At 51.3% G+C, this 136,529-nt stretch overlaps 8 protein-coding genes across 13 annotated transcripts in view; 4 read left to right on the top strand and 4 right to left on the bottom strand.

Annotated features, from left to right (window-relative positions):
• The window catches only part of LOC101829757 (polyadenylate-binding protein 2), a 16,336-nt gene extending 5,771 nt beyond the window's left edge, over window positions 1-10,565 (top strand). The window contains exons 4-12 of the mRNA XM_040740507.1: window positions 5,018-5,039; window positions 5,410-5,520; window positions 5,732-6,064; window positions 6,408-6,522; window positions 7,168-7,235; window positions 8,251-8,357; window positions 9,409-9,496; window positions 9,578-9,729; window positions 10,498-10,565. Coding sequence (XP_040596441.1) covers window positions 5,018-5,039; window positions 5,410-5,520; window positions 5,732-6,064; window positions 6,408-6,522; window positions 7,168-7,235; window positions 8,251-8,357; window positions 9,409-9,496; window positions 9,578-9,729; window positions 10,498-10,537 — 1,036 coding nt within the window. The 3' untranslated portion in view covers window positions 10,538-10,565. The remainder of the gene's footprint in view (window positions 1-5,017; window positions 5,040-5,409; window positions 5,521-5,731; window positions 6,065-6,407; window positions 6,523-7,167; window positions 7,236-8,250; window positions 8,358-9,408; window positions 9,497-9,577; window positions 9,730-10,497) is intronic.
• A 6,871-nt stretch (window positions 10,566-17,436) lies between these two features.
• Slc22a17 (solute carrier family 22 member 17) lies at window positions 17,437-23,479 on the bottom strand. Of its 2 annotated transcripts, none has more exons than XM_005085575.4 (10): window positions 23,343-23,479; window positions 22,745-23,236; window positions 22,551-22,654; window positions 20,307-20,461; window positions 19,481-19,646; window positions 19,180-19,325; window positions 18,955-19,060; window positions 18,580-18,797; window positions 18,182-18,293; window positions 17,437-18,058 (listed from the first exon to the last, which is right to left on the bottom strand). In XM_005085575.4, the coding sequence occupies exons 2-10, from the start codon at window positions 23,009-23,011 to the stop codon at window positions 17,770-17,772; spliced, it is 1,563 nt and encodes a 520-aa protein (XP_005085632.1). In that variant the 5' UTR covers window positions 23,012-23,236; window positions 23,343-23,479; the 3' UTR covers window positions 17,437-17,769. The 2 variants fall into 2 exon arrangements, with proteins under 2 accessions (XP_005085632.1, XP_012980361.1); XM_013124907.3 differs by having other exon boundaries at window positions 22,745-23,233.
• A 3,628-nt stretch (window positions 23,480-27,107) lies between these two features.
• On the bottom strand, window positions 27,108-35,623 carry Efs (embryonal Fyn-associated substrate). The gene is made up of 6 exons (XM_005085577.4): window positions 35,260-35,623; window positions 31,046-31,324; window positions 30,658-30,798; window positions 29,851-30,570; window positions 29,473-29,562; window positions 27,108-28,004 (listed from the first exon to the last, which is right to left on the bottom strand). Exons 1-6 carry the CDS (start codon window positions 35,275-35,277, stop codon window positions 27,570-27,572), a joined length of 1,683 nt encoding a protein of 560 aa, XP_005085634.1. The 5' UTR covers window positions 35,278-35,623; the 3' UTR covers window positions 27,108-27,569.
• A 2,333-nt stretch (window positions 35,624-37,956) lies between these two features.
• Il25 (interleukin 25) lies at window positions 37,957-46,036 on the top strand. Of its 4 annotated transcripts, none has more exons than XM_040740520.1 (4): window positions 37,957-39,873; window positions 42,751-42,913; window positions 43,068-43,306; window positions 45,322-46,036. In XM_040740520.1, exons 2-4 carry the CDS (start codon window positions 42,905-42,907, stop codon window positions 45,578-45,580), a joined length of 507 nt encoding a protein of 168 aa, XP_040596454.1. In that variant the 5' UTR covers window positions 37,957-39,873; window positions 42,751-42,904; the 3' UTR covers window positions 45,581-46,036. The 4 variants fall into 4 exon arrangements, with proteins under 4 accessions (XP_040596454.1, XP_040596452.1, XP_040596453.1 ...); XM_040740518.1 differs by having other exon boundaries at window positions 40,440-42,913; XM_040740519.1 differs by having other exon boundaries at window positions 37,957-40,607.
• A 379-nt stretch (window positions 46,037-46,415) lies between these two features.
• Window positions 46,416-49,047, top strand: Cmtm5 (CKLF like MARVEL transmembrane domain containing 5). Its single transcript, XM_005085578.3, has 5 exons — window positions 46,416-46,914; window positions 47,755-47,907; window positions 48,348-48,440; window positions 48,628-48,712; window positions 48,807-49,047. Exons 1-5 carry the CDS (start codon window positions 46,789-46,791, stop codon window positions 48,818-48,820), a joined length of 471 nt encoding a protein of 156 aa, XP_005085635.1. The 5' UTR covers window positions 46,416-46,788; the 3' UTR covers window positions 48,821-49,047.
• Window positions 49,048-51,172: 2,125 nt separating this feature from the next.
• LOC101825281 (myosin-6-like) lies at window positions 51,173-77,035 on the bottom strand. 2 transcript variants are annotated; one of them, XM_040740513.1, is made up of 38 exons: window positions 76,837-77,035; window positions 76,164-76,381; window positions 74,863-75,006; window positions 74,489-74,645; window positions 74,344-74,371; window positions 74,017-74,128; window positions 73,686-73,778; window positions 72,949-73,012; window positions 72,584-72,682; window positions 72,115-72,218; window positions 71,888-72,026; window positions 71,206-71,474; window positions 70,184-70,354; window positions 68,557-68,866; window positions 67,972-68,042; window positions 67,414-67,501; window positions 67,214-67,331; window positions 66,969-67,092; window positions 66,666-66,802; window positions 63,798-64,053; window positions 63,311-63,553; window positions 62,963-63,139; window positions 62,302-62,447; window positions 62,011-62,101; window positions 59,892-60,281; window positions 59,435-59,561; window positions 59,225-59,343; window positions 58,733-58,929; window positions 58,009-58,192; window positions 57,704-57,869; window positions 57,486-57,610; window positions 56,419-56,727; window positions 55,821-56,024; window positions 53,626-53,751; window positions 53,243-53,518; window positions 51,858-51,953; window positions 51,609-51,743; window positions 51,173-51,248 (listed from the first exon to the last, which is right to left on the bottom strand). In XM_040740513.1, exons 2-38 carry the CDS (start codon window positions 76,362-76,364, stop codon window positions 51,225-51,227), a joined length of 5,820 nt encoding a protein of 1,939 aa, XP_040596447.1. In that variant the 5' UTR covers window positions 76,365-76,381; window positions 76,837-77,035; the 3' UTR covers window positions 51,173-51,224. The 2 variants fall into 2 exon arrangements, with proteins under 2 accessions (XP_040596447.1, XP_040596449.1); XM_040740515.1 differs by having other exon boundaries at window positions 51,173-51,245; window positions 76,837-77,034.
• A 4,454-nt stretch (window positions 77,036-81,489) lies between these two features.
• Window positions 81,490-103,466, bottom strand: LOC106022467 (myosin-7). The gene is made up of 41 exons (XM_040740516.1): window positions 103,381-103,466; window positions 102,374-102,411; window positions 102,078-102,133; window positions 101,487-101,695; window positions 101,079-101,222; window positions 100,664-100,820; window positions 100,554-100,581; window positions 99,987-100,095; window positions 99,810-99,902; window positions 99,639-99,702; window positions 99,207-99,305; window positions 98,881-98,984; window positions 98,044-98,182; window positions 97,834-97,952; window positions 97,564-97,713; window positions 97,020-97,190; window positions 96,109-96,418; window positions 95,760-95,827; window positions 95,332-95,419; window positions 94,622-94,739; window positions 94,377-94,500; window positions 93,989-94,125; window positions 93,470-93,725; window positions 92,413-92,655; window positions 92,109-92,285; window positions 91,166-91,311; window positions 89,700-89,790; window positions 88,658-89,047; window positions 88,315-88,441; window positions 88,038-88,156; window positions 86,682-86,878; window positions 86,041-86,224; window positions 85,736-85,901; window positions 85,430-85,554; window positions 84,596-84,904; window positions 84,156-84,359; window positions 83,930-84,055; window positions 83,547-83,822; window positions 82,444-82,539; window positions 82,195-82,329; window positions 81,490-81,613 (listed from the first exon to the last, which is right to left on the bottom strand). Exons 4-41 carry the CDS (start codon window positions 101,685-101,687, stop codon window positions 81,596-81,598), a joined length of 5,808 nt encoding a protein of 1,935 aa, XP_040596450.1. The 5' UTR covers window positions 101,688-101,695; window positions 102,078-102,133; window positions 102,374-102,411; window positions 103,381-103,466; the 3' UTR covers window positions 81,490-81,595.
• Window positions 103,467-118,424: 14,958 nt separating this feature from the next.
• On the top strand, window positions 118,425-125,899 carry Ngdn (neuroguidin). The gene is made up of 11 exons (XM_040740512.1): window positions 118,425-118,505; window positions 119,038-119,097; window positions 119,790-119,861; window positions 123,275-123,412; window positions 123,643-123,727; window positions 123,804-123,856; window positions 124,022-124,145; window positions 124,239-124,407; window positions 125,038-125,194; window positions 125,300-125,357; window positions 125,754-125,899. The coding sequence occupies exons 1-11, from the start codon at window positions 118,494-118,496 to the stop codon at window positions 125,771-125,773; spliced, it is 948 nt and encodes a 315-aa protein (XP_040596446.1). The 5' UTR covers window positions 118,425-118,493; the 3' UTR covers window positions 125,774-125,899.
• Window positions 125,900-136,529: the final 10,630 nt, after the last annotated feature.

Here is a 136,529-nt window from a genome sequence, read left to right as displayed (position 1 = left end):
CTACACATCTTCAAGCCATCCCATGCTGTAAGAGAAGACTCACTGTCAGCGGAAAGAACAAAACTAAGTTCCTGACAAATGGGTAGATTATAGCTGTTGTTTATAGGATTTCTCGGCTGTCTTGGAACTCTCTGTACTGGCCTTGAACTCAAAGAGATCCAAGTGCCAGGATTAAAGCCTGAATTTTTTTTTTAAGGTTTTCTTAAGACAGGATTTCTCTGTGTAACAGTCCTAGCTGTCCTGGAACTCACAGACCAGGCTGGCCTCACACTCACTCACTGAGATCCGCCTGACTCTGCCTCCCGAGCACTGAGGTCAAAGGCGTGTGCCATCAGGTCTGGCTGAATTCTTTAGATGTGGTTATGGGGAACTATATAATAATGAAAACATAGCCAGAAGCTAGGTGTGGTGCTGCCAGTTTCTAGTCTCAGCATTTGGCAGGTGAGGCAGGAGGATTGGTAGTTCAGGACCAGTAAACACACACAGACAACAGAAAATTTGAGCAGAAAACATAATGAACTGTATGGATGTTTCTCATTCATTATTTACTCTTAGAGAAAAGGTTCAAGTATTTTCTGTGTATTTAGCAGAGCTCTAGGCATGCAGGCAAAGAGAATGAACAGACACCTCAGCCCACATGTTGCTTACATACAAGTAAGGGAATCAAACACAAACTAAATAAATTTCTTAACATGTTAGAACATAGTAAATACTATGAAGAAAGATGTGTGGTGGGGTGGTAGCACACACCTACATCCTGGCACTAAGGAGGCAGTGGCAAGCAGATCTCTAAAAGTTCAATGCTAGCCTGGCCTACATGTGAGACCTGTCTAGAAATATTATTTTAAGTAAAGAAAAGCAAAGTTGGGAATATGCAGATATTCTGATTTTAAATCAAATGGTCAAGAAAACCCTCATGCCCAAGGTGACAAGTAAAACCATGAATGGTATAATTGAAAATATATATTTATTAGCATGGAAAAAAATTTCTGTATTTTCCTGTATAACTCATTCATGAAAATAGTGTTTCTTAAGTGTGAAAGATCACACTGAGTGGGTGTGTATTTTCCTATTTAAATAAAGACTTCAACAAGAGTAGGTCAAGATACCATTTGTAGTTTTGTCTAGTGGGTAGATTTTGTTTTTTCTGCTATCAGTATTTTCTGATCTTGGGGAGTAATAAATGTAAACATCTGATACAGCACCTTACAGCAAGTTTATCAGATATAAAGTTTTAAAAAAGCTAACCAATCAAGCCCAGTGAAGGGCATAGATACTTGCAATCTCAGTATTCCAGGGGTGGGAGCATCACCAGAAGCTGGGGGCCAGCCTGTCTACATGTGAGTTCTAAGCCAGCCAGGGCTACATGGGCAGATCCTTTATCAAAAATTTACTCAGTGGGCTGGTGAGGTGACTAAGTGGATAATAATGCCTGCCACCATGTCTGGAAACCTGAGTTCAGTCTCACATGGTAGAAAAGCTGTACTGAGTCCACACAAGTGCCAAGACGTGTGTGTTCCCCACCTCAAATAAATAAATGTAGAAATAAATAATAAAGTCAGCCAGTCAGCGATGCTAGAGAGATGGCGTACTGGGTAAGAGCACTTGCTGCTCCATTGTGGGGAGCAGAGATCAGATCCCAGGATCTGTGTCAAGTAGTTCACAGCCACCTGTGACTTCAGCTCCAGGAGATTAGCCACCCTCTGGTTTCTAAGGGCACCAGAACACACAGATGCACACATAAATAAAATGTTGTAAAAGTTATCCAGCCATGGCTGGGCGTTGGTGGCGCACCCCTTTAATCCCAGCACTCAGGAGGCAGAGGCAGGTGGATCTCTGTGAGTTCGAGACCAGCCTGGTCTACAAGAGCAAGTTCCAGGACAGCCTCCAAAACCACAGAGAAACCCTGTCTAGAAAAACAAAAACAAAAACAAAAAAAAAACAAAAAAAAAAAAAAGAAAGAAAGAAAAAGTTATCCAACTAAAACTGAAATTAGCTGCTGTGTAGTGCTGGCTCACACCTTTAATCCCAAAATCTCAGTTCCAGGCCAGTCTGGTCTACAGAGCAAGTGCCAGGACAGCCAGGGCTACACAGAGGAATTCTGTCTAGAAAAACAAAAGCAAAAACTGAAGTTCAGCAGCCTGGCAGCAGCCTTTTCTCATTCAAACGGCTCTGTAAGGTCTGATCTGAGATGTTAACACAAGTAAGGCCAGACCACATTAGATGATACCAGAATCTCTGTAAAATAGGGATGAGGGGCTGGACGACAGCTCAGCAATTAAGAGTGCTTACTGAGTCAGGCGATGGTGGTGCATGCCTTTAATCCCAGCGCTGGGGAAGCAGAAGCAGGTGGATCTACAGAGTGAGTGCCAGGACAGACTCCAAGCAATATAGAGAAACCCGTCTCAAAAACAACAAAACAAAGTACTTACTGCTCTTGCAAAGGACCTGGGTTCACATCTCCCCATCACAGCTCAGCTCACAGCTACCTATACTTGCAGTTAACAGGGAATCTGATACCTTCTGGTTTCTAGGAGCACCTACATACAAGTGTTAAACATAAATTCACACAGTACACATACATACACATAGACATAAATCTTTTAAAAATGCCATAAGGTTCCAAGTCTTAAGTCAGCTCTGTCCAGTGAAATATAATGCAAGTCACAGTTTTACAATTTTCTAGGAACCCACTGAAAACTTAAGAGCAGCGGGTGGTGGTGGTGCATTCCTTTAGTCCTAGCACTCGGGAGGCAGAGGCAGGCGGATCTCTGTAGTTCGAAGCCAGCTGGTAGCCAGGGCTGTTACACAGAGAAACGCTGACTTGGAAAAAGACCAAAACAAAAAAATTCTTGTTGGATATTATAGTTTACTTACATTTTTGTCTCTTTCCAGAATTATAGTTTTCAGTATAATACTTAATGTATCTTATGTGTTAAAACAGATAACGTAGGGACCCTTTTTTGGGGGAGGGACAGGGTCTCATGTAGCACAGGCTGAGCTCAACTTTCCTATATAGTTGAGGCTGGTCTTAAACTCCTAATCCTTCAGCTCTACTTCCCAAGTGCTAGGAATTCAGGGATATGTCATCAAGAGTATGGTTCTGTAGGTATTTTGTTTTCAAAGATTTAAAATTTTTTGATGTATATGTGTATGGGAGAGAGAGTATTGCATGTGTGTGGGTGCCTGTGGTGGCCAAATGTTGAATTCAGTAGAGCCGTAGTTACAGGCGGTCATGACCATGTGGGTGTTGGGAACTGAACTCACGTCCTCTGTAAGAGGATCAAGTACTCTTGTGTTTTTTGTTTTGTTTTTGAGACAGGTTATTGCAGTATAGCTCTAGCTACTCACTCTGATGCTCTCTATACAGTTCAGACTGGCGTGGAACTCATGGGAGTCCTCCTGCTTCAACTTCCCAAGTGCTAAGATTACAGATGTGTACAGTGCTGAGAAAATCATAACCTCAGGAGGCTGAGGGAGGAGGATCTCAAGTTTGAGGCCAGACTGAGCTACAGAGAGAGAGAGGAGAGAGGGGAGAGGGGAGAGGGGAGAGAGAGAGGAGAGAGAGAGAGAGAGAGAGAGAGAGAGAGAGAGAGAGAGAGAGAGAGAGAGAGAGAGAGAGAGAGAGAGAGAGAGAGAGAGAGAGAGAGAGAGAGAGAGAGAGAGAGAGAGAGAGAAGAGAGAGAGCCCTGTCTTGAAATACAAAACAAGGCTGGGCGTTGGTGGTGCACACCTTTAATCCCAGCACTCGGGAGGCAGAGGCAGGCGGATCTCTGTGAGTTCGAGACCAGCCTGAACTACCAAGCAAGTTCCAGGACAGCCTCCAAAGCCACAGAGAAACCCTGTCTCGAAATACCAAAAAAAAACAAAAAACAAAAAAACAGTGCTTTGGGCTTGCCAAAGGTAGAATTAAAAGTATCTACTGGATGAGCATGGTGGCACACACCTTTAATCCCAGCACTTGGGAGGCAGAGGCGGTCGGATCTCTGTGATTAAGGCCAGCCTGGGCTATATATTGAGCTTCAGACCAGCCAGAGTTAAGTAGAGAGACGCTATCTCAAAACCACAACAGAAAGGTATCCAGCAATCACGTTTCTGTTGGTTGCCTTGGTTAAATCGGGTGCCAGCAAACTCTTAAAATTTTGAATTGGTTAGAATCAACATAAACAGAACTTTCTTCTGAAGTGTTTCATCTTCAGTGATCAACTTTAGTTCTTATGATGAATCCGCAGCAAAAGTTTTACTCTACTCCCAGCTCTCAATCTCCCGAGGTAAGGAATTGCAAGAAGTGGGGGGACAGTGGGGTATAATGAGTGGTCCTTCTGACTCTGGTTTGCCCAAGCCTCCCGCTCCAGCCATGTTCACTTTTTTGGTTGTGTTTGTCTCAAACTTTTGTACTTTAGTCTCTACAAAAAGTCCTCCTGCAGATTTAGTACTACTGTTCTTTACTACTTTTAAATTCGTGGGATCTCTACTATAGTGTGGGAATCCTCCTGCCTTGACCAGCTCTCATGGATATTTAAAGGTGCAGAACTGTCTTGAGAACCTGCTTGGAGAAATTCCTTTGGGGTCTTCAAGGGTTTGAAAGCTAGGAAACTGCAGATGAAAGGTGGGACCTGGAAGTTGCAGTCAGCCAATAATCACACAAGGTGTGCTCTAAGTGTATCGTCACTTATGGATACAAATATAAACAGCGCTTGGCCCCTTGTCTCATCACCAAGTTAGAAAAAGAGGGTACTGAAACTGTCTAGGCAAGAAAACAAACGGGCTGAAACTAAACAGGTTGAAGGTCTAGAAAGAAGATCTATGCAGAACCCGAACTCCGGACTAGAAGGTCTGGGTGAGGATTAGTGAGGTCTGTAGTTTGTGTCACCCTATTGGATGGTGCCAGTAACTAAATTGGGAAAAGTACACCCCCTCCTAACCTCCACTTTCGAGGGCATCCCACCTACCGGTGCTTTTGCTAGACAAGTTTCCAGAAGTCTCTGACCCATTTCTGTCCTCTGTCTTCCAACAGTGATCTGTTAGGTGGTCGGCCGGTAGTGTCAGGACAGTTCCCCGCCCCTACACACTTAAGGGCCTGGCGGGTCACGTAGCCCCCCAACCGTTTTTTTTTTTTTTGTCTGTTTTTTGTTATTGGTGGTGGTGGTTCTTATTTTATTTAAACCAGGCTGTCCTTGAGCTAACAGAGATTCGCCTGCCTCTGCTCTCTGGGTGCTGGGATTAGAGGTGTGCGCCATCACGCCCGGCTCAGGAATTCCCTAGCTCTAAGCCTGGCAACCCTTTTGGGAGCAAGGTTCACCTGTCGCACCACGGGTGTCAGCACGTCGAATCTCACAAGCCAATCGGCATCTGAGAATGGGCCCCTTCAGTGAGGCGTTTGGAAGATTGGTCCTTTCCACTCGCTAGCCAGGGGCCAATCGCGGAGCATCCTCCATGTTGTGGGCCCGCCCGTGGGCGGAGGACGAGCGGAAAGTCGTCACAGTGCTGGCGTATTGTTACCTAAGGACTCGACAGGAGGTGGGGTGTGTTGATTGACAAGTATTTCTCACCTACCGGGATCACAGAATTTGGCGCAGTGGCCCGCCTTAGAGGTGGGGTCTTGTTTGATTGCCAAGTAGAATTCCCCAATAGTATTCGAGTTGGGGGTGACGGGCAGGCTGGCTGACTAATGAATCCTCGGCGTGACCGGCACAGTTCTCCAATCGCCGAGCGGCGGGCCCCAGTCTGAGCGGCGATGGCGGCGGCAGCAGCAGCGGGGGCTGCGGGCGGTCGGGGCTCCGGGCCGGGGCGGCGGCGCCATCTTGTGCCCGGGGCCGGTGGGGAGGCCGGGGAGGGGGACCCGGGGGGCGCAGGGGACTACGGGAACGGCTTGGAGTCTGAGGAGCTGGAGCCTGGAGAGCTGCTGCCGGAGCCCGAGCCCGAAGAGGAGCCGCCCCGGCCCCGTGCCCCCCCCGGAGCTCCGGGTCCTGGGCCCGGCTCGGGAGCCCCCGGCAGCCAGGAGGAGGAGGAAGAGCCGGGACTGGTCGAGGCCGACCCCGGGGACGGCGCCATTGAGGACCCGGTGAGGGAAGGAGGCCGAGCGAGCGGGCCGGGTCATGCGAGGCCCAGAGCTCGGGCGGGAGGCAGGCAGGCGGGGGGTGGGGTTGGGCGGGGAATAACGTGGCTGATGGCGGGCCGGGGCCGTTCGTGAGCGGGCTGATGGGGCTTCGCGGGAGCCCAGGGTGGCCCTAGAGAAGGTGATTTGGCTTTTTGTGTGTGTGTGCTGTCTTTTTTTTTCCCCCCGTAATTACGACCCCCGCACGAGGCGAGGGAAATGGCCGAATAGCTGTGGCCGGGCCCAGACAAAATGTACGGCACACTCCCTGCCGTGGTTAACCTTCCGCATGCCCTCTCACTCATTGTAGGAGCTAGAAGCGATCAAAGCCCGAGTCAGGGAGATGGAGGAGGAGGCTGAGAAGCTAAAGGAGCTACAAAACGAGGTAGAGAAGCAGATGAATATGAGTCCACCCCCAGGCAATGGTGAGTGAGTGAATCAATCGGCTATTGCCTGTACCGTCCGGGTCTTCGGGTTGATTGGGGGTTGGGGGAGACCGGCAGTGTGGCATTAGAGGCTCGGGACCTTGAAGCTGCTTGTCTGAGTAATTCTGGGCAGGGGCTGTGGTCATAGTCCATTGTGTGTTCTACTGACCTTTGTTAGACATGAGCTGTCCTGATGGTGACACTCTTGTGTCTTCCTTTGTCTCATTTATAAATGTGTTTGTCTTTGTTCTTAGTCTGTCCATACCCTTCTTGTGGAGATCGCCCGCTGGTGTTTGACCTTCAAACCTAATACTTTTCAGTTAGAGATCCTTTAGTTAGGACTTAGAGGGTACTGATGTCTGTCGGGGACTTATTTAATCTAGAAATGTCAGAACTCAATCCATTCAGTTTTGTTCACTCTGAGTCATTTTAGCCAAAACGGTTCAATAGAACCTTGATTTGGAAAATGTAAATTCTTAAATTTTTTTGAGGGGTTCGTTTCTCAAATATATATTGACCTACTATGCTGGGCACTGTTCTAGGTAATGAGTATAATAGAACAGACCAAAATCTTAGGTGGTGGGGGTATATATATGTATTGATCCAGTAGAAAATTACTTGCCTAAATTTTTTTTTCCCTTCAAGCTGGCCCAGTGATCATGTCTCTTGAGGAGAAGATGGAGGCTGATGCCCGTTCTATCTATGTTGGCAATGTATGTATTGAGGAAGAGTCTGATTTGGATTTGTTTGGTGGGCATTCTTTTTTGTATTTATATGTGTGTTTGTAGAGTTTGTTATATAGCCCACTCTTGCTACTGACTCAAAGTAATTCTTCAGTCTCAGCCTATTAGTATTGGCATTAACAAGAGTACCTTTCTGTCTGTTTTTGATTTTTGTTTTTGTTTTTCCGAGACAGGGTTTCTCTGTATTGTTTTGGAGGCTGTTGGTCCAGCCCAGCCTCGAACTCACAGAGATCCGCCTGCCTCTGCCTCCTGAGTGCTGAGATTAAAGGCGTGCTCCACCACCACCCGGCTGTTTTTGATTTTTGGAGACAGGCTTTCTCTATTAAGCCTTGGCTGTCCTGGAACTCACAAAGATCTACCTGCCCCTGCCTCCCAAGTGCTGGGTGCTGAGATTAAAGGCGTGTGCCACCACTCAGCATAGGAGTGCATTCTTTTTTTGTTGTTTGTTTTGGGTATTTGGGGGTGGGGGAGCCTTGACAGGGTTTCTCTGTTACCCTGACTGTCATGGAACTTCTCTGTAGTCTGTGCCAGCCTTGAGTTGGAAGAAATCTACTTTCCTCTGCTTGGGATTAAAGATGTAAGCCACCACACAGGGTTTTATTTTGGGTTTTCAAGACGGTGTTTTTGTTTGTTTGTTTTTTGTCAGTGTAGCCCTGGCTGTCCTGGAACTCACTCTGTAGAGTGGGCCGGCCTCAAACTCAGAGATCTGCCTGCCTCTGCCTCCTGAGTGCTAGGATGAAAGGCGTGTGCATCCTATTCTATTTGAGGGAGTTACTTAATAATTTTGAAAGGAATCTCTAGAATTAGTTTTCAGTTTGGGGTTTGTGGGGGAAGGTTGTGAGGAGATAAAGATAATGAAATACTTATTCTAGAGTTGGAAGAAAGGGGAACAATACTTGATGGACCCAAACTATAGACATCTGGACAGAGTACTGTTCAAGTAGGAGTTTTCCAGTACTTGTACAATGTTCCTTCCTTTCCTTAGGTGGACTATGGTGCGACAGCAGAAGAGCTGGAAGCCCACTTTCATGGCTGTGGTTCAGTCAACCGTGTCACTATACTCTGTGACAAATTTAGCGGCCATCCTAAAGGGTGAGTAGAAGAGGAAGTTGATCATTTTAGCTATGGTTTAAAGCTGCTTTTATACCACTACCACCATTCTCCAAGTCTTAACTTGCTGAGAATGTGTTCTGCTGTTGATCTAGCAGTGTGAACTCATAGTTTTTATTTATTTTTACTTAATTATTTTTGAGGCAAGAGCTTTTCTGTGTAGCCCTGGCTATCCTGGAATTAGCTCTATAGACCAGGCTGGCCTCAGACTCAAGGATCACCTGCCTCTGTCTCTGCCTCTGTCTCCTAAGTTCTGGGAGTAAAGTCATGCACTCCTAGCCAAACTTTTGAGACAGGGTTTCTCTGTATTGTTTTGGAGGCTGTCCTGGAACTAGCTCTGTAGACCAGGCTGGCCTCGAACTCACAGAGATCCCACTGCCTCTGCCTCCTGAGTGCTGGGATTAAAGGCGTGTGCCACCAACGCCCGGCTCCTAGCCAAACTTTTACATTTCATATTTTCTATAAACTAGTAAATAACTGTTAAAACAAGTGAATTTTTTGCCTAGTAAGTATCTATGTATTATCAGTAATTGTATATTAAATATCTTCAGAAGCCAGATATTAAAGACTGGCAGGGATGAGATTATAAACTAGAAAGGGACAGTGGCCTCTAGTTGGCACCACGTGGTTATGTGTGGCTACATAGAAATCTGGGCCTTGTTACTTTTTTACTTTTGTGGTGCTGGAGATTGACAATGGACTCAGCATGTATGCTGGGCAAGTGCTGTTTCTGAGTCATTGTACACATAGCACTCACACGCGTTTTCACACTTTATTGTGAAACAGAGTCTTTAATTTACCCAAGCTAGTCAACTCTAGCATGAACAGGCCTTGAACTTGGGTCCTGCTGCCTCAGCTTGCTGAGTAGCTGGGATTGCAAGCTGTATTCACTATCTCCAAAAGTAGTTAGAAATTTTTTTAAATACTGTTATTGGAATAATTTAATCATTTAAAAATATTACCAAGTTGCTTTCCAATTAACTGTTTTTACAAGTTGTAAAATCCAATAAAATGACATGTTATTTTTTTCCAGGTTTGCATATATAGAGTTCTCAGACAAAGAGTCGGTGAGGACTTCCCTGGCCTTAGACGAGTCCCTGTTTAGAGGAAGACAAATCAAGGTAAGCATAGTGCCTTGGCTATGGGTTCTGTGCTGACTCTCTGCCTTGACTCCAAGACTTTCTGTCCTCTGTCCTTTACAGGTGATTCCCAAACGGACCAACAGACCAGGCATCAGTACAACAGACCGGGGTTTCCCGCGTGCCCGATACCGTGCCCGGACTACCAATTACAACAGCTCCCGATCTCGATTCTACAGCGGTTTTAACAGCAGGCCCCGGGGTCGAGTCTACAGGTCAGGATAGATGGGCTGCTCCTCCTCTCCGCCTCCCATGAGCCCTTAGGCTTCATTCTCTCTGATCTGAGGACCCTCGCTCCCTTGTCCTCCTTTTGGTTTCCAGAGACTTGGTCCTCCTGCTTGTGCAGAGGGAGGAAGTAGTTGCAGGCCAGTTCAGGAGGCCAGTTCTGTTTTCTCGAGGAGAAACTGATGAGGGCAAACTTGTTCTGAGCTGTCTCCTCCCCCTCGCTTTCTTCCTTTGGGAATTGGTACAGTGAGAAAGTGTTCGCATTAAGAATGATAAAGCCTCTGGTAGGGAGGGCAGGGCTTGAACACATTGTTGCTTCTGGCAGAGTTAGGGAGAGGTTTGAGTGTGATTCCTTGGAACCCAGCCGCAGGCCTATCCTCCCACCCCGTGTGTTCCAAGGTCAGCTGTCTGATTGGCCCTGTGGCGCCGTTTGGTGGCTGTGCTTTACTTTTGTCCTTGCATTTCAATTGTGTGTTCAGATAAACTCTGCCTTTTCACCAGATAGGGTTTAAGAGCTGTGGAGACTGGATAAACAATGGATCCTTTTTCTTGTCCCTCAGTGTCTTAGATGTACTTCCTGCCCTACCCTGTTTCCCCCTCAAGGCCCCCAGTTTGCCAGTTGCTATTCCTGGGAGCTAGCGCTCATTTTTGAGATGCTCCCTCAGTCACTGGGGCAGTTGTGGGCCCACGGGGAGGGTCTTCTTGCATTGAGCTCTCTAGTCACCGTGTTAACACCTAACTCTCCTTCTTTCTTCCAGGGGCCGGGCTAGAGCGACATCATGGTATTCCCCTTACTAAAAAAAGTGTGTATTAGGAGGAGAGAGAGGAAAAAAAGAGGAAAGAAGGAAAAAAAAAAGAATTAAAAAAAAAAGAAAAACAGAAGATGACCTTGATGGAAAAAAAATATTTAAAAAAAAAAAGATATACTGTGGAAGGGGGGAGAATCCCATAACTAACTGTGAGGAGGGACCTGCTTTGGGGAGTAGGGGAAGGCCCAGGGAGTGGGGCAGGGGCTACATATTCATTCCCTCTGGGGATTCGCCATGGACACATCTCAACTGTGCAAGCTGCTCCCTGTTTCCCCCGCTCCCCGTCACCCTCTTTGGGCCTGCTCAAGGGTAGGTGGGCACGGGTGGTAGGAGGGCTTTTTTTACCCAGGGCTCTGGAAGGACACCAAACTGTTCAGCTTGCCTCCTTCCCTCGTCTTCTCCTGCCTTTTGCAGTCCCTGCCTGCCTGCTCCTGTCCTACCAGGTCTACGCCCACCCTCCCCTTCTTTCCTCCGGCTCCCTGCCCCTCCAGTTCGCCTGGTGATCTATTTTGTTTCCTTTTGTGTTTCTTTTTCTGTTTTGAGTGTCTTTCTTTGCAGGTTTCTGTAGCCGGAAGATCTCGCTCCCAGTGGCTCCAGTGTAAATTCCCCTTACCCCTGGGGAAATGCACTACTTTGTTTTGGGGAGTTTTGGGGTGTTTTTGTTTTTCAGGTGTTTTTGTTTTGTTTTATTTTTTTCTTTACCTTTTTTTTCCCTTTTATTTGGAGGGAATGGGAGGAAGTGGGAACAGGGAGGTGGGAGGTGGATTTTGTTTATTTTTTTAACTCATTTCCAGGGGATGGGAATTTTTTTTAAATAATGTGTCATGAATAAAGTTGTTTATGAAAAAATTGTTTGGCACTTTGGGTGTAAATACCATTTATATACCAGTTCTCTTAAGTCACAGATGGTTGTTAGTTTAGAGGGAGGGAGGTACTGGTGTTTTCAAGAGGGTTGCCAATTGTAAGTTTATTAAGAGGGATAGTTGTTTTTGTTTTCTGATACAAAGTTGTGTAGCCCTGGCTGGTTCAGTGGAGCTGCTTATCTCTCCTTGAAGTTCTGATGACCCAAGGGCCTGCCTTCCTCAGTCCCTGGATTATAGGCATGTACTGTGCCTAGACTGACTAAACGCCTCAGAGCCAGACAGGGCTATGGACACCTTTAATCCCATTGCTTGGGAAGCAGAGGCCTGTGGCTCTCTCCAGGTCATCCAGAGCTATGTTGTGAGAGCTTGTCTCAAAACAAGTATGTTCCTGACAAAACCGGAGTACAGTGACCCCATTACTACTTCCCTGTTTGTAAATTTGGGTCATATCTACCCCTTTTGTGCCACTATGGATTCAAGAATGCAAGATAAGCAAGGTCAAGTGTAAGGATATCACTCCCTGAGCCAGGCTTACCCACTGTGGGACAAACGGCCTGGCTACTACCACTCCTCCTGCCCTACTTTTAATCCGCTCTCAGGAGGCAAGGGGAGGCGGACCTCAGAGAGGGCTGCAGCTGGGTGTTGTAACCTCAGATTGGCATCTTGGGTACTACAAGAAAAGGTTTTAGGGATTTATGGCTTTTGCCTGTCTATCATATGTGCACTGCCTGTGGAGGTCAGAAGAAAATGTTAGACTCCCAAGGAATCGTCCTGTGAATACTGGGAATCCAGCCTAGTGGCCCACACCTTTAATCCCAGTAGAGGCAAGTGGGTCTCCGAATGGGAGACCAGCCTGGTCTACAGTGTGAGTTCCAGGGCCAGCCAAGGTTACACTGAGAAACCCTGTCTTAAAACACCAAAAAACCAAACACTGCCACCATGCTTCACCCCAGGTATTCTAGAAGAGCAGTCAGGGCTCTTAACCACTCCAACATAAGATGTAGTTCAGCCTCTGCTTCTCCATCCTACCAATTACTAGTTCTGATAGATACCGTCTTACCTGGGACCTACATGTGCTTCAGAACTCAAGCAGCTGTCCATGAAGCCTTGTTTCTTGGAAAAACAGCCACCAATGTAGTTAGCATTTGGTCAGTCACCTCTTGTATAGATCCCTTTCTTGAGATGAAGCTTGAATATGTGATCTCCGGAGATTCTGTGGAGGCTGATTAACAGGAAGCAGTCTAAAATTCAGTATTAGAAAGATGGGAACTTTGTGGTGGTTGACCTGGGACCAACCCCAGCATTTAGGATTGCTTAGAGATCTAGTCTACCCTATTTCTGTTGTTTTCTGTTTAAATTGTTAGGAGGAAGCCATGGGTCCCAAAGCACACACACAGGTCAATAGGATGAATTTGTGAAGTTCTGGGGACCAAACCCTTGTCAGGTTCCATGACTAGGGCTATTACTGGTCATTTGGTTTGGTTAACATATATATATATGATGTTGGTCTTAGTTGGTACATGCCTTCAGTCCCAGCACTTGGGAGGCAGAGGCAGGTATATCTCCTGAGTTCATGGCCAGCCTGGCTGCATAGCTCCCAGACAGCCAGAGCTACATAGATGAAGTCTCAAAAAATGTGGGCCTGGTGGTGGCATAGGCCTTTAATGCTAGCACTCAGGAAGTAGAGGGCAGGTGGATCTCTGAGTCCGAGGCCAGCCTGGTCTACAGAGTGAGTTCCAGGACAGTTTCACAGAGAAACCCTGTCTTGAAACACCCCCCCCCAAAAAAAAAGGTATGGGGGTGGAGGGGGGTGTATGTGAAACACTGGACTTGAATAAATCAAATGGTGATCTGGTCTCACCTATCCACTAGGGGGCACTAAATGGTTAGTTGTGAAAGCATTACAAATCGTTTTGAGACAAGGTCTCACTACATAGCTGTGGAAGGCCAGAAAGATCTGCCTGTGTCTACCTTCCATTGCTGTGTTTTAAGGCCTACTTCCAGAACAAATTAGTTTTTGTGAACTGTTTTGGGTGTTTTATTTTGAGATAGTCTCAGTAGCCCAGGCTTGCCTGGAACTCACAGATGCTCCTGCCTCTGTCTTCCAAGTGCTGGGATTTCAGATGTGCACCAGCACCCACACCAGGCAGGCGTGGCTTTTCACCTCTCTGGTCTCCACTCTTTAAAGTCCACTCCATCCTACTCTATCACGTCAGATGTTTATTCCACTCCACTTTCACTACTTGAGCAACTCATTTGTTCTTGTTGCTAAAAAGACGTGATGCCACCAGTAAGCACAAACTCATAATCAAGGCCTTTCTAGGTATGGTCCTAACCATGTTGTCATGCCATATCTGTGCTATGTGTCTGGACAAGACAGTTAAGACAGTGTTCCCTTGAATCCCTAGTTACTATTTCCCATGCTGTAGAGGCAGAAGCATGGAAAAAATGCTGACATTCTTGAGCAAACCCAGTTTTTGGTAGATCTTTCTGTCCATCAGCTCTGGCTAACAAGAATGAGTGAGCATATTATTGGAGCTGTGCTGTGGCAGCAGAGTAAAGATTTGGGCAGGTTTTGGTTTTGCTTTTGTGTTTTTGAGACATAACTGGGAGGTAGCAAACATCTTTAATCCCACCACTCAGGAGGCAAGAGGCAGGCAGATTTCTGAGATTGAGACCACTCAGATCTACAGAGTGAGTTCCAGGACAGCCAGGGCTACACAGAGAAACCCTGTCTCGCAAAACCAAAATTAAAAAATAAAAATTTAAATAAAGTATTAAAAATACTTTCTCAGATGGCACTTATAGTCCCAGCACTTGGGAGGCTGAGGCAGGAAGGTCACTGAGTTCAAAGCCAGCATGAATTATATAATTCCAGGCTAGTTGTGCTAAAGTGTTGAGTTCTACCTCAAAAAACCCACACCATTTCTGACTGTTATGCAGGAAGATTAAAGGATCTCCCTTCGCAAGAGTCCAAGGGCTCTTCAATAAGTTGCCTCTTCAAGCTATAGTCTGGTGGCAGCCTCACGGAAAGTCTCTTTTTCCATAGGGTGAGAATCCAGTAAGGTTCTATGGTTGGAGACGCTGATGTCAGTGGTTGAGTCTATACACACTGACTGTCTCCACCAGACTAGAAAGTGCGGTGACCGCACCTCCCGTGTGGCTCATCCCTTTCTCCTGCTTGCTTTTACTGTCTCCCACAAAGCAGTTGTAGCAGCTTTCCGGTCGGCTTTGTTTCTTTAGTGGGTCTACAGAATGAGGCTTTTCATTGAAATAGCTCTTAGCTGGGACTTGGAGTAAAGGCCTGTGAATCCCAACACTCAGGAAACTGAGACTGGAGGATTGCAACTTTGAGGTTAGTCTGGGATGCAAAAAGAGACCCTGTATAAGAAAGGGGGGCAGGAAGAGGAAGAGGAAGAAGAAGAAGAGGAAGAAGAGGAAGAAGAGGAAGAAGAGGAAGAAGAAACAAAGAAACAAAGAAAGAAACAAAGAAAGAACAACCTCTGCCTGGCGTTGGTGGCGCACGCCTTTAATCCCAGCACTCAGGAGGAAGAGGCAGGCAGATCTCTGTGAGTTCGAGGCCAGCCTGGTCTACAGAGTGAGTTCCAGGACAGCCTCCAAAGACATAGAGAAACCTTGTCTCCAAAAACAAACAAACAAACAAAAAAAAGAACCACCTCTACTCCATTTGAAGCCATGGTTTAATCTCATTTCACACAAAGCAAAAAGCAACACCAGAGTCATTCGGCTCGATGAACAAGAGTTGAGTAGGGTTAACTGCGGGCTTAGAACCCTGGCTCTGCCACTGAATGGCAAGCCCCCTCAATTGTTTCTGCAAACGCGATGGAGCAGTAATCAAAACGGCTCCTCATCCAGGGACTGCGATGTCTAACTGAGGACGCCCCTGTGAGGTCTCTGGGAACGCGATTATTTGGAGCCCAGTAGCACGCGTTGTTGATAACGTGTGGCCTTAGACATGAATAGGCACGGGGACCGGAACCCCAGTGTTGCTGAGAGCTAGATGACCAGCCTCTCTTCTTGGAAAGGAATGACTTCCATTTTCCCCGAAAGTCTTCTCTCAGAACTACCCCAAGATAAAGCTCACCCTTCCAACCTCGCAGAATCCACTTTGCCTGTGCAATTGGCTGGAGTTAGGAACATTGAGTAAGGAATACCTGAGAACTTCTTGCCTGGGAAGGTGCCTCACCTCCTTCAAGAAGCAGCCTTCTAGGCCAAGCGGTGGTGGCGCACGCCTTTAATGCTAGCCCCTGGGAGGCAGAGGCAGGCGGATCTCTGTAAGTTCGAGACCAGCCTGGACTACCAAGCGAGTTCCAGGACAGCCTCCAAAGCCACAGAGAAACCCTGTCTCAAAAAACAAAAACAAAACAAAAAAACAAAACAAAAAAAAACCCCACCAATTTTCTAGCCTAGGCTACATAGCAAGTTCAAGGCTAGCCTGGGCTATATATAAAAAAAATCCCGCCGGGCGGTGGTGGCGCACACCTTTAATCCCAGCACTCGGGAGGCAGAGGCAGGCGGATCTCTGTGAGTTCAAGGCTGGGCTGGACCGACAGCCTCCAAAGCAATACAGAGAAACCCTGTCTCGTAAAACAAAACAAAACAAAACAAAACAAAAAAATCCATCTCTAAAGACCGACAGCCTCCAAAACAATACAGAGAAACCCTGTCTCGTAAAACAAAATAAACAAAAAAAAAAAAAATCCATCTCTAAAGCAAAAAGCCCCTTGATACTCCCTAACCACAAACTTCTCTTCCTTCTTATTAATATTCCTAGCGTGGGGTATTTGTTGCCTTGATTTTAGAGACAGCGCTTCGTGTACCCAAGGCTAGCCCTGAACTCTGGCTGTAACTAATGATTTCCTTGACTTTCGCTCTTGCCTCCACCTCCTGGGTGCTGAGATTATGGCACTACATGCTCTGAGGATCAACCCTCGGGTTAGTGTAAGATTCTACCAACCGAGCTGCAGCCCCCTACTGCACTTTCCAGGGGAGCCAAGATGCTCCTGTCCTCACTGCCAAGGCAAGTGTCCAAAGCTGAGCAGGGAAGGTGACAGTGGTGGACTCTAGTTCTTTCTTTTCTGTTTTGGTGCCTGTGTGTGCTGGGGGTGTTCCGGTTTTGATTTTGTTTTTTGGTCGGGGTCTCACTCAGTAGCTCTGGTTGGCCTGGAAGTCACTATTTATTCCAGGCTGGTCTCCAACTCAGACAGAGATCCTCCTGCTTCTGCCTCCCATCTGCTGGGATTAAATGCATGCACTCTAACTCTGTCTGGGCTCTAACAAAGTCTCTCTAGCTTTGCAACCTTGGGCAAGGTATCCAGTCCTTGAGCACTGGTAAGAGTAATATTATGACAGACAGCCATTATTCATTTTTAAACACTATCCAGTTCTGTCCTAACTGCTCAGTTTTCTTCTTAGCGACCCTCAGTATTAGGGTGGAGCAGAATGCTATTTGAGCTAGCCAATCAGATGCTTGCTATAGAGGAACTTGCATGAGGCTCCTCAGCAGGGATCTATTGGAGTTCATGCAGTCATGTGTGCTGTGTATGTTAGCTTCTCCGTCCTGTGAGCTCTCACTTTAAGCTGCTCCACATCTGCCAAGCTCTTTTGAAGTCAATTTAAAGAGATGCTCTTCCTTTCCTGCATATGCATGTGGGTGCTCTGGGGGCCAGAAGGCAGCATTAGGTTCCTGGAGTCACAGGCAGTTGTGAGCAGACACATGTGGGTGCTGGGAACTAAACTCTCAACTACCATCTCTCCAGCCTCTAAAGTTAATTTTTATAGCTCCCCAAAACAAAACCTTAATTGCTCCAAACACCGACCTTGCAGTTGTTGTAAGCATGAAGTAAGACAATGTGTGTGAGGTACCCAGCAGAGTCCCAGCACAGAACAGGCAGCGAGCGGCCACAGTGACAGAGAGGTCACTGGTTTGTGTCCTACTGAGAAAAGTCTTTCCCCAAGAGATAAAAGGATGACATAAGGGAGGGAAGTCCAGGCTATGATATGCTCATTTATTCAAAATGTCTTTTATTGAAACAGAATGAAAGAGCGAGAAAGAGTGAGGCCTGGGAAGATGTCTTTGGACACAGGATGGAGCCCAGACCTAAAGGTTATAGTGTGATGCTCCGCCCACCCCGCACTGATTCTGGCTGACAAAGTGAACTTAAAGCAGCAGGGAGTAGATGGGGTTGGGGACAGGCCCTCTGAGCTCTCCTAGATGGCTGGAGTGAGGAGCCTTTGAGCTTTAGGGTGGGGTGGCCTTGCCTTCCTGTCTACCTTCCTAGGGCCCTTTGTCACCTTTCTGTGAGGCCAGCCTCCCACTGCGGTGCTCAGAGGCTGTTTAGAGGGCAGGGTTAGGAGTGGCTAGCAGTGGGACATGGTCACAGCGGTTAGGTGGTGGCTGTCTCAGCAGGGAAGGCCGGCGACACAGTTCCCCATCCCGGAGTACCTCTGGCAGAAGCTTGCGCTTGGTCTCGGGCAGCAGCATGATGCTGAGGATGCAGAGGAGGGCGCAGGCCGCCAGTACCACGTGCTGCAGGAAGGCTCCGTGGCCCATGTGGAGGCGCTGAGCTGGACAACTCAGGCCTCCGAGAGCCCCAAGTGCCATGATTAGGCCCAGGCCACGGCCCCTGAGAAACACGGGGAAGGCACTGAGCCTACAGCTGTGTCTCTCATCCTTCAGCCCTTTACCTCAGCCGAAGGCCTTGGGGTCGGGCTGGCCCCGGCCCTCCCCCTGGCAACACCCCTCTTACCGCACAGTTGTTGGGATGACTTCAGAAGCAAGGAGAGTGCTGAGGATAGCAGAAGCTTGGGAGGAGAAGAGTCCAAGGACAGAGAACGTGGTGATGGCAGCATCGTTCAGATCTGGGGAACCAAGAGGGACGATATGAATGGAGGTGAGGAGCACACGCCCGGCCTTGTCTCTGACGTCATCCTCTTGGCTCTCAATGCCTCTGGCCTATGCTGTTTGGGTTCTGGGCCCTCCATTATGGAATGCAGGAACAGACAAGTTTACACAGATGGACAGTGGTCTGGGGAAGGTCTGAGTCTTGGCCTATGTTAGATGTAGTAGCTAGACCTTTCTGAGACACCGCTGTTGGGGTTCCCTAACTGTAGGATTCCCACAATGCACAGAAGAGAAGATACTCACAATCCCACAGGCCCAGCAGGACCAGGGATGCAATGCCTGTGAGAGTCATGGAGAGAAGCAGGATGCCCCGGCGGCCAAAACGGTCCACGGTGACCCCCAGGAAGACACAGGCCAGGGCCGAGGTGCCACTGGCCAGCAGAGAGCACAAGTAGAAGTCGGATGGGCTCCCTCCTCCTCCCACGGGCTGGTAGCAGTGGCGAATGGCATGGGCGATGAAGCTGTGGCACAGGGCGGGGGACAAAGAACAGCTTCTGAGTCCCCCATCCACAGCTTCCCACAGCTGCATCCTCTGCCGGGTTTCAGGAGGCTCTCCCTACCCAACCAGCCCCTATCCCAGCTACTGGCCTGGCCCTCAGCTCAGACAGCCAGGCTCACTTGGTGAAGCCCAGGATAAGCAGATTTTTCCAGATGTTGCGGTAGTTGAGGAGGGTTGCCAAGGAAAAGGTGGATGTCGCAGGCAGAGGGCAGGTGTTCTCCAGTTCTTCAGGAAAAAGACAGGAGGGATCAGAAACAGCTGAGGCCCCGGGATCTCCAGTACCGGAGGGGGCGCAGCTACAACCCCGCAAAGGTCACGCCGCGTAGGGACCCCTCGCTTCTCACCCTGTAAGGCTTCCTGGGCCTCTTCCCCCAGCATCTGCCCATGGGGCCGGTTTCGCTCAGCCAGGATCCTCAGCACAGACTGGGCCTCCTCAATCTGCCGCTTCACTATCAGCCACCGTGCGGACTCCAGAAACAGGCCAGGCCAGCTACGGGCGGGGAGGCAGAATGTATGGACAAGCGCCTTCTTTCCCTGGGCCCAGGAGTGGGAAACTACCACCTCTGAGGAACTGGGCAGCTGGCGGGAACTAAGGGCTCTGCCACAGGCAGAGATGGGAAAAAGCAGGCCACAGGTGATACTGACCCATAAAACAGGAAGAGGATGCAAGGAGCGGTGATCATTCGCTGCAGAAATCGCCAGTCCTTAGAGACAAGGGCCAGGCCCAGGAACAGGAAGTGCCCTCCCACCCCTACCAACTCCCCTGCCAGGGCCACCCGAAGCCTCTGGGTTGGGTCGCACAGCTCCAGGCCTGGAGATACAGCAGGGATGAAGGGAGAGAGGCCAGGGAATAAGGAGGTGTGAGAGGAGAGAGGGAGGGATGGAAGAAAGGACAGAAAGCCAGGTCAGGCCCTCGGCAGAGGCTGTAGCCATCACCTCCCGCAGACTAACCTCTGGGTGACAAGAGGCAAGAGCTTATACCCATCTCCTGAAACCTAGCTGGGCTTTGGATCGGAGTTTACAGGGCCTCTGACATTCCTTCTATTTGACCTTCATGTCGACCTTTGTCCAAGGTCAAACAAGCTTCTTAGGATTTCATTTAGGGCGGGGTTTGAGACAAGGTCTCACAATGTAGCCCATGCCACTCTTGAACTCACAACCTGTCTGCTACAGCCCCCGAGTCCTGGAATGACAGCTGTATGCCGCCATATGTGGCCAACATTTCATTTTTAAAGCGAGGGTCTATTCCCTGACAGAAGTAAGGTCAGGTCAGGACTTCAAAGATGACGGCAAGAGAGGACCGTGTGGGAAGAAGCAGGGCCCTCGCCAGGACTCTAAAAAGCCAGGGCAGAAAGACCGCTGAGATTCTGGACAGCTGACATTTGGGACCTAGGGCAGTGGAAATGGCCTGGAAATACAGAAGGGAAGACACGAGACCCAAGGCAGAGGTCTCGGGCAGGATCCCACTTACGCATCAAGTAGACACCGAGGTCAACACCAGCTAGCAGGAAGCCCAGGAGGAATCGAAGAGCCATAATGCCTGTGGAGGAGCCTGCAGCAGCTCCTCCCACTCCACAGGGGCCCACAAGTCCCAAGGTCAGCAGCACAATCCCACGACGGCCAAACCTGGAAAGTAGGGAGGGCTTCTGGCTACTCAGACGCCCTGACGGAGGAGGTACTGACCGGGGGAGCTCTAGCTGCCTTCTTCTAAGCTGGTATGAGGATGAGGTTCAGGGTACTGAAGCCAGAAAATATGGCAGAGTGGGTGTGGTGGTGCTCGCCTTTAATGCCAACACTTGGGAGGCAGGGGTAGGTGGATCTCTGTGAGTTCGAGGCCAGCCTCAGGAGTTCCAGGACAGTAAGAGTACTACACAGACAGACCCTGTCCAAAATTGATGGCAGGGGACCAGGGTGGGAACCATTGAAACAAGATGTCTGACTACTGGACAATGGGGTGTAGCTATGGTCTTATGGGAAGGGACAAGGCTACTGGTCAGAGTTAGGGCTGAACCATGGATGTGAGATCAACCCTGAGGGTGAGAATGAGGCCCTACTTAGGAGGGTTGTGTTGGTAGAGGTATTGGTCAGAGGTAACAGATCTTGTCTTGCTCAAGTAGGAGCTCCCAGCCTGTGGGTAACCATCGGCCAGGTGTACTGCCAATGGTTATTTATTCATCAGTGGTGATACAGCTGTTGTCCTTTGGGGATGAGACCACTGTTTCATAGAGTTGGGGCTTGGGTCTCATTGCACACATGGGTAGGCAGTGGGATGGGCCACTGGTCAGAACACGGAGCTACTACTATTCCAGGGAAATGGGTCTACTAATCCATGGGATGGCAATACTTAGTTTCTGGAGACTGGATAAATGGTCTCTAGTGATAGAACAATTGAGGGTCTTAGTGTAGGTGGGTGGGTGCCACTGGAACAAACAGACTAATCCATGAAAACAGGCACTAAGACAGCAAGATGAGCTACTGGTAACTGGTGATGGTCCCAGCCCTCAAGCAAAGACAGGGCTACTGGCTTCCAGGGACTTTGTTACCGACTGTTGGGAGACTGAGTGGTCTGTGGGAGATGAAGACAGGGTCAACGGTCCCTAGAAGGGGGGAGGCATTGACACCTTAGAACACGACAAATAACAGGATAAGTTAGGGCTGGTTTTCATAAGGATGAGCTAAGGCCTCTGACTTTAGACTGACTTATCCATCATGGGGAACGAGGCTGTCATCCCCCAGGAAAGTGGCTCCTGGCACGTGGAAACATGGCTACCGATGCTTGGAGAGGAGCTACTACTCTGCAGGTGCAGGGCCATCGGTTCACAGGTACAGGTAGATGTGATTATTAAGCAAGCAGGACGGCTATTTTAAGGAACCTGACCATTAATGCCTTTGAACCATTAGTCACTTAGATGGGACTGTACATCACAGGTCGATGGTCAGTGGTCCTGGTTTTCAAAGGCAGAGGAGATAGGGATTTGGAACTACCCAGAGTTACTAGTTAGCCAGATCGGAACTGTCTTCGGAGATGACACTACTGATTCATGGAGATGTGGGTTTTGGTCCAAGAGGTTCTGAAAGCTCTGGGCAGCCATGAAGACAGGACTGTTGGTCTGTGAGGCTCTCTTGGAGTTGGTGATGCACAGAGCAGAGGCCCTGGGTGGCAGGCAGGGAAGTATGAGTTACTTCAGAGAGTTACTTGTGGAGGTAGCTAATAACTGTAGGAGCTGGGGTCAGAGAGGTCATCTGTTTGAAAAGTTGGATTATTGATCGATGGGGAATGGGGCTGTTGATATTTAGTTTTAGGAACATGGCCACTGAGATGGGCTAACTCATGCCAATTCATGAGGATGGAAAGGGAGGTGCCTGGGGCCATAGGGGAGAAGGAACAAATGTGGAGGCAAGGTTTTGGTTGAGGAAGTGGTTTTTAACTTTGGAGATGAGGTCATTGACTTTTGGATATGGATCTCCTGATCAGTGGGGATGGGGATGGGTCAACAGGCCAGGAATGTGAGGTCATTTCCTTGTGTGGAAGAGGGTATAGCAGGTGTATTTCTTGACGGGGATGAACCTGAGACATACGGTTAAACAGGAGTCCACAGGAGACAGTGGAGTAGTCAACGGAACCATCGTTGTCTTCTTGCAAACCCAGCTGCGTGGACCAGCTCTGCCAGCACCCCCTCCTTTCTGTCAGCCCTGCCCCCACAAAAGTCCTCACCTGTCCGCGGGGTAACCGAGGAACAGGTAGCCGGAGGCAAAGCCCAAGATGAACAGGATCTGCTCCAGGATCACCTGCCAGCCCAGGTCACACACCAGATCCCACTGGGGACACGAGAGGGGGTGCAGCCGCATGAGGCTGGGTCCTCGCTGCCCTGGTCAGCTCCCACTCCAGATCCCGCCCGGCTGCCTCACCTGGCCAATGGCATTGGTGGTGAGCACTGGTAGCCCGTTATACTCCCAGTCCTTCAGGCAGTGGTTGAAGTCCGGCGGGGCGAAGCCACTGCACGAGGGGTCGGTACTGGTGATGACTCGACTGGCGGCGCTGGCTGCTAGGGCCGCTCCGGCGACGCTGACGCCGCTGGCGTTGGGGGGCTGTTCCCAGCCCGAAGCGTTGGGGGGCAAGGCGCCGTAGTGGCAGTGCAGCGGGGGCGCCAGCGTGAATATGGGGTCCGAGGCCATGCCCAGCGCCACGAAGAGCACGGGTAGGCAGCACAGGCCGAGCTGCAGCTGCTGGCCGCCACCCAGCGCCCCCACCTGGGCGAGCAGAGCCTCGAAGCTGAGGGGGCCTGGGGGCGCGGCCAGCGACAGGCTGCTGCCCAGCGCGTCGCCCTCCCCCTCCCTCCGGCGCTCCCGCTCACCCTGCAGCTGCTCGGGGGGCACCGCATCTCCGAGGCTCCCGACCTGCTGCGGCGAGGGGTGGGGGAGAGAAGGTGAGGCTGGGGAGGCCGCGGGCACGCGGGGGGCGCGGGCGGGGGTAGGTCGGCAGAGCCCCCGGGGCGCAGACACTTACTCCGTTGGCGTTGGGGGCGATCTCTACGGTGCTGTCGATTTTGCTGCCGCCCCCGCCATTGGGCTCGGGGGTCCCGGTGGCCACTCGGGGAGCCAGCTTGCCGACCGCAGGGGCCCTGTGGGCCGCGCCGAGAGGATGGACTGTGGTCTGGCCCAGCTGCGTGCCGAGGGCCGGGACGCCGAGGGCCGAGAGACCCCGCTCTGCAGCTCTGCAGCCGCGGGCGCCTCCTCCGTCTCTACCGTCTCTGCGCTGCTTTCCCCTCCCCTTCCTCCAGACTCTCCTCCCCTTCCCACGTCAGCAGAACCTGGGTCCAGACTGTTCGTCAGAGATGAAGGGGGGCCAGGGCCCGCGTGGAAGTAGGGGCTGGGGTCTCCGTTGTGTGTGCCTTGGGGCTGCTTGTTCCACCGTGGTTAAAAGAAAGGACGAAAGAGAGAAAGGAAAAGATGAAGGATATTACATAGCGGGGACAAGCGCCGAGACGCCTCCTCATTCCAATCTTCCCTGTCACTCATTCAGCCACCCTCCACCCCGCCACACTAATTTTATCAATAAAATGTATCGCGTGCCTGCTGTATCTCAGGCCATATGTGAGATCTGGGCTAAAGGGTGGGCAAGATGCCCTCAGAGGCGGTTTCTAGGGGAAGCGGGCATGGAGTTCAGCAATTGCAGGATGCTTTATGCAGACGGAGGAGTCGGTTGGCACTGTGCGTCGCTCTCTAGCTTCCGTCCTCTGCTGGGGGACAGGTCTCTGGTTTTCCCACATCCAACTCGGTTGAATCACCATTTTCTAGCAACATTTGGCACTGTTGACCACCTCTTCTTCTAAACTTCCTCCCTTGACTGCCAAGTCTCACCTTCTCCTGGCTTATTTTCTCCGCGGCAGTCACATGCTCCTCTTCAGCGTGGGTTTATGCCTACCTTCTCCTCGTCTCAACATTGCCTCTGAGCGTTAGACACCATCCTCGGACAATACACATCCGCTTTCTCTCCGAGTCCTACGTCAGAGAAACAGCCTCGAATGCCCCTTAGGGTCCTCAAGAGAGAAATCATGTGACGCCCTCCCCCACAGCCTGGGTGTCTTCTGATGCTTCCCTCTTTGAGGGAATGGCACCCTCATCACCCACCTACGGTCAGATATGTTCGGTGTTTGCCCTTGAAATGCCGCCTCCATCTCACATCAAGTTCCTCACAGAATCCTGCCTCTGTTACCACCTCTACGGCTCTCACAGAACCCTGCCTGTTACCACCTCTACGGCTCTCTCACTCAGGTGGACTGTTGCGTTCTTTTTTCCCAGCTGCGGTTATGAGCCCACTTTGCTTCGCCCCATCTGCTACTAAAGGTGCAGATAGGATGATCTTGCAAACAAAAAACAGAAAGCGCAGGTGTTTAAGATTTCTTCTTAGTGTGTAAGTGCAGGGTGTGTATGGGTAGGTGTGCATGCTGCACTGTGTATGATGGAGGTCAGGGGATCATGCTAGAGTTCTTCTGTCTTTTCATGGGTTCTGGAGAAGAGGGTGGTCGCCAGGCCTCCATGCTGAACCACCTTGCCAGGCCCACAAAGGGAGGTCTGACGGGGTCTCTTTCCTGCTCAACTGCCTTTAACGAGTTCTCTCACAGGGAAAATCTTCTAGACAATGCACACCTGGGCCTCCGTGCTGGGCCACATTCCACTTCTCTGCCCCCACCCCCACCCCACATTCCAACCGCCTGGCTAGCCCTCCAGTGTTTCCAGTGTCACGGGGCTTTTGCACAAGCTTTTGCCCTAGGGCTGCCCCAACATTTCCCTCGTCCTTTGGCTGTCAGGTCTCAAAGAAACCTCTCCTAAGCCCCAGACTTGCTACCAGTGTGGCTGGTGAACTCACAGCATCCATACAGCTTGGGAGATTGCTAAAAATGCAGTCTTGGCATTATCCAGACCCTTGAACCATAATTTCAACTGGATACCCAGGCACATGGATATTAAAATTAGACATGTATTCCTTGAAAAAAATGTAATGCTTGACAGGTATTTTACACCCCCCTCCTCCCCGCCCCGGAATTCAGAAAGGAGTATCAAGTCTCTGAAGAAATTGTATCGTTTTCTCCTCTGAACCACACTGAGAGACATCTGAGTCACAAAGTCACTGCTTCATTATTTCCCCTGCTCAGAAAGTTTCCAAATACAGGAAACTCTTCTCTAATGTAAGTGTCCTCAGACCATCTCCCCTTATTGCCTCCTTCAGAATTACTGTGCTTTTTATGGGCTGAATTCCTGGGGCTAGTTGATCTCTATCCTTCTCTTTATCTTGGAACAATAATTCCCTAATATTTTGGCCTTTTTAGACATGGTCTCACTATACAGACCAGGTACAGAAACCCGCCTGTTTCTGCTTCTCAAGTGCTGGGAGTAAAGATGTGTGATAACCCAGCTTGATAATTCTTTAATTTTATGCATGTTTTTGTTATCCAAAGTCCTGTGAGACCATTTTGAAACCCTCATACCAAAGCTAAAGGAAAGACAAAAGAGGGTGATCTACCCACAGACACATAAGTGCATGACACATCTAAGATTCGAACTGAAGATGACTCTTTTTCCAAGTGTGCAGTCCTTAGCGGGGCGGTGGTGGTGCACGTCTTTAATCCCAGCAGAGACAGGCGGATCTCTATGAGTTCAAGACCAGCCTGGTCTACAAAGTGAATTCCAGGACTATTACACAGAGAAACCTCATCTCTAAAGAAAAACAAACAAACACAAACACAAAACAAAACACCAAGTTCAGGGGCCTTTCTGGAAAGCATAGCTGGGAGATGGGAATTGCCTTCAAAATATGGGTGCGAATTCGTTTGACTATCACACCCGAAAATGTTTTCCTTCAAGTAGGATGATAAAAGCGCTCAAAATGGAAGAGGCAAATGCACAGGGTGCCAAGACTCAAAGATGATTAAAACTTGAGGTGCCCTGATAGTCACTGAGCCAGGTTCCTGGGAAAGCAGAAACAAAGCTATGACAGCTGCCTTCTCTTGTGCCTAATGGCTGGAGTGAATGTCATTTAAGCCATGGGCCCTCATCTCATCCAAGCCCCGAGGCTTTATAACCCACTGCAGTCATCTGCAGTCTCAGCGACTCTAAGTGACTCTAAGCCTGGGGCACTGGCATGGACTCTCCTGAAGTCACTTAAGGAAGCCACCTCAGCCAGCAGCCGCCTTCCAGTTGCTCAGCGTTGGCCTGTGATGGGAACTGAGGGACCTGTTCTCTTTGCAGTACTCTTCAAAAGAGGGACCTTTTGAGGCTGTTGTGGCCAAATTCTCCACATCTGCACCTCTTTAATGACATGTGACATTGAAGTCTGGAAGCACAGACCCCCTTATTTCTTTCATTCTGTGTCAGCTCAGACATCACCTTCCAGTCTTCCTGGTCAGCATCTCCTTCCTCAACTACTCCCTTCACCTAGTCTCCCATCACCCATCACCCATCCATCTGCAGCACCAGCAATTTATTTGAGACAGGGTCCCTCCCAAGTGCTAGGATTTAAGGTGTGCGTGGCTTTTTTTTTCTTCCTAGTACACTTACAGTAATTGACTTGATGTCTATCCCAGTTTTGCTGGAAGAGTACAATCACTGTGTACCTGTAGAACTTTGTCTACTCTACTGCAGGAGCCGAGGACTAGTCTATCACATAGATCCTGAAGGAGCAAAATTACCCCCATACGGTGTGTCTATCCCACAGGAATGGTGACGGATGCCAGGTCTTCCCCCTCAGGCTCTCAAGAAGCAGAGTCAGGGAACCAGACGGCAGTGTTTATTGAGGTACACGCCATGCCTGCGGCCAGCTTGCCTGACCTATGAAGGGCGGGGCCCTCCAGTTTTTCCCAGACTATTACATTCTGGGCAATTACTGCCCTACCCCACTCTCAGCCACCTCTGTGTTCCAAACCCCCAAAGGCAGTAGGCAGTACAGCGACCTCCACCCCAGGCTGATGAGGAGTCATGTCCCTCCCTACCCCAGAGGGCCTGAAGCCTGCCTGGACAAAGCAAGAAATATTAAATATAAATAATTTATACAAAACGGCTCATACAAAAAGCGGTAGGTGTGGGGAAGAGATGCCTCGGTGAGTGGCTAAGATGACCAAAAAGAGATGACAAGGGGAAGAGTCCTCTCCTTCCCTCAAGCAGAGCCCTCTAGCCAGCCTCAGCATGGAGCAGGGCTCTGGCCGCTGGGGGAGACTAAGGCTGCAGGAGCAGGCCCTTAGGGGAGGAGGCCAGTGAGCAGGGTGGTAAAGCGCAGGGCTTGCCCTGCGAGCTCTGCCACGCACCGTGCCATCTCTTGAACCGCGGTGCCAGACGGGTAGCCTAAGGCAGCCCCCTTGACAGCAAGCACAGTAGCCCGCAAAGTCTGGCCTAGCATTGTACCCGCAGCCCCAACCTGTGCTCGGAGAGGTGCAGAGGCTGCCAGCCGGCCTAGGGTATCCCCAACAAATACCAGGCGGTGAGCAGCTACCACCACTCGCTTGCCATGGGGCACGAAGAGACAGGGCGGCTGGTTGGCCTGGGTGCTGGACATGAGCGCTGCCACAGCCGCCTGCAGAGTGGAGTAGTGGCTCTGGCACTGCCCGGCGTAGAAGTGCAGAAGCTGCAGGTCTCCAGTGGACAGGACCAGTGGCTCCTCTGGGGACAGCACTTCCTGTGAAGCAAGAGGAGGCTCAGTGAGGACGAAGCCACCAAGGCCACTTCCGCTCCTGCTTGTCCCCTCGCTCCCTTGGCTCGTCCGAGTGCCACCCCTTTAGCTTTTCTCACCATCCGAGAATTTAGACTCCCAGAGACAGCAGTAAAGTGCCCAGAGCTGACAGAAAGATCTGGACTCAAATAACATCAGGCTACTTCAGAGAAGTCTCTGAACGTTTTGCCAAACCGAAGCAGGCAAAGCAAACCAGGGAGTGTAGCCCTATACTGTCCAACATAAACGTAACACAAGCCATGTTTTACATTTTTTAGTAGTCGCATTAAAACAAAAAAAAAGGTTACCTACATTCAAATGTTTAAAAAGTCACAGCATCCATATGTAATCAATCAACTTAGGTTCATAACAACTTTGCAAAATCAAGTCTGAGCTGAGCATAGTCGCTCACATCTGTAACTCCAGGATTTGGGACCCTGAGACAAGAGGCTTGCTGTAAATTTGAAGTCACTCAAGGCGACATAGTGAGCTACTGCCTGAAAACACCAAAAGGAAAAAACAAAACAAAAAACCACCCTGATATGTATTTTAGTTTTAAACATTTAGTGTGTGCACGTGTGTGGCAAACAAGACATAGCATGTATGTGGCGGTCAAAAGACAGCTCATGAGAGTCTGTTCTCTCCTCCTCCCGTGTGGGTCCTAAGGATCCGACTCAGGTCATTAGACTTGGAGTGAGCCACCAAACCACCGCACCAGGCTCTGATATGTGTCACACTTTAATTCAGACTAGCCATAGTCCAAGTGCTCAAAAGCCTGGTGTGGTAACCGTGTTAGATGGTGCAGGCCTGGCCTGTGTCTCAGGCTACGGTGAACGCTAACTGAAACAAAATGCCACACTGGCTTGTCACAGTGTGGTGCACGCAGTGTTAAGCATCATATGTGCACTACCTGTGACCATGATGTCCCATGCAGTCAGCCCTCCTGGCATGGATCGGACACTCAGGAAATACCTGATGAAGGGGGTGAGGGTGGTGGTGGTATACGAACAGGGGTGGGGGCTGTGTACTACAGGACATCCTCTGGCCTTTGGCTAAGGTCAGGTATAATGGAATTGAGGAAACGGACTCACTTTCAAGGTACAGAAAGATAAAACAATTGCTACAGAACCCCAGGTCGCGCAGTGGTGGAGCCCGGCTTAGCAGCCAGTCTCTTAGGAACCCAGGAATTCACTGCTGGGGAGAAGGCACCTGGCAGTTTTGATCCACTGCCCAGAAATTCTTTCTGCTCTCCTAGCTACCTGACTTCTTTCCAGCACATTCTTTCCCCTTCTCCTGAATTCCATGTTCCAGGTGACGAACTCCTCTTTGTTCTGTCCTCGATTCCAAGTACTCAGCCCTGACCCACCCTGTCTCACGGATGGTTTGCTTAGAATACCTACTCCCAGTCCATCTTGGCACACCCCTCCAGGTTTACCTGCTGTTCCCGCAGTCCCCTCTCCAGCAATTCGGAGTCCGTGGAGAAAGTTTTATCCAGGGGTCTAGAACTCTGAGCCTTATCCACACCCTGCAGAGGGGGTCATGTGTCAGTGGTAGAAAAAGGAGCAGACTACAGGCCTTCATGGCCTCTGGGCCCCTCCCTGCTTTCCCTCCTTCGGGAAGTACTGCGAGCATCCAAGCTTGCCGTCCTTGCATTGCAAGTGACGGCTGTTTAGCTTTGTGCTGGAATCAGGACTGGATGCTGCCCCTGCTCAAGTGGTCTGGATGAGGCTGGAGTCCCAGGCTAGAGGGCGGAAGGCCAGGAGAAAGGGAAAGAGCTAGGAAGCCGTTTCTGGGAGGCTGCTGAGGATCTCACCTTCAGGTGCACATAGTCATATTCCTCAGCCATCGGGATGCCTTCATACTCGTTGTGAGGGCCCGCTGAGTCATCGCCTACCTCCCTGCACTCTGGATCTCCCTCGGGTTTGAGGCCCCCATAACCAGGCAGGCAGGGTGGGGGAGGGGGTAGAGGCCTGTCCTGGATGCTGCCCTTTCGGCCTGGGGCAGGAGAGGGAGCTGGGGAAGGGGTGGGAGCCTCAGAGACAGGCAGGGCAGGCAGAGGGCGGCGGGACAGGCTCTCGGTGGAGGGCAGTCTGGGCCTGTGCTGGGGTGGAGGGCTTTTGGTCAGAAGCTGGGCCACAGTGTCCAGGTCAGTGGAAGAGGACGCCCCTGGGGACTCTGGAGACGGTGACTCTGGCCCCAGCAAAGGCACGTCATAGATGCCTTCGTCTGGGTCCCTGCTTTCCCCATTTGCCAGTAGTTCCTCAGGGGCTTCATACAGGTTGAGGAGAGCTGAGGCCCGTTTCAGGTTCGAAGGGGCAGAATAGAGGGGAGGCCCTGGTTCCCGGCCCCCTTCCCACTCCAGATCCGGCTCCAGCTCAGCAGACGGCTTCAGGGCCACAGGCACATCGTAGGGGGTAGCGTCCTCTCCAGGGGGTTGAGGGACAGCTGCAGCCAGAGGACAGGCAAAGGACGCTGGGGAGTCGTATGGACAGCTGGAGGGAGCCCGGAGGATGCTGGGAGGCACGTCATAGACCTGGAGGGAGGGATCAGTGTTAGCCTTCAGCTCAGCAGACCACCCCTGAGAATTCTGGCCCTCGCCCAACATGCACAGAGCTCTCACCTCTAACAAATCTCTGGGGGCAGTTAGCGGTGTCTCATTGGCTCTGGGGACCTTGTAGATGGAGTCAGGAGAGGGTGAGCAGGACCTAGCTAGAGGTCCTGAGGCAGGGCAGGGTCGAGCTGGTGGTGGGACCACATACACCTAGGGGATGAAGAGGTGGGTACGTCAGCGGCGGAAGTCATTGACTCAGGTGCAGCTTCAGGAGCTCAAGGCGCTGCGGTCTCCTCCCTCCACACTCCCTGTGCTGAGCTCAGAAGTAAGGGCCCCACACATCCGTCATCACTCAGTGCCAGGACAAGGGCTCAGCCAGGACTCCCTGACGCCCATCCCCAGGCCCTGGAAGGGGCAGACTGCCAGCCCCAAGATGACCAGAGGCTCCAGTTCTTACCCCCTGCTCCTCGCTGCCACGCTCTGGGGTGGGACACGATGAGCCAGGTTGTGTGGGAGATGCCGGGGTGAGGCCTGGCTTGGGTGCTGGACCAGCAGGAAGGAGCTTCACCCGGTTGGCAGGCACAATACCCTGCTGGCCATGCAGGGAGCAAAGGCACCAGCCATCCAGTCCGCCGGCGCCCTCCCTCTGCAGTACCCGGAGCACATCCCCTCTGCGGAACGACAGCTCCTGGGGGGACTCTGCAGTGTTGTCGTAGAGTGCCCTGGCAAGCTGGGCCTGGTAGGGAGGTTAGGAGAGAAGAGTTCTCACACACGAGGTCATGCAGTCTCCCATTCCATTCAAGCTAAAAAACAGTATCAGCCCTGGCCCAGCGGCTTCCGGTTAGGCTCTGCCTTGTGCGTGGCCATGGAGGCCCGCTCCCCTTCCTTCTCGTCCTTGGCCTAGTCCTTTCCCACCCGGTGCCTTTGCACTCAAGTTTCCTCTACTCCCAGCATCCCTGGATCCATCTGACTGCTCCTTTTACACCCTGCGCCTCTGCATCTGTAGCCACCACTGGTCCCTTCAGAACACCATCTGTCACTACAAGCCCTGTGAGAACACGGGCCCCCATGCCCCTACAGTAGAGTCCCACTCAGAACTGGTCCCCAACACACACGGGCTACATGAATTTCTTCAGAGCACATGAAGAGGTCTCTCTAGGGTCTCCCACAGAATTTCTTTTGTGTTCCCCCTGCCCCCCAGTGATCACTCCTCCAAGTAAAAGGTTAGATGAGCAGCTACAGAGACCCATCTTTCTGCGGGAGCCTGGAAGAGCCTCATTCAGGAGGAGTGTGAAAGCACACTTCAGAAAGCGAAAGACAGGAGCCATAGCGCTTCCTAGCCTGAACAACACAGTTCTACCAGAAGAGCCTGAGGCAGCATATAAGGACGTCTATTTCCAGGCCTGTCTAGCGGACCCTAAGCTTTTCACGGAGGACTATGTCATAAACTCACAGTGTCAGGGACTGTTTATGTCTTTACACTAAATCTAATTCTCATGATCGCCGCGTTAGAAGGGAAACGGGGGCACAGGGTTAGGCCTGGTCCAGTGGCACAGAGCTGAATGCAGCCGGCAGAACACGCGCCGTCAGCGCCTGTACGCTCTTCTGCCCGGCTACAACCGCGAGTGTGAACTGTCTTTTAACAGTGACTTACTCTGCGTGCGTGCGTGTGTGCTCGTGTGTGCCACAGTGTGCATGTGGAGGTCAGGGGACCACCTGCAGGAGGAGTCAGCTCTCCCCATCCACCGAGTGGGCTCCGGGGATTGAACTCAGGCCCTCAGACTTGGCAGCGAGTGCCTTTACCCGCTGAGTCATCTCACCAGCCCGTCTTTTAGTGTAAGGTGTTTTTCTACTTTAAGCACAGCAGTAGAGTGGAGAGGGACAGTGACTCCAAGGTGAGTAAGCTGTGCATGCAGGCTCCTTCAGTTCCACAATGTCCTTTAGTGGGACCGAGCCCTCTCCACTCAGAGTGTCACAGCATACTCAGCTTCAGTTGTCATCGCTGGATGACTTACTGCCAGTAGGATCCTGGGCAATGGGGTTTACCCAGAGACTTTGGAGAACAGTCAGTTAGACACTGCTGGCCAGGTAGTCCCACGGACTCTAATTCAGCTACAAGTGTCTCCAGGCAGGGGCCGAAGGGATGAATGTTAAAAGTGGACACTAATCTTCCAGAGGACCCAGGTGTGGTCCTCACAGCACACTGCCTAACCTACAACTGCATGTAAGTGTAGTTCCCGGGGTCCAGTGCCTCTAGCCTGTGTGGGCACTTGCACTCGTGTACATGGCCACACAGATGCATAAGTAAGTGACAAGTGCTTAGTTAAACTAAGTCTGGTGACAGAGGTCTACAATCTCAGACATTTTGGGAGGCTGAAGCAAGCTGGGGACGGGGAATGTAACTCAGTTGGTGGACAGGTTCTCTTAGCATACATTAAGCCTTAGAGTTATCTTCAGCTTCTGGGGTTGTGGCGGCACACGCCAGTTATCCCTGCACCTGGGAAGTGGAGGCAGGAGGATCAGGGGTTGAAGGCCAGCCTGAGCTAAAACAATGCTCTGCCTCAAAACAAAAAATTCAAACAAACAAAAAAACCTACTGAGTACATGAACGTGTAGCTCAGCGATAGGACACTTCCCCAGGATGTTAGAGGCTTTGGGTTCGATCTTTAATACTACAAAAACGTCATTATCATCAAGCAAACATCTCCATCTGCAGCAGGATGCTGCTGGACTGCAGGAGAGAAGGATGCTTGCTCACTGCTCACAGGCATGCCGGTCCTCTGGACCGGTTCTGTGCCAGAAGGCAAGTCACTCAGCCCTTCCACTCCTTTCTTTGCTCCCAAACAAGCACCCAGCCCTTCTTCCTTCCTCAAGGGGCTGGGGTCAAACTCAGGTCCTTTCGCACGCCAGGCAAATGCCGCATCACTAAGCTACTGGTCCTTACCACACTACTTCTGAGAATACTGCAGCTTCTAAGAGATCTAGTCTACAAAAAGAAGCACACCAAGCAGACAGCACAGGTTGCTGGCCGGCTCCGTGCTCTCCCTCTCTCCCCTGTGTGCACACGATGTGGAGGCCAGAGACTAATGGTGGGTGTCTTCCTCACTCATGCGCCACTTGATTTATTTTGAGAGTCTGAATCTGGAGCACACAAGCTTGGCTAGACTAGCTGTCGACAAGCCTCTGGGATCCTTGGACCTCTGCCTCCCCAGTGCGGGGACTACAGGCGGGCACCCCTGCACATGGCTTTTTCTGTGGGTGCTAGGGATCCAGCTCAGGTCCCTAGTTCACACAGAAATCACTCACCCGCTGAGCCGTGCCCCTAGTCCTCTCCTTCTAACTGGAAACTAGAAGTCAGTACTTTGGACCTAGCCAGAGGCTAAAGGCTAAGTTCTAAGGCAGGTGGACTTGGGGATGCCTCAAAGTGGTTTTAAACATCACTGTGCTGTAGTTTTCCTCCTGTGTAGAATTTCTGTCTGTAGCCAAATACCTCTTTTTGGATGATAACATGTCCTCATAAAGTTGAGAGCTGCATGGGACATCAAAAGACCATAGCAAAGTTTAGGACAGGGCCAGGTGTGTGAAGTTCATTGTAAATATTACCATTGTCATGATCCTGTGAGTTTCACTAGCATAAATACCCCTCCCCATATACCTTCTGGACTTGAAAGGATCCTGACAGCAGCTCTGGCACTCCCAAAGGCACCCTGCCACCGAAGGACCAAAGGGTTTTGTCTAAGGAATGAAAGCTGGAACCATCCTCAAGGGGAAGGGAGGGCGCCCTGTGGCTCCATGCTGTTCTTTTATGTTCCTCTCCCCACAGCCAGAGTGCAGGAAAGCAGGTGGCAGCTGGCCTTCCTGCAGGGCTGGTGAAGTGTGAGGAGGAATGGATTTGGTTGGATTTGTTATACTGACTCCAAAGCAGAGCAGAGGTGGGGCTGTATGGCTCCGCCCTGTATTAGGTTTGAATTCTAACCAATGGGGCCTATGCCTTGCAGTTTGTTTAAACCCAGGCCAGAGCTGTTGAGAGAATGATGGATAATGGGTGTGATCACCCCTACTCTATCTCCTCCTTGGGGCCTAGCTGACTTGTGAGGGAATGGCTGACTTATTCTGGTGGCAGGGTGCCACTGCATTTTCTGGTAGGCCTCCTCCAGCAATCCCAACATGCTAACTGTCCCTTCCCTTTGTCCCCAGTTACCAGAAAGTGGCCCTGAGGCAAGCTGATATCATCTCCCCTCCTCTATGTTACCCCCACCCCCAGCCTGTTCACGGGCTCTGTTTTTTCCAGCCCTCTAGAGTTGGGCTTGCTTGGCCGTCCGTTTTCCGTGGGTTGCCTGGTCTTTACCAGAAAACTCCTTTTACTTACCTCCCAATCACAGCCCCTGCCAACCACCGGCGTCCATCTGTTCCCACCCAGAAAGGAGCAGACAGGGCTGGGGCTCCACTCCCCCCTCTCCTCCATCTATCCACAGCCACTATAAAGAAAGAGACTAGGGAGGGGGGAGGGGCCAAGCCAGGCCCAGAAGGCACAGGGAGAAGGAGGAAGGAAACAAAAGAGAGAGGACACAGCTTCTGGGAGAAGAGAGAATGGGTAGAAATAATGCAACAGTGCCATAGAGCAGGCTGGAGGTCTCTGCCTGGCGAGCCTCCTCTCCTTGGTGGACTCACCGACGTGGCAATGGCCATGGCTCTAGCCTCCAGCGTCGCCTGCTTCAGACCAGGCTCAGTTTCGCTGACTTCAGCGATGGCTGCCCCTCACCATGGTTCCGGCCTCCAAGCCAGAAGGTCACCCCAAGCTGTGGCTCTTGAGGAGTTGCCTCCCCCAAAGTTGGAGGAAGAGAAAACCCACAAAACTTTCCAAATGGGAGGCAGCTTGGCCAGGCAGGAGGAGGAATGGGGCGGGCCTGGGCGTCGCTGCGGGACCTCATCCAAGGGGCGCGCTCTAAACTGTCCCCAGGGTCTCTCGGGGGGCACTAGGCCCACACGGCTGTGGCCTTAGGCTGCAGGGGCCTCTTGGACACACATGGGCCCAAAGCTCACGTCCCAGGCCAGCGAGGCGAGGAGGCTGGAGCTGCTGCTGCGTTCGACGCCTCTCCAGGCAGCTCAGGCTAGCCCCGAGGGCTGGGAGAAGCTGCCCGAGTGGTTGGGCTGGATGAACGACTCCTGGGGCCAACCCTCCCCCAGCGGGTGCTCCCAGGGCTGTGGTCGCGGCTGCCGGGGCACTGCGGCGGGACGACCCGCGGGGAAGGAGGAGGAGGAGCGAGAACTGAACTGCGTGTCTCCGAAGTCGCTCGAGTCCGCGAGCGGCAAAGGCAGGCCGGCGCCAAAGGCCTCAGAGCGCGTGGCGGTGGAGCCGGGCTCTCTGCCCAGGCCCGCGCGGAGCAGGGCTCTCCCGGCCACCCTCCTTCTCAGCACTGCCGGGTTTTCGAGGCGGCCGCCAGGCACCTCTCGGTCGCAGCGCCCATGGGCGCACGCCACCCTTTGCCCCGGGCACCCAGTCCCCGCTCACACCCCCTGAACCCGGCCCCCGGCGCGCCCCCAAAGCTTAGGGCAGCTCCTGGTATCTTGGGGGACGAAGAAGAAGGCCACAGAGCAAAGGGGGCAGTGAAGGGGAGGAGCAGTCCTGTGGGCTCGCCTGGGGTCGGGGTGCAGACACTGAGGGCTGGAAGAGGTCCGGGGTCGCGCGTGGCACCGCTCACCCTTCCCCTCCCCTGCCCGGGCTCCCGCTCCCCCTCGGCAAAGCTCCCCTCCTCCCCTCGGGCCCACTCCTCTCGCGAGGGGTTCAGTCCAGGGGATTAAGAGAAGAGGGGGGAAGGGGGAAGGGGAGGCTGCGGAGAAAGGGGACGATCCCTTCCGAGGCGGTGTTGGGTTTCAGCTCCCGACCCTCGGGCCAAGCGGCACGCCCCAGCCCGGCCCCTCGTCCCCGCACCTTCTTCCTCGGGACCAGCGCGGCCGACCGGCGGGTGGTCTGGTCTGCGCGCTCGGGGGAGCTCGGCTCGGCCCGCCACGCCCCCGCTCTCCCCCGCCAGCCCCACGCCTCTCCCTGCCTCTCTTTCATTAGCCCCACATCTGTCTTTCCCGGGGGAGGGAACGCGCCGGCTTCCGCCGCGCCGGGGTCCAGCCGGGGTTTCACCGTGCTGACTTTGCAGGGGGCGGCGGGAGCGATCCGGGGAGGTCCAGCCGGGCCCTGCCTTGGAGTCTGGTGTTGAACAAAGATCCTGGCCCTTGAGAGAGGACGCGAAGCCTGAGCCCCAGATCGCAGGCTGGCCGGCTGCGCCGCCTGTTCAGCCTCCTTTGCCAGTCTGGGCCTGTTTCTCTTCTTCGGGTTGGCTCTCGCTGCTTCTGGAGCAGTTGGGGTGGAGACCGTGGGCAGAACAGGGCAGAACTCTTTCAGAGGGCCCGGAATCGGGAGTTTCAGCTGAACCCAGGCCTTCTAAACCCTTCCTGCCGGCTCCCCCAGTCACCCCTCTTCGCCGCGCCTTACTTTGAGGAGATACACATTAGAGTTTCTGAGAGGGTTGAGAGAGACCTGTCTTCTTCCACTGGGGGAGGAGAGGTGTTCCTGGTATTTGGAAAGCAAGCTGCTAAACAGGTGGAAAGCTGTAGTGTATTTCCAGTGTTTACGTTTAACAAATGAACGCTCGAAGCACAAACCAGCGAGCTTAGACGTAACCCCTTTAGGAGAGACTATCTGAAATCCTATTTAAAGACCTCTGTGAACTAGTGGCTTTGAGACCACTCTCCACCACATCAGAGTGTTCCACAGGCATTTCACCTGTGGGGAGAGTGTTTGCTCTCATCCTTCCCCCCTCACCCCCGGAACCCTCTGCAGAGGGAAGAGTTGGCACTTAGGGGATGACTCAGTGAGAGTTTCTGCACCAACCCAGGGTGAATGGTAACGTCTCTGGCTCCGCTGTAGGGCTGGAGTGGGAACCTCATACACTGCCTGGAAACCTTGGACATACTCAGAGTCCATTACAAGAAAAGGATCTTTAAAGTGTCTAAATGCATCTGAAGCGAGAGTTCTAGCCCAGGTCCAGTTTGGCTGGAGGTGGTCACTACCCTCCAGACTCTTGGAGATGATCTGGCTTTGGCTGCCTTGACACTTGTGGGGAGTGACAGGGTATGAAGCCTACCCAGGATCACCATTAGAAAACGAAAGTGGGCAGGACTTGATGATCCCTAGACATAAATGCTCTGACAAGCACAGAAAAATAGATGCAGGGGAGGCCGGGCGTTAGTGGCGCACACGCCTTTAATCCCAGCACTTGGGAGGCAGAGGCAGGTGGGTCTCTGTGAGTTCGAGGCCAGCCTGGTCTACAGAGTGAGTTCCAGGACAGCCTCCAAAACAATACAGAGAAACCCTGTCTCTAAAAACCAAAAAAAAAAAAAAAAAAAAAAAAAATGCAGGGGGGAAGTTAAGCAGAGAGGATGCAATGTGGCATTTTGAGTGATCTCGGGGATCTCGGTGCCTCAGGAGCGAACACAGGTAAGCGCAGCCTCTGTGTTGGGAGTGAGTCCTGGCTTATTAGCTTTGCTACCTTCGTCCAAAGACCATCTTGGAGTTTTCATTCCTCCTTGCTTTGGTGAGGAGAAAACAGAGGGAAGGCTTTTCCTCCTCCCTCTAACAGCGCTTTCATGAAAACGGTGTCAGGATGTTCAGTGGGCGGTGGTGGCGCACACGCCTTTAATCCCAGCACTCGGGAGGCAGAGGCAGGCGGATCTCTGTGAGTTCGAGGCCAGCCTGGACTACAGAGTGAACGCCTGGACAGACTGCAGAGCTACACTGAGAAATTCAAAAACAAAACAAAAGAAACAAACAAAAAGCAGACAAACAAAAAACCAAAACAAAAACAATCAACCAAAACATCGCTTTCCTTTCTTCTCCCTCTCCTTTAAGGTTGAAGGCACTCAGTATTCCAACCAGGCCTCAGGGATAACGGAGCAGAAAACTCAGGGGCTGGTACCCTGCAGAGAGCAGCCTCTTGTAGTCTGGGGCCAAGGTTTGCCCTGGCCACATTGAAAGAAAGGCCTCTGCCTCCCGAGGTCTCTGTCTTCTTCCTTCTCTCCCCTCTTCCCAGGAGGATCCAGACACCTTCATTCCTCCTTGTCCCACGCCACTCTCGCCTCAGCCCCAGATTTCCATTCACATTGTCCTATTTGCGTCTGCAATGTTTCAAGCCCTTACCCACCTCTAGGATGTTGATTAGGCTACCTCCCTCCAGACCCTTGTCATGCCTAAAAGGCTTTCCCAGTTACAGTTGCCTTCCTGTCCTCTCCAGTCTCCCCACATCCACAGCAACTCTGCGCCCCTCCTACGCCATAGCGTTGATCCCTGTACTTCACTGCACTTGCTATGATAACCCTAACTTACCTTTCTCTTTGTCTGTCATCTGTCTCCCACTGTAAGCCCGAGGAGCAAGAGGCATGCCTGCCTTGTCTTCTTCTCCATTTCTAACACTCAGAATGTCAGAGCCTGGCGTGTAGTAGATGCTCAATGAATACTTGGTGAGGGGATGAGGGACATGGGAGCTGTCACTATAGGACGATGGAGTTATTCTTGGGGCGGAGCCTTTCCTGGACCCTTACACTCTTCACCTGTCAGCTCCATGTGTCTCCCAGCTCAAACTGGCTTCTCCCTGAAGGTCATCAGTCTCCTGGCCTTAATTGTTCTGTAGTTAACAATTGTACTAAAAATAGCGGGCTGGAGAGATGGCTCAGTGGCTGAGAGCACAAACTGCTCTTCCTGAGTTCAATTCCCAGCACCTACATCAGGTAGCTTACAACTGCCTATGACCCCCAGCTCCAAGGGGAACCTCACACCTCTGACCTCTGTGACCTCCGAGGGCGCTTGCATTCATGTGCACACACTCCACCTCCCCACATGTACAGATAATTAGAATAATACAAATAAATCTTTAAAGAGTGATTAGCATCCAGGGTCATTATCACTACAAATCAGAACGTGGGAATATTATGCCAGGGGTCTCCATCTTTGCCGCTGCTGGGTCCCTGGTGCGCAAGGACGTCGGTATCCTAACAACCTGTGTCCTGGCCTCTTATAAGGCGAGTGGCAATGAGCGTAATCCCGTGGATGCTGCACTGTTTCAGGGCCTTAGGTCCAGGGCAGCTAATCTTCTTGGCATCTCTAAGGTCACTAACGTCAATGTCACCCTTCCCCTCAGGAACACATCCACTATACCACATCCACTCTTACCAGTGAGGAAGGGTGTGCACAAGGAGCATCCAAGTCATGAGCAGACTGAAATTCCGAGGCAGCAGGTGAGGGCGTGCGTACCCTTTTGATAAGCAGTAGGGTAGTTGTATTCGAACACACTGCAAGCCCCAGGTGCTTTTCCAAGCAAAGGACAGAAGATGTAGCTCATCACGTTTCCCCCTGCCCTTTCCTGGCAGGTGCTCAGGGGCACAGGAGTAGGGATTCCAGCCCTGTTTGGCCATCAGGTCAGGCCCAGGCAAGCGGGGACATGTTGGGTGGGTACTCTTAGTGTCAGATCTTGGTCCAGTGTTTCTTTGCTCCCGCCTCCAGGATTCTCCCCATTGCCACCCCCACGCCCCCAAGGATTCCCTGGAAGCTGAGATGACTCAGGGATTCCAAAACTAGTCACCCCAGGAGGAAACCCTCTGGAAAATGTTTCTCATGGCAGGGAGTCACCCTAAAGAGTCCCACAATGCTACTAATGAGATAAGGGTTAGGCTGAGCAAGCAGGGTGGGGTAGGGTCTGTGGCTCGGAGACTAGGTCCATGGGTCAGCTTGGTCATTGTGGTATGGGGAAAGCCACTCCTGGGGAAGACCGTGCGCTTACAGGGATCTCCCATCTTCCTTCCAGAGGTTTCCTCTGGTCCGAGGTACAGAGGCAGAGAGAGACCCCGAATGCCTCTTGCGAAGGACATTGTCCCAGTCACCCAGGCCAGTTCCATTCTGCAGTGTCAGTAGCTGAGACAAGGAGCTGCGATCATTTTCAGCCTGAAGAGCATCCCCTTGTGCACTGGCCAAGGTCTGCTTCCTAGGGTCGTGACTGGGAGAGACCCGTATGAGTCCTGCTCTTTGAAACAGCACGGCTAGCTACTAGCTAAAGGACCCTATTCTGGGCTTGGGGTTGCTAAGGAACACCACAAGCCACCTGAGGCCATGTGCCAGACAAAAGGCTGGGAAACAGGAAGCTGGAACAATGGATCCCAGCCAGCCGGGCCGAATGCCAACGTGGGCAGGAATGCCCTGTGGTCTTGGATAGGTGTAAATGAAACAAGTCCAGCCCAAGTCCAGGTGAACAGGGACACATCCACTGTGGGGGCTCCCTTCCATCCACAGCCAGCTGAGGGCTGGCTCATGCTAGGAGCTTAGGTTTGGACTTATTGAGGGTTGGAATAGAAAACCAGCTCAGAGTCTTTCTAACTGCATAATCTTGGGTAGATTATTAAATGTTGTTGGGTCTCACTTTCCTCATCTGTAATATGAAGGCTATGGTTTTCATGTCATCGTTTTATTATCAGGGCAGAGTAAGATGATGTGGCTAGGTTCAGCACCATGTCTGGCACACTCAAGTGCGTAGGAGTAAGACCAGCAGTGCCTACAGGGAGATGGTACCCAGGAGCACTGAGGCAAGGGTGGGCACGGGCATCAGCTGAAGGTATTCTGGCCTTATTGTTCTTCCTAAGTGTCCTAACCCTGGCCACCCCATGGTTTCTCCTCAGTGCCTCCCCCTCTTCCAGGCCCCTAAGAGTCACCAAAGCAGTTTCTTCCAACTCTTGAGACTGTCCCCTGTTGCCATGACACCTCTCCTTTGAGGCTGTTTTGTCCTACTGCATCTGAAAGAGTGGTCTTCTGTGCTATACACCAACTATTCCTGGTTCCCTTTATTTACTTTCTGATCCCTTGGTTACTTCAGGAGTATTTTCTGAGGGAAAGCACATGCAAATCAGTACACATTATTCTAGAGACAATGTGTGTGAGTGTGTTGGGGTGGGGCAGAGGTCCCTGAGCAGACAGAGAAAGGCCCGCAGGAAGAGTGAACGCTGGCCAGTGTCTGCGCAGTCCTCGCCAGCAGACTGGATCTTGACTGACCTGTGTCTTTGGAATCTGTCTTCTGGAGTGCACTTACTCCCACCTGGCCAAGAGGGCCCTGTGAGAGTGTACAGGCTGAGTGGGCTCCCTTGTTACCTGAGAGCAACAGCTGTCCTTGCTGTGTCCCTGGGGTCCTGTGAGCAGGAGCGAGACCTCCTGCTGGGTCTTAGGTAACACAGTATTCTTTCCCCCATGTCCCACGTTCTCATTTGTGCAGTGTGGACAATCGCCCATAGGTTTCCGTCAGTCTTGCTCACCCAACCAGAAAACTCCTGCATATGCCGTGTAGCACTGTCTGGTGAGGGAAAAGGGCAGGGAGAGTCTAGGGACAGGGATGGCAACAGGGTAGTAAACTGAGGGGGCCAAGGGAAACCGGGGCCAGCAGTGGGCAGTAAAGGAGACCTCATACTGATAGGTGATGGTGCTCAAGAGAGGTGGAGTCGTAAAAAGGAGGGGGATCAGAGAACACTGAGGATGGAGATCAAAATGATAAAGAGGAGGGAAGTGTTCATTAAGACAGGTGATGGGAGCTGGGCAGTAGTGTCTACACACACCTTTAATCCTAGCACTCAGGAGGCAGAGGCAAATGGAAATCTGTGAGTTCGAGGCCGGCCTGGTCTACAGAGTGAGTTCCAGGACAGCCAGGGCTGTTACACAGAGAAACCCTGTCTCGAAAAATAAAAAAGAAAACCAAAAACAACAAAAAGACAGGTGATGGGGACATCTAGTAAGAAGAGGGACAGCTGGAGGTCAGATCCTGCGCAGGAGTAGCGAAAGTCTCAAAAAACGGTGACCCTGGAGGGGACACCAGATGACATTCTTTAATTTGAGGTAGTAAACCAACCAGGAAAATTCCCATCATGACAATTCACAGAGACAGAGGCAGAATTGCAGAGTGTAATACTACGACCCCCGCCCGGAAAGTGCAAGGAACACTTTACCCAATGGGCTTCCAGGCTGATAATGATGGCTGTTACAACTTCCATGAGGGCAGCATTTAAACAGCTTTTGGCAACACTTCCAGGTTTTATGTTATTGTTGGTTTTTTTTTTTTTTTGGATTTTTTTAAATCTTAGGTCACTCCCTCCAAAAGATAGTGGAAATAAATTTGAATAAACAAAACAGGTTTGCTGAAAATAAAAGCAGGACACCTCAACTGATCCAGTCAGCCTACTTCCAGAAGGACTGTCAGGCAGGGTAGTCCCTGTGGCTGAGTGAACAGTGTCCGGCATGTACCAGGTGAGTGGCCCTGATGTCTGTGAGGGAGAGGAGCTGGATGGCACTGAATGTGTAGGAGGGCTAAGCTTCCGGTTCCTGTCTCAGGCAGCTGCCAGGGGAGGCTCATGCAGGGTGGGGACCTGACAGTAGCTTTCTCCCTGGCCTCTGCTTTCAGGTTGCTGCATTCCTGGCTGTGATGGTGGGACACACCGTCAGTTCCCAGGTCCAGAGTGACTGCAGCCACTGGCCCAGCTGCTGCCCCAGCAAAGAACAAGACTCCCTTGAGTTGCCCAAGCTGAGCGCTGCATCTGTGTCTCCCCCAGAACCTCTGAGCCCCACCTACCACCCAGAATCCTGCAAGGCCAGCAACGATGGACCCCTCAACAGGAGGGCCATCTCTCCTTGGAGTTATGTGTAAGTCTGTCTACTATTCCCCTACCTGAATGCATTCATGTGTCCTCCAGGGGATGGATGAGGGACCCGGAGAGTTCCACCCCAGTTGACCTACCAGCCTCTTTTAACTGTATGGACCGGGAAGGTTTGGAAATTACGCAGGCCTGGATCTGAGCCTCAGCTCTGCTCTCATCGCATTGTGAGATGGGTGATGCTTTCCAAGTCCAGGCCGGCTTCCTTCCTCCCCTCCTTTCTCTAGATTACATTCTAGAGACCAATATATAGATCGAACAAAACAATCTATGCAGAGCCCGTATTTATGCTGATTTTGTTTCTTGTTTGGCCTGTACCATAACTCATATTTTTTCAACTAAAGTATAAGCAGTAACATGTGATGCAGACACAAAGCTGTACCAGATGCAGGAGGGGTCAGTGTGTGGCTGGATCCGCAGGCTTGTTATCCTTAGTTACATGGGTATTACAGTTCTCTGTGCCATGGTATGACATTGGGACAGAGAAGCCACGTATTACAAATTAGAGTCTTAGGGATCCTAAACATATTCCTGCGGTTCTGTATTTCCCCAGGGTTCTGTGCTCACACTCTCCATGTGTCTCAGTTGCTTAGCCTGGCCTTTGAGGGGCGTGGAGATGTTCTCCAGTATAGGGAGCTGGTCAGCTGAAACACCAGCTCCTAATACTTCAGAATAGTCTCAGAGGCTGTCTGGAAAAATCTGTTTGTGAGGTGCTGAGGGGGACTCAGCCCATCCTCTTTTCTGAGAGGCAGCGAACCCTAACAACCACTTAGCAGACCTTCTCCGATGTATGCTCTATACAACACTTGCCCCACAAGCTGTCTCTCAGGGGAAAAAAAGTGATGGTATCAAGTGAATTTGGGAAAGACTACACAGCCCCACCCCTTCATAGTGATCTCCACCCATTAAAGTTGGCAAGAAATCTACAAGAAGGGACCATTAGTTGTCCCTAAACTTTTGATTGCAGAAGCTTTAAAAACAAACAAGCAGACAGGGTATTTTAAAAATTAATTTGTTTTTATTTTATGTGCACCAATGCATGTCTTGCTTGCATGTTTGTCTGATCTTGGAGTTACTGACAGTTGTTAGCTGCCTTGTGAGTGCTGGGAATTGAACCCAGGTCCCCTGGAAGAACAGTCAGTGTTCTTAGCTGCTGAGCCATCTCTCCAGCCCCCTGCTTCTCCAGAGTAATGCTTGTAGTAACTGAACCCTAATTTCCCAGGGTTTGTATGGGAAATGATTCTAACATATTGGGGCTTCCTGCTAGGTTACTGGACACAATATTTTATTTTTAGTATCATTTGTTTTTTTGTGTGTTTTTTTTTTTTTTGGTCTGGTTTTGCTTTTAGCTGCCACAAATCTTTTCTGAATAGGCAAACAATTCTTGTCCACATCCTAAATGTGCTTGGAATATATGCTTGAACAGTATCTGAAGGGTGGACATGATGCAGCTCTCCCTGGGGAGTGAGACCAGTGTTTGTTATGTATCCTTTTATGCTTGGTGTTCAGGCAGGTGGGGTTTTTGTTTGCTTGTTTTGTGATACAGGGTCTCACTCAGTAACCCTGCTGGACTAGAACTCGCTATGTGGCGCAGGCTAGCTTCAAACTCATGGCACCCAGCCTCTCAAGTGCCAGTATTACAGGCATGTGCCACCAGTTTTTAGTATTGTAATAATCGTAATTGTAAAAGCCCCCAAAACGTCTAATACCTTGCTAAGAAGCCTCATGCCTATCAGAAAGATGCAGGGCTGGGCTGGTAGAGGCTGCCAGGAGGCTACTCCCCTTTCTCTGCTTCTAAAAGGAGTTACTATGGCTATGCAGTGCCACTAGGAAAGCCAGTCTTTTGTGCCCTACCTACACTATCGTTGGAGGAAATAAAATCTCAGAGAGCAGAGGGGTGCCAGACGGATTTAAGAAGTCGAGTCCATATCCACACCGTTTCTTCCCCACCTGCTGCTTGTCTCTGGCCTGTTCCTCCAGAACTGATGAGCTTTGTTCCCACAGGTTGGACAGGGACTTGAACCGGGTCCCCCAGGATCTGTACCATGCGCAGTGCCTGTGTCCACACTGTGTCAGCCTACAGAGGGGCTCCCACATGGGCCTCATGGGCAACTCAGTACCACTCTACCACAACCAGACGGTCTTCTACAGGCGGCCATGCCACGGACAGCAGGGCTGCCGTCATGGCTACTGCCTGGAGCGCAGGCTCTACCGTGTCTCCTTGGCTTGTGTCTGCGTGCGGCCTCTTGTAAAGTCGTCTTAGTCACGCTTGCCACCTTCCTGAGGCTGACACCTTGCATGGCCATGGTAGGGCTCAAGCCCTCCAGAGCCCTACCTGAAGCACCAGAGTCCCGGGACAAGATGGAGAACTTGGGAGGAACCCTGACTTTTGCACTTTTTGAAGAACTTTTGGGAAGGAGCAGTTTCAGTTTGTGGCTGCTGGAAGATGCTGTCGTGGCATTCCCTCTCAAAAAAGGTCTCCAAAGGCCTGCTGATGCCTGGAAGCCAGGCTGCTGGCCCTCCCTTCCCTCTGAGTTCCCCGGTCCAGCACAGGCACTTTCTCCATTTTCCCCGTTTGCCCTTCATTTTGCTGGCTTGTGAATGCCAACTCTGCAGGCAGCCAGTCATAATTCCTTTGATGTGGATAATTCGGAGGAGAAGAGAGCTGTTATTGAACGTGAGGAGATTTATCCGAATAAATATCTGTGTTTAAAAATGATCTCGTCTCTCTTGAGCATCCATGGTACCTGAACATCCTGGAGCCTCCAACTGGGTGCTTTCTCCTCTTCCAGCACTTTCTCTGCTCTGCCACTCTTCCGGGTCCATTGCAAACATCCATCTCCTCCCCTGGTCCATCCTGAACATAAGGGTGGGGGTCAGACAGCTCAACATGGGGAGAGACAGAAGCCCATTGAGGCACTGCGGTAGGCGCACAGCGCCCCCTTGTCTCCCCAACAATCCCCCTTTGTCCGCTGGCCCTGGCTGTTGCGGCTTGGTCCAGCAGGGTACTGGCTGGGCTGGGCTCCAGTTCCCACCTCCCTTAAAGGAAAAGAGAGAAGGGCCCAGCCAAGGAAGAGGGTTAAGGTTATGGGAGGGGGCATAAATGTCTTTGGGCTTTGCTTGCCGAGGAACTCCTTGCCCTGCCTCTGTCTCGCACGCCCCAAACCCTCTGGTTTCTATCTCATCTCTCTACTTCTCCCTGTTCTCTCCAGCTTGGGTTAGGTTAGAGGAAGAGGAGGGTTAACCTCCCCTCCCTCACCCCTCCCCATGCCTCCCGGGGCCCGGCGAGCAAGAGCAGAGCCTCCCTGGGTCCTGCCTTCTCCCAGAGTCCCACAGCAGGTCCCAGCTTTGCTTCCAGGCTCTTGAAGTGCCCTCTTCCTCCTGTCTGCTCCCCTCACCAGATTGCTGTTTCCTTTCCTGGGCTGTTGGGAGTCTGGTGAGGGAGAATCTGTGCCCTGTGAGCCTCAAGACATGTTCAGTGCTTGGGATCGCCGGGAGCGGCCCCCAGAGGAAGGAGCAGCCGCAGGGCTCCAGGGCTTCGGTGTGGACAAGACCTTCCTGTCTTCCCTCAAAGGCATCCTGCTGGAAACGGAGCTGGTAACAGCCGCCTCCCCAACCTGGTGCCTCCATGTCTCCCATCCCAGCCACGGGTGCAGACCTCCACTGGCCTCCTGTGCTCACCCTTCCCAGGCCCCTCCCGGGCTCTCTGTCTTCCACTCCAGGTGCACCCTCTAGGACTGCTAGTTCCCTGGCTGCTTCTCTCTCGGGACAGTTACAGCATGTATCATTTGCTGCTGGACTGACGTTAGATGGAAAGATAGCTTTCCAGGATCCTGAGGGAGTGAGGACGTGGGTGGGGAGAGGATGGCCAGGAAGGAGGTTCCTCTGTCTCCCTCCAGTTCTAGTAAGGCTACTTCTTGGCATCCAAAAGGGTAGAGTTCCTGCAGCCATGTCAGCGGAGGCCCACGGCCACCCCCTCGGCAGCAGCCCACGACCACCCCCTCAGCTTTCCCTGGTTGCCGAGCCAATCACAGTGCTAACACAGGGACACTTTCCCACCTGCCGCCCCATGTGCAGCAGGCTCCTGCCTTCTAAGCCCCTCAGCGTGGAGCCAAAGTCTCCGGGTCTTGCCACCTGAGTTTTAACAGTCTGGAGGAGCCGTTGGAGTAGCTTTTGGGGGCAGAAGTGCTATAGGCGTGCGTGCACAGTGACCTGTGCCCCAGGGACTCCCCTGGGGATAGGCAGATTGACCAAACAAGCAGAGTTGTTGGCATAGCAGGAGTGGGATCATGGAGATGCCCGTGATGGTTCTGGACACCAGGGGTGGGACACTTGTCTTCATTGAGAACTCTTCCTCCTCAGTGAGACTGGGGGCGGGCCGCTGTGACCTGATCTATGCACGGGTCTCCTCAGAAAGCACCCCCCTTGGTCCCGCAGGCCCTGACCTTCATCATCTTCATTTGCTTCACGGCCTCCATCTCCGCCTACATGGCTGCCGCGCTGCTCGAGTTCTTCATCACGCTGGCCTTCCTCTTCCTCTACGCCACCGGGTACCACCAGCGTTTCGATAGGCTGAACTGGCCGTGTCTGGTGAGGAGCACTGCCTGCCTCTCCCACTCCACCCTGCGCTCTTCTCTCTCTCCTAACTCTGCTGCTGTCTCTCGGCCCCTCCATTTCCACAACCAAGCTGCGCGCTGACTCACCGTGTGTCCTAAGCTCAAAAGTGAACTTTGGCCCATCAGAGCGCCCCTGCCAAGGAGACATACAGACCCTAGGCCTGCTGTCCCACACATCCAAGACACAGCTCAGTCCAGCTCCATTCGGCTGTGCTCACTGGTGTCCCCTCTGATCTAGATTTGTCTGCTCCCATCCTCTGGGTAGTGTTGTGAGCTCACTCCCTTGAAAGAATTTCACGCGTGTCCGGGGGCAACCCTGGGCAGGAATTAAGTCTCTGGGGATCAGACTGGGGAAGGTGAAACTTGGGACCCTCCGGGTAACAACCCTAAGCTTCATTGCCTCTGGCTCCCCAGGACTTCCTCCGCTGTGTCAGCGCCATCGTCATCTTCCTGGTGGTCTCCTTTGCCGCTGTGACCTCGAGGGAGGGAGCTGGCATTGCTGCTTTTGTGAGTCCATCCCTGCTGTGATCTCCAGGTCCTCCCACCCCGGGACTTGTGGCTGGAGTATTGGCATACTTCCTGTGTCCAAACCAAAGTCTGCGTCTGCTCATGCCTCGTCCCCACTTATTGGCAGCCCTACTGTCCTAGTCTGGCAGCCTCTGCTGTGTCACCCCAATTCCTTTTTCCCTCACAGGTTTTTGGCATCATCTTGGTCTCTGTCTTTGCCTATGACGCATTCAAGATCTACCGAACTGAGTTGATGACCAGGACCACTGAGGGTGAGTGTCTATGCCCTGAGAGTGGAGATGCCCCTACCTCTGCCACAGATATTGCAGTCATACACGGTTTCCCTGCCTGGCTGCATTTCCACAGGGGACCAACAGTGATTCCGGGTTACCTGGCTCCCACAGCCAGACACAGGAAGCACAGAGCCCAGATTTGTCATCTTTGGATTCTCTGAACTGCCCAAGTGCCATCATCTATCTATTTCACATCTATAGAGGCGTGTGCTTGAGAAGTCCCAGGGGACCCGTGAGAGATGGTGAAGTTATGGGGGTCGGGGTAGGTCGCTGTGCCTCCAAGTCATTCCCACATTAAAAAAATTCAAATCCTAGTGGTAGGTCTTCTTCCTTGAAAATCATACAGTAAGGAAGCCAAAAAGTTACTCATGATCTATAGGAAAGAGTGACCCAGACAGCCGAGATCCCCCTGTGCGGTGAGTGACTGAAGGTTAGAGTGAAGAAACTGACAACATCTCTCAAAGGCAGAACTTTATACCTCGGCCTGACACATCAGAGGAAGTGCCAAAGTGCTATGTGCCGGGCTGCTTGGGATTGAGACGTTGACTCGGATTTCCTGATGCTAACAGCCCAGCACACCTGTTAGGCATGGGGGGTTATAAGGGCCTTCTCTGGGGTTTGTGTAAGAGCTCCCTCTTGTGGTATGGTGAGGGCTGGGAGGGCAGACCATAGGGAAGAGGACAGTCAAAGGTCTTAAGGAGAAATTCCTAAAATACCAGCAGCTGTAAGAAAAGCTGGTCACATGCCCTCCTTCTATTTAAGAGGAAAGTGACCTCTGTATTTGTAGCAGAGCTGGGTCTAGAACTCTCGACACTGAAACAGAACGGTCTTGATCTAGATACTGTTTTGATTGGACCCACTTGCCCAGCTTGCCACTTCCTCCGAACACATTTCCTGTGTCTTTCCTGTCTGCAGAGCCTATGCTTGGCACCAGAGATTCAGAGGTAACAGTTGGGCCTGAAAGGACACATTGGCTTAGAGAGGAGGAGCTGTCCGTCCATGATAGTCTGGTTTAGACAGAATTTCTCTGCCCAGCTGGAGGAACCCATCATGGTCCATATAAGAGGCTCCACTCCAGCTGACTTCTTGTTCCCTCTCTTCAATGCTCTGCTCTTTTCCTGAGATGCCCTTTTCCCTCTAGGCTCGGCCTTTTGGCTGTGGGCTGTGGCCACAAACGCTGCCTGTGTCCAGGGTGTTGGACTTGGGGGTAGCATAGTGCCATGCTTCTCTCTGATGACTATACTTCTCTTGAGTAGGTTTCCCTGCCTCCCGTTTCCTGTCTCCCTATCACCAGGCCAGGCACCTGCTCCAGGGAAGGAGCCGACTGGACGCTGGGTTTCCCTGGACTCTGCTCAGGGTTCTCAGGCTTTCCACATAGTGGGCACTTGAGTCTAGACTGCCGTGGTCAGGAGGATGGAGGTAGGATGGGCACAGTCTCAGAGGAGAGATGGGAAGGCTGGGCCAAGGAAGCAGGGAGAAGCGTGGAGGTGGAAAGATGCAAAAGGGGTCTGGAGAACCTCCCCCAAATTCTCAAGAGAGGGCACGGGTTCGCTTTCCAGCAGATCTCAGCTCTATCCCCCAGGCGGCTGAGTGTCTGGTCCTCCAAGGAGCTTAGAGTATGTGTGGGGAGGGGGTGGCTGGACTTACACCCACCTGCGTACATGCACCTATGTATGCCCGTGTGAAGGGATGCTAAGTGAGGACTGTGCCAGCTTGGTCCATACCCCACACTGATTTGGGTTCAGCATTATCTGGTGCTCGAATCCTGGAATGCCCTCCTGGTCAATCCTGATTCACAGGGCCTAGGACTGATCCTGGGGGTAGGAAGATGTGCCCTGTGGGCTCCATCTACGAGGGGAGTGGGACCTCAGCTGTTTCCTGAGCACCCCGCTTCCATCCTCAGCAGTGTGAGGGTGGCGTCAGGAGGAAGCTCACTTCAGAAAGAACACGGGCCCAGGACACTCTTAGCTTCTGCCAGCTCAGAGGTGGAGTGTTTGGGGCCAGTTCCACCTCCGCATTCAATTTCCCCGCCGCTGTGCCTAGCGTCTGCTTTCTGTTCAGTGCCTTTGTTCTTTCTACCCTCCTAAGGGGTTGTTGTTCTGCTGTTTCTGAGGCAGGGTCTCACATTGCTTTCTAGCGGAGGCTGCCTCTTGGTTCCACCTCCTGTGTCCTGCTGAGACTCTAGGCTTGGGTCGTGGCACCTGGCTTTTGTTTCTCCCATTCCCTTTAGTTGTGCAACTGACCATGCAGAGCAGGGCCTGTAGCTGTGCTACCCGGGACAGGGCACCCCACTTCTCTTTTGGTCTCTTCCTCCACAGATATGGGGCGCTTTTGACCCCACGGCTCTGACACAAAGACTGTGGCCACCCTCCTCTTGGGCCACCAAAGTCCCCACCTCAGATGGACAGGGGGTAGAAAGGACAGAGGGAACAGGCAGAGTCAGGCATTCGTGTTTATTGTGGGCTAGCAACAGCAAGGCCTGCGGGCAGCATCATTCTTCATCGTGCATCTTCTGCTGAGGAAGGAATAAGAGGCGTGAGGGCAATGGGCAAGATGGTCTGGGAAGGAGTCCCTTGAGCTTTCAGTGGCTTTAGGAAGATGCCATTGGCCCAGGGGTAGGCGTGGGGATAAACCTCAGGGACCTTGACGTCTCACCATAGGGGTGCTGGGAGCTCAGAATGCAGATCTAGGGCTGCTGTCAGCGGGAGAGTGGATTCTCAGGGTTAGGTGTCTATGGGACCCTCAGGTTGTGCGTATTGCCTATTCTCCACATGTCTAAATGCATTCGGGATACAATGCAGCTGCTCAGAGAGCAGCACGCATTCAGGGACATCCTGGTGAGAGCATCACTGGCAATCTCAGGGGAGGAACCAACCTTGGCACCGATGTCACGGCTCTTGGCCCGCAGCTTGTTGACCTGGGACTCGGCGATGTCGGCCCTCTCCTCTGCCTCGTCCAGTTCATGCTGCACCTTGCGGAACTTGGACAGATTGGTGTTGGCCTGCTCCTCCTAGGAGCCGGTAAAGGGAGGGGTAAGAAGGGGCCTGGCCTCTTAGCCCTTCAGTCTCGGGGACTGGCACCCCATGTCCCTCCTCCAGGCCTCAGCCCCAGCAGGGTCACTCACCGCCTCCTCAGCCTGGCGCTTGTAGGCCTTCACCTTCAGCTGTAGCTTGTCTACCAGGTCCTGCAGCCTCACCAGGTTCTTCTTGTCCTCCTCTGTCTGGGGGCGGTGGGAGGGAAAAAGCCAGTTTTGGGGGAGAGGAGCAAGTGTGGTCATCGTTTCCTGCTCCCTCATTCTGCTCTCCTGCCCAGGGCTCAGCGGCTTCTCCCCGCCAGTGGCTGTCAGGGGGTGCTGTCTCTCTTTGTAGGCCAACGGGAATCTTAGCTGGGGACCCACAAACTAATGAGTGTTGGGATGCTGTGAGGTTTTCAAAGCCACAGGGAACTTCTTCATGTGGTCATGTGGAGGCAGAGTGTCTGTCTGGCCTCCATCTGATGAATAGAGTTCCCCTTGCAGAAACAGGGGTACTTTCGGTCAGTGGTTCTAAGGTGACCAGAAGAGGAATAGTAAAGAAAGCAAAAGAAAAGCTGGTGTTGGCCGGGCGTTGGTGGCACACGCCTTTAATCCCAGCATTCAGGAGGCAGAGGCAGGCGGATCTCTGTGACTTCGAGACCAGCCTGGTCTACAATAGCTAGTTCTAGGACAGCCTCCAAAGCCACAGAGAAACCCTGTCTCAAAAAATCACACACACACACACACACACACACACACACACACACACACACAAAGAAAAGCTGGTGTTATCCTTGTCTAGATTATTCTAATTAACAGAGCCCACTATTCTGACACGTTCTCCCCAGCCAGAATTTGGGAAGCAAGGTCAGTGACTCCAATGACCCTTGGCCATTCCTGTCCCCATGTCATTTGATGCTCAAGGATGCCACTGCACTTTTGTCCACCATAGGTCTGCAATATTTACACTAAGCCTCTTGTATCCCCTTCTTAAATGGGCCAAATTTACCCATCTCCTTAGCATTCTCTTCCAGAAACTGAAAGCAGTAGGTCAATGGGCAGACACTCTGAGGTGGTGCACTAAGGCCCTCCCTGGCTTCCCTTAGTTGTCCCAGTAGTTCCACAGAGGGCCTCTGCTCTCTCCCGTGGACTGGCTCCTGTCCCTAAAGTGTCATATGGCGTCTTCTTGTGTCTGACTGGATTCTTTGGGTTATTCCGAAGCTTTCATTGTAGCACTTTGAAATACTAAAAAGCCTGGGGAAATGTTGAGTGAAATCGCTTTGGGGAAGTAGGAGTCTCCATTTACTGCAAAAATCCCTGTGCTCAAGCGGAACAGCCTCGGGAACGTGTCGGAGAAGCTGCAGAGAACATCTAGAGGTGCTGGTGAGAAGGGTGCCTGCCTGGCACTATGAGCGATGGCCCAGCACAGCAGGGCCCTCTCTGAGCCCAGAGGTGGGCTAGCAAAGCCATCGCTGCGAGCTGGTGCCCCGCCGAACCTGGTAGGTGAGCTCCTTGATGCGCCGCTCACTCTTCCTCATGCCCTTCACGGACTCGGCATTGCGCTTCTGCTCAGCCTCCAGCTCGTTCTCCAGCTCGCGGACCCGGGCCTCCAGCTTCTGCAGCTGCTTCTTGCCACCCTTGAGCGCGATCTGCTCGGCTTCGTCCAGCCGGTGCTGCAGGTCCTTGATGGTCTGCTCCATGTTCTTCTTCATGCGCTCCAGGTGGGCGCTGGTGTCCTGCTCCTTCTTCAGCTCCTCCGCCATCATGGCGGCCTGTGCACGCGAGAGGGGGGCGCGTGGTCTGCTCGGGTCCTGGTGGGCTCCCTGCGCGGGCTGGGGGGATGCTGGCCTGGAGTGGGGAGGTGGGGAGGGGGACTCACATCTGTGATGGCTTTCTTGGCCTTCTCCTCCGCATTCCTACACTCCTGCACCGCCTCTTCCACCTCGGTCTGGAGCTGGGTCAGGTCTGCCTCCATCTTCTTCTTCTGGTTGATGAGGCTGGTGTTCTGGATATGAATAGAGAAAAGTATCAAACACACACACACACACACACACACACACGCACACACACTATATATATATATATATATATATATATATATATATATATATATATGTTTTTTTGAGATAGGGTTTCTCTGTGTAACTTTGGAGGCTGTCCTGTAACTCACTCTGTAGACCAGGCTGGCCTCAAACTCACAGATCCGCCTGCCTCTGCCTCCCTAGTGTTGGGATTAAAGGCGTGCGCCACCAACGCCTGGCTTGGAACCATAGTTTTGTTCAGAGAAAATTAGAAGGGGTCATTGAAAAAAAGGAGGAGGAGGAGGAGGAGGAGGAAGAGGAAGAAGAAGAAGAAGAAGAAGAAGAAGAAGAAGAAGAAGAAGAAGAAGAAGAAGAAGAAGAAGAAGCCACCGCGCCTAGGGCTGAGGAGATGGCTCAGTCAGTGAAGGATCTGCCACACAAACATGAGGACCTACGCTCAGATCGCAGAAGCCGTGTGGAAGCTGGCGAGGCAGGGGCACACATCTGTAAGCCCAGTGCTGGGAGGTTAGAGACAGATGAAGCTCATCAGCCAGTCCAGCCAGTTGGTGAGCACATTCAGCTCTCCCTTGTCTCAAGAGAAGATGCCCGGTGCTAACCTCCGGCCTTTATACACATGCACACACATATGCACATGTGCTGTGCACACAGGTGAACATGTACATACCGCACAAATAAAAGTGAAACAAGCCTAGCTTCCAGGGTATTCCTTCCTTTTCCTTTCCTTATGAGAATGGATATGGTCCAGGAAATTACTCAGCTCTGAAGAAAGACTCCAAACAGCCCCAGGTCTGGAGTTTCACCCTTGAGTGCTTTAGTAATGTTTGTGTGTGGGAACAGGACAGTGTTTCAGGGGAGATGGAAAAAGAGTTTACGGAAGAATAACTAGAAATGATTATAATTAGAGAAAACTGTACTTGACTAACTGAGAGGGCACAGTCAGTGCATGGTGTCATTTATGCATATACTAAATTATTGAACGAAGTCACACGAGGCACTGCAGTAGTTTGGCACACTCATTTCAACTAGACCCGAATACAGTGAGAGTGTATAAAGTGGTGTCCTCCTCACGGTTTGCCTAGCAACATGAATTATGGCGTTTGGTTTGTTTGTTTGTTTGGTTTTGGTTTTTCTTTTTTTTTAAAGATTTATTTATTACATATACAGTGTTCTGTCAACACGCCAGAAGAGGGCACCAGATTGAATTGTAGATGGTTGTGAGCCACCATGTGGTTGCTGGGAATTGAACTCAGGACCTCTGGGGGAGCAGCCAGTGCTCTTAACCTCTGAGCCATCTCTCCAGCCCCAGGTTTTGGTTTTTCGAGACAGGGTTTCTCTGTGGTTTTGGAGGCTGTCCTGGAACTAGGTCTTGTAGACCAGACTGGTCTGGAACTCACAGAGATCCGCCTGCTTCTGCCTCCCAAGTGCTGGGATTAAAGGCATGCGGCACCACCACCTGGTGAGTTACAGTTTTTAAAAATGGTTTTTTTCTTTTAGTCTAAGTACATGTGTGTGCATGTATGAATATGCACATATGAGTACAGGTGCCCAAAGAGGCCAAAAGCATCAGGTCTTTTGGAGTTGGAGTTATAAGACATTGTGAGCTACTTGACTTGGTTCTGGGGACCAAATGCGGGGCCTGCAAAAGAGCAGGGAGCACACTTAACTGCTGAGCCATCTCTCCAGCCCCAGTTACACATCTAAGCTCCCAAACTCCTGTCTTCACAAATCAAGCTGGTGGCTGTCTTCTAGATCAAGGGTATCAGATGACTAAAAATGCAGTCCTCGGTCCCAGATTTGTGACTCAAAGGCACCACCCCTCAGCCATGACATACTTAGCTTCTGAGTCTATTCCTCTTTCTCAAGATAATAGTTCTCCCAGCTGCTACCAACAGATGAGCGTTGACCCCAGAAGTGAGATACTTTGCGATCCTGCTCTAAAATTATCCTGGGCGCCGACACTCGGTGGGTCTCTGTGCAGGGTCCCTAACTCTGTCACCCGCTGAGCTGGGGAATGCACAGGCCACCCCCTCACCTGAGAGTGCAGCAGCTGCACCCGCTCGCTGGTCTCGATCAGCTCCTGCTCCGCCAGCTTCCGAGACCGCTCTGTCTGCTCCACCACAGCCCGCAGCTCCTCCAGCTCCGCCTGCAGCAGGGTGTTGCGCCGCTCCACGATGGCGATGTTCTCCTTCAGGTCGTCATTGGCGTGGAGCGCATCATCCAGCTGGAGCTGGGTGTCCTGTGGGGAAAGTGTGATGGGAAAGAGCCCACACCTCACGCCATCAGAGCCTCTCATTTTGGGTCTGGCACACCCCACCCCACTCCAGCCAACAGCCTCTTGCCAATGGGAAGATAAGTGCCTGTCTCTTATGAGCTCTCCAGTCCTAGGCTAGACTGGTCCAGAGAGCACTGCTCCTCACACCTACACATCCAGGAGGCAGGCGGCTCCTACTTTCTCATATTTGTTAGCCTAGTTATTCCCTGTCCTTCACTATCTCCCGTTCAAGTGTTAACTGGGCCCAGCTCTGCTCAGCTTTCAGGACTGGATCAGAATGATTTGGCTGTAGACCTTTACCATCCATCTTTCTGACTCACTCCGACTCACCACCTCCTGAGAGCCCGGCTCCTGTTACCTTCAAGTGGGCTTGGGCGTTCTTCAGGTGCTTCTGGGCCTCTGAGGCTATTCTGTTGGCCTGGCTGAGCTGGATCTCCATCTCATTGAGGTCACCCTCCATCTTCTTCTTCACCCGCAGGGCCTCGTTGCGGCTGCGCGTCTCTGCGTCCAGGGAGGTCTGCAGGGAGTCCACCACCCGCAGGTGGTTGCGCTTGGCCTGCTCCATCTCCTCATCCTTCTCTGCCAGCTTCCTCTCGATCTCTGCCTTGATCTGGTTGAACTCCAGCTGGGCGCGGAGGATCTTGCCCTCCTCGTGCTCCAGGGAGGCCTGGGAGGGGCAGAGGAGTTGGAGGCGGGTAATTCAGGGCTGAATTGGGTTGGGTGTTAAGGATGAGACAATGACAGACTTTAACCAGGACTGTGGCTAAGAAAGGAGCTGTGGTGATAACCCCAGAACCCAGACTACTGTGGGAGAGGAAGTACTGGGCCCCTAGGGCATCCTGATGCCTAGACCTTCCTCTGAAAAGGGAAGACTTTGGCTTCTCAGTCACTAGACCTTTGGAATTAACATAGCAGGAGTTTCTGACCTACCCACCCTCCAAAAAAAATCATAGAAAAGGTTGAAGTTTCTATAGCTCCAATATGGGACTGTCCCAGATTTCTAAGTAACAATGGCCAGCACATAACAAGTTCTTGACTGTGTTATCTCACCTCATCTTCATAAATCATACACAAAAACCATCTTATGAGGTGTATGCATTAGTCCCACCTTACAGATGAGGACAGCAAGGCACACAGATGGTCTCATGCAAGGCTTCAAACCTAGGTCGTTTGACCCTGGAGCCTGTGTCCCTCCCCAGCTGTTTGAGCTGCCTTTATGATGGACAGATTCCAACTGGAATCTTCTGTCCTAAAATCAGACCGTGGCATTGTCCAATGTGAAGAAGACCTTAGCTTTGGAGGCAGTCATGATTACTGGGTATATGATCCACTAAGAATGGGAGCCAGTAGACTTTTGTCTTTGGGTCGGGGTGACTCCTGTAAGGTAGGACACAGTAGGGCAGACTGGAGAGCCTGGCCCTTCACCTCAGCCTCCTCCAGGGCGGACTGCAGCTCCATTTTCTCCACCTCCAGCTGCTTGCGGACCTTTTCCAGCTCGTGCACATTCTTTCCCCCTTCTCCCAGCTGTTCAGTCAGGTCTGAGATCTCCTCTGGGGACCAGAGGACCAGAAAGATCAGTCAGTGTTCCAGTGCTGGTCCCAATTGGTCCTCCCCACCCCCTTCCCCGCCTGGCCCCCACACACCCTGAAGGTTCTTGTTCTCCCGCTTGAAGGTCTCCAGGTGCTCCAATGACTCCTCATAGGCATTCTTGAGCTTGAAGAGCTCTGTGCTCAGGGAGCGTGCCTCCTTCTGGGAAGACTCCAGCTCTGACTGGGACTCCTCATACTTCTGCTTCCACTCTGCCAGGATCTGTAGGAAGGCAGGGGCACACTGTCCAGAGCTGCCCCGGCCCTCCCTCCCCCGCCTCCAAGGAGAAGGCTCTGGCGTGAGCTGGCACTGAGCCCCGCCATCACCGTGCACGCTGTCCACGGCTCCGCCGTGGGCCTACCTTGTCGAAGTTCCTCTGCTTCTTGTCCAGGGCTGCAGCGGCAGCATTGGAGCGCTCCACGTCCACCATGAGGTCCTCAATCTCATTCTGCAGCCTGTGTTTGGTCTTCTCCAGTGAGGAGCACTTGGCGTTGACAGCCTCCACAGCCTCCTCTGCGTCCTGGAGCCTCTGGGCCAGCTTCTTCCTGTCCGGGGGAATGGGTGTGACTGTACTTGGAGCAACAAGGCCTTGAGATGATCCCCCTCTTCCTAGTGTTGATGAGAAAGACCCAGCTTCTCCCCACAGCTCCCTGAGACGTTGGAACCCCAGCCTAGAGGAGGTGAGGCTGCTGGTACCTAGAACAGAGTCTTCTGGCATAGGCTGCTCAGGCTTCCCCATACACACAGCAGTCTGGGTGGCAGTGACCACCCCCCAGACTGAATCCCCCAGGCTGAATGACGATAGCTCCTCTGACCAACAAGCTTTTTGCTCGTCTTATACGTGAGTGTCAGGTATAACCCGGGCCAAAAGCTCACCCGTCAAAGGACATAAGTCAGGGCCGGTCAGACGGACGTTCCAGGTTGCAAGAGTTAGACTTTTTACCAAGGGCCTCCACTGCTCACCGGGACCCCCCATTCTCTGTTCTCCCACTCCATGGCTGTGTCTACTCTGCCTGTCTTCTGATCGGGTGCTCTGGCTCTGCTCCTTTCTTTGTGGACCCACATGGTCGTCATAGAGGACTCACTTGGCCTCCTCCAGCTCCTCGGTCCTCTGTATGGCGTCCGTCTCATACTTGGTCCTCCACTGGGCCACCTCGGAGTTGGCCTTGGACAGGACACGCTGCAGCTCGGCCTTGGCCTCCATTTCCTCCTCATACTGTTCCCGCAGCAGATCACAGTCGTGCCGGGCTGACTGCAGGGCGTGGGCCAGGGCATTCTTGGCCTGGGAAGAGGTGGGCATCAAGGAGACAGGAACAAACTCAGCCCCACCCCATTCTCTAGGTTCTTATGTCTGTTTACGTCAGTCAAGGCCCAGACTTGACAGATGAAGGGGATTCTCAGCATCTTTGAGTGGTTTTCATTCGCCTACCTCTCTCTCACACAAATAGTCGTTGAATGACTTCGAAGGTCATTTAGTAGGGAGATAGGTTAGTGGACTACTCTGGCTTCCAGCTGCATATCTGCAATGTCATGTTAATATCATGTCCAGGGATGCCACTGTCATCACCAGTGCTCACCTTGCCTTCCTCCTCCAGCTGCCTCTTGAGGTCCTCCATCTGCTGGGTGTAGGAGAGCTTCCCTCGAGTCAGCTGGGAAATCAGCGCCTCCTTTTCTTCCAGTTGCCGAGCCAACTCTCCTGGAAGTGGAATGAGGGGGTCCTTGGGCCGTGGAATGGGGAATCCAAAGCCCTACTAAGGGCAGGCTAGGGGATGGGCAGGGGCACCCACCATTTTCCGTCTGCAGCTTGGCTCGCTGTGTGGTGAAGTCATTGAGGGAGCGCTGGGACTCTTCCAGCTTTACTCGGTATTCGTTGGCCTGGTCCTCCAGTGTCCGAGACACTTTCTCCAGGTTTGCCTTCAGGCAGTAAAGAGCACAGGAAAGGTGAGTGTGGAGAGGGCCAGGACTGGCTGGGAGGAGGGGTGGAGACCCAGACCAAAGGAAAGAAAAGAGGTGGAGAGAGCACAGAGGACACGCAGGAGGGTGACACAGGCAGGGCAGAAGGGACTCCATCTGAAGAGGGGACGCGAATTAAGGAAAGATTAGTAGGAATTGTAGGTGAAGGCTATGGAGAAGCAGGGCAGACAGGAGGTGAAGGTCAATGGGAACCAGAGTGACAAGAGAGGACAGAGAGGACAGGGAGTCACAGCCTCGAGGGAGAGGCAGGAGGCAGCCACGCGGGCCCACCTTGGCCTTGATGATCTGCTCCATGTTGGAGGTGACGTCATCCAGCTCCAGCTTGAACTCGCTCTTCTCCTTCTCCAGCTTCTGCTTCACACGCTGCAGGTTGTCTATCTGCTCCCCCAGCTCGGCCACACTGTCGGCGTGCTTCTTGCGCAGGGCTGCGGCTGTGGCCTCGTGCTGCAGCGTGGCCTCCTCCAGGTCCCGCCGCATCTTCTGGAACTCGGCCTCGCGCTTCTTGTTCATCTCTATCTGCACCGATGTGGCCCCGCCGGCCTCCTCCAGCCGCTCGCTGATCTCCTCCAGCTCACGGGTCAGGTCTGAGCGCAGCTTCTCCACCTTGGCCCTGGCTGTGCGCTCGGCCTCGAGCTCCTCCTCCAGCTCCTCGATGCGTGCCTAGCCAGGGACACAGAGGTTCAGGGCTGCTTCCTGGACCCTCCATTGAGTGCCCCATCCCAGGGCTCTAAAGGACTCCCAGGTGCTAGGTCTCTATAACCGGTTTTCAACCATTGGGAACAGCTGGCAATGCCTGGAGACATTTTTAGTTGTGTGGACTTGGAGGATCCATGACAACAGCAGGCAGAAATAAGCGTGCTGCTAAACACCTTAGAATGAACTAACCATCATTAGGAATTTGGCTGATGCCAAAATTTTAAGATTTCCTAGTCGAGCATTGGTGGTGCACACCTTTAATCCCAGCGCTCTGGAGGCAGAGGCAGGCGGGTCTCTGTGAGTTCGAGGCCAGCCTGCTCTACAGAGTGATTTCCAGGACAATACAGAGCAAATACAGAGAAATACAGCAATACAGAGCAATACAGAGAAACCCTGTCTCAAAAAAAAAAAAAACAAAAACAAAACAACAACAACAACAACAAAAAAAAGAATTTCCTAAAAACATCCTAGACTCAGCTTGACCTAAGCACTGAGGATCACATTTGGAGGGGGATCCTGAGACCTCATGAGGTTTTATGAACCTCAAAGAACCCAGCTTTAACTGACTCTGCTCCGCTAACCATATGGCAGGGAAATAAGTGCTCGTGTTTTCACAAACATTTGCAGCAAGCCGCCTGGAGAACAATCAAATAGTGTTGGGATTATCTGAGTTAACCATGAAGTCTAAGCAGATGCATTCCTCGCTCTTCATGGATTCCTTAGATATGCTCAGGCCTGAGCTCTGTTCCCATTAGTTCCTTCCCAAGTGAGGTGTGTGCCTGCAAGGTGGACTCTTCTCCATACCCCCAAATCATTGTTGTAGCCTTTGTCTTGGTCTTGACTAGATTTGGAGAATACCCCACCTACCATTTTGGTCTTTTGTCTTTGTAGGGAAGATCTGTAGGATTCCATATTTTGGTGTAATGGATAATTTTAATGAAACACAGAGTGGACCCTGGGATAGGAGAGAGGGATTCTACACCTCTACTCTGAAGATGGAGAAGGTTGGACTTGAAGCAAAGGGCCTACACTGAAGAGGGAGATGCTGTATCCCAGTGCCAAGACCTGGTGATAACAGCATTATTGTCTTCAAGAGGCCAAAGAACTCATCCAGACTTGTGGCAGAAGACCCAGGGGATAGCTCATTACTCTGGCTAAAACCAGAAAGGGGTACCCAAGAAGATGGGAGGACAAACCACCCATGAATGTAAGCCTTCGTTTACAGCCCTACTGCCAGCTGTACAGTGAGAAGAATATTGAGTATAAGGGAGAGTAGGTCACTTACTCCAGGATGCCTATGGGCTCTCAGCCTGTGTTAGAGGTTGGGGTTAGTACCCAAGGACTGTGAACAGAGCAACCTATGGGAAGGGGCTTTGTGAGGGTTTGCCTCACTCTGTGCAGAGGGAGAGCAGAGATCAGAGGAGAACTGAACCCTCTCAGTTGTTCCAGAACAGAAAGGCCACCAGGCAATGTGCATTTTGGGAAAAAGATGCCCTATTTCTAGGTATGATTCTCCCCTAAAACAGCTTTGCCAAGAAGATGACACATTCTTGCTCAATAGTGGGAGGCCAGTGTTCCTGTATTGAGGAATGCTTGGGTCTTGGACTGCCCGGAGTCCCAGACGTTGTTAGAACCTTTCACATCCCCCACAGCCTTCAGGCTCTGACCCCGTTGGCCACGCTGGGAAGGTCACCTGGTTTTCCTTCAGTTTCTTCTGCAGCTGAAGAGCCAGGGCCTGTTCATCCTCAATTTTACTGTTCTGCTGACTGATGTCGAATTCTTTCCTGGGGTAGAAGGGACATGCGCCTGATGACCCTGTTTTCTTTTATTGCCCTATGCCAGAACTAGCCCCTGCCCTGGCCGTGAAGGGGGAGAAGCCTGACTGCTCTCACTTGGGGCAGCCAAGCCGGTGGGAGCACAGCACTCTGTGCCCTGGTTACCAGGCCAGATACCCTTGTCTCTCCTGCCCACCCCCGGGTCATACTTCTTGAGTTTTTCTTCTAGCTGAAGCTTGTCGTTCTCCAGGTCCATGATGCTCTCCTGCGTCAGCTTCAGGTCACCCTCCAGCTTGCGCTTGGCTCGCTCCAGGTCCATGCGCACCTTCTTCTCCTGCTCCAGGGAGCCCTCCAGCTGGCGGGGAATCAAATGAATAAATGCTGGGAAGGATGACATCCACAACTGGGGTTGGTACTCAATCCACAGTCTATGTCTTAAACTTGAGTACAGCGGGGTTGGTACTCAATCCACAGTCTATGTCTTAAACTTGAGTACAGCGGGGTTGGTACTCAATCCACAGTCTATGTCTTAAACTTGAGTACAGCGGGGTTGGTACTCAATCCACAGTCTATGTCTTAAACTTGAGTACAGCGGGGTTGGTACTCAATCCACAATCTATGTCTTAAACTTGAGTACAGCGGGGTTGGTACTCAATCCACAGTCTATGTCTTAAACTTGAGTACAGCGGGGTTGGTACTCAAGCCTGCACAGAAATCTTGGAAACACAAAGGACTCAGAGATGCCTGATGAGGAACCGAAGAGAACAGAAAAGCTCCTGGGTCATAGACATCAGATGCAGAGAGAAGAACTCACCCGTGGGCACTGACTGTAGAGTCTTGATCTGAGAGAGATGGAACATGGATACTTACGTCATCCACCTGCTGCTCCAGCTTGACCTTGGACTTGGTCAGAGTGTTGACCTTGTCTTCCTCAGCCTGAAGGTCATCCAGAGCCTGCTGGTGGGCCTCTTGCAGAGCTTTCTTCTCCTTGGTCAGCTTGGCGATGATCTCGTCCAGCCCAGCCATCTCCTCTGTCAGGTTTTTCACCTGCCCCCCAAAAAATGATTAAAAATAAATTAATTAAAAAAAACCATCACATTACTTTTCAGGTCAAAGAATGTCATCCCAGAGACACATATAAAGATGCTACCAACTAGGCCCCTACTCTGGTCTGAAAATCTTTGGAGACCTGGGTGAGCCAGGGGAAGCCGGCCTCACCTTGTTTTCCGTCGCGTGCTTCTCCTTCTCCACCTTGGCTAGTGTCAGCTCCAGGTCGTCGATGTCCTTCTTGAGCTCTGAACACTCGTCTTCCAGCTTGCGTTTCTTGGCGGTGAGCTCGGCGTTCATCTCTTCCTCGTCCTCCAGCCTTTCGGTCATCTCCTTCACCTTGGCCTCCAGCTGGATCTTGTTCTTGATCAGCTGGTCGCAGCGCTCCTCTGCGTCGTTGAGGTTGTCTTGTTCCTGGGGGAAGAGGCAGAGAAGACGCTAATGATTAAAGAGAAGAAAGATGCCGGGTCCTGTTCAGGGCTGGAGCTTCTGGATTCCTGGACTCTGGAGATGAGAGGGGCGATAATCCGGGAGGCAGAGAGAGGGAAGAGAAAGTCGTGTGGCCTCACACGACATGCTGGTAACCCTAAAGTACAGAGAGCTGTGGGGTTGGGGGAAGCGCGGGGTGGGGGAGCTGACGATGGCTCTGGGGCCTCACCGCCTGCACTTGAAGCTGCAGGTCATTCTTCTCCTGCAGCAGGGACACCATCTTCTCCTCCAGCTCCTTGCGACGAGCCTCAGACTTCTCCAGTGATTCCTTGACTCGCCCAAACTCCTCCTTCATGTTGGCCATCTCCTTCTCTGTCTCCGCGCTCTTCAGCAGGGGCTTGATCTTGAAGTAGAGCTTCATCCAAGGCCAGTTCTTGACCCCCATGAAGGCCCGGATGTTCCACTGGATAACCAGCAGGGCGTCCCTGGCAAGAAAGTGTGACGTCAGGAAGAACACCAGAAGGAAGTCTCCTCAGGCATGGCACCGGTTGCACTGGCCTCCTCCACTTAAGTAGGCACCAAGGACAAGAGGCGTTGTAACCTCACTCACCATGCGTCCTTCCAACCCAGGATCTCCACACTGAGTGGGGATTCATGACTTAGTGATCTCAACAAAAGGGTGGTACACATTCCCCTGCTGGGGGAGGGTAGTTAACAGAAGCCACCGAGAGTGACTCCTGTGTTCAATGTTTCATTCTCTGGAGACCTTCAAAGAAGTTACAGCTTATGCAGCCTTTTACATACCAGAGTCCTGTGATATATATGTCATGAAGCATAAAAACAAAATCCCTGCTCGAGAACCCACCGCCGGAGCAGGAGATGGAGCACTCAGACGTCAAACTAGCAGTGTGTGCCTCCCTCCAGAAGCCTCTACCAGAAGCAATTGCTGCTGCTGACCTCGGTTTTCATTTTCCTACTTAAATTCTTTTCTCTGAGTGTGATAGCACACACCCTTTATCCTAGCACTCAGGAGGCTGAAGCAGGTGGATTGCTGTGGAAGTCAGCATGGTCTACATAGTGAGTTCCCAGCCAGTTCTGAACACATAGTCAGACATTGTCTCAATTTTTTTAAATGTGTGTGTGTGCATGTGTTGTATTTAGACATGTGTGTGTGAGTGCGCAGCCATGATGCAGTTACATCAGATGACATACGTGCAGAGGAGGGCGTTAGGTGTCTCTCACATTCTCTGCCTTATTCTCTTGAGACTCTGAAACGGGTTTGTCACTTCAGTTAGGCTGGTACCCAGCAAGTCCTAGTGATCATCGGTCTCTGGGGGCCATGGGTTTATGCAGCCACACCTGGCTTTCCTTGTGGCTGCTGGAGGTGGAGCTTAAGTACTCATGTTTACACAACAAACACCTCCTGAACCACCCTCTTGCCTGTTTCCTTACTTCCTCCAAAACATTTTAGCAGTGTACAAAAGTAACTTTAAACAATGCATTTCTGAGCAAGGTGTGGTGGCACACACCTTTAATGCCAGCATTTGAGAGGCAGAAGCAGTGAGTTCTGTGAGTTTCAGGCCAGCCTGGTCTACAAGAGTGAGTTCCAGGGCAGCCAGGGCTATACAGAGAAACCCTGTCTCACAAATACAAAGAAAAACAAAAATAAAATAAATAAAATGCATCTCTGTTTTTATTATTTCTGAACTTTATGTATAAATACTGTGTCATTCTGAATGTCTGCTTGTATGATTTGCATTTGTTTCCTCAGTGACATGCTTTCAAAGGTCAAATGTATTAAACGATGTAATTGTAGCTTAGCCATTTCCATTGTTTTATAGTATTTCACCAAATGGCTGGAATACTATTCAACCACTCTCTCGTAGATGGAAATTGAGGTCATTTCCAGGTCTCTTTGCTCTCAAGACTAAGATCTCTATGAAAATTGTTTTTTTTTTTTGTCTCATGATGAAGGGGTTTCCCTGTGGGACTTATTCAGGAGTGGAATGGAATAGTATGTGATGATAAAAAAAATAAAGACATGAAATCAAGAGAGGACCTGTTAGGAATAAGAAGGCGTCAGCAGGAGTAGCGGAGAGGGCAGTGGGGTGAATATGAGCACGGTGCATTATATACACACGTGTGTGTGTGTGTGTGTGTGTGTGTACATGTTCACAGATATATGAACTTGTCAAAAACTTGAAAGAATTAAAAATATACGACAGTTGAACTTCAGGGAAGGACAGGGCTGGCAGGATAGCACAGCAGGCAAAGACACTGATAGCTTGAGTTCAGAAGCCGAGAACCGACGCCTGCAGATTGTCCCTGACCTCTGTATGCACCACGGCTCATGCACAGACACGTGTGCACACATACCATGTACACACGCACGCACAAGATAGGCAGATAAACGTAACACAGTTTTTAAAAGGGAGAGACTGAGAGCTGGTGAGTAGTAGCTCAGCAGGTAAAAATCTGCAAACCTGAAGACCTGCGTGTGATCCCCTTGACCCAAACATAGAAAGAGAGGCCCAACTCTGAGGGTTGTCCTCTGAATTTCATAGATGTGACATGGCATTCCCCCCCAATAAATAAATGAATCTAACTTAAAAAAAAAAACTAAGTCTGGCCGGGCGTTGGTGGCGCACGCCTTTAATCCCAGCACTTGGGAGGCAGAGGCAGGTGGATCTCTGTGAGTTCGAGGCCAGCCTGGTCTACAAAGTGAGTTCCAGGACAGCCTCCAAAGCCACAGAGAAACCCTGTCTCGAAAAACCAAAAAAACAAAAACAAAAAAAACAAAACAAACAAACAAACAAACAAAAAAACTAAGTCTGTTAAAAAGAGAATAAAATGTTTTCCAAAATCCTTCTAATTCGTACATCTATAAACAACAGGTCAGACTTCTGAATTTAGCCAGTGTTTCGGAGTGCCATTGGAATCTTTAAAGCGACTGCTCAACATGAAACCTACTGAAGAAGAGCCTCTTGTCCACGTCACCAGCAAGTGGTGCTGCCAGGATCTGAACCCAGATCTTCTGACCGTTGGGCTCTGCGTGCCTGCCTCTCATCTGACTCCTTTCCCTTCGCTCCTGCCGTACCTGCGCTCCACCATCTTCTTGAACTCAATGCGCATGAGCTGGCCTCTGGCCTGAGCCTGGATTCTGGTGATGATGCGGCTCAGCCTCTCGTCACGCATCTCCTCCAGCAGCCCCAGCAGCCCCGCCTTGAAGAACACCTGTGGGCAAGTGGGTAGAACCGGCGTGAGCACAGCCTCAGAGGAGGGTGACCAGGGTGGAAGACTGTTCGGTGGGCTCCCAGGGACACATCACCAGCGCGGTTCGAAAGTCTCAGCTGTGTCACTCATCCTGCTCTGCACCCGTTATGTGGAGCGCTAGACTCACCTTGGTGTGACCAAACTTGTACTGGTTGTGGTCAATGTCCAGGGAGCTCAGCAGCTTCTCAGCCCCTTTCCTGCTATCAATGAATTGTCCCTCAGGGATGGCTGCTGGGTTCAGGATGCGGTACCTTGGGAGGGAGATTCTCAGGGTCATTTGCATCTACAGAGTTCCAGGGACACCACAGACCCCCACTCCCACGGAGGCAGCCCACCCCTGGCGCCCTGAGCCCCGGGGCACCCCTTACCCACCTCTGCCGGAAGTCCCCATAAAGAATTCGGTTGGGGAAGCCCTTCCTGCAGATGCGGATGCCCTCCAGCACACCATTGCATCGCAGCTGGTGCATGACCAGGGGGTTGTCCATCACCCCTGGGGCAGCAGGGAAGAAGGGAATCCTGGGTAAGTGGATACCAGGCAACCTCCCCTGACTAAAACCTTCCCCACGGCTCACCTGGAGCCTTGCGCTCATTGGGGATGATACAGCGCACAAAGTGAGGGTGGGTGGTCCTCAGGTTTGTCATCAGCTTGTTCAGATTTTCCTGATTGTGAGTAGAGCAGGAGTTAGGGACCTTACGGACCTTCCCTTGACCCCTGAGCCCTGGACTCCAGATACTCCATCACCAGAAAGGAAGCAGGGTGAATTCAGTCTCTCTCTCTCTCTCTCTCTCTCTCTCTCTCTCTCTCTCTCTCTCTGTTTGGTTTTTCGAGACAGGGTTTCTCTGTATTGTTTTGAAGGCTGTCCTGGAACTCGCTCCGTAGACCAGGCTAGCCTCGAACTCACAGAGATCCGCCTGCCTCTGCCTCCTGAGTGCTGGGATTAAAGGTGTGCGCCACCAACGCCCGGCCTGGCTAGAGTTCAGTCTCATATAGTGTTTAAATAGAAGAGAAAAAAAGATTGTGTAACTAACTTTTTTCCTTCCCACACACAGATCATCAGGATAAAGTGTTGTAGCCAAAGACCCTGCGCTTATCCACTACGGGTGCTCTGGATTCTCTAGGCCCTTCTTACCCTATGGAGAGCAGACACTGTCTGGAAGGATGAGCCTTTCTTCTTGCCTCCTTTGCCTTTTCCGCTGTCGCCTAAAACACGAGAAGGGTCAATGAACAAGAGCCTAAAACCACAGGCACTCCTGGGCCGGGAAGGGCTCTGGTCCTAAAGGGCTGTGTGACTTTGGGTAAACTGTTTTCCATGAGGACAGAAGTAACCACCTCTAAAAATTGGGGAGAGTTCTGGCTAAGATGAGCCTAGAAGCTAGCTTACCTGGAGAGTTCTGCCCTATTCTCCCTCTCTTCCAACCCTGCCTTCATGATCTTTCCATTTCCTCTTTTTTTCTCAGACCACATCCGTTTCTTCTCTGCCCTACCCTTCCTTCAGCGATCTTTCCCATGTGTATTGCTCTGACAGAAATGTGTGCACCACCCTTGCTGACCTCCAGCTGCTCTCAGTCTTCAGGAGACAGACATGTGTGCCAATATCCATGACCCAAGATAGGGAAGGTACAGGTGAGTGCAGATGGGCTTGCTGGGCTCAGCTGCTGCTCTGGACCCCACACCTCTGGAAACCCCCTAGCCCACTGTAGGGTTGCCCGCTTACCAGCATCAGCAGAAGCATAGGTGGAGAAGAGTGTGGCCATGAGCTTGAGGGAGGACTTCTGGTACAAACCCACCACCGTCTCATTGAGTGGGTCCTTGTTCTTTTCCAGCCAGCCTAGGATGTTGTAGTCCACAGTGCCAGCATAGTGCACCAAAGAGAAGTGAGCTTCCTGCTTCCCCTTGACGTTGCGAGGCTTCTGGAAGTTGTTGGACTTGCCCAGGTGGTTGTCATACAGCTTGGCCTTGAAGGTCATGTCTGTGGCCTTAGGGAACATGCACTCCTCCTCCAGGATGGACATGATGCCCATGGGCTGACAGCATAGAGCAAGGAGAGAAAGAACCACTGATTACAATCCCAGCTTTGTAGGGTCCCACGCTCTGCCAAGAAGATACTGCAGACCCGCATTGCTAATGAGGGCGCCTGGGCAGAACCTCATGGCCCAAAATAGGAAGATAACATTCTTTTGTGTGCTTGCTTTTATTTTCAAGACAGGGTTTTTCTGTGTAGCCCTGGCTGTCATGGAACTCACTCTGTAGACAAGGCTGGCCTCAAACTCACAGAGATCCACCTGCCTCTGCCTCCTGAGTGCTAAAATTGCCGGCATGCACCACCACCACCTGGCTGATGAGTTTCTTAACTAACCTATACACAATTGCATTTGGAGCTACGCCATATAATTTTCCCCCAATAGCAAAATAGCTATATACTCCTAATAACTCCCCTCAAGGCTTGCGAAGACTGGAAAAAATCTTTTTCAGGCTAGGGGCAGATGTATGTACACAGCCAGACCCCTGTGGGGCAGCGATTCAAGGGTTAGCTGGGGGGGGGCGTGTCTAGGTTCTGAAAAATCCTTTCTCCTTTAGAGAAAGCAGTTCTTGGCTTTTACTGGGGCTAGAATCCTTCTGAGAATTTGACGAAACTGGAGACCGCTTCTCTAGAAAGGTGCATATGCCTCCCTACAATTTAGGGGATTCTGTAATCTCTGGACTTTGAGTACTGGCTTAGCTTGTGGGAAGTTCCCACTTTCAGTGAACAGTGACTGACTGCATGCAGGTCAGACACTGGGGTCTGGCCTGGAGCAAAGGGCAGGGCACACTGCAGGCAATCGTCTTCCGAGGAGGTGGCCCGTAATTGGTTATTTCTCAGCAAGCAGGAAGAACAAACATTTCCGGTTTCTGTCTGGGATGATGTTTCTTATGTGATACAGAAGGTCTGGAGTCCCTGGGAGGTACCCATCATATAGTGGAACAAGAAAACAAACTTTTGCCGGGTGGTGGTGGCGCACGCCTTTAATCCCAGCACTCAGGCAGCAGAGGCTGAGATTCTCTGTGAATCTGAGCCCAGCCTGGTCTACAGAGTAAGTGCCAGGACAGCTAGGGATACACAGAGAAACCCTGTCTTGAAAAAACCAAACCAAACCAACAAACAAAAAAGAAAACAAACTTTCCTCAAAGTCCGAGGACAGAAGGAAGCACTTGTGGGTGCTTGTGACCTCTACACAGTGGGTGAAGCTGGGTCTGGGGAGCAGCTTGGGATTCTGGGGATTGTAGTTTTGTGAGGTTAAAAAGGATGGAACTACTACTTCGTCTGGGTTATCAGGGAAGGGCGCTCAGTAGACCGGACACACCTTCTCAATGAGGTCAATGCAGGCCTGCAGGTCCATGCCAAAGTCGATGAACTCCCACTCGATGCCCTCCTTCTTGTACTCCTCCTGCTCCAGCACGAACATGTGGTGGTTGAAAAACTGTTGCAGCTTCTCATTGGTGAAGTTGATGCACAGCTGCTCGAAGCTGTTGAACTGGAGGAGGGTGTGGCAGCCAGTCAGGCAGGAGGACCCAGGGTCTGAGTGGCCTCCAGGGTCAGCCTAGGCCTGTGCCACACACCTGCCCAAGCCCAGCACAGGCGTGACTGGTCCCCTCCCAGGTCATGACAGGGAAGGGGGGACAGGGACTGGCTCTGTCACTACACAATCCCCACTGCCATCCTGTGCCTGGCCCACAACTGACCCTCCACACGGGACTGAAGGTGTGAGTGAGTGAGTGAGTGTGTGTGAGTGAGTGTGTGAGTGTGTGAGTGTATGAGTGTGTGAGTGAGGGAGTGAGTGTGTGAGTGTATGAGTGTGTGAGTGAGGGAGTGAGTGTGTGAGTGTGTGAGTGTATGAGTGTGTGAGTGAGTGTGTGAGTGAGTGAGTGAGTGAGTGTGTGAGTGTGTGAGTGAGTGAGCGAGTGTGTGAGTGAGTGAGCGAGTGTGTGAGTGAGTGTGAGTGAGTGAGTGAGTGTATGAGTGTGTGAGTGAGTGAGCGAGTGTGTGAGTGTGTGAGTGAGTGTGTGTGAGTGAGTGAGTGTATGAGTGTGTGCGTGAGTGTGTTTGTGAGTGTGTGAGTGAATGAGTGGGTGTGTGTGGGTGAGTGTGTGAGTGTGTGAGCGAGTGAGTGAGCGAGTGTGAGTGTGAGTGAGTGTATGAGTGAGTGAGTGAGTAGGTGAGTGAGTGTATGTGTGAGTGAGTGAGTAGGTGAGTGTGTGAGTGTGTGTGAGTGTGTTTGTGAGTGTGTGAGTGAGTGAGTGTGTTTGTGAGTGTGTGAGTGAGTGGGTATGTGTGAGTGAGTGTGTGAGTGGGTGAATGAGTGAGTGGGTGAGGGACAAGACTCACATCGAAGATCTCGAAGCCGGCGATGTCCAGGACACCTATGAAGTACTGGCGAGGCTGCTTGGTCTCCAGGGTTGCGTTGATGCGTGTCACCATCCAGTTGAACATCTTCTCGTACACGGACTTGCCCAGGGCCCCGATGGAGTAGTACACCTGCTGGACACTCTGCCCCTTGGTGACATACTCGTTGCCCACTTTGACTCGAGGGTGGCACAGGCCCTTGAGCAGGTCGGCTGAGTTCAGTCCCATGAGGTAGGCGGACTTGTCGGCGTCTGAGTGACAAGGACAGCGCAGTTTTCAGTGTCTCCCTTCCTTGTCCCAGCTTACTTCTCATCCGTGTGGCTGTGGGTCCACTTGTCCAGGCCTTGTCCCACCGCATCCCCGCCCCCTCTCTGCCCCACAAGCTCCTCCAGCCTGGGAGCAGGGCAGGGACCTGACTCAGCAGCAGGCCCGGCAGCAGGCCCTGGCCCTGGGTGAACACATTGACTCACTGCTCCCAGTTTCCTCCACTCTCTGTCTGATGTTCTAAACAACTTCGTTGCCAACCTGACTCCCAAGGCGTGTTAAAAGAACTGTGGGCCACAGCACGGGAGACTCGGCCCCCAGTGACTGTCTGCAGCATGTGAGGTCAACAGGCCTCTTCAGCCCACCTTCAGCCCAGTGTGTCCTCAACGCCTCCCCGCACCTTCAGTGCCGTCTGGCTCCGCCTGCTCCTCCCGCTGCTTCTGCTTGAACTTCATGTTCCCGTAGTGCATGATGGCGCCTGTCAGCTTGTAGACGCCGGCCTTCTCCTCTGCCGTGAAACCCAGCACGTCAAAGGCGCTCTGGGACAGAAGAAGACACATGGACGGTGGGTGGACGGTGGTCCAGGGGCTCTGCAGAACCCCCAACATCTCCAACATCCCCACTCACATCAGTGGCCAAAAGCTCCTCGGAGTCATCGATGGAGGCCACGGACACCTCTCCCTGAGACACGAAGGCGTAGTCGTAGGGGTTGTTGGTAACCAGCAGCATGTCTGTGCCAAGCAGGGAGGAAACGCAGGGATGGGGGAGAAGGAGGCAGAGAGGGGGAAGGAGGGGAGAGTGGAGGAGGGAAGAGGACGGTCAGTGAGGGCCAGTGGGGGAACACAAAAGAAGTGGAACACGGGGGGGGGGGGGGCAGGGAAGAAGCCCCCGAGGCCCCCGGGACATGTGGGGCAAGGAGAAGTGTGTGACGAGAAGGAGGACTTAAGGGGGGAGAAAACACCTCAGAGAGAGGGGGAGACAGAATGAGGAGCAAGGCACCTGACAGTGCATCCAGGGAGGTGCAGACCAGCAGGGAGGAGGGAGGAGGGGGAGAGGGGCAGAGGAAAGAGGGCAATAATGCTCAGGCTGGCCTTACCCAGAAGCTCCGGCTTCTTGTTGGACAGGATCTGGTAGAAGATGTGGTAGTTCCTCTCAGCCTTTAGCTGGAAGATCACCCGGGACTTCTCCAGAAGGTCTGAGGAAAGGAGAGAGGAGGAGAGGAGGGGAGAAGGAGAGGAGGAGAGGAGGGTAGGAGGGGAGGAGGGAAGGAGGAAAGAGCTGAGTCAGCAAAAGGGCAGGGATCCCAGCAAGAGGCTCCCACATCTCAGTGAAGAAACCCAGAGAGAGACTGGGCTCGGTAAAGAAGATGGAAGCCACGTGGTAGGCAGAGACCTAGGCAGAAGACAGAGGGAGTGAGGAGGGATAGAGCTGTGGGAAGAGAGGAGGCGTGGAGGTACTCACAGGTCTCTATGTCCGCAGAAGCCAGCTTCCCAGTGGCTCCAAAGTGGATCCTGATGAATTTCCCCTGTGGGTAGACCAGACAGAATGAAGGAAGAGGCCAGAAATGCGGAATCGTGTCTTAGACATTAGCTCAACCCAGAATGCCCTGGATGCAAACGGTCTATTTGGTGTTGTAGTTTAGTATCTGTACTAAGAAAAGGCAGCTCACTCCCAGCGAGGAGCTGAGGGGAAACAGCAGCCAGGGTTAGGACGTGTCGCAGGCCCGTGTGTGGCTTTGACTTCATCCCACTTTGTCCTGTCAGCGTTCTGTAAGGTTGATGTCATCACCCCTGTTTTCCAAGGGAAGGACTTGGGGCTCAGGGACTTTGGTGACCTACTCAGCATGTAGAAATTCAGGCCTTTGGGCCCAGAGTGTGTGTTTTACTCTCAAGTTTAAAGTGAAATAGTTTTGGAAATGTTCATAAGAGATTTCAAATAGGATCCAAATCAAGTCTGCGGACAATTTGGATTTCTTTTCTGGGTTCCCAGAACTCAAGGAGCCAGGTTGGGTCAGGGTGTGTGTGTGTATGTGTGTATGTGTGTGTGTGCATGTGCGCATGCATATACATGTGCTAAATGGCATACAAAATCTGGGTACAATATAATCAACCACATATGTTGACTGTTGGCAAAGTAGAACTCCCATTTTCTTGACAAGTTTGGATGGGACCATTTGGTAGTGGTCCAGGATCACTTACAAATCTGGAGGAGTTGTCATTCCTGACAGTCTTGGCGTTGCCGAAGGCCTCCAGAGCGGGGTTAGCCTGGATGATCTGGTCCTCCAGGGTGCCCTGTAAAAGGAACAGAGGCTTGGGGTTCATCCTCCATTCACTTCTAGAAGGTTTTGACTGGCTGGATGCCTACCTAATCCTCAGGAGTAGGGGGGGCTGGATGAACGATGAGTCATCAGCCACACGCAGGTCTCAGAGCACGTGTGTCCTGCCAGGAGGATCTTCTGCTCTGACTCTCACAAGCCCTGCTCTCCCCCCTCCACCCCATCGCCTCTGTGAGCCTGGGACCCATGCTCACCTTGTTTGCATTGGGATTGTCCTTCTTGCTACGGTCACCTATGGCTGCGATGCTGGCGAAGTACTGGATGACACGTTTTGTGTTCACAGTCTTCCCCGCTCCGGATTCTCCGCTTGAGGCAACGAGGGGCAATCAGAATCCGGGAACACCACTATTGCTCACACAAAGTTCTCCACATTCTTCCTTTCCTAGTCCAGGCCTTCTCAGAAGAGATTTGCTCCCCATACCCTTGCATCTATACCCTGGAAACACTCTCTCCCACCTGCACCCCAGGGATCGGCAGGGGCAACCCCACCCAGAACCCCGGGAGGATTAGTGCCTGCTCACGTGATGAGGATGGACTGATTTTCACGGTCTGGAAGAGACAAGAGGAGAGGCAATGGGTGGGGCTGGGTGGGGCTAGGATGAGGGGACATGGGTGGGGCTGGGTGGGGCTAGGATGAGGGGACACAGGCCAGGGCACCGGGCTCACCTGTCAGCATGTACTGATAGGCATTGTCAGAGATGGAGAAGATGTGTGGCGGGGCCTCGCTCCTCTTCTTGCCCCGGTAGGCAGCCACCACTTCTGCATTGTACACCGGCAGCCACTTGTAGGGGTTGACAGTGACGCAGAAGAGGCCCGAGTAGGTCTGAGCAGAAGACCAAGACAGCGTGTGGTTGACAAGGGGAGCTCAGGCCTGGCAGTGGCAGTCAGAGGCACCCCTGGTCACTTCAGCTGACTCCTTTCACTCTGAAGCTAGTGGAGGGCAGGGGGAAAGGAGACGGAGCTTCGGGGAGCCTTTCTACCCCCCTTTTTGTGAGTCCCCTGGCCTGTGTATGTCTCTGCAGCATACAGCAGCCACTCACGTAGATCATCCAGGCTGCATAGCGCTCCTTGAGGTTGTACAGCACAGCCGGCTCGTGCAGGAAGGTGAGCATGGCCATGTCCTCAATCTTGTCGAACTTGGGCGGGTTCTGCTGCATCACCTGGTCCTCCTTCACAGTCACCGTCTGGAGAAGGAGAATGGGTGACAGGATAGGCGACCACCTTCTCATGGGCTCTTGGCAGATCTCATTCGCCAGCCTTGTGCTCTCTCTTCCCAGGACACAGACCTGACTTGGCATCATTCCCCTAGTTCTTAGGTGTCAGGGATCCCAGCTTCCTGTCGCTAACTCCCCAGGACCCAGTCCCCAGGTGGTTTTCCTGCCCATTCTCTAAAGATATTCTAAGGTTCCTTTCTCTTGCCAGCCCCAGGCCCTATCCAGCGATTGTCTCTTTTCTGCCCCCCTGTTTTAAATACAGAAAGGCAAAGCTGGCGACTAGCAGCTCTGAAATCTGTGTACACTGTGCCGTGCGTGACTCGCCGTCTCCTGACTACAGTTCTCATGAGCACTGTTGCTCCAGGAAGACCTTTTCCTCAGAGGGGCGACCCCAACTCTGTACTCTGCAGCAGCCACAGTTGGAGTTTGACTGGCATCAGTTTACTATGCCTTGATGCCAGTAGCATCTGGCAACAGGGATTCAAGTGTTTTTACAGGGGACGGGGTGGTGGCACTTGACAGTTAAGTGATGTGCCTTGGTAGTGGCCAGGGCTGGACGGATTAGGAACCTCTGTGGGTCGTAGCTATGGATCCACACAGCCTTGGGAAGCAACAGCCAGGCGGCAGACCCGCGAGGTGCACATTTCTGAGCCCTGCTGGTGACAGGGACTGAGTCTCAGGGGTAGACCGAGAGAGCACCCAGGGAAAAGAGGCTTTGGGTGTATCGCTGGCCTCAGGACGCTCCGCTCTCAGCTCACAAGTTCTGCTCTTTGTGCTCATCTGGGTCTGAATCTGCTGTTTAGGGGAAGGGAATTTGAGAAAGGCAACTCTTGGGGAAACTGAGGCATGGACAGGCGGGATACGACTGCCAGAAAGGGAAGCTGCCTTTAATGCTGTGCCTGGGTCCTTCATCTACAGACCTCCCTGAGGAGGAAGACAATGTCCATGTAGGCATTCTTTCTGGCAAGAGAACATCCCTTGGGTGACACTCTGGTGCACCTGCTTAGGTCGCCCAGAGAAGGCTCTGGTCCTGGGGCTCTCAAGGGATTCCCACCTCTTCTCGGGCTCCTCACTTCCCACTACAGGTAGTTCCACCCTGGCCGCTTTCCCAACACCCCCCCGCATACCTTGCCATTTTCAGTTTCAGCGGTGACCTTGCCCCCCTCCCGGGACACAATCTTGGCCTTGACGAACTCCTCCTTGTCATCAGGCACAAAGCACTCTGTGCGGATGTCAAAGGGCCGAGTCTGGGCCTCTAGGCGCTCCTTCTCTGACTTGCGGAGGTACTCGGCCGCTGCCCCAAAGTCGGCCATCTGGGAATCCGTCATCTTGCCGCTCTTAAACTCTTATGGGGGAGATAGGAGGGGCCTGTCGTTCCTGGTGCGGGCCCAAGCTCCTTTGGGTAGCCTCATCTTTCCTACCCCACCCCTGCCCTGCCTCTTCTATAGCAGCTCCTATGGCTCTCCCTCCCTACCCCACCCCTGCCCTGCCTCTTCTATAGCAGCTCCTATGGCTCTCCCTCCCTACCCCACCCCTGCCCCACCTCTTCTATAGCAGCTCCTATGGCTCCCCCTCCGCTGCTCCGTGCAAGTGCCTGCCTCCCCCACCCTGAAGAGTTCTGCTCTCCTTGCCTCTGAAGTCACCTGAAAGAGGTTCTCTGCAAGAGGTCTATGTGGGGTAGGAGTGGCTAGAGCTTGCTAAGGGAGGGTGCTGGGCTGCTGGGGGGGGGGCTGGCAGCCCGGCTTCTGGGAGAACCATGCATGACCTGCTGTCTGCAGGGGAAACTGGGAGCATTCTCACCTGGTTAATCCTTTCACAGAGAACCCTGAAGAGTTTGAGCTGCAGCTGGAAGGAGGCCCCACAGAGGTGCAGCCGCAAAGAGAGCGGGCAGGGAGATGAGCCGCAGATGCAGGCAGGCAGAGAGATGGACCCAGAGACCCCGGCTAGGCTGGAACAAGCCGAGATAGGGAGCTAGGCAGATAAGAAAGGACACAGCGCGCTGAGGCCTGGAGCTCGCTGGTAGACGCTTGCCCGATACGCATGAAGCCCTGGGTTTGGTTCCCAGCACTGTGACACAGAAGGAAAGGAAGGAGAAAGATGAAAGGGAGGAGAAGGCGGAGTGAGAGATGGGTGGGGAGAAGGAGAGGCGAGGCAGACAGACAGTGGAGAAGCTGCAGCAGCAAATCTTGCTGAAGACCAAGATGAAACCAAAGCAAGGAAGGCGGGCACCCGCAGGAGCAGAACCAGGGGATCTGGTGTTCCCTGCCAGCGAGCTTCCCAGACTGGTGGCGCCATCCTGGCAGACCTCTGACGGCCCTGAGCCCCACTTCCAGGGAAGGCAGTTTCCTTCTGGGTGAGGATGAGTCTGATGTGTCTGGAGAGCCTCCACCCTAAACTCCCTCTTACCTGGGCTGGGAAATCTCTGTCTGGTGGCTCTCAAGGCTCCAGCTCCTTTATATCCCATTTCGTGTGCCGGCTGCCTAAATTTGGAGTCCATCTGGAGGGACCCTCCCTCCCACTTCTCTCCTGGCTCCTCCTCCTTTGATCCCTTGGCTCTGGAGGTGACAGGAGGACAGCAGAGCCCCAAGGTTTGCCCATGAAAGGTCTGTTGCCCTAGCCCCTCTGGCTCCAGGGCCTTTTTTTAGTCCTTGGGCACATTCCTCCTCCCCAAAGGCCCGATGGGCAGAAGGAGGGAGACAGGACCATAGCACGCCACCTCCCTTCCCCACATGGCCCTTACCTAGCTATTTTTAATCTGAAGGGTTAGTTGAGCACACTGGGGAAGGGTCACCTTCTCTTACAGGCCTAATACTTATCCCCAGCCTTCAACTCACAGGCTCCCTCCCCCCGTCCCTCCCTGGCTATCTGCACAGCTTCAGGCTGAGGGGCATCGTCTACCCTCTCAGACCTGGAGTTCCACAGTGCTAGATCCCAGGAGTCAAAGTCAAGATGTCCAGGGAGGACATCCATTGTTCAGATGCATGACTCAGTTTCTCTTTGTTAGTAAAAAAAATTACTCCCCCTCCCTCCTGCTTCCTCTCTCTCCCTCCCCTCCCCTTACTCTGTATAAATGCTGTCTATGGTCTCTGTTGCCCATGTCTCTAGACAGGTATCCTCCAAAGGCCTTGCTACCTTGGTTTGGGGACACATATAGAGTCTCTATCTTACTCTGATTGTCCCCGACATGCCGCCATCATCCAATGTCTTTAAACCACGGGAGGGATTCACCCCACTCTGCCTTGGGCATTTTACAAACAAACCTGTAGTCTAGTAACTTCACACACAACACCGAACAGCTGTGCGACACACACACACACACACACACACACACACACACACACACGCCTTCACACATTAACCCAGCTAAGCTCGCAGATTTTCTTTTTTGCGTCTACATGTACTGGTGCATATATCTGCACACCCATGTTTGGACACACAGGTTTTTACCCTCCCTCTGTAACCCTCCACTCCTGATGGGGGATGAGAGGGTGGAAAGGCCAGAGGTGTTAATCCTAGGGCTGAGAGAGGAGGGGTGTAAGTGGGGGGTTGCTCCCTTCCGTCCTTCCAGGCTGCCAGAGGATGCAGGTGCCGCTTGGGATGGCTGGCTGGGGGACTGGCAGCTCCAGAGATTTATACCCATTGGCCCCAGGCTCCGAATTCCACTGGTGCGGGCTCCGCAGACTTCTCCCTTCCCAGGTAGAACTCTGGTACCCCTCTCTAACCCTCCTGGGGCTTATACAAACATTCTCTGTGGCACCTTCAAGCACCCGGGCACTAGAGGTTCTCCCTGTCCTTACGACAGCCATTTCTCAGAGGCCGTAGGTGTTAGGTCCTTAACAGGCCATGCCTGTTATAACTAAGGAGACATTGTGTTCAGGGGACAAAGTCAGACTCCCCTTCTCTGGCTTCCCCTACACTGTCATACCCAGGAACACTCCCACCCTATCTACTGCCACCTCTCAATATAGCTCTAGAGTGTGGAGGTGGGTAGGACACACAGCGGTCAATTTCTCTGGGTACAGCAATCTCAGTGATGCGGTGTCCCCCCAAGGTCACCAGCCCCTAGGACACCTCCCTGCCCAATTGTGGGCTCAGGGGCATACACACCTCTCCAGGCACGCACACACACTTAGCTCATGTATACAGTTAGTTCTCTTGAAGGGACCTGAGCCAACCTTGTATTCCCATCTGCAGGTGACTATGCCAAATGATTGTTCTCAGAGGATGCAAGCCACCTGTCTGCAGCTAGGTCCCTGGAGGTCACTTGTGCAAGCTACAGGGTTAGCCTGTGGCCTAATATGTCACTGCCTGGTTTCAAGGTCCTGAGGACATGATAAGGGACTGAGAACATTGGGTCAGCCTGGGTCAAGTCCAAGTGACAAAGACCAGACTCTGTCCTCAGGGAACCCCGTGTGCCAAGCAGGACAAAGTTGGTATAGGTAGTGGGGGATTGTGGGAGATTGTGGGCACGGAGTCTCCATTGTCTCCTGTGGAGACAAGGAAAGAGTTAACTCAGCTCTGGGCTTTTGTGTGGCCTGGTTTGCCCTTTTCTTCTTTTCCTAGCCTCCCTTCTCTCTCCTGGCTCTCACATACTCTTCAGATGCCTCCCAGCCCGGCAGTCTGATGAAAGTTCTAGAGTATGTGGAAGCAGATGGACGCTCTGGTCACAGGTAAGAGTGACCCAAGGGCCAAGCTGGCCTTTGAGGCACAGTCCGTCCTTTTGTTCCCTGGCTTCCTGCGTTTTGGTCTGTTCCAGGGTCTACCTTCTGTTCCGTCGCGAATCAGACCTCGCTGCTCTGGCGCTCGCACCAGGGCTCTGCCTTCTGCAGACAGATCTCACAGAGTGCTCGCCCTGGCTACCATGTCTTGCCCCGGGTTCTTCCTCTCCAGCCTCCTTTTCCTTGGCTTCGTGATTTACATCAAAGGTAGCCTGAGTTTTCCCTTGCAGTGTCACCTCCCGTGCCTCCAGATTCTCCGTTCCAGGCCCCTTCCCATTGTCTCTCCTCGTGCATTCTTAGCGTCCTCGTGCTGGGGCTCTACCGCGTCCTTGACTCTGTTCAGGCCCAGCCTGGCTACCTTTGTGGCATCTTTAGCTCTTGCTCTTTTAGGCTCTGGCTCTTAGCTTTCCTGGGCCTCTCCACACATCTCCTTCTGCCGGTGTGATCCTCTTCTGACTACTGATCTCTTCTTTGCTGTTCAAGTCTGTTCTAGGGAGAGGAATGGTTTAGAGAGGGAGAAGGGATGAGGGTGTAAAGAGGAAGTGGGGGCTTGGGCTCTCTTTTCTGTTGCCTCTGCCCAGCCATCCCGCGCTCCCCGTCTACCTGAGTAGGACATTCCTTTTCCTTCCTTATGGCTTTCTCTGTTCGCCCTCCCCTGCTGCTTTTGCTGTTGGCAACCCCTCATCTTCAGTACAGGGCCCATGCTCTGGTTGCCTCTCAGTGATCAGAGCCCAGGGAGAGTTGTTGAACAGGAGTCGGGCCGTGCACAAATGTGTCTATAGGTATGGTTGAGGGGAGATTCGGCCCAGGGCTGAACCAGGTTCCCAGAGATGGATTAAAAATCCCATTGTCTCTCAGACCCACATTCCTAACCCTGCCCTTAGCAGCCCTGAGGCAGAATGCCAGGGGAACTAGCCTTGCTTAGCTGCAGAGGACTTGCTTGTTCTCTTCTTCTACCTCATGGCCCCTCAATGATTTAGTCCTCCTCCTTCCAAAATCTGGTTCCTCTGTGGCCTGCTTCCTCTTGAGATGGCTTTGCCGCATAAGAGCCAAATCCCATCTTCCAGCTGCTGCAGAGGTCAAAAGCCTTGCAGATGGAGGACACAGTGGGGAAAATGAGGGAGAAGAACTGAGTATCACAGACCAAGGGGTTGGTCCTGGGAGGGTGGGGAGAAAGAAAAAAGATAGGCCAAGGTTACTGCCTCCTAATTATGTGGAGGAGCATGGGCCACAGTGGATGGCTGTGTTTGGAATGGCATGTGACATATCTGTGATCCTGTGTCCTCTCAGAGACCTACCTAGGATGGGGGTCTCAGGGAGCGTTACCACATCTGCCGAGGGGCTCACACTCGCAGACTGAAAAGTCACTGGTCAGCCCTATATTCCGGGCCTCCTGCCGTGGCCCAGCTCTGGGTTCTGCCAGTGTGGAGTACGGATTAGAACCGGTGTGTAAGTATGTGACAGAGAGGCTCAGCACGCCAGATGAGTTCACAGGCCCCTCTGAACCCATTTCATCCTGACAGGCCCTGGCCGGGGGAAAGGAGCGGTGTGCCACTTCTTGCTGTATTCTGTGGAGGGGGGTCCGTGCACCAATGCTGTGCCAGGGAGGCTCAGAGCTCCACAGGGAACTGGGGGAGCCTTTGCTCTTGAAGACACCCTTCCTTCTTTCAGGCCCCACCTCCCCACTCAGAGCCCCAGGATGGAAGACAGCGAAGAAGAGACTAGAGGCAGGGTCTCGGCTTCAAGGAAAATTGCTTTATTCTGCTTCCTCCTAAGGAACTGTTACAAAGGCTCCAGGTCTGAGGCTTCACAGGCACCCTGAGGGCTGGGCAGCTCAAGGTCTACTCCTCATTCAGGCCCTTTTGAAATAAAACAAAGTCCAAATTAGCTCTGGGAAGGCCAGCATCCTGGGGACAGTGCATGGAAACTGAAGTTGAAACTAGGGTGCCTGGTCGGTGGAGAGCCTTGAGTGGCCTGGTAGAAGTCCCTGTGTAGGCCTGGATGCATTTCCAAGGATCAGTCTAGAAAGGGAAAGTTCTGGAGAAAAGGACTCTGGAGTAGGCTGGAGGCAAGCTGCCTCTGTGAGATCAATGTGGTCCGTGGGATATTCTTCTAGTGTTGGAGTTTTAAGGTTAGGAGCCAACATGAAGAGGGAAACAAAAGCTGGGGAGAACTGGATCTAAGGTGTGTATATAAATCGGAGCTGTGTAGCTGGGGAGAACTGGATCTAAGGTGTGTATATAAATCGGAGCTGTGTAGGGTTTCTGACTGTTCTTGATCTGGGATTCCCAGAATTACTGAAAATGAGGTCACAACGAACCTCAGAAGTCACTGGGAGTTTGTGCTTCAGTTAGGGAATAAACAAAATGGTACTATCTGAGGGACACAGGGGTTGTGCCTGCTTGGGAGGTAACAGGTAAGGTCCAGAGGAGGAACCCACCTTGGCACCAATGTCACGGCTCTTGGCCCGCAGCTTGTTGACCTGGGACTCGGCGATGTCGGCCCTCTCCTCTGCCTCGTCCAGTTCATGCTGCACCTTGCGGAACTTGGACAGGTTGGTGTTGGCCTGCTCCTCCTAGGAGCAGGTAAAGGGAGGGGTAAGAAGGGGCCTGGCCTCTTAGCCCTTCAGTCTCGGGGACTGGCACCCCATGTCCCTCCTCCAGGCCTCAGCCCCAGCAGGGTCACTCACCGCCTCCTCAGCCTGGCGCTTGTAGGCCTTCACCTTCAGCTGTAGCTTGTCTACCAGGTCCTGCAGCCTCAGCAGGTTCTTCCGGTCCTCCTCTGTCTGAGGTCAGGGGAGGGCCGGAGGTGAGACTGCACAGTCCCAAGAGTCAGCGCCTCACCCCAGCTTCTCTTGACTTCTCCATCCTGAACGCTACATTCTGAACCGATGCTACTCTCTGGTCCCCACAGAATATTTGAAATTGCTTATAATTCCTCACCAAGGAGCACCTTTTTGAGACATGGACTCTCTATGCAGCTCAGGCTGGTCTCAAACACATGATCCCCCTCCCGTCTTAGCTTCCTGAGTATTGGGATCATAGGCATGTGCCACTAAGCTCACTTGGAATGTGAATAGTTTCAATAATTACATAAAGAAAGAACTCAATAAGCTAATGGGATTTCTGGAAGAGTGCAGTGGCTTATGTATATTGTCCTAGGGAGCAGGCTCCTGAAGGCCCTGGAACACCACGGAGCATAAACCCACTGGCTCTGGGCCCAGCATGTTCTGTGAGTGACTCTGGGGTTGTAAGCATGATGGAATTTCCTGGGCTGCGATGGGCTGACCCAAACTTGATCTAGGCTAAGGACAGAGTGTGCTTGGAGGCCCAACATGCTAGACTGAGACAAACAAATTCTAATGGAGACCGTGACTCTAAAATGCACTACGGAAATCTGGGTTTATATTGCTCTGGGGACCTAAAAAGATTTCTAGACTTATGCGAATGGCTTTAGTGTCTTTGGTAGCAAGCCTGTCTATAAATTTTCTCCTGGGGAAAGGCATTGCTGGTTGAAGCTGTGCCTGTCTAGAGCGTGTCTCTGGTGGATGGGCTGAGGGTGCACATCTAGGTGGAGCCCTAGGCTATGAAGCTCAACCGCTGACCTCTGGGCCTGCTAGGACAGAGTGAAGCACATCCAGGGGCGGCATGCCAACTCCGGCTAGGAAGAGTGGGGCCGCCTCTCCGCTCCCCTTGGCTGCTTGTCCCTGCAGCTTTAGGCCACTGGGCAAGGGCTGGGGTCGCAGTGTTGCCCCGCTGAACCCGGTAGGTGAGCTGCTCTGCCCCGCCGAACCTGGTAGGTGAGCTCCTTGATGCGCCGCTCACTCTTCCTCATGCCCTTCACGGACTCGGCGTTGCGCTTCTGCTCAGCCTCCAGCTCGTTCTCCAGCTCGCGGACCCGGGCCTCCAGCTTCTGCAGCTGCTTCTTGCCACCCTTGAGCGCGATCTGCTCGGCTTCGTCCAGCCGGTGCTGCAGGTCCTTGATGGTCTGCTCCATGTTCTTCTTCATGCGCTCCAGGTGGGCGCTGGTGTCCTGCTCCTTCTTCAGCTCCTCCGCCATCATGGCGGCCTGTGCACGCGAGAGGGGGGCGCGTGGTCTGCTCGGGTCCTGGTGGGCTCCCTGCGCGGGCTGGGGGGATGCTGGCCTGGAGTGGGGAGGTGGGGAGGGGGACTCACATCTGTGATGGCTTTCTTGGCCTTCTCCTCCGCATTCCTACACTCCTGCACCGCCTCTTCTACCTCGGTCTGGAGCTGGGACAGGTCCGCGTCCATCTTCTTCTTCTGGTTGATGAGGCTGGTGTTCTGGGAGGAGAGAGGCAGGGCAGGAAACAGTCTGGGCATCTCCGAGGTGCTCTTTCCCCGTCAACCGCTGAGCTGAGGAATGCACAGGGCACCCCCTCACCTGAGAGTGCAGCAGCTGCACCCGCTCGCTGGTCTCGATCAGCTCCTGCTCCGCCAGCTTCCGAGACCGCTCTGTCTGCTCCACCACAGCCCGCAGCTCCTCCAGCTCTGCCTGCAGCAGGTTGTTGCGCCGCTCCACGATGGCGATGTTCTCCTTCAGGTCGTCATTGGCGCGGACCGCATCATCCAGCTGGATTTGAGTGTCCTGAGGATGGGCAAAATGAGCATAAGACAGAAAGCTGGCCTTGGTGGCTTCACAAGGCTGTTGCATAGAACTGCATGTGGGTGGGTAGTCCATCGTGGTGGCTCAGGGTTGACCTGTCAGATATTTCTACGATGACTGTGTGACAAGAGACAGTGCGTCTACTGTCCAGTCAGCCCATATAGAAGCTAATCCCCTCTCTGGGTGAGGTGACAGTGTTTCCGGAAGTCTCTGAGTACCTTCAGCAGACTCTGGAGGCTCTTCACTTGTTTCTGGGCCTCGGCAGCCATGCGGTTGGCATGGCTGAGCTGGATCTCCATCTCATTGAGGTCGCCCTCCATCTTCTTCTTCACCCGCAGGGCCTCGTTGCGGCTGCGCGTCTCTGCGTCCAGGGAGGTCTGCAGGGAGTCCACCACCCGCAGGTGGTTGCGCTTGGCCTGCTCCATCTCCTCATCCTTCTCTGCCAGCTTCCTCTCGATCTCTGCCTTGATCTGGTTGAACTCCAGCTGGGCGCGGAGGATCTTGCCCTCCTCGTGTTCCAGGGAGGCCTGGGAAGGGTGTGGGGAAAAGGTTTTGAGGCATACAGTCAGAGTCCAGGGCAGACGCAGGGGTTGGTCTAAAAACCACGGTACAGAGAGAGTTCAGGAATGGTGTGCATGGCTCAGGAATCAGGTGCTGAGGAAGGAAAGAGAGGGTGTGCACAAGAGAAACGAACACAAGCTGAAGAAAAGGAGACGCAGACTCCCAGCGGGGAGAGCCAGATTTGAAGACAAAGAGGAAAATGAAAAGTGTTGCCAAGGAAACAGGCAATCAAGCACAGAGTGTAAAAAAAAGAAAAAGCACAGACATGCGGAGGTGGAAAGGGAATGCCTCTCAGGTGCAGTAAATAAAATGTTCGCGTGGAGGGAGCTGAGTGACCCTGAACGTTTGCTGGGCGGCTGCTATGTGCCCAGCACTGGGTTAGGCCCTGGCAATGAGCCAGGAAGGAGGAAAACAGACTCCGGGAAGATGAGAGCAGGGCCAAATCTAGATCTCAGTCCCCGCCCCAGTGCTGCCCCCTCCTGCTCGCCCACCTCAGCCTCCTCCAGGGCAGACTGCAACTCCATCTTCTCAGCCTCCAGCTGTTTTCGGATCTTCTCCAGCTCATGGATGCTCTTCCCAGTGGAGCCCAGCTGCTCAGTCAGATCTGAGATCTCCTCTGTGGGGGATGGATAGTGACTCAGTCTGGAGTTTCTGTGGTCCCGTGTGGGGCATGTTTCTTTGCCTGGACTGCAGCTGGGGCCCTCCGGCATGGGACACGCCCTTCCCTGCCCCTGTGGCCCTTCCCTGCCCCTGTGACCCTTCCCTTTCCCTGCGGCCTTTCCCCGCCCCCCACACACCCTGAAGGTTCTTGTTCTCCCGCTTGAAGGTCTCCAGGTGCTCCAATGACTCCTCATAGGCATTCTTGAGCTTGAAGAGCTCTGTGCTCAGGGAGCGTGCCTCCTTCTGGGAAGACTCCAGCTCTGACTGGGACTCCTCATACTTCTGCTTCCACTCTGCCAGGATCTGTAGGAAGGCAGGGGCACACTGTCCAGAGCTGCCCCGGCCCTCCCTCCCCTGCCTCCAAGGAGAAGGCTCTGGCTTGAGCTGGCACTGAGCCCCGCCATCACCGTGCACGCTGTCCACGGCTCCGCCGTGGGCCTACCTTGTCGAAGTTCCTCTGCTTCTTGTCCAGGGCTGCAGCGGCAGCATTGGAGCGCTCCACGTCCACCATGAGGTCCTCGATCTCATTCTGCAGCCTGTGTTTGGTCTTCTCCAGTGAGGAGCACTTGGCGTTGACGGCCTCCACAGCCTCCTCTGCGTCCTGGAGCCTCTGGGCCAGCTTCTTCCTGCAGCGGGAGCGGGGTAGAAAGGGATGGGGAGAATGGAGGAGGTAGATTTGGACAAGAGGAAAACATGTGAGTCCTTCAGAAGAGTGTCCTTGACAACCCAGAAGCATCCAGAAAGCCTGCGCACAGGCCCCGGAGGCCGAGCAATGGCAGGCAGATCTTGGTAGCTGAGCACGAAGAAGACACAGAGCACCTGTGACGGCCATGAGGCTACATCCCTCTTGGCTGCAGCCGCCATTCCCTATGGCACCCTACCCCAGGTGGGAGCACTCAGCCCTCAGACAAACCTTTTGTTCGTCTTATATTCGGATGAGAAACATAACGCGAGCAAAAAGCTTCCCCGAGAGGAGCAGGAGGCAGGGCTGGGGCGGGGCCCTCCTGCACTGTCACATGCTGTCTAAGAGTCCCCGTGTGGGGTCCACTGAGTGTCAGGCCGGGCTGGCTGCCCAGGACTCACTTGGCCTCCTCCAGCTCCTCGGTCCTCTGTATGGCGTCCGTCTCATACTTGGTCCTCCACTGGGCCACCTCTGAGTTGGCCTTGGACAGGACACGCTGCAGCTCCGCCTTGGCCTCCGTCTCCTCCTCATACTGTTCCCGCAGCAGGTCGCAGTCGTGCCGGGCTGACTGCAGGGCGTGGGCCAGGGCATTCTTGGCCTGGGAAGAGGTGGGCACCATGGAAGTGGGCCAGCTTTTTCCGTAAGGTCACCCCAACATACCTTCGCCCCAATCGCAACATGCTCCCTTGGCCATGTCCTCTTCCAAGTCTCCAGTGCCCCTGCAGTGGTTTCCTGAGCTAGAATGACCCTAAATAGTAAAGTTTACAAAGAATGTCTTGGTGCCTACTGCCCAATGCCCCTTGTGGCAGATCTTATTGCCCGTTGCCTTTGCAGGGACAGGCAGGGACATGGGGTGTTTCTAAGACCATCACACTATAAGTAGATTAGTACTCAGTTTAGGGATTTTGTGGGGATGATGTTGGGAGTTTGTGCATGCGTGTGGAGGCCTGAAGTCAACCTTGGGTATCATTTCAGACACTGTCCACCATATTTTTTGAGACAAAATCTGTCTCTGAGACCTAAGGTCCAATCTGGCTGGGTTGGCTGCTGGTCAGTCCCAGGGGTCTTCCCCATCTCTGCCTTCTCAGTGCTGGGATTACAAGTGTGCCACCACGCCCAGCTCTTTACACAGGTGTTGGAGACCGAATTTAGGTCCAACCATCTCCATGCTTATGTGGCTTTACTGACTAGGCCACGGCCCTAGCCATGGGATTTTTAGAACTCATGCATTTGTCTCTTTTCCATGAACTATGCTAGGAACAGGTCCTGGCTTCCTTTCCTTCTCCAGCCTTCAGATCGCTCTCATAATCCCAGGACCCTTTTTTCAGTACCTGCACCCCATATCTGCACTCAAGAAGGAAAACGTGTCACCTTAGATCAGCAGCCTTCCTAATGCTGCCACCCTTTAATACAGTTCCTCATGTTGAGGTGACCCCAGCCATAAAATGATTTTCGTTACTCCTTCAGAACTGTATTTTTGCTACTGTTATGGTTGTAATGTAAATATCTGGTGTGCAGGATGTCTGACGTGTAATCCCAGTGAGGAGGAATCCGACCCACAGGTTGAGAACCACCCCACCCCAGCATGGCAGCAGGAGAGCAAAGGACCACTTTCAGCGTGGGGAACAGATTTAAAAGACACCTAGGAAAGGCTGGGCTGTGGCTTCTTCTTATAATTTGTAGAGAATTGTGGACCAGATAAGCAGACTCAAGGGCCGTTGGTGCATTCCACGGGCCAGGCAGAGTCCAGGCCTCACCTTGACTTCCTCCTCCAGCTGCCTCTTGAGGTCCTCCAGCTGCTGGGTGTAGGTGAGCTTGCCTCGCGTCAGCTGGGAAATCAGTGCCTCCTTCTCGTCCAGCTGCCGGGACAGCTCCCCTGGAGACACACCAAGCTGCCTTCAACCCCTCCCTCCCTGCCCTCAACCTTTCCCCTAACCCTTGGGCTCCACTCTCGGGAGACGCTGTGGGCACTGAGGGTCATGTGCACCCAAGGTTGGGAGGATGAGGAGGTTGCGGTTCCAGCCTGGTGCTCACCGTTCTCTGTCTGCAGCTTGGCCCGCTGGCTGGTGAGGTCATTGACAGACCGCTGAGTCTCCTCGGCCTTGCTCCGGTGCTCATTCATTTGGTCTTCCAAGGTGCGGCACATCTTCTCGAGGTTAGCCTGAGAGAGGAAGATGTTACACCGTAGGTGCAGGAAGGGACTCAAGTGGAGTACTGATGCACTTAAAAAAGAAATGGAGAGGGATCCTTGCAAGGAAGAACCGGAGAACAGCATAGAGAAAGGAAGGAAGAAAAACGAGCAGTCAGGGAAGAAAGAAGATAGAGAACAGAGGCAGAAGGAGGGAACTAGAGGCGGGAGGCAGCCGCGCGGGCCCACCTTGGCCTTGATGATCTGCTCCATGTTGGAGGTGACGTCATCCAGCTCCAGCTTGAACTCGCTCTTCTCCTTCTCCAGCTTCTGCTTCACACGCTGCAGGTTGTCTATCTGCTCACCCAGCTCGGCCACACTGTCGGCGTGCTTCTTGCGCAGGGCTGCGGCTGTGGCCTCGTGCTGCAGCGTGGCCTCCTCCAGGTCCCGCCGCATCTTCTGGAACTCGGCCTCGCGCTTCTTGTTCATCTCTATCTGCACCGATGTGGCCCCGCCGGCCTCCTCCAGCCGCTCGCTGATCTCCTCCAGCTCACGGGACAGGTCTGAGCGCAGCTTCTCCACCTTGGCCCTGGCTGTGCGCTCGGCCTCGAGCTCCTCCTCCAGCTCCTCGATGCGTGCCTAGCCAGGGACACAGAGGTTCAGGGCTGCTTCCTGGACCCTCCATTGAGTGCCCCATCCCAGGGCTCTAAAGGACCCTAGCCTACAGAGATCGGCAAGGGAGTTTGATGAGAGGCGGGCATAGAAGGACTGGGGGGAGGTGTCTGGCACAGCCCAGTCAGCTTCCCTTTCGTCTTGAGCATTGCACATTCTCTTTATGAGAAGGAAACAGATCTCTTGGAGAAGGACAAAGAAATTTGTGTTTCATGGGTTTTTTCCAAGCAGTTTAGTGGCAAGAAAACTGCAAAAGTCTAACTGAGAAAACCACACCTGTTTGATAAAATAGCCGAAGGCGTACCTCAATGCCTGCTACAGAGGAAAGAGCCATAAAGACGTTCAAAGTCACCAGGTGACAGGGTGGGCATAGTCTATAGTGGGCTTCTATGACCACGCGGCTAGACAGATCTGAGACAGGAGGTCAGTTCTGCCCTCTAGAGCTGTTTTTCCCCAGGGTCTCTTCTTCTTTGGATCATATAAGGCCCTCTTGTGGGTGCCCTGTGGGGAGACTCATGTGTTTTGTCCCCTTCTGTGGACACACAGTTCCTGTGATGCAGGAATAGCATAGATTGGAGGGGATCCAGGAAAGCTGAGAGCCAGCCAGGAACAGCCTTACCTGAAGCTCTTTGAGCTTCTTCTGCAGCTGGCTGCCCAGGGCCTGCTCATCCTCAATCCTGGCATTGAGTGCATTTAACTCAAAGTCCTTCCTGTAGGGAAGAAAGGGGTGTGGTGTGGTAGCAGATCAGGCAGGCACCTGGAGTACTCACAGAGATCAGAGGTTATAAAACTAAGTGCAAGAAAAAAATACTTCCAAGAGTGACTTAAGTTATCCAAAGAGTAACTAACACCTGCTGTCAGATTCAAATCCAGTTAAGAACATAATGGGAAAATTCCTGGAGCAGAGTAGCAGGGCTGACCTCTGTGGGACTGTCCCCATGTTACCTCATCTGTGAAAGGATGAGACTATTTCAAAGACCGTGTGTGGTGTGTGTGTGTGTGTGTGTGTGTGTGTGTGTGTGTGTCTGTGTGTGTGCTGGTGGTGGTCTTTAGCTTGTCACTGATGGTTTAGGCAGCTCAATAGCCTCTTTAAAAAAAAAACTAGAGTATATACATTGTAGTAGGGTAGGATTTCATAAAGGTACTTTCTTATACCTAGACCATGCACTTTGATCATACTCACTTCCCTCTCAACTCATTGACCTTCCCGAGCCCTAGCTGTCTCTTTGGTAAAGTCAGACTACATCATCTTTAGGAGGAGACTGAGGAGGGCTATAGACAAGGCTCAGCCGTTGAGAGTGCTGCTCTTCCAGAGGAAGCAAGATTGTTCTCAGCACTCAATCAGGCAGCTCACCACTATCTGTAACTCCAGCTCCAGGGGATCTGATGCCCTCTTCTGACTTCTGTGGGCACTACACTCACATGTGCAAACACACACACCCACAATGTATATATATACATAATTATAAGTAAAATATTAAAGTAGGAGGTTGAAGAATCATTAGGACCAAGTATAACTCATTCATTCACTCAACAAACTCTGCCTGGGGCAAGTGTGAAGACTCCTGTACAAACACAAGTTGGAGTATGATAAGATCCTGAAATATCAAAATATGTTTTGTAGCTCACTATTAACTAAGTCTGTGTGTACACCTTTTGGAAGGTCATGCCGTAAAGACTGGGACTAGAGGTTGCCTAGAAAAAAAGACATTTCCCAACCCCTTCAATTTTGAACAGCAGAGCCATTTCTTTGTCTGTGGAAAAACCCGAGGAGACTTTCCTGGGAGGCTGTGCGAGCAGCCTTCCTCCCTGTCCAACTGAGTGCTCACAAAGGAAGCAAGCTTTTATTTTCACCTCTCCCAAGGGCCTAGCAGGGACGGAGGGCTTGACAGAGTCAAGCAAGACTCTGCAGGAAGGACCACAGGGCCTTAGTGTGTGTGTGTTAGAGAGGAAAGAACCCGTCCTGTAGGTCCCGGCCTTAGCTTGGGCAGCCATTGCCTCCTAGGATAACCCCTGGGTCAGCTTGCACCGTCCTGACTAAGCCGGGCTGAACAGAGGAACCGTGGCAGTGTGGGATCACGGTACTTTTTAAGTTTCTCGTCCAGCTGCTGCTTGTCGTTCTCCAGGTCCATGATGCTCTCCTGCGTCAGCTTCAGGTCACCCTCCAGCTTGCGCTTGGCTCGCTCCAGGTCCATGCGCACCTTCTTCTCCTGCTCCAGGGAGCCCTCCAGCTGGCGGGGAAAAACACCAGCTACGTACCACGAGGTATAGCATCCTGACCTGGGTTTTGTTACTCTACTTTCCGGAAATCCTTGGGAAATTCAGGACTCTGGGAACTTCTCTACAAAGGACCAATGTTTCCAGGCAACCATGAGATTGTCAAGAATGGAGGGTTTGCTCAATAGATATTTTATGAATGAATGAAGTTAGGATGAGATTCCAAGGCTAAAATCATTCATTCAGCATCCTGTAAGTACCTACTGGTTCCAGGCTCTCTCTGTGCGGGGCACTGAAGACACAAAACTGAGCAAACTCAAGTTCCCATCTGAAGGGAGGTCTTAATCCTGCGACTGAGACAGATACTTAAGTTATTTGATGGACGCAAATCCCTTATCATTTGATATACACAAATGAGGGAACAATGCTCACTCAGGATCAGACCCTGCAAGATCTTCCTCCAAGACGCTCACAGTTTACCAAAGAAATACATAATGTTCTTATGAGCTAATCCGCTAAACCCCATAGTCAAAGGTAGAGTTATGTGCGCTTAAATTTTAAACTTTAAAGCTTAATCAAGTTTTTAAAAAGCTTAATTGATCATAACAGTGAGATTAGATACATGATTTGAAGTTGATAACCCTCATGCTTTCTATCCTCTAGTTTTATTCTGAGAAGATATCAGAAAAATAAATACTTTCCAATACCCTGCAACACCCTATGCGCACACACACACACACACACACACACACACACCTCTCAATGCAGACAGACATGCTATATCAAAGTCCGTTTTGTCCTGTCTACTTACGTCATCCACCTGCTGCTCCAGCTTGACCTTGGACTTGGTCAGAGTGTTGACCTTGTCTTCCTCAGCCTGAAGGTCATCCAGAGCCTGCTGGTGGGCCTCTTGCAGAGCTTTCTTCTCCTTGGTCAGCTTGGCGATGATCTCGTCCAGCCCAGCCATCTCCTCTGTCAGGTTTTTCACCTGTGAAACAGACAAAACCCCCACGTCCCCCTTAAGTCAAAGGACACCACCTGGGGACACCTGCAAGAACCTCCATGAAACCATGAGGCACACACTGTGGTTTGGAGCCAGGGAAAGCCGGCTTCACCTTGTTCTCCGTCGCGTGCTTCTCCTTCTCCACCTTGGCCAGTGTCAGCTCCAGGTCGTCGATGTCCCTCTTGAGCTCTGAACACTCGTCTTCCAGCTTGCGTTTCTTGGCGGTGAGCTCGGCGTTCATCTCTTCCTCGTCCTCCAGCCTCTCGGTCATCTCCTTCACCTTGGCCTCCAGCTGGATCTTGTTCTTGATCAGCTGGTCGCAGCGCTCCTCTGCGTCAGCCAGGTTGTCTTGTTCCTGGGGCCAGGGTATGGAAAGGCAGGGTGGTTTGAGGACCGGTCCTCGTCCTTAAGGTGGCAGAAGGTAGAGGTCCAGATAGGAGAGGGACCTGAGCTTATTGGCTGGGGAGAGCATCAGGATGATGGGGGGGGTTAAGATGGTATGGCTGGAGAGCACTGGGGAGAGGAGCATAGAAGGGAACTCAAACTCTTCACATGGCCTTTTCCTCTGGCTTCCTTGCTTGGAGGAACTGTATTTGCTGATGTCATACACTCTGTGAATTTTAACTTATGCGGCAGGCACCTTGATTCCTGACTAAGGATGAAGAAATTTAGGCTTGAAGATGATTTATAGTTTCCCCTAGGATCTATCTCTATCTGTGTCTCTGTCTGTCTGTCTGTCTGTCTGTCGAGTGTGTGTCTGTGTCTGTCTGTCTCTCTCTCTCGTGTGTGTGTGTGTGTGTGTCTGTCTCTCTCTCTCGTGTGTGTGTGTGTGTGTGTGTGTCTGTGCATGTGTGTCTGTGTATATATATATATAATTTTGATCTCCTATAACCCAGGCTGGCCTTGAGTTCATGCTGCTGTAATGTTCACTTGCCTCTACCTCCTAAGTGCTGAGACAGCAGCTGTATGCCAGCTGCTGTCTCATGGCTAAGCCTACGTATTTAGAAGGGGGTTCTTTGTGTCTTTTCTCTTCCTGAGGGACCAGTTTGGAGGTCTATGGAAGTGTGCTCCCAGAATCCTCAGCCTGTGAGGGACATGCTGGTAACTCTAAGGTGTTGGGTTGGGGGAAGCGCGGGGTGGGGGAGCTGACGATGGCTCTGGGGCCTCACCGCCTGCACTTGAAGCTGCAGGTCATTCTTCTCCTGCAGCAGGGACACCATCTTCTCCTCCAGCTCCTTGCGACGAGCCTCAGACTTCTCCAGTGCATCCTTGACTCGCCCAAACTCCTCCTTCATGGTGGCCATCTCCTTCTCTGTCTCCGCGCTCTTCAGCAGGGGCTTGATCTTGAAGTAGAGCTTCATCCAAGGCCAGTTCTTGACCCCCATGAAGGCCCGGATGTTCCACTGGATAACCAGCAGGGAGTCTCTGCAGGCACAGGGAGAGGAGTGGCATAAGAACCGCTCCTGTTTCTTCCCATCTTAGACCCTTACTCCCAGATAAAGTCCCCTTTCCTTATCCATCGCACCCTCCTCCAGGTCTTCCAATGCCAAGGGCCATCTTGTGTTCATAAGGTCCCTTCCTAACCTAACGGTTTATTCCTGATGGGCCCCCGGAAGTCTTTCTCTTGACACTGTCACTGAACTAGCCCGGACCTCAGGAGAGCTTAGACCTCCTCTAAATCCTCTCACCTGCGTTCCAGAAGCTTCTTGAACTCCATCCTGGAAAGCACACCTCGGGACTGGGCCTGGATTCTGGTGATGATGCGGCTCAGCCTCTCGTCACGCATCTCCTCCAGCAGCCCCAGCAGCCCCGCCTTGAAGAACACCTGTGGGAAGACGTGTGTTTAGCATGACTAGGGCAGGGCATAAGGGAATAGGTGGTGGGCATTTGGGGACAACTGAAGGAAGAATTGTAAGGAGGATGCCGTGGGCAGCTGGAGATGGGATGTCTGGGAGTGGAGGGTTAGCACAGGGTTCAGGCATCCTTTAAGGTAACTGGTAATAGCCTGGGAGGAAACGCTGAAGAACCAAAGCAAAAGAGATGCCTTCAGCTGATTCGCCTCTTTCCTTTCCTCACCTTGGTGTGACCAAACTTGTACTGGTTGTGGTCAATGTCCAGGGAGCTCAGCAGCTTCTCAGCCCCTTTCCTGCTATCAATGAATTGTCCCTCAGGGATGGCTGCTGGGTTCAGGATGCGGTACCTTGGGAGGGAGATTCTCAGGGTCATTTACATCTACAGAGTTCCAGGGACACCACGGACCCCCACTCCCACGGAGGCAGCCCACCCCTGGCGCCCTGAGCCCCGGGGCACCCCTTACCCACCTCTGCCGGAAGTCCCCATAAAGAATTCGGTTGGGGAAGCCCTTCCTGCAGATGCGGATGCCCTCCAGCACACCATTGCATCGCAGCTGGTGCATGACCAGGGGGTTGTCCATCACCCCTGGGGAGGCAGGGAGGAGAAAAATGAGTGCCAGAGTGCCAGACTAACACCAAGTCCTCTGGCTTCCCACCCTGGCTCTGGCTCACATGAGCTGTTACTTTAGTAAGTCAATCTGCCTATAGGAATTCTTCATTTGTTTCATTTTTCTCCCTAGCCACACTTTTAATAGTAATCAAAAGATTTTCACATCTATCATTTTATATAATACATCCTTATCTTGATGGTTCTGGGACAGATGTATCTCATTTTCTAGGTGAGTGAGCTAAGGAATTAAATGACTTGGGGAAGGTCACTGAGCTAATTGAAATCTGAGCCAGACTTTGAACCCGGGTTCCTTGATATTTTATTCCTATGGTTTAGAAACACATAGGCATTCCTTATATGCCTCATTAGGGGCTATTGGTCACTCATGAGGTGATATCTATAAAAATGCCTTACACTTTACCTTGAAGTGTACATTGGGAAGTATACATTCCTAATACAAGGTTAACCCTGGGATAGGAAGTCTGGGAGAAGAATATGATTTGGAAACCACCAAGGCTTGGAGATGACAGCACATGCCCAGTGGGATAGCTCAAGTTCATGGTCTCACCTGGAGACTTTGTCTCATTGGGGATGATACAGCGTACAAAGTGGGGATGGGTGGAGCGCAAGTTTGTCATGAGTTTGTTCAGATTTTCCTGTGGCAGAAAAAGAGGGGAAAATAAAAGCAAGAAAGAAGGAGTGGGAAATGGGGGGAAAGGAAGGAATGGAGAGGATGGCGAGAATACAGGAAGCAAGGAGTTGAGAGGATCCCAGGGACAGCCACAGGCAAGGAGAGGAGTTGATGGCAGATGAGAAAACAGAGGGATGAGATGGAAGACAGATTAGAGGCTAGGAGGTGAAGAAAGACACAGCCACAAAAAAGGTCAAGAATGACCAAGAAAACCGGTGTGGGGAGGAGCTGGGCAGGCAAGGAGTTGGGGCTGAGAGAGCAGGGTGACTGGGAGCCTTGCTCTGTGGGGCCGGGCACACACTCACCCTGTGCAGAGCAGACACAGTCTGAAAGGACGAGCCTTTCTTCGCCTTGCCTTTGCCCTTGTCTACAGCTGTGGGAGAGGGAGCCAAGAAAAGGGGCATTAGAGGGGGCATGTAGGGAGGTCAGGAGCAGCAGGTGGGGACCTACAGCCTCTCCCCACATTTTGTCCTCTTTGGCTACCAGACAAGAGTTCTCAGTGTAGCTACTCCAGTGTCTCTACCCTGTTCTTGTCACTGAGTCTGGTCTGTGCACCTCAGGGCATGCTGTGATGGGGAAGTGGTGGAGTTCCGCAACTGACTGGCCTCAGAACGATGGCATAAACCTTAGAGTGCTAAAGCCTGGGGTACTTACGTGCATCAGCTCCAGCATAGTTAGCAAATAGATTGCTGAGCAGCTTGAGGGAGGACTTCTGGTACAAACCCACCACCGTCTCATTGAGTGGGTCCTTGTTCTTCTGTAGCCAGCCTAGGATGTTGTAGTCCACAGTGCCAGCATAGTGCACCAAAGAGAAGTGAGCTTCCTGCTTCCCCTTGACGTTGCGAGGCTTCTGGAAGTTGTTGGACTTGCCCAGGTGGTTGTCATACAGCTTGGCCTTGAAGGTCATGTCTGTGGCCTTGGGGAACATGCACTCCTCCTCCAGGATGGACATGATGCCCATGGGCTGAGTGTGTAGGGAGAGAATCACTGAGTAAGCTTCCCTCGGGTGGGCATGTGTCTACTCATGCATGGTGTAGGGTATTAAGAGACGAGGCTCAGCTCGAAGATAGCAGGCATCTACTGTTTGACACCTGTCAAGCCTTCCACAGGTGGGGATTTTGTCGATGTCAGGGGGATTTTTTTGTGTGAGTCTGGGTTTGTGGCTGCTACTGTTGCCTTTAACATACTCCATCACCCGATCCCTGCGATGCTGAGGTTAAAGATAGGTGCGTTCTTATGACCGCCATACCACCTTCAGGTTTCCCGATCCTTGGACGCGTGTAACCCAGGGCCAGTGAGCATGCCAGTGGGGAAGGCCAGCCTCTAGATGCCCATCTTTCACGTGTCGGTCTTAAGCCCCTTGGCACACAGCTATTGGTGGGAACAAAGCTATGGGCATATGTCATGGGCATTCTGGACAACACAGAACTCTGGGAAGTAGAGTCCCACTTCTGACACTTAGACTGAATTCCTCAAAAGGGAGATGAGCCACCCCCTTATCTGAAGTTCTGGAGTGTTCCTGTGGGTTATAGGTAGAAGGCTCAGGCAGTGGAGACCGGACACACCTTCTCAATGAGGTCAATGCAGGCCTGCAGGTCCATGCCAAAGTCGATAAATGTCCACTCGATGCCCTCCTTCTTGTACTCCTCCTGCTCCAGCACGAACATGTGGTGGTTGAAAAACTGTTGCAGCTTCTCATTGGTGAAGTTGATGCACAGCTGCTCGAAGCTGTTGAACTGGAGGAGGGTGTGGCAGCCAGTCAGGCAGGAGGACCCAGGGTCTGAGTGGCCTCCAGGGTCAGCCTAGGCCTGTGCCACACACCTGCCCAAGCCCAGCACAGGCGTGACTGGTCCCCTCCCAGGTCATGACAGGGAAGGGGGGGACAGGGACTGGCTCTGTCACTACACAATCCCCACTGCCATCCTGTGCCTGGCCCACAACTGACCCTCTACACGGGACTGAAGGTGTGAGTGTGTGAGTGAGTGTGTGTGAGTGAGTGTGTGTGAGTGAGTGAGTGTGTGAGTGTGTGAGTGAGTGAGTGTGTGAGTGAGTGAGTGAGTGGGTGGGTGGGTGGGTGGGTGAGGGACAAGTGTCCCAGGCCAGACTCACATCGAAGATCTCGAAGCCGGCGATGTCCAGGACACCTATGAAGTACTGGCGAGGCTGCTTGGTCTCCAGGGTTGCGTTGATTCGTGTCACCATCCAGTTGAACATCTTCTCGTACACGGACTTGGCCAGGGCCCCAATGGCATATGACACCTGCAGGGTAGGGGGGGAAATCCGGATGAGCTGTGCTATTGGGAAGGATGAATTTGAAAGTTCAAACCCCACCATGCCACGATCCCTCCTCCATTTGCTTATCCTCCAAAGACAACCCACCTGCTGGACATTCTGCCCCTTGGTGACATACTCGTTGCCCACTTTCACCCGAGGGTGGCACAGCCCTTTGAGCAGGTCGGCTGAGTTCAGCCCCATGAGGTAGGCGGACTTGTCGGCCTCTGGAAGGAAAGGGCGCATGGCAGAGTTAGCACAGGGCACACGTTCTGCAGACTCAGCCCTCAGTCGCTCCGCGGCTTTCTCGAGTATCACCTTCAGTGCCGTCTGGCTCCGCCTGCTCCTCCCGCTGCTTCTGCTTGAACTTCATGTTTCCAAAGTGCATGATGGCGCCTGTCAGCTTATAAATGGAATTCTTCTCTTCTGAAGTGAAGCCCAGCACGTCAAAGGCGCTCTGTAAGCAGGGCCCATATCAGTGAATCCCCAAAAAAGAAGTATGACTGATTAATGCCATCGTATGCTGGAGAGAGAACTTGAATGTCTCCCTGGTCCCTGTAAAGTGTGAGTCCCACGCCCAGAGAGGGACTCCAGACGAAGACAGACAGCACAGACACACAGGCCCTGCCTTGTCACTGTCCACTGTCAATGGTCGTAGCTGTTCTCTGCAGCTGCTTTGGGCTTCCCACCTGTGTTCCCAGCCCTTCCACTCACGTCCCCACCTAGGCTTTCGTGTGTGTGTGTGTGCATGCGTGTGCATGTGTGTGTGCATGCGTGTGCATGCGTGCGTGTGTGTGTGTGTGTGTGTGCGCACACGCGCGCGCACTTGCTCGCCCTCTACCCACAGCTCATCTCGGCCCCATAGGGTCTACGATTCTCCCTCCCGCTTCTCCTGAGGTTCCACTTTGTTCTTTGCCTTCCCTGACTCTGTCCGTGGTTCTCAGCCCTCTGGTTTGACAACACCAACTACTGGCCACTCTCCTGTTTGATAGCGTGCATCTCAGGGCACACCCTGTTCACAGAGCACATTCTAGCTCTCGAGGAGGGTTGCACTGCTTTAGAAATCAGATAGCCAGTGTCTTGGCTCTGTTCCTAAGCTGGCGCCATGTGCCAATCCTACCCGTCCACCCCCTGGCTGAGTCCTCACATACTCACATCAGTGGCCATGAGCTCTTCAGAGTCATCGATTGAGGCCACAGTTGTCTCTCCCTGGGAGATGAATGCGTAATCGTAGGGGTTGTTGGTGATCAGCAGCATGTCTAAGAGTGGGAGGAACAGGGTTCAGCTGTGCCATAACCCTGGCTGTCATGGGGGCTGCTGGCTGTAGCACATGGGCCAAGGGGAAGGCTGGGACAGGGATTGACTTGACCCACAAAACTGAGTCTAGCAGTGTCATTAGGCCCAAGGCATATCAACAGAATCCAGCCGCAAGCAGAGGGGACCAGGTTGCCATGGAAATAGCCGGTCTCAGTCTGACTCACCTAGAAGCTCAGGCTTTTTATTAGACAGGATTTGGTAGAAAATGTGATAATCTCTTTCTGCTTTCAGCTGGAAAATAACCCTGGATTTTTCCAGAAGGTCTGTGAACAGGCAGGTAGAAGGAGAAGAACGAAAGGTTAGAATGTGGGTACAAAGAAGTAAAGGATGAGGGCGTGGCAGGCAGAGGGCAGGGGAAGAGACTGGCGTGGGTGCAGAGGCCGTACATGAAGATGGGGGAGGAGACCCGGAAGAAACAGCATCTTAGAGAAAGTCCCAAGGAAACGTGCACTGATACTCAGACAGAGGGAAGGCCTAAGGCAGACGAGCCCAGAGTCGGGAAGAAAAAGAAAACAAGGGGAAGGTTTTGAGACCGCACTGTGTAGAACTAGGATGGGCTCAGATTAAATAAGCCCGGGTAGATTCATGGAACTTACAGGTCTCTATGTCTGCAGATGCCAACTTTCCAGTTGCCCCAAAATGGATTCGGATGAATTTCCCCTGGAGAGGTGGATAGAAAAGGGTGGTAATTAGCCTGGAAATGGCTCGCATCTGAAGTCAACCTTCAGTCAGCCCAAGTCCCATGTTTAAGGTGGAGTATCACTCACAAATCGAGAAGAATTATCGTTCCGGACAGTCTTGGCATTGCCAAAGGCCTCCAGAGCGGGGTTGGCTTGGATGATTTGATCTTCCAGGGTACCCTGTAAGAGGTCAAGAAGGATGGAAGGTGAAGACTTCCCACTCTCTTTCTCGTAATGCAGGCCCTTAGGTGACAACAGGCCTACCTTGCCTGGGGTCTGGTCCTTCTTGCTGCGGTCCCCAATGGCAGCAATAACAGCAAAATACTGAATGACCCTCTTGGTGTTAACAGTCTTACCAGCTCCGGATTCTCCGCTGTGGTGACAGGCAAAGACTCAATAGGCAGTAAGGCTTAAGATCAACAAGCCTCACAAGAGGAGAGAAGACCTATCCTGCTGGGGAGGGGCTCTCATCAGGACGCTGTGAGGACCGGGTTAGCAAGCAGGAAAGATGCCAGGAGAGGACAGGGCTCAATCAGACGGGAGGGCTGTTTTAGAAGAATAGGTGGGGAGGAAAGAAAAGGTTTCAGGGGGAAAGGATAAGGGAACGAAGCGGTGAAGACAGGTGGTCTTATAGATGAGTGAAAAGTCAGAGGCAATGGGCGAAGGAAGCAAAAGGGGAAAACGAGAAAGATGGAAGCAGAAAAGAAGAGAGACACAAAGAGCAGCGAAGAAAGAGATGGGCATGGAGGAGAGAGAGAGGACCATAGGTGTGTGTGCACAGGGTCTGGGTCCCCTGTGGGCTGGGATCAGGGATTCTGGAGCTATGCTTACGTGATGAGGATGGACTGATTTTCACGGTCTGGAAGAGACAAGAGGAGAGGCAATGGGTGGGGCTGGGTGGGGCTAGGATGAGGGGACACAGGCCAGGGCACCGGGCTCACCTGTCAGCATGTACTGATAGGCATTGTCAGAGATGGAGAAGATGTGTGGCGGGGCCTCGCTCCTCTTCTTGCCCCGGTAGGCAGCCACCACTTCTGCATTGTACACCGGCAGCCACTTGTAGGGGTTGACAGTGACGCAGAAGAGGCCCGAGTAGGTCTGGAGTAAAGAAGAGGAAGCGAGTAGTCAGGAGTGATTTTCAGAACTAGAGGACGACCTCAGGAGACATTGAAGGAAAAGGGAAAAGCTCAGAATGTATCAACTGAGTCGTTTCAGAGTTGTAACTGAGCCGAAGGAGCAGGAGCCCTGTATAGTGCCTCCCACCCTGACACATAACAAGCAGGTAGCTTGGCTTTAGGAGGCCTCTCTTGCCCAGGAAGCTCTAGGTTCTGGGAGACAGGCTCATACTGCACTCACGTAGATCATCCAGGAAGCGTAACGCTCCTTGAGGTTGTACAGCACGGCCGGCTCGTGCAGGAAGGTGAGCATGGCCATGTCCTCAATCTTGTCGAACTTGGGCGGGTTCTGCTGCATCACCTGGTCCTCCTTCACGGTCACCGTCTGTAACAGCCCACACAGGCACCGTCAGCCTGTATCTGCCCTGCTCTACCAGCAGTGAAGGGAGCAGGGCAAGGTATGGATGGGTGAGATGGTATTTAGCTAAGAAGGAGTCTCAAAGAACACAGGACAGATGTTGGGAGTCAGAGGCCGGTTGGACGGGAGGCTTAGTGGTCCTCAGATGGGCTTGCACGTACCCTCTCTGTGTACCCCAGTTTTGGGGCTCTGTCGGTGGCTTCCCACATCAGTGCCTGTACCTACACATACCTTGCCATTCTCTGTCTCAGCAGTGACTTTGCCACCCTCTCGAGACACAATCTTGGCCTTGACAAACTCTTCTTTGTCATCAGGCACAAAAACATCCTTCTTGAGGTCAAAAGGCCTCGTCTGTGCCTCCAACCGCTCCTTCTCAGACTTGCGCAGGAAGGGGGCTGCGGCCCCAAATGCAGCCATCTCTGCATCCGCCATGGTTGAGCCTGGGGTGAGGAGCAGCCGTCACCTACTGCCTTTCCCCTCCCTGGGCTCTCTGCCCCTTCATTGGCAGCTGCCTGGTCTGGCACCATTCTTAGCACTCAGGAGGAATCACCCGCAAAGCCCCATGTTCTTCAAGCTTACCCCTAAACGAGAGAATAGCCTGGCAGCTGTGCCAGGCAGAAGGGACAGCTCACTCTTGCTCACATTGGGGGAGAGTGTCTGCCTCTATCTCCCGTTGTCAATGGACCCTGCCCCTCACTGACCATTATAAGTAACTCCTGAAGCCAGCCAAGCAGGGCAAGAAGGGACACTTCCAGTTCCGCTTTGGGCTGCCATGTTCAATCTTCCCAGATCCCCCAACACTTGAACGTTGGCTTTGCTTACCTTGGTTTCTCGAATGTGTCTAGTGATGAGGGTGTAGGACCAGGCCTGGAGGAGACCTGGAGAAAGGGATGGGGTTGTGCCAGGCCAGGCTATAGACCAACCCGGCTCCCGGGGCCTCCCTCCTCTCTGGCTGCCTTCAGCACCCACCCTCCTCCACACCGAAGACAGATGGACGCACTGGGCAGCCTCTCTTCCTTCCTTTTCAATCTGTTTCCTTTCTCCCAAAGGCTAACTGGAACAGCTTTCTGGACCCTGGGCGCCCAATCTTCTACCCTTAGGGGCTGTTCTACCCTTACCTGTACCCAGCTGATGAGACTTCCTTTCTTTGAGCCACCTACAAAACAATAGCAGTGACATTTGTCCAGTGTTTTCCAGGCAAAGCACTCTTACTCTTTTGCTCAGTGGTCACCTCTTGAACACGTGAGGACACCAAGGCTAAATGGCTTGCTTTTCTCAGGGAACAGAACAAAAGTCAAGACTTCAGGCTTGAGTCTCAGGATTCCAACAGCCCTCTGACTGCTATCATACATCCCAGTGCCTTACCACACCCTCTAAGGAGCATGCGTGCCTACTGCGTGTGCATACACTCTACATAAAGATGGCTACCTTTCATCCTCAGCAGGCACGCCCCCACAGTGGTCTTGTGCCTCAACAATAGCCAAGTGCGTAGCTGGCTCCTGTGGCTGCATATTCTTTGGAGCACAAAGACCAGAGGCCCCCACCCCGCACACACACCTGCATGTCTGTGATCTCCTGTTGCAGAGACTACACACAGAGTTATAGTAATCACTCCCCCACGGACAGCCAGGCACCTCCACAAACACAGACAGGTTCTGCAATTCACAGAACTGGCTTCCTTTAGAATTACCATTCTGCCCCTCCTCCCCAAAAATGCTTCTAACCAGGCATGATGCTAAGCACACGTCTGTGGTGTGATATTTTGAGATTAATTAGGTTAATGCTTCACATGTCTTCTACTGCATTTTATGTGGTGAAATGTATGTTCATCCTTACTTTTAAGACATGTATGCATGTACTCTAGTGCACACCTACACACACACACACACACACACACACACCACTGTTGCATTCTGGGCCATATACGCATACAGATATTTCCCCTGGGGAAGACATAGGCCCCCATCCCTATGGTACAAGCACGCATATTTAGATAGGTACAGGAATGCTCAATAATAACCAGGTACTACATGAAGCCCTGCCAGAAGCCTGCTGTTCTAGAGGAATCTCTTCCTGAATCTGGAGCCCCTTATCCCAGAGGGAGGCCTCCAGCTCCCACTCCTACCTGAGGGCAGCAAGGAAGGAAACAGCAGGAGACTGCTCAGAGTCAGACCTGGCCTCAGGGGTTGTATATATGGGGCAGAAGGGTGCCCCCACCCCCACCTGCACCCAGTCCCTAGCCAGATTTAGAAAGGGCTGTTGTCACTAAAAGCATTTCCCCCCTCGACTCCCCCCCTTCCCTTGTCCAAACAGTGCTCCCCCTCCCCCCCCAGCCAGGAAACAATTGGAAGTGGTCGTCATTGTTGTGGCATGGCATGTTCAGGGTCTGAGTTCCAAGGGGTGGGGTGGCTCAAAGCGAAGCAAAAATATCTCTTACATTCCACAGCTCACTGCAGAGTAAGCTGACAACGACCACCATGACCTTAGGCAGACAGAGCCCTGGCCCTGGCCCTGGCCATGCTGCCCCTTGGAGTCCTGGCCCCCAGCACTAGCCTGGCTCTGTTTCCAGAATCCTCCCTACTCTACTGGCCTGAGTCCCACATCTCACTGAGGTGGGAAGGGGCCTAGTTACCACAGCAAAGAGGGGCAGGGCAGAGTCGGGGGGCATGGCCCTGGTATGGCAGCTGGATTGGAGCAGCTAGGAGGCAGCTTCCTAGTTAAGGAGGAAGAAGAATGACCAGAGTTTAGACACTGGAACTCTGGCTCAGGCACCGCTTTCCTTGGGCCAGCAGACAATGTGTTGAGGTCACCGAGCCTCAGAGCCAGACAGGTCTCTGGTGATCCATCCAAGTGAGTGCTTTAGTTTATGGAGGTGGGAGTGCCTCCTCCAAGGTCACACAGCTTCAAGGGAGCAGGAGACAAGGTGGGGAGGCTCAGCAGATGGGAAGTTGATCCTAGCCCGGGAGGGAGGCCCACTGTGTGAGGAGGAGGAGGACCAGGTGCCTGATGGTCCTACTTTAAAGCTCTTTCCTGACTGTTTTCATAGCTCCGCCCTGCAGATTTGAGAGGCACAAGGGGTGAGCCTCCCAGGGCTGTAGATACTACAGCTACTGTTGCCTGGCCCACCCAACCTCTGTTCAGAAATGGATGCAATCTTTGTTCTTGCAAGTGGAGGGAGAGACAGGATGGGAAAAATCTTCCCTTTTCCTGCAGGCCCTGGGAGCAATGCTGGCACCCAGCCTCTGGACAGAGCACAGCCGGCCCTTGTTCTTCCAGCACGGCCTGTGCGAGCCTCACTGCTCGGTGTCTAGGCAACCGCTTCATGGTTTGGTTTGAAATCCCCTTTCTTCCCAAGCACAGCTCTGAGCGCATGCGGATTAATGCAGCTGGTAGATGTCAGTTTGAAGGAGAGAGGCAGGCCTGGGGGATGGGGTGCAAAGCAGGTACACGTGAAGGTGGCATGGGCACTGCGGGGAAGGGAAATTCCAGGAAGGGCTTCTCCGGGGTTAACAGAAGCCCAGTCTGGGGACTTTGCAGAGCAGCTGTGTGCACTGTGCAGAGTGGGGACAGGCCACAGACCAGAGGGGTGCATCCCACTGCAGCTGCAGCTCTGCGGTTGCAGATGCTAAGGAGCAGGTCCTGCTGCTGACACGCGCGACAGAACAAATTCTGGAGGAGACCCTGCCAGATATTAACGGATCACCCTCACTAGGAGGGACATCCAGGACTGGAGGAAGGCTCTTTCATATTCTTGTAGCTTTCTGCCCACAAAGCACAGGCACAAAGATGCCATCCCGCCCTGCTCAGGGATGGGGCTCAGGCCCAGGTCCATGCAGCTGAGATGGATAAAGGCTGCCTGGAACACAGGTGAGCCCGTTTAAGGCCAGTGTCTGAACACTGGGCCGGCCTGCATGGCTGAGGGGTTGGCTGAGGGACTGGGAAACTGTCTCTACAGTTAGTAACTTAATCACTCCCCTTTCCACCTATGATCTATGGGTGCATTGCTCTCAGGGCCCCCAATGCAGAATATAAATTACTTAAAGTTTCTTAACTTCATGTTTTTCAGTCTCATATCCCAGATTGGAGGGTCCTAGTTTCCTTAAAAGTTCCCACTCAGTCTCCTGCCCCTCCAACACCTGCTTTTGGGTCTTCCTTCTGTCCTTGCTGTTGGAAGGTGGGGTGGCTTTGCCCATCCTTTCTTAAGCAAGTATTTATTGTGTGTCTCCTATGAGCTCGGCGGTGTTCTAGTCAATGGGGGTCTGTAACAATGAACCAAAGCAAAGGTTCCTGCTCTGGGCAGCTTTGCCCGTGTCTGTAGCGGTGGGCCCTGGCTTCAGGGCACACATACACATTCCTCGTGGGGAGAGCGGGCCTCTGCCCATCTGAGGAGTGGGTGGTGATTGTGGAGTGCACTGCAGAGTGACAGCAGACAAGACAAAGGGGACAGAGCAAGTGCTATAAATAAACAGGGACTGGAGGGAGGGCCGCTTCACTGGGGTAGACCAAATAAGGTCTGGGTGGCAGGAAGGTGATCTGCCTCCCTACTCCCCCAGCCCTAGGCATTGTGCCTGCTTTGTCTGGGCTCTGTCACCAACCTGATCAAATGTCAGGCCCAAACAGGAGCCATTTGCTGTGAACACGCCAGTGGAGACCAGCGGAAAGTTTGCTAAAATTACTACCAGGAATTAGGGTGTGGGGGGGTTGTACACAGGCTACACTAGAAGAGACCTGAATGTGACAAGGGAAAACTCTGAATGGAATCCCAAAACCCAAAGACAGAGGGACAGAAGGAGACAAAAGAGGTTGGGCGTCTGCCCAAGACGGGGAAGAAGCCATCAGATGTTTGTGAGCAGGAGAGGGGACCTGGGCGTGGGAGGCAGCCCCCCTAGCAGCCTGACCCTAGGATTTCTGACCTTGGGGGAACCTGTCCCTGGCTCCACACAGGCCCAGGATTAGGGAGCTGAGCTAGCACTGTCTCCGGTTTCTCTTTACAGACAGCTGTTGCTTCTTGTCATTCTTTTGTGTTCCGGCTGGCTCCAAAATCTTTTGTAGTCTGCATGCCAGCCTGCACAATGCCCCAGACTCCCTTCTCCAGTCTCTGCTTTCTGACAGACAGGGGCCATCTGGAAAGGTAGCCCAGGTCCAATGAGAGTGCTTCAGGCAGGTGGATCTCTTCTACACGTGTGTTTTAGGGGACACTGTGTGGAGAACTTAGAAGGGGCCTTTCTGGGGGTCCAGAGATCCACTTGAGACACAGCTCCTCATTTTCTAGCTGTGTGGTCTAGCTCAGTCACATACTTCCCTGAGCCACGTTTGTCATCAGCGTACGGAGACTAGACACAAGTGAAGGACTTACTTAGCACACACCAGCACATATGGACCTCAGTGGGAAGTTTTTATCCCAAGAAACATGGACATCAGGAATCCAGACAGCAGGGAACTGTAAGATCCCAGTTCCCACATTTCCCTCAGCCCCTCCATGCCTCATTAATTGAAGGCTATGATCTTCAGGTGGTCCCAGACCCAACTCATCTTCACAGGCTAGCCTTGAGCCAGAAAAGCTGCCTGCTCTGCTGCTGTCCACTCAGAGTCCTGGCCTGAAAATCTCAGGGACTGCACGAAGCGCTGGTGGGGACGGGCCGTCAGGCTACAGGGAGCAGGCGATCTAAACTGTAGTCCTCAGGAGGTGGGACAGCCAGGGGTCCTTTAGATACCCCTGATTTAGGGTCAGCAAGGATTGTAGAAACCTCTGAAGGAGAATGCTAGAGTATTGTGATGGGAAGAATTGGGCAAACTTAGCTTGCACTCAGGAGGCAGAGGCAAGCAGATCTCTGTGAGTTCAAGGCCACCCTGGTCTACATAGAGACTCCCAGGCCAGCCAGGGATTCTCGTAAGACCCTGACAGTGAAAGGAGCCATTGTGGGACCCAACTTCAAGGACGGAGTAGCTATCGACTTCTCAGACCTCAGGCGGGATTCTGCTGGTGTTACTATGTGTTACTAAGCTGACGTAGTAAGTTCTTTAGTGTATGCCTTAGTTAGAGTTTCTACTGCGATGGTAAAACACCATGACAAAGGCAACTTGGGAGGAAAGACTTGATTTCAGCTCACATCTCTCGGGTCCGTGCTCCATCGCTGAGGGAAGTCAAGGCAGGCACTCAAGGAAGGAACCTGGATGCGGGAACCAAGACTGCTAGCTGGCTTGCTCAATCGGATTTCTTTCTTTTTTATAATTTATTTTATTTTTGTGCATTGATGTTTGCCTGCATGCATGTCTGTGTGAGGGTGTCAGGTCTTGGAGTTACAGACAGTCGTGAACTGCCATGAGGATGCTGGGGATTGGACTCGGGTCCTCTGAGGGAAAGCCAGTGCTCTTAACCACTGAACCCTCTCCCCAGCCCCTCAGGCTGATTGCTTATAGTGTCCAGGACCTCCTGCTTAGGACTGACACCCCCACAATGGACTATGCCCTCCATCAATAATTAATCAAGAAGGCTAACCTGATGGGCACTTTTTTCAGTTGAGACAGACTCTTTTCAAATGATTCTGTTTCTGTCAAATTGATACAACAATGACAACAGCAAAACTAACCAGGACAGTACATATAGTTTTTAAAATTGGCAAACTGAAAAGGAGCAAAAGAGGGGCTGGGGGCGGGCTCACTGGTTAAAGGCACTTGCCGCTGATGCGGAGGACTGGGTTTGTTTCTCAGAACCCACATGGCAGCTATAACCTTCTATAACTCTGATTCCAAGGGATCCGATGCCCTCTTCTGGCTTCCACAGGAACCAGGAACACACATATGTACATGCATACAGGCTAAAGCCCATACACATAAAGCAAAAGTAAATAAATCTTTTTTAAAAAAGAGAAATTCTAAATGTGGTGGTACATGTCAAATCCCAGCACTCAGGAAGCAGAGACAGGTAGATTTCTATGAGTTCAAGGCCGACCTGGTCTACACAGTGAGTTCCAGGACATCTAAGAATACAAAGAGAGACCTGTCTCAAAAAGAGAACGATAGAAAGGGGGTGGGGTGGGAAGAGAGATGATAAGAACACTGGAGGCTCTTCCAGAGGACCTGAGTTCAATTCCCAGAACCCAGAAGGCAGCTCACATCCATTATGAAACAGAGCCTGGATCTGGAATGACCCAGGAGCTAAAAACCTCTTGCTCTACAGGCTGACACAGATAAATGTTTTTAGGTGGGAACACAGACCTGGAGTTTAAAGGAGGAGAGGGCTTTGAGAAGCACTTTGCGGCAAGCAAGCTGTGTTTCCAGCAGTGGAAATCAGGATGGATTGAAATAGGGTCAGTGAATGGTGGGTGAGTTAGAAAGGACTTGGGGAAAACCTCTCTTGTCAGATTGTTACATGGTGTTTGGACATGTCAGGTGGAGACAAAAAGACATGCAGTCCCATGGTCTACATGTGAGTACCTCTCTGTACAGGGTTAGACACATCTTGGCCAATACAACTGGCTGTCACTCACGTTACTTTCTGTGCATAAGCAGTGGCATTCAGAAGGAGTGACATGCTTGCCCAAAGTCAAGCAGAGAATTAGGACTCAAGCGCGGGTCTGCTTTGTTCCGAAGTGCTCACTGCCTTAGTTTGCAGACCAGCAAAATGGGCAATATCGTGAGAGAAAGGCTGACGGCCCCTCTAGACTCTGGTGGTCTGTGATATCCGGACAGCATAGCCTGAGGGCACAGCTGGGTGCTGAGGGGAGGAGAGACCAGAGGCAAGGAGACTGTAGCAAAGTTGCAAAGTTAAAAGCCACAATCAAAGCTGAGAGGTATGAAAGGGAAAGGACCTGGCTGGGAGGCATTCCTAAGCAGGGGATACAATTCACTTCAACAGCCTGGCTCTGGGAAAATTGGGGAGGAAGAAACATGCTGCAGGGCATTAGCAAGGAGGGGGGTTGGGGGGATGCAAATGGGCAGCATAGAGGCTTGGTGTGAGAAGATGTTTTGTGTCCCAGTAGGAGGTGAGACTTGTGGGCTGGCAGGTAGGGCTGGTGGGTGAGAGCTGGCGACCTTATGGTGGTGTAAGATGCCAAGACAAGAGGAAAGACTGGAGAGAGAACCACAGCCCAAGGAAGGAGGACAGGAAGGAAGCCCAAAGAGAATAGAAGGAGATGGTACTTACCACGGGAGCACTTACCATGGGAGTCTGATGACCTGTGCTTGATCCCAGAACCAACTTTAAAAAGCTGGGTGTGGCCGGGCGGTGGTGGCGCACGCCTTTAATCCCAGCACTCGAGAGGCAGAGGCAGGCGGATCTCTGTGAGTTCGAGGCCAGCCTGGTCTACAATAGCTAGTTCCAGGAAATCCTCCAAAGCCACAGAGAGACCCTGCCTCGAAAAACCAAAAAAAAAAAAAAAAAAAAGCTGGGTGTGGGTTGCAGAAACGGCTCAATAGTTAAAAGCACTGGTGCTCTTGCAGAGGACCCAGGTTCAGCTTTCAGCACCCGCATGGCTCCTCACAACCATTAGGGCCAACGCCCTCTTCTGGCCTCCATGGATACTGCATACCCGTGGTGCCCTGATGTACATGCAGGCCACACACACACACACACACACACACACACACACACACACACACACACACACGCCTAATCATAAAAAATGAATCTTTTTTAAAAAATAAAATAAAATGCTGGATGTGATAACAAGTATATAATTCCAGTGCTCCTATGGCAGATTGAAAGGTGAAGACAGAATTATTGGGACCAACTAGTCTGGAATGCAACAAAGCAGAAAAGAGGCCTTGTCTCAAAACTATGCGAAAGAAGAGAACCAATTCTGAAAATTTGTTCTCTGACCTCCACATGTGACATGAGAATGTCTATGCACATCATGCATGTGCACACACACAAGGTTAGAATGTCTGTACACACGATGCATGTGCACACACATGCACTATAGATTAGAATGTCTATGTGTCATGCTTGTGCACACACAACACACACACTAAAGATTAGGGAGAGGAAGAAAAGAGTCAAGGAGAATAAGAAGAGAGGAGTTTCCTAGAAATCACAGAAGTCTCTCAAGAGGAGCAGGTGGCCAGTAGTGTCAGATTCCAAAGAAAGGCCAAGTGACAGAAGAACAGAGAAGAGACCTTGGGTCATCTTGCAGGAAGCAGCTTCCGGAAACTCACAGGGCAGAGCCCGGGTGCTGATTTAATTATGAAAAAGGATGGGGTTGGTGAGAGTTAATAAAGAGAAGGATAGGAAGTGCAGGCCGTGGGGTCACGCCTTTCCACTGAGTACTTTGGCAATTGAATGAATGAGACTAAATAAACTTCGACCAAAGGGAAGCAGGCCAGAGAGCAGTTTGTTTTGTTTTTAAGATAAGGCAGCCCAGAGCAAGTGGAGTAAGGGTGAAAAAGGTGTCCTTGCTTTGTTCTTTGTTCCTTTTGTCTTCTCTGGTACTGTTTTTCTCCCTTTCTGGGATTCAGGAGGGTGGCTTGTAAATACCCAGAGAATATAAGGTGGACTGGCAGATACAAAGGCTCAGAGAGCTCCTTCCTCACCTCCACGGACACATGGAGGGAGCCGGCCACCGCCCGAGCTTGCTGCAGCTCTATGGCTCAGTCTGTCACTCTCACTATTGCCCTGACAAGTGTCTCTGCCTCCAGAGCCCGCTGCTCTCAAGGTAAAACGGGAGGTACATAGAGGTCTGGAAATGGGCCATGCCCAGAGACCCAGGGTTGCCCCTTGCTCATGCTTCAGTGTCGGCGGCAATTATCCTAGAAGTACAATGCTTACAGGCCTAGAAGTTCAACCTACAGCCCAGGCCTGAAATGACTTCCTGATCTCTGGGCCCTTGCTGATCTTTAAGAACTAGATAGAATGTTCTCTGATGTTTCCTTGCTGCACAGATATGTAACCCATCACTGAATGTCCGAATTTCCAAGCAAAACTTAGAAACCGATTAAGTCAACGGATAGATACGCGTGTGCTGACTTTTCTGAGTATGGGAGAAGGCAGTAAGACACTCCCTGACCTGAGGCTCCCAAGTCACTTTGAAAGACTAGGGGCTGGCTGCTGCTGTCCTTGAGGGACACCTTTCCGGAGCTGCAGCAGCCTGAGGCCCAAGAGTCAGCTTGGGCCTGTGGGCAGACAGAAACTGAGAGCTGGGCAGACCCCCTGAAGTCCGAAGAGATGAGGCTTTATGAAAGGGCCCAGAGTTTACCAGGCTGGAAGAGCTGACCCACTCTGAGCAGTGAGAGTGAGCCGGAGCAGGGGGTATGGTGGTGGGTTGTTTGCAGAGTGTGAGAGAGGAGCCTGTGGGGCTGTCTGCAAAGGTGCCAGGGTGGACTGCCAGACAGTGGCCCACCTGGGACCTAAGGCCAAGACTGTAGAAAGAGTGCCAGAGCTTTGCCACGGGGTGTGTTTGTCGCAGGAGAGGTGACCTTGCCCAAGGGCAAGGCCTCATGGGGGAGAGAAACCAGGGCGGAAGTTTGGGCTTGTGCAGGGACCATGCTGGGCCCCTCGTCTCTGAGATTACAGCCTTGGCTGCCAAGAGCAGCTCTGTGGGGGTGGAATGAGACACAGCAAGGGCCCTTTTGTGGCTGGGTTCCTAAGAATAGCCGTGGCTGGGCCCCGAGGTGCCTCCGCGGCCTGTCATGTCCCGAGTCTTGTTCTCAGAGGTGTTCCTACGCCTGGTGCACTGATTGTTTGCTGTTGGGAAAGTGGAGCTCAGGAGCCCCACCTAGGCCTCTGCCACCTATATTTGTCCAGCTCTGCACGTTAGGGAGGGAGACAAAGGTCACAAGCCTGGAAAAGCGGACTGGAGCCACACCTGGAAACAGGGATGCCCTGGGAGGAGAGCAGGCGGGACGGAAGGAGCTGGAAGCGGCCAGATGTGGGAACCAGTGATGGAAGACTTGTGGGCAGCGGTGGAAGGGAGGGCATGGGGAAGAGAGGCAGAGGACCCATCTCAGGAAACAGGCATGGAGAGAAAACTTGGGGCGGGGGTGGGGTGGGGTGAGGAGCCCGCAGGTTGGGCAGATAAGGGTGCAGTGACAGTGGTATTCCTCAAACACACAGCACCAAGGGGGCGGCGGGGGGTGGCACAGCTCTTGGGAAAGCTTGGGAAAAGCTCTTGAAGGCCATTCCTGTGAGATAACAATGCACTTCAAATCCTTTCCTAATCTCCCCTCCTATTATTAGCTCTGAGCTCTCCCAGCAGAGAAGCCACAGGCCCCTGGGTGCTGTCCTTTCCCCCTGCCCTTGGCTAGAATTAGACAGTCGTGCCTGTGTGATCATCTGCTAAGCAAGGTTGTTCTGGCTTCTGGGTAGTGTCACTAGAGAAGAGTGTGGAGACATGGTGGGGAGGGGTTGGAAGGTCACCAAACGCCCCCGTGGACATGGCAACACCCCAACACAAAGAGGGGTAGAAGCCAAGGCCTGTATTGAGTTCTCATATCAATAAGTAAACAAGCACATCTTCAGCGTGGTGGCAGCGTGGTGGCAGCAGATGAGGGACCCTTAAGCTTGGAAGCAGAAATGCAGAAGCATCCTTGCTGGAGGGCAGGGCAGAGGGGGCGGGCTCCTGATAGGTGAGCCTGGGGAGGGGTCCTTAAAGGTCTGGACTTCCAGGTAACATGTCCCCAGCTGCTGGCCAGTGCTGTGAGCATTCTGAAGGGAAAGGCAAAGACTTGTGGCCCACCCTCTAGAAGATCAGACAAGGAGTGGCGGGCTCCGTTTTCAGACTTGACTGTCACCAGAAACTACTGTTGTCCGTTTGCCCAGTTTGTTCCTTTGTGTTTGGCCTCTGGCCTCCCTCTGGCCTTCAGCCCCCTGAAGTGTTGCTTGTTGTTTTCAGGGTCTTTGTTTCTAGCAGACAGAAGTCATTGCATGTGTTATATCTGGCACTCTTTTGCCTCTGACAAATCTCAATAAAATAAGTGCGGGATGAATGAGGCACCGAGGGGGCTAGCGGCCGCTGTTCTCGCGGCCCTGCTGCATGACATAGACGGGATCCCCAGATCTTGCTCTGGGCGACCGTGGAGGAGAGGGCACAGCTTTCCTCTGCGGCTTCCCCTTGAGTCTCTTTCTCTCCTCTCTTTCCTCCCCCCTTCCTTCATCCCTTGTTCCTTTTTCTCAAATCACAAAACCAGCCTCATTTTAAAAGCAAATGGATTTCTGTAATTCAAGAGAAGTAAAGTCCTTCCCACTGTTCCATCCCAAAGGAGGCATGGTGAGCCGCTCAGAGCATCCATCTGAACCTGACTTCTCATTGGTTTGTTTTCAGTTGAGTCTCTTTGTGTTGCCCAGGCTGGTCTTGAGTTCCTGCCTCCAGAGGTTTTCTTGAACCAGCCTCCAAAGTAGTTAGAACTACAGACATGTGCTGCCATGTGTGGCATGTGACAGGTTTTTACCTAGAGTAAACAAAAGTTAAAAATATATATATAATATTCTAGGGGCTTCTCAAGTCACGATGGTCCCAGGAAGTTCTCTAATAGTCACTTGCATTTGAGCAATTGCCAAAGATCCAAAGGATCAAGGATAATTGGTTCTCAAAAAAAAAAAGAATCAGGCTAGGCGTTGGTGGTGCACGTCTTTAATCCCAGCACTCCGGAGGCAGAGGCAGGTGGATCCCTGTGAGTTCTAGGCCAGCCTGGTCTACAGAGCGAGTGCCAGGACAGCCAGGGCTACATAGTGAGATCCTGCCTCGACCTCCCATCACTGGAGTAAGCTTGGCTGTTCACATTGTGTCACTCCCTTGTCTCCATGGCAGATTATGGGTTCCTCTAGTTGGCATTCAAAGACATTCTCTACATTGACAGGTTGCATCCTGTCCCTTCTCCCACCGGGAGATCTGATTGGTCTACGGCAACACTGGTACCAGCTTGGGTTCTCCCACGCCCTGGCCACAGTGGAGCTTCTGCGGCTCATCATTAAAGAGGCTTCCAGTCTGGTGCCACCAATTCCTGAGACACACGCGCAATCAACGGAAACTTGGTTGTCACGGCAGATGTGCTCAGTCCCACTGTTCTTGTGTCTCCAGTGTTATTCGGGAGCTGCTCGTCTGAAAGGGGTGTTGGGGAGCATCACATATGCTTTTAGTGGCTGTTATATATAGAAAGATGAGTGTATATCTCAACCATCATCCCCATACTGCTACAATCATATGATTTGTACAACTTCAAATGTTGCACTAATAACTGTAAAGAGGGGATTAATAAAAGGGTCTTTCTTGGTGGACAGGGGGCTGGCCTCAAAAGCATGGGTGGAGTCTGACTCAGGCGGGTGCAGTGGCCCATGTGCACTCCAGTGTCTGAAAGTCCAGGACAGGGATCCCTGGAGCAAGCTGGCTATTTGTAGAGAGACCCTGCAAATGAGCTCTGGGCTCAATTAAGAAGTCAGATGGTAGAGAGCAACTAAGGAATGCTCCATGTCAACCTCAGGTCTCCACATACCCCCCCACACACAAAATTGCCCATGCATTCACACAAACACACACCACATAAATATATGCAACAGAAAAACATTGTAAAGTACTGATCAAAAGGGGTTCTGGAAACCGTGATCAAGGGAATTGAGGAGTCCTATATTCTACTATATGTTATTTGTAAGAAACTTGTTTTTGAGCCAGGCGGTGGTGGCGCACACCTTTGATCCCAGCACTCAGGAAGCAGAGGAAGGTGGATCTCTGTGAATTCAAGGCCAGCCTGGTCTACAAAGTGAGTTGCAGGACATTCAGGGCCACACAGAGAAACCCTGTCTCAAAAAACCAAAAAGAAAGACAGAAAAAGGAAAACTTGTTTTTAAAGGGGGGCTGGAGAGATGGCTCAGTGGTTAAGCTCCCTGTCTGCTCTTCCAGAGGACCCAAGAGTGAGTCCCACCACCCATGTGGTGGTTCACAAACATCTGTAACTCCAGTTCCAGGGGCTCTGATGCCCTCTCCTGGCCTCCACAGGCACTGCATGCACGTTGTGCACAGACAGACATGCAGGTAAAACGCCCGTCCATGAAAATAAATATGTAAATAAAATCTTTAAAACAAATAAGAAGTCCCTCTTAATATGAAGATGCAGACACGCTGAACTGAAAGGATGGGCCAGGTGGGAAAAGGTCCAAAAATCCAGACTCAGAATCAGTTTAGGCAGAACAAAAAGTAAAAGGATGAAGAAAAATAGACCATACCAATATTGACCGAAACAGAGATGGAGTAATCATATTGGTTTTAGACCACAAGCACCTTTAAGGAAAGAAAATTATCAGGAGTAAAGAGTGGCATTAAATAGTGATAAAGAGGTCAGTTCTCCCAGAAGACACAACAGTTCTTACTGTGACATCTGAGGTGCCAGGAAAAGCCTCACCCGTGCTAAAGATTCTGCTAGGCTGATTAACTGATCAGAAGTTCTGTGTTTGGGGAGAGTTTGGAATGTTGCAGGTCTAGAGCCAACTTACCTTGGCTATCATTAGCCCTATTAATGGCCACTCGTACTCCACTTCTGGTCTGACCTAGCACCCTTAAGACTGTCAGGTGACATCTTTTTTTTTTTTTTGGTTTTTCAAGACAGGGTTTCTCTGTGGCTTTGGAGGCTGTCCTGGAACTCACTCTGTAGACCAGGCTGGCCTCGAACTCACAGAGATCCGCCTGCCTCTGCCTCCCGAGTGCTGGGATTAAAGGCGTGCGCCACCAATGCCCGGCTCAGGTGACATCTTTTGGAATATACAGTTTCCACCAACCCAAAGCTGAGACTATCCGCTAGCATCTATTTGTCGCCCAGCTGGGGCTTCTTTGCTGGGCCTGCCTACCTGATGACCTCACCAATGTATGTGAGTGTCTTGATTCATGGTTTTCTTTTGTTCTGTCATTACAACAATTTCATCAGACTATTCCCATGTTGAAACACAGTATTGGGGCACTCTGAATCCATGTTCCCAGGCCATAGCCACTCATATTGGTTCCAGTATAAACCATCTCTTAGTCCCTTTGAAGTGAGAGCTGTGTCCTGTGTCAACACCTAGCAGGAAAGGGCCAGAATATATAAGGCAAAAACTTCCAGAAATTCAAGGTAAATCCACTACCACAGTTGACGATTTCAACTTCCCTCTACTAAATGATAGATCTCAGAAACAGAAAGTCTGGAAGGGCATAACTGAACCGAACAACAATCAATTAATTGGATCTAGCTGGAGGGTAAAAATACTTTCTCTATCCAGCTGGTAACGCATGGCTTCAATCCCAGCACTCGGGAGGCTAAGGCAGGCAGATCTCTGTGATTTTGAGACCAGCCTGGTCTACAGAGTGAGTTCAGGCCAGCCTGGGCTACACAGAGAAACTCTGTTTCAAAAAATCAAAACGAAACAAAACAAACAAACAAACAAAAAAAAACAAATAAGCAGAACTGAATGGACTCAGCATGTTGCACTTATCTATACAAATGTATCTATCTATACATATGCATATACACAAACATAGGTGTGTGTAAAACAATAATCAAGACGAAATCATGAAGTTGAGATGGAGAGGGGAGGACACAGAAGGAGTTGGAGGAAGGAGAATGTGGGATAGAAATTATGTAAATATGCACACATGAAATTTTCAAAAATGATAAAAGAAATGTTAATAATTAAAATCATAATTAAATTTGTATTCCTAAAAAATGTACTTACTACTGTATGGAGCTATGGAAAGAAAAGACAAATGTAATGATCTTGTGTTCCCCTGCTTGCGAGTAAAATCTGAAATAATTTTTTTAAATGTATCATATTGTTAACTCTAATTTCTTGTAATACACGAGATGATTGGTATTTTAATGATAATAAGGTAGTACTATTTATTTTCTCAGATATTGTAATAGTTTGTCCATAACACATATGAACAGACTTCAAGTTCTAAAGAAAGCACAGTCTTATTTGTTTAGACTAAGTAGCACCCTGAGTCTCCCAGTGAATAAATGTCAGAGGCCAATCCTCTGTCCCATTTTATATAACTCCCAAATATGTAGGAACAAGGATATTCCACCCAGAATGAGAAATACAAGAGGATTATTATTATTATTATTATTATTATTATTATTATTTTGCTTAAAAAAATCGTGTTTGTGTGTGTGTAAGGAAGGGTCTAAGATTCCCCTGGAGCAGGGATTACAGGTAGTTGTGAGGGGCCCGGTGTGGGTGGGTGCTGGGAACGGAACTCTGGTCCTCTGCAAGAACAGTATGTTCTCTTAATTTAAGCAACGCTCCGGCTCCGTTTCTGTTTTGTTTATTTAGACAGGGTCTCACAGTGTAGACTAGACGGGCTTCGAATGCACATAGATACGTTTGTCTCTTGACTACAGGGAGCTGGGATTAAAGGCGACAGCTTCCCTTGAGACTAGATTTCCAGTGCGAGGGAAACATCCAAGACCAGCACCTCCCTTCTAGCGCTGCGATCTGTAACGCGGACGATGGGAGCTGTTACTCAGGCCCACCGAGCCCACCCGCCTGTGAGAGGCGAGGGAGCGAGCGTGTGGGAGGGGACGGAGGAACGATGAGGGGACGAAGGAGACACGCGCAGTCTGGGTTTTAAGCAGTTTCTGCAGTGGACTGACTAGTGGAGCCAGCGGGAAGGCAAGCAGGTTGAGCCGTTCCCTGGGGAGGACTGCAGGGCGCACTGCGGCCTTTGCGCAGAGCCTGCGCACTCAGCGGGAGGGCGGGCCAGTGACAGTCTGCTTCGGAACCGTGGCTCCTCTATCCCAGCCGATCAGTTCACTGACACACAAGGACGATCACAGACGCTGGAAGGGGACATTTGCAAGTTCAGGGAGCAAGCGCGGTGCGACAACCCTGCTGCCTCCGGGCAAAGCCGCAGACCGCCACCCAGTGGTCCATTCGGGTACTACCTGGAAAACGCAGTGGAAAGACTGGCACTGCGGCATCTGGAAGCCAATGAGCTCTCGGGCCGCTTAGCTAATTTCTTTTTTCCATTAGTTGCTTTATCTGTCAATCAATCATCTACGCAGCTTCTATTGGAGGTAGCTTCAATCATTCTCTGTAAACCACGAATCATGTTTCTGTCCCCGCCCATCTCTTCCGCCTTTAGCACGCCTCTGCCTCTGACGACTTTAGTCAGCTGCTGTATCCCATTGGTTAGATGAGGTCCCGCCTCTCCGTTTACCGGAAATGAAAGGTCTCCTATTCCCATTGGCTGAAATTTGCAAGGGCGTTGGTCTATCAAATTCATGAAGTGACGTTAGCGTCCAGGAAGTTCGGCTCCGGAAAGGGTGGGCTTTGCAAAGATGGCGGCTCCGGTAAGTTCCCTCTCGTTGCTTCTTCCCGTAGCTCCCGTGGACGCCTCTTTTCGCCCCTGCGGGTCGAGGCAAACCGTCGTCACCATGGAGGAGTAGTGATGACAGCTGTCTCCGGGATGTGCTCGCCCTTCCACAGCCGTGTTCTAAGTCAGATGAGAGAGAGGCGGGGCGGATGCTGCATGGTGGCTGCTTCCGGACAGGGGGCTAATACAGAATTTTCCTTCAGAATGAGCTTATTGAGAGGGCCTCGTGACCGGGGGGCCGTGGTCCGGCCTTGAGGTGGGGGAATGTGGCGAGGACATTACGGGTCATGTGTAGTTGTCGGGGTACAGAGTAAAAGCACCCGCGAGGTTTGGGGGTGTGGTGGGAGGGCTGGCTTTGAGCCGAGCTGCCTGAACCCGTGCGGGAAGGACGACCCCACATCTCGAATACTTTGCAAGAAAGGAGGGAATTTGGTAGGCAGTGCGTGCTGCCCTCTCGTCGCCTAAAGTAAGAAGTGGACCACCCTGTCCCGTCCCCTATCTATCTGTAGGAGGTGCTGGAGTCAGACGTGTCAAGTTCGATATCACTTTTGAAAACCCTCCAGGAGCAGGTGAGTAGTGTCTCCTTTTAAAATAAGTTAGTGAGGGGTTAGCTTTGACTTTATATGTCTTGTCCATACACTTCGATGATTTAGGGACAGATATTTGAATACTATCTTATGTATCGAATAAAAGTCCTCGTTCAAGGTATTTCATTTCAGCACCCAAAGAAATACAGGAAACTTTTTAAAAAATTATACCCAAACTCCTTTGTTTAAACAACTAAGGAAACAGATAATTGGCAGTAATGGTATGTAAGTACCACTTAAAATGCATTTACATGGTTTGTTGTTTTGTAAGTTCTGTTGTACAGAACTCCTCAGCCTTTGTGTGTAATTACCCAAACTTCTAAACCCAGCACTTGGGAGACAGAGGCAGGTGGGTCTCTGGGAATCCGAGGTCAGCCCAGTCTATAAAGTGAGTTCCTAGACAGCCAGGGCTACTCGGAGAAATCCTGTCTTGGGAAAAAAAAAAAAAGATTACAATCTCATCACCATTACCCCACTCCTCTCCTCATCCTCTTCCAGCCTTAGGAAGCAATGGGAAGTTTTTACTTCCTCTTAGGGAAGTGTTGGAAACTGTGTGTTCAGCCACAACATGTCAGATAAAGTTTAGGTGGCATTAATTAGCATTTACCCTCCACTGTTCACAAACATTACTGGTAGTCCAGGCAGCTATTTGAATTTCATTTGGTTGATTTCAGGTGATGGCTGTAACTGCACAAGTACAAGCACTGACAAAAAAAGTCCAGGCTGGCTCATACTCTACAGAGAAGGTAAGGACTCTTGAAGAGGGTCTGGAGAGGTGGCTCAGTGGTTAAGACAGCTTGCCATTCTTCCATGGGTGTGAGTTGGTTCCCAGCACTCATGTTTTGTGGCACACGCGTGCGCACGTTAATCTTTGAAAAAAGTACTTGAGGAGGGAGTATCCCTTCATATGTGCTTGGTGGTTTTGTTTCATTTCGTTTTTACTGAAGATTTGCTGTGTGGCATATGTGCTTCGTCTAGGAGGAGTATCTGGTTTCTCTGCAGGAACTGGTAGGAATACAGAGTGGAGGACTAGATATGAGTGGCAGTCAAGCAGAGTCCAAAAAGATGTCCAGCAAGTAACAGGATTTTGAAAAATAAATAAGAGCCAGAGATACTCAGGTTTGCAGTGTTCTGGGGAGAGTAAATGATTTTGTGGATGGACATACATACATTTTGTATGTGTATATGATGTGGGTAAGAAGAAGACTGGAGTGGTCCCTCCAGGGAGCCATGGAGGACAACTTACTAGATGATGTGAATTGGGGGCATGCTGGCTTTATACACAGAAGTCCCTAGTTTTGTTTTCTGTGATTTCAGTTAGTGTAAAATTTCAGTTACACCTCTATGTTTTAAATAGCTTATTGTAGTATATAGTTAACAGTTATTCCATATTGCTAGTTATTGTTAATCTCTTATTCTAGGTTTGTAAATTAAAATTAATCACTAGTATAAGTGCTTAGGTGGAACAGTGTATATAGGATTCAGGTCTCTGCCATTGCAAGCATCCATTGGCACTTTTGAAGTATTATCACTTGTGGATAAAAATGCCATTAGTTTGTGACAGGATACCATTGACTGAAAGATGTATCCTAGTTTGAGATGCTAAAATACAAAGGTGATGCATCTGAAAATTAGATGCAGTAGCTTCTCTCTTCCTTGACCTGTTTGGTTTTTTTTTTTTTTTTTTTTTCCTGGTGTTGAACTCATGATCTTCCACCTTCAAGTGCAAGAGTTGTAGATTCTCTGATGTGCAGTGAAATGGGCTCGTTTTCAAATTAAAATGTGAAGAAAATTTAGAATTTTATAGTCCATTCTTGGGGGTTACTGGTGTCAGTAGAGGATAACTCTTACCTTCTTTACCTGCTTGAACTGGAAAGCTAAGCTGTTCATGTTGCTTGTATATTTATTTGGGCTTTTGAACTGATCTTACTGTATAAGTCTGACTGGCCTTAAGCTTGTGGTGACCCTCCCTCTCCTACCTGTGCAGTACTAGGATTACAGGCTCAGACTACCATGCTTGTCGTTTTTATATGCTGAGGGGTGCTTTTATTTATGTATTTAATCATTTATTTATTTGTATGTGTATTGGTGTTTTGCCTGCATGTGTGTCTGTATGAGTGTGTAGAATCCCCTGGAACTGGAGTTATAGACAGGTGTGAGCTGCCATGTGGGTGCTAGGAATTGAACCCTAGTCCCTGGAAGAGCAGCCAGTGCTCTTAACCCCTAAGTCGTTTCTCCAACTTTTTGTTGTTGTTGTTTTCCAACACAGGGTTTCTTGGTGTAATGGCTCTGGCTGTCCTGGAACTCATTTTGTTGACTGAGCTGGCTTTGAACTCAGATCTGCCTACCTTGGCTTCACAAGTGCTGGGATTAAAGGCGTGTGCCACTATGCCCAGCTTTTTATTTTATTTTATTTTATTTTTTATTTTCTTATTTTTATTATTATTATTATTATTATTATTATTATTTTTTTTTTTGGTTTTTTGAGACAGGGTTTCTCTGTATTGTTCTGGAGGCTGTCCTGGCACTTGCTCTGTAGACCAGGCTAGCCTCCAACTCACAGAGATCCCTGCCTCTGCCTCCCGAGTGCTGGGATTAAAGGTGTGTGCCACCAACGCCCTGCTATTATTATTATTATTAATTATTATTATTTTAATATTAGTTTTTCTCATATGCTTGTGACCCAGTTTGGAGTTGACAATGTTCTTGCCTGTCTTTGTTCTGGACACTGTTCTTTGATATGTTTAGTCCTGGGCTGCTAGCATACTTGAGCAGTTTGTTTATCTGTAGAACAGGTGTGTATTAACTTAGCTTTTATGACCAAATAGATTTATAAAGTGCTTTACAGATTATGGAGTGTTATCATGTTATCTTATTTGTGTTTCAAAATTTGTCTTAGGGCAGGATGGAAATACTATTATTTATTTACATGAGGAGAATACAATGTCAAGGTCAAGTGACTTAACCAATATTTGACTACCAAATGCATGAATGAGAATTTTTTTTGTTGTTTGTTTTGGGTCTTTGTGTGTGTGTGTGTATGTGTTTGTTTTTCGAGACAGGGTTTCTCTGTATTGTTTTGGAGGCTGTCCTGGAACCCCCTACCTCAAACTCACAGAGATCCTCCTGCCTCTGCCTCCCAAGTGCTGGGATTAAAGGCGTGCGCCACCAACACCCGACCTGAATGAGAATTTTTTAAATCCTTGCTTATCCTCTGAAGCATACTAGGGCTGATAGAAAGAGTTGAACATGCTGTTTAAAAGACACTCATTTCTCTATTATCCTCTTCTCTCCAAAAAATTTTTGTATGCATTAAAAAAAAATGTGTGCAGCCAGCAAGATGGCTGAGGAGTGAAAGGTGTTGTATACAAGCCTGGTAACTTGTTTCATCCCTGAAGCCCACCTAATGGAAGAAGAAAACTGATTCCACAAAGTTGAACCCTGACTTCCATGCATGCGGGCTTGATTCATGTTCTCACACATGCATACATCACCACAGTAGAGCAACACACAATTTAAAACATAAATTGTAGAGGGCTGGAGAGATGGTTCAGAGGTTAAGAGCACTGACTGCTCTTCCAGAGGTCCTGAGTTCAATTCCCAGCAACCACATGGAGGCTTATAACCATCTGTAATGAGATCTGGTGCCCTCTTCTGGTCTGCAGGCATATGTGCAGACAGAACACTGTATACATAATAAATAAATATTAAAAAAAAGAAAACATGAATTGTAGCAAGTATGGTGGCTCAAGCATTTTCCCAGAACTTGGGAGGTAGGTGGGAGCAGGATTGTGATTTCAGGGTCATCCTTGGCTATATTCAGAGCATTCCATGCCAGCCTGGGATACATGAAATGGATTCCTGATAGCTCTGACTGGCCTTGAACTTATGGCAGTCTTCTGCTTTAACCTACTATGTGCTGTGATTATAGGTATGAGCCTTAGTGTTCATCTAGTGTTTGTGACTCAGTAACTGCGGGTAGGAGGGATATACTTCTCGTTCTTACATGGACTAGTTAGGAAAACCTTGGACTTGTAAAAACATTATCCTTAGGAAAACCTTGGACTTGTAAAAACATTATCCTGGTGTTTGCCCTGTGTCTTCCTGATTCTCTGGCTAAAACTAAAGAGTCTACCTCTTCCCGTTTTGTTTAACTTAGGGTCTGAGCTTCTTGGAAGTGAAGGACCAGCTGTTGCTCATGTACCTTATGGATCTGAGTCACCTCATCCTGGACAAAGCCTCAGGAGGATCTCTGCAGGGCCATCCTGCAGTTTTGAGGCTGGTGGAAATCCGCACGGTATGAGCCCTTTGCAACTGGAGTCTTGTTTCTAAGGCCTGTACTCCAAGGCTGTCAGTAGCTCTCACATGAGTGGGTATTCTCCTGTTTAAGTAAGGAAAGGGTGTTTTTTCTGTATTGGCTCTACTTTGTAAATGTTTTCGTTGCCTTATCTGGAACAGTAAATTAGACCCTGGTATGTGCCTGATTTAGGGAAGAAAATGTAATCCTTACAAATTACCACATTGTAGGTTTTAGAAAAACTCCGCCCCTTGGACCAAAAACTGAAGTATCAAATTGACAAACTGGTCAAGACTGCGGTGACAGGCAGCCTCAGTAAGTGGGCCAAGCATCATAAAGTTGTGGGGTCATTATGAAGTTCCAGATCTTATAGACTGTCTTCCTGTTTCAGGTGAAAGTGACCCACTTCGTTTTAAGCCCCATCCCAGCAACATGATAAGCAAGGTAAGGTTTGTGTCCAGCCGAGATTAACCCTGTGGTGGCCCTGGTCTCCAGGACTCCAGACTGGCTTGAAATGTCGGTATGAGGTGTCCTTTCCCTTCACCATCTTAGGGTGCTCCAGCTCTGATCCTTTCCAGAGTTTGCAGGGAGCTGCTTCTTCTTTTGTAGTTGAACTCGGAGGATGAAGAGGAAGACGAAGCAGGGGAGGACCAGTCTGAGGCTGCAGGGAAGAAATCTGCAAAAGGAACATCTAAGAAATACGTCCCACCACGCTTGGTTCCAGTGCATTATGGTATAAGTGGTGGCTGTGGCCTCCTTGGTGGGAGTTTTGTTTCTGTTTCTTGTGTGGATTCCAGACTAACCCTTGTGGACTTTTATCACGTAGATGAAACAGAAGCTGAGCGTGAGCAAAAGCGCCTGGACCGGGCCAAGAGACGGGCCCTGAGCAGCTCCGTCATCCGAGAGCTTAAGGAGCAGTACTCAGATGCCCCAGAGGAGATCCGCGATGCCCGGCACCCTCACGCCACTCGCCAGAGTCAGGAGGACCAGCATAGGTCTGAGTTCTTAGAGCTAGGGATTCTTTCAAGTCTGGCACAGGAAACCCAACATCATGTAGAAAGTGGAGTGAAATGCTTGGTGTGGTAGTTGAAGTCATTGGTGAATTTGAAGTACAAATAAGAGCTGGGGGGACTTTTATGTTTTTGTTTCTTTTATCATAATTTTTTGTTTTGTTTTCCTCTGCCTGCTTAGGGTCAAGCCAATGCTATATAGAGGAGAATATGTTCAGTTCCTCATGGTGGGGCTACAGTAGACTGTCTTTCATCAAGTCACAGCTCTTACTGGGGTAGAAAGCAGTATGGATGGACTTTGTGCTGGAACATCTAGGAGAACAATAGAAAAACAACTAACTTGAATGTGGGCTCGTCAGCTCTGTGTAGGTACAGAGCTGAAATGTGAGGATTTTCCTTATAAACGATAAGTTTTGTGGTTGGAACATAGACTAATCCCTAGGGGTGAGGGAGGATCCCGCAGAGAGCATTTCAGTGAGGAAGTTTGGTATTGAACACGCCACACTTAGCTAAATACTGTATTGTCTATGAATGTCCTGAAGACCCTAAATGAGGATGAGTGGATACTGGGGCCCAAGTTACCCTAGTCTGAACCTTGTGAACTCTTTGTGGCAGGATTAACTATGAAGAGAGCATGATGGTGCGTTTAAGTGTTAGCAAACGAGAGAAAGGCCGGCGGAAGCGAGCAAGTGTTATGAGCTCCCAGCTTCACTCCCTCACACACTTCAGTGACATCAGTGCTTTGACAGGAGGAACTGCCCATCTTGACGAGGTGAGACGGGGCAGTGTGGCAGGCCGCTGTCGTGCTTTTAGCCATGTGTGTGGGGTTCCTACAGTGAGCATGCATTGCCATTTCTTCACTTCTGTTTGTCTCCAGGACCAGAGTCCTATTAAAAAGCGGAAGAAGATACCTAAGAAAGGCCGGAAGAAGAAAGGTGAGTGAGTGCCTGACAGACAGTCTGAGTTGGAGTGCCACCTCTCAGAGATTCCTTTCGGGGCTTGCCTCTCTTCCCTACTAGTTATTAGTCTCTTTAGGTAGGCTTTTGTGTATTCGTTTGCCAAGCTTGAGATCAGTGTCACTCCCAAAGGAGTCTCTCTCTAGACCATACTTCTGTGGCCCCACAGCCCATGTTCAGGTGTCTGCAAATAGGTCTGTAGAAGCAACACCTAAAGAGACTGCTCTCTAACTGTCCCTTCCTTTGTGAGGCCTAGACTGACGGAGAGGGTACTGCCTTGGACACACCTCCGCCGAGCCCTTCCCTAGATGCTCATTCCCGGCCTGTAGTGGTTGCAGCTCTCTTTGCCTCACTCTTGGTTTCCTTTCATTTCAGGGTTTCGGAGGCGGCGGTGACATGCTTATGCACTTTGTCATCCTGGGGTGCGTCTAGTGTCACCGTATGCAGGTGTTTTCCTTGGGCTCTGCTGACCTTGGACGTGTGGAAAGATCTTTACAAAATAAAATTTCCTTTGCTTTTCATACATTGTGTGGCTGAGATTGCCAGCTGTGTGGTTGCATTTGGTGAGTGGGTAGTGGATTTTTCATAGACTGGGATTGCTGGCTGTGTGGTTGCATTTGGTGAATGGATAGTGGAAGAGGAAAGATAGTATTCCGGGGGAGAATTTTGGTTTGTGGTGGTGTATTTTTCCTAGAAATTGAGAATTGATTATTTTACAAAAGTAGAGGTAGACTAACATAATCAGCTCTCTAACCCCCGTTGTCCACCTTCCTGCATGATTTGAAAGTCTAGAATTCCAAAACATTGCTTTTAGGTTTTGTTGATCTATTAAGCGTGGCCACCAGGTGGCATTAGTGGCTCAGGAAACCTGTGGTTGCTTGAGGCTAGGAGGTTGGTTGGTTCTGCATCAGCAAGAGTTCTGCTTGTCCCCATTTTTCTGGATGCTTCTCTTTCTCAAATGCCACGCCCACAAGAGCTGATCTTTGGTCAGTTTTGGAAAGAATTTGTAAAGAGTAGCTGAAGTGATGGATGAAGAGTCGGTGTAGTTTTGTGGTCTAGCGTCTGCCTCTCTTTCCAACCGGGACCTCAGTTTACCTGGGTCAGGAAAGTCCAGCCCTTTTAAAAGCTCACCAAGTAGGGCAGTGGTGGCGCACGCCTTTAATCCTAGCACTCTGGAGGTAGAGACAGGAGGATCTCTGTGAGTTCAAGGTTAGCCTAGTCTATAGAACAGAGTTCCAGGACAGGCTCCAAAGCCACAGAGAAACCCGATTTGGAAAAACCAAAATGAAAAAAAGCTCTGCCAAAGAATGTCAGCAAGTAGGGACAAAATCCCTAGAGTGACAGCTAGAAGAATGAATACCCTACAGGAACTGGAGCCAAACCCATCTCAAGATTGAGGTCTGAATTCTGCTTCTATGCGGAGAATATCCTCTGTTGATGAGCGCTCCCTTAAACCTTGGGTAACGTAAACAAACAGGATAAAGTGAGAAGCTGGGTTTTGAGATGTAATTCACTGGAATTTTAAAAAGACTCAGTCTCGCTGGGCAGTAGTGGCGCACGCCTTTAATCCCAGCACTCGGGAGGCAGAGGCAGGTGGATCTCTGTGAGTTCGAGGCCTGGCTGAACCAACAGCCTCCAAAACAATACAGAGAAACTCTGTCTCGTAAAAACAAAACAAACAAACAAAAAAAAAAGACTCAGTCTCATGAACATCTGATGTTAGTGTCTGGTTTTACTGACAGGTGTCATGGGTAGGAATATAATTTGGGTCATTACATCACTGAAACTATTGGTTCTGAATCTTTGGATTGGATTTTTGTTTGTTTGTTTTGAGACAGGGTTCTCTGTGTAACAGCCCTGACTGTCCTGGAACTCTATGTAGACCAGGCTGGCCTCAGATTCACAGAGATCCACCTGCTTCTGCCTCCCGAGTGCTGGAATTAAAAGCGTGCACCACCACTGCCTGGCTTGAATTTGGATTTCTACTGGTCAACCTGATTAAGGCAAGAATCAATCAACTACACCCTATAGAAATTCAAAGACCAGATTTATGGTTGCCCTATTAACTCTGTGGTCATGGTCATGTGACTCGATATCTTGGTCCTTTAATTTTCCTCATCCGGTAATGTAAGTATGCTTGAGTTCTAGGGCTATACTTCAGTGGTAGCCGACTTACACTGAAGAGGTGTTAGGTTTAACCCCCACTATTTGGGCAGGGGGAGACAGGGGAGATTGCTCACTGGGTAAGAGTACATGCTATGTGAACATGGACTTCAAGTCCTTAACACCCACAGAGAAAGTCAGGGATTAGGGGCTGGCAAGAAGGCTTAGTAATGGTACCTACCGAACAACCTGAATTCTATCTCTTGGACCCACAGAACTGACCCCAGAAAATTGTCCCATGTCCCTTCCCCACGGAATTTTAAAAGGTACTAAAAATAAGTTAGACACGCTGTACATACCAGTAACCTCCCCAGCACTCTGGCAGGCAAAGATGGGAGGATGGATGAGGTTGGCTTAGCCCCAGGTTCGCTGAGTGACTTCAGAGGAATTCTGTGGAGAGCAGGACAGAACACTTCGTCTCAGTTTGACGTCTGGCATGCACACCTGCACACATGCCCATACACATGTTCATATGCACACAAAAATATACCTGAGTCTCTTAAGATTTCTTTATATCAAGGAATCTTGAGTTTTTGTGGATTTCTCAGGATGGGCTTCCTCTTGGGGCATCTTGGTTCCTGGTAAATCTGAGGGATCCTGTGTGTTCCGAGACCTTATATTTACTCGAGAGTAAGCAAAAAATCATAACTGATTTAGAGCTTGTGCCCTTCCAAGCTGAACAACCTAGACAAGACAGCTAAAGTATGCTTTGAAAGCTAGATGAGGTGGCACGTGCCTGTGAGTCTAGCCTCTCAGGAAGGAGATGGGCAGGAGGAATGCAAGAGTAAGGCTTGCCTGCACTACATAGTGAGTTCAAAACTAGCCTGGGAAACAGCCAGAGCCTGGCTTCAACTCAGCACTGGGAATGTAGCTCTTCGGAAGGGCATTTGCTTAGCATATATACAAGACCCTGGTTTAATCCCTAGTATCATGGGGTGCGTGGGGGGATAGGCAAAGATGCTTCGGTTAGAGCACTCACATTCATCTGATTAATTAGCAAATTCTGATCTTGGCTCTTTTGAGACAGGATCCCCAGATAGTCTATGCTGGTCTTGATTTTGTTAGGTGTGAGGAGGACCTCGAGCTCGTCATCTACCTCCACCTCCTAAGTGCTGGGATTATAGGCAAGCAGCACCATGCTTGCTGCTGTTCCTAATTTATTAGAATGTAAGATTCCATAGGACCCATTTCTGTAGAGGTCTTGCCTTCAGAGGCTACAATCTGTGTACTCTGGGCCTTCTTGGTATACCAGTAAACAGAACAAACGTTGGCCTTTGTAGGCCTTGCATTAATCCCAGTGAGTCTTGAGTTCCAGGATGTGCTATTTCTGGCCTAGTGGCACTACTAGAAAAAGACTTTCCAACAATTACTAGCATTTTTTTCCTGAGGATATTTATATCCGCATCATTAATAGATTATACCGTTTGACAGAATTTTACATAGATTGTCAATGTAAAACATGTAAGTGGGGTTACTTTTACTGAAGTAGGGAACAGGCATCCTAAAGTACCTTATAGCCTTCTTTCCCCAACTTTAGTAGGTTCCCCAAGGAAACTTTAGTCCTCACGGAACAGTTTGAGAGCCACTGTTAACACAGTAGAACAGCAGAATTAAGGATCCGAATTGCAAGGTTTAGGTCTGTTCTATTGTTCATTTCTGTATTTCTGTTCAGGCTGAATTCTTTTTCTTTTTTGTTTTTTAACCTGACAAGCTAATTTAGCTTCTCCCTCAGTTTTTCCATCTTAGGGAGTAGGCAAGAAAGTTTGACAAAGTCCCATTTCCCCCCTCCACCTCTTTGTTTTGTTAGGGCTTTGTGAAGGTTTGGGGGGAAATGTCTATCAAAGATTCCCAAGTCTTTCTGGATACCTCATTTGGAAAATGAACTTTGTCAAATGAGAAACGGATAACCTGGTTGCAGCAAACCAGGTTTCAGCACCGTGGAGAGCTCAAGTTCCTCTAATTCCTAGCCTTGGGGTGTGCAAGGCACAAAACCCAGGCTAACCCTTAGAATGTCATGGGGTAGACTTGTCCTGCAGCACCCAGCTTCTCTGTCATCTCCACTTGTGACTGGTACAGACTGGATGAGACATGGCACAGTCCTGAATGTCTGTGGGATCTGTCGGCTCTAAATACCAGATTCCTGCCAAGGATTTGACTAATGTGATGAAGTATTAGTGAAATATGACCCTTTGCTCAGAGCTAACCTCACTTATATTGTTATGACCAATATTTTTGCCATTGCTTGAGAAAAATCCTGCCCTGGCTTTTCCCACAGGTCCTCGAGGAGACCAGATTGTTTTCATGCCTTGGCCTCTTACTGCCTGGGCAGGCAGAGAGGCACTGCTGGCTCCCTGCCCAGTCCTGCTTTGTGTGCCTTTGATCTCATTGTTCAGAGGGTCTCAGGGAAGCCCCAAGAGCCATGCCTTTGCATGTTTAAGCTATTGATGCCCTGTAAGAAGTGTATTAAAGGCCCATCGTGAACAAATTTGGGTCAATAGGTGGCAGTAGTCACTGAGTCCTGAGGCCCTGACACCCCCTAAACACAAGCAAATCTGATAGCCCTTATATTTAAGGATATGATAAAGGAAGTCACATTGAAATAAAAATGGAGAGAAAAGTGGTCCCTTTCTGTGGGGTTCAGGAAATGCTGAAATGTCCTAGATGACAATTCTGAGGAGTGCTGTATGGGAGAGAGTGAATGCAGCCGGTACGGGCACTGGAGGAAAGACCTGGCTTTGGGATTAGGGGAGCAGATCTAAAATGTGGGTGTTTGGGTTTCTTCCTGCTGGGATAAGGCTGTGTCAAATGAGGACCAGAGCAGAAAAGATAGAGTACTCGGGGAGCTAGAAAGGGAGGGAGGGAGAGGGAGGAGGGGGGCGGGGGAAGCTGTGTGAAGGGATGGTAGAAAGGGTGGGCTGTGGGAGACTGCGGTTGGAGGGGGCGGGGGAGGCTGCTGCAGTATGGAATCTGTCTAATGGGGGAGGGGAGGGGAGGATATTGGTCTTTGCTGCAGCTGCATTGGTGCCCCTCCCCCACCCTTCCCAAGGAACCAGAGCGGTGCTGGCAAATCTGTCTTCATGTATGTATTATTATTAAAAATGTGACGGATCCTTCCTTGCTGGAAGCACAACAAATACTTCTGATCCCATTTACCGCCCCCCTCGGCACAGCCTTTGCATCCTCTCCCCTGTCTCCCTGTCCTCCACCTTGGTTCTTCAGACGGTGCGTGTGTGTGTGTGTGTGTGTGTGTGTGTGTGTGTGTGTGTGTGTGTGTGTGCACGGACACGACCCTTCCTTTCCTCTTCTCAGCTTCGTGGCTCCCTGGGGCTTTCTAATGGTGGTTGAGAACTTCAGGGCAATGTTGGAGTTGGGGGGGGGGCTGAGTGAGGGGCATCCATTGCCCGGGGAGGGAGCTGTATGCTTCCCTGTCCAGTGAGGAAAGGAAATTACTTGGAAATACAGATAAAATCCTCTGACCAGTCAGCACAGGGAGAATCAGACACAATTTTTTTTCATAGCTGGCACCCTGCCCCTTTTAGACCTTCCTCTTTACTACTACCTGCATTCTGAGAGGGAAATCTCCCTGGGATGGGGAGAGCAGTTCCCTCCTTTCCCTCCATCTCCGCCTCAAGCCCCTCCCCCCCACAAGAGGCATATACAATTTGTTCCCTCTCCCCCCTGCACCCAGACCCCTGTGTCCAGGTAGGGGCCTCTTTGTTGGTATCTGCAACCCTTCACCATACCCATAGGTGGTGCTACCGTTGCTCGGCAGGCAAGGCCCTCCTCCCCAGTGTCCTCCCTTCCACCAGCAGTCCCCCTCCCAACCCTTTACTGCCTGATTGTTATTCTACCAACGTCTCCTTTACTGTTCTCTTCCTTAAATTAATTTTGCGCCCCCCCCGCAGTGCCATCTTCTTACCCTCCCCCTCCAACTGTCAGGCATTCTCGGTTCCCTTTCCATCCGCTGCAGGGTCTCCATCTCCATCCCCTAATCTGCCATCTACACTCCACCTCGCCCTCCTCCTTATCTCCCCGGCCCATGGCATCCTACAGACGGCTTGCTATTGTGAGGGGGCTGTAGATGAGAGTGGTTTAAAGAGAACAGGGGGAGGAGAACTAAGGGATCAGTGTTGAAGACTAGGTTGGGAAAATTGCCGTTCTGTGTGAGAAATGGAGATGCGAGAAGACAGGTCCCCTTCCACATGGACGCAGTTCTTGGATTTGGGTAACGAAAGTTTAGCTGACAAAAAGTCCTAAGTACACAGAATTAGGTTCCAAATGCTGGGGAAATGGAAATAGGGAGGGTTCAGATACAGGCCAGCAAGACGGCCCAGCTGGAAAAGCACTTGTCACGCAACCGTGATAGCTTGAGGTTGATCCCTGGAGCCCACTTTCAGGTCTAAGCTGACTCTGCAGAGTCATCTTCTGACCTTTACATGTGTACTGTGGTGTGTCCACACCTCCCCATACACCGTGCACAAATTAATGTTTTTTAAAGAATTCCCATAGTAAGGGCCCCATTCATTCAGAACCTACCTTTGAGTTTAGATTGTTTAGGATGGCTGTAATTTGTTATCCATTCTATAAGACTGGGGAGATACTATGCTCTTAAAGCCTGTGTGGCCTCAAGAACATCCTGTTACTGAACTCTGGAGTCCTCAGAAGGCACTTGTTAGGGAAGCTATGACAACCGGAGTGACGGGCACCTGGGTGTTTGATCTCTGCCCAGTACAGTTTTGACTGAAAGACCTTGGCCCACCCCTGCAGTCTGCTTTGCTCTATCCCATGTCTCTCCTTTGCTCAACTGAATACACACACTCTCACACACACACACACACTCACACACACACACACTCCACACACACACACACTCTCTCTCACACACACACACACACTCAGCCCACAACTCTCTATTCTGCCTTTCCAAAGTACACCCTAAACTCATCAGACTATTAACCCAGCTTTGCCTCTCCTCCTATCTGGAGAGCAATCAGAGTGTGGCCAGTACCCTAGACACCTCAGCTTATACAGGGCTGTTGCTGTGAAGCTATCCAGTGTCTAAGATGGCTAATTTTCTTCTTATGAGGTCATCCACCATGAATTAGTAGCATCCTAGACACTACCTGGACGTAACATCTTTTTTTGGGGGGTTTTTTCGAGACAGGGTTTCTCTGTGGCTTTGGAGGCTGTCCTGGAACTCGCTTGGTAGTCCAGGCTGGCCTTGAACTCACAGAGATCCGCCTGCCTCTGCCTCCCAAGTGCTGGGATTAAAGGCGTGCGCCACCAACGCCCGGCTTGGACGTAACATCTTTGTGTATTAGGAATTGTCCACAGCACGAACTGTGTGCCCTTTTCCTGTGATGGTGAGAAGTGTTCCTTCTTAGCTTGTTCTGGGATGACTGGCTTCCATTCTTGGATGTGTGAGTTGAAGAAGCTACTGCTGAGCTGAAGAAAGGCCGCTAGCCACAGCACTGGCAGATCTGTAGTGCAAGCAGGGGCTGGAGCATCACATGCTTTGATTATTAGAGCCTTCTGGCTCTTCTTGCTTCCTGTCAGTCCTGCCTTCCTCGAGTGTACTGGTACAGGTCTTCCTCAGCTGCCCGTACTTTTCTTGCTGTATGTGTTCTATTTCGGATGCTCTAGTTAGCATTGTAGTCTCGTGTAATAGAAATCCCTGTTAAGACCTGTCCTTCTCTCTCTCTCTCTCTCTCTCTCTCTCTCTCTCTCTCTCTCTCTCTCTGATAAGGCTTCACTTTGTTGCCTTTGCAAGCCTAGCTTGGTATGTAGACCATGCTGGCCTTGAACTCACAGAGATCTGCCTGCCTCTGCCTGCCTTTGCATCCTGAGTGCTGGAATTAAAGGTGTGTGCCACCATACCAAGCAATGTCCTTCTCTTAAAACAAAGATCATTCAAATTTTTGTTGCAATGAATGACAGAGACTTTTCAACTTTAGAACATTCTGGAACCGTCATTTCAGTTTCGATAACCTCTCTAAGTGCTTTAGGTATGGGTAGCTAAAACCAAATGAAATTTGTTTTCCTTCACTTCTAAGCCACACAACTGAGCTGACATTTGCACCTAGCCCTCTGATATTTAAGTGTGAGTTTTCCTTTACTCCTTAGAAACCCATTTCCTTAGATGCTCATTTCATCCCCTTAGTTACTGAAAGCCTTGAAATTAGCAGCATGGCCAAGATTTTATACAAGTGTGTGTGCGAATGCGTGCACGCATGTGTGCATGTGTGTGTGTCCATGATCTAACCTAACTTTTTTTTTTTTTTTGGTTTTTACGAGACAGGGTTTCTCTGTATTGTTTCGGAGGCTATATCGGTCTAACCTAACTTTTATAGAAAGCATCACTGTGGCCATGTTAGTAAACACTTATGCTTTTTATTACTAGTTAAAACCCAGCATACAATATAGGCTTAGAAAATATTTGTGTATTTCTACTTTGACTAAGCCTGTGACAGCTTGCTGGGAACTGCTTTGTTTAACTCAGCAGCCTCAAGTTAACCCCAGGGTGGGCTCTGGAGAGCAGAAAGCACCCCAGCTTTCCTACTTCCTCATTTCTAATTTTGATCTGCTCACTGCTAGCTCTTATAGGAAACCCTGGGTGGTAAAGAAATCAAATCAGAATTCCTACTAGGAAGACCCTGTTTCTTAGGTACAGTGACTCTCCTCTGCTGCTGTGTTTAGCTACATGACAGTTAACAAGAGGAAAACCTTTATCTGGCTTCACGCCTTCTCAGTGTCCTTCAGTCGAACGAACGGTCACTGATGGCAGCTCTCCTTAGCTACTCCCCAGTCTGCCACCCAGGGTGTTATCTGAGAGCAAGCACTCACTTTCTTACCCATCTAACTCTCCAATCAGTTCCCTACAGGATGTGTTTCCCTTCAGAGGATCAGCTGACTCGCCTGGAGAGCCCGGGGTTGCTGCTAAGAATCTCATTCCTCACCTATCTCCCCGACGGAGCTCCTGGAGGCAGACTCGGCTGTCTCTTGTCATTGTAGCCTTGTCAGTTCAGTTGGAAGCGTCCCTTCTTTGCATCTGACAGATTCCTGGTTTGGTAGACTTATCCAGAAACTAGTAAGATCCTCGGGTTGAGTGTCCAGTCTCCTTCTGCCTCTGTCCTCTCCCAGCGGTGCTGCCCTGCTCCCCGCCCGTGCACGGGAGTGCCCTGCACAGAGACCCCATTCCTCCACACACCTTGGCAAAGGGAGCATGGCTGTGCCTCCAACCACCTCTTCCTCCTCCTCTATTAGTTTTCCTTTGCCTTCTCTATACCCTTCTTTTTCTTTCTTTAAATCTCTTTTGCATCCATCTATTCGCCGTTGCCCATCCATGCCCTCTCCCTCTCCCCCCACCCATCTTTCACCAGCTTTGCCCACTCATGCTGGGGAAACAGCATGGTTTGGAGAGAATGACAGAGAAGCTCCCCGGCTGCCAGAGTAAATGATCCCTTTTTCTCTATGGGGTCAATGGCTGCGCTTTCCATCTTGTCCTCGTTGGTCCTTGGGTGATAGTGACCCCCCAAGATGCTGCTGATCTTTCGAGACAAATGGGTCCTGCTCTTGACTGCTTCCAGTGCTGAAGAAGACGGGCTGCCCTGGCCAGATGCCCCGCGTGTGGGGCTGCTCGCACCTCTCCAGCCTCTTGCTTTCTCCTTCTGTCTGTCCTAGCACAGAGCAGCAGCAGGACTGAGTGAGTCCGGAGGAGACCCCAGCAGACACGCCCCTTATCTTTGCTCCTCCCCATTGCTATATGTGTAGTTGGGGGTGGTGAGGAGGGCAGTGGCGCGGTGCCAGCCAGCCCAGAGCCACGTGCAGTGCTGTCTGCACAGAAGTAGGACCCATCTCTCCTACCCTCCTCCTCTTCCACTCTTCCTCTCCCATTTAATTAGCTGCTGAATTAATTAAAATCCCATGTGCTGATTAACGTTCCAACAGGAAAGAATACAATGGGGATACTAAAGCAAGACTTCTGGTCTATTCAGGCAAAGAGAGTCAAGGGTGAGAAGCCAGGGATGGAGAGAGGATAAAGGGCAGACCAGGCAAGCAATTTAAGAGTGGAATGAAACTTGAGATGTATGAAAAGGCAGGAGAATTCACGGGCCTTGCTAGAAAGGAGCACAATAAGCACTGTTAATAAATACTGTAGAAGCGAGAACCCTGGAAGCCTCCAAAGGTTAGGAAGTAAGAATGGCTGAAACATCACCATGAACGAACAGCCTGGGGTAATGATACGGAGGATGCTAGCTTGCTGCCCTAACTGTCTTCTCAGGAAGTAAGCTTAGTTGCCAGAGTCTGCTTTAGGTTGGAAATGGCGTGAAGTTCCTCTTTGCAAGGCAGTGGGTACTGTTTGGAAGAACTTTTTAGGGGTGTGTTCTCAGCTGCTCAGCATGGTTAGGGTTTGCCCAAAGCCAAGACAAGAAGAATGGATTTTGAAAATAATTTTCCTAGATAGGCAAATACTAATTTTGTATTATATATTGTATTCTGGAGGACTTAAAAGGAACCAAAAATAAACAAAAACTCAAGCTGGGCAATGGTGGCACACGCCTTTAATCCCAGCACTCCTGCTCAGCACACATTTAATTTTAAATGTTTAAAGTGAGGACAACTTACTTGTCTTTGCTTTTCTTCTCTAACAAATAAAATTACATTCAATACAAATCTGAATTTCCCCTGCCTGGCCCACTTCTCAGCAAAAGCTGAAATCTGGGTGACATTCAGCAGGTCAACAGAACTTCCTGATGGCCGCTATGCCAGCCTTTTATGGTGGGGGGGGTTGTTTGTTTGTTTTGAGACAAGGTTTCTCTATAGTTTTGGAGGCTGTCCTGGAACTCACTCTATAGACCAGGCTGCCCTCAAACTCAGAGATCCGTCTGCCTCTGCCTCCCAAGTGCTGGCATTAAAGGTGTGTGCCACCACTGCCCGGCTATGCTAGCCTTTCCTGGGGCTATACCTGTGCCTTTAGCTACTATTTGT

Source organism: Mesocricetus auratus, unplaced genomic scaffold, assembly GCF_017639785.1.
Source record: "Mesocricetus auratus isolate SY011 unplaced genomic scaffold, BCM_Maur_2.0 Super-Scaffold_100707, whole genome shotgun sequence".
NCBI classification, from domain to species: Eukaryota; Metazoa; Chordata; class Mammalia; order Rodentia; family Cricetidae; genus Mesocricetus; species Mesocricetus auratus.
Note: the sequence above shows the minus strand (reverse complement) of the source record. Positions and strands in the feature narration are given on the sequence as shown.

Coding starts and splice junctions, on each gene's coding strand:
- Slc22a17 (XM_005085575.4), bottom strand. CDS start 23,011: ATGGCCTCGGACCCCATATTCACGCTGGCGCCCCCGCTGCACTGCCAC. Junction 22,655..22,744: donor CCACCAATGCCATTGGCCAG/GTGAGGCAGCCG, acceptor TCGTGTCCCCAG/TGGGATCTGGTGTGTGACCT. Junction 20,462..22,550: donor CTCGGTTACCCCGCGGACAG/GTGAGGACTTTT, acceptor CCTACTTTCCAG/GTTTGGCCGTCGTGGGATTG.
- Efs (XM_005085577.4), bottom strand. Junction 30,799..31,045: donor GTGGCAGCGAGGAGCAGGGG/GTAAGAACTGGA, acceptor TTCATCCCCTAG/GTGTATGTGGTCCCACCACC. Junction 29,563..29,850: donor ATGACTATGTGCACCTGAAG/GTGAGATCCTCA, acceptor CCCCCTCTGCAG/GGTGTGGATAAGGCTCAGAG.
- Il25 (XM_040740520.1), top strand. Junction 43,307..45,321: donor ATCTCTCCTTGGAGTTATGT/GTAAGTCTGTCT, acceptor TTGTTCCCACAG/GTTGGACAGGGACTTGAACC.
- Cmtm5 (XM_005085578.3), top strand. CDS start 46,789: ATGTTCAGTGCTTGGGATCGCCGGGAGCGGCCCCCAGAGGAAGGAGCA. Junction 47,908..48,347: donor GGCTGAACTGGCCGTGTCTG/GTGAGGAGCACT, acceptor CTGGCTCCCCAG/GACTTCCTCCGCTGTGTCAG. Junction 48,441..48,627: donor GAGCTGGCATTGCTGCTTTT/GTGAGTCCATCC, acceptor TTTCCCTCACAG/GTTTTTGGCATCATCTTGGT.
- LOC101825281 (XM_040740513.1), bottom strand. CDS start 76,364: ATGACGGATTCCCAGATGGCCGACTTTGGGGCAGCGGCCGAGTACCTC. Junction 73,779..74,016: donor ACAATCCCAATGCAAACAAG/GTGAGCATGGGT, acceptor TTCCTTTTACAG/GGCACCCTGGAGGACCAGAT. Junction 70,355..71,205: donor CCGGCTTCGAGATCTTCGAT/GTGAGTCTTGTC, acceptor ACCCTCCTCCAG/TTCAACAGCTTCGAGCAGCT.
- LOC106022467 (XM_040740516.1), bottom strand. CDS start 101,687: ATGGCGGATGCAGAGATGGCTGCATTTGGGGCCGCAGCCCCCTTCCTG. Junction 85,902..86,040: donor AGCAGAGGAACTTCGACAAG/GTAGGCCCACGG, acceptor GCCTTCCTACAG/ATCCTGGCAGAGTGGAAGCA. Junction 84,056..84,155: donor TGCAGCTGCTGCACTCTCAG/GTGAGGGGGTGC, acceptor CTCTCCTCCCAG/AACACCAGCCTCATCAACCA.
- Ngdn (XM_040740512.1), top strand. Junction 119,098..119,789: donor TGAAAACCCTCCAGGAGCAG/GTGAGTAGTGTC, acceptor GGTTGATTTCAG/GTGATGGCTGTAACTGCACA. Junction 125,358..125,753: donor GAAAGGCCGGAAGAAGAAAG/GTGAGTGAGTGC, acceptor CTTTCATTTCAG/GGTTTCGGAGGCGGCGGTGA.